This window comes from Leucopleurus acutus (genome assembly GCF_964270905.1).
Source record: "Leucopleurus acutus genome assembly, chromosome: 8".
NCBI classification, from domain to species: Eukaryota; Metazoa; Chordata; class Mammalia; order Artiodactyla; family Delphinidae; genus Leucopleurus; species Leucopleurus acutus.
The window spans coordinates 5027057-5146783 of NC_139151.1; the positions used below are offsets into that span (position 1 = coordinate 5027057).

General features: G+C 40.7%; 1 protein-coding gene and 1 long non-coding RNA gene across 4 annotated transcripts; one reads left to right on the forward strand and one right to left on the reverse strand.

The window, feature by feature from the left end:
- Window positions 1-2395: 2395 nt before the first annotated feature.
- On the reverse strand, window positions 2396-36215 carry LOC309965617. Its single transcript, XR_014326400.1, has 3 exons — window positions 36127-36215; window positions 34301-34463; window positions 2396-2461 (listed from the first exon to the last, which is right to left on the reverse strand). It is a non-coding gene; the product is annotated as an uncharacterized lncRNA (long non-coding RNA).
- Window positions 36216-36274: 59 nt separating this feature from the next.
- ZBTB44 (zinc finger and BTB domain containing 44) lies at window positions 36275-100141 on the forward strand. 3 transcript variants are annotated; one of them, XM_082845200.1, is made up of 6 exons: window positions 36275-36377; window positions 76117-77189; window positions 92249-92333; window positions 94742-94905; window positions 96247-96547; window positions 98326-100141. In XM_082845200.1, exons 2-6 carry the CDS (start codon window positions 76172-76174, stop codon window positions 98606-98608), a joined length of 1851 nt encoding a protein of 616 aa, XP_082701326.1. In that variant the 5' UTR covers window positions 36275-36377; window positions 76117-76171; the 3' UTR covers window positions 98609-100141. The 3 variants fall into 3 exon arrangements, with proteins under 3 accessions (XP_082701326.1, XP_082701328.1, XP_082701327.1); XM_082845202.1 differs by having other exon boundaries at window positions 36277-36377; window positions 96247-96330; window positions 98326-98441; XM_082845201.1 differs by having other exon boundaries at window positions 36293-36377; window positions 94796-94905.
- The last annotated feature ends 19586 nt before the right edge of the window (window positions 100142-119727 follow it).

Here is a 119727-nt window from a genome sequence, read left to right on the forward strand (position 1 = left end):
ATAGCATGGTGACTATAGTTAACAATACTGTACTGTACATCGGAAAGTTGCTAAGAGAGTAGATCTTAAAAGTTCCCATCACAAGAAAAAATAATTGTAACTATGTGAGGTGATGGATGTTAACTAAACCTATTGTAGTGATCATTTTGCAATACATATGTACATCAAATAATTATGTTGTACATCTTAAACTAATACAATGTTATGTCAGTTGTTTCTCGATAAAATGGAAGGGAAAGATATAAGTTGGAGATTCTTCAAGTTCAATTTGGTGTCTTCAATTTTTTTTTTTTTTTTTTACAGTTCCAGTCAATTCTACTGTTTAAATGTTCCACAGTTTATTAAACCAGCCCATGTGGATGGACACTTGTGTTGTTTCCAGTCTTTTGCTATTAAAAAACAAAAGCACTCTATACCATATAATAGTATAAATTCCCAGAGATAGGATTGCTAGGTCAAATAGTTTCTGTCTTGGTAATTTTATATACATATTGTCAAATTGCCTTCCAAAGGGGTTATATAAATTTAAGTCCTCAGCAGCAATGTAAAAAAAAAAAAAAAATGTCTGTCTCCCCACCACCTTGCCAACAGAGTTTTATCAAACTTAGAATTTTGCTAATCTAGTAAGTAAAAAATAATACCTCAGTATGTTTTTTATTTGCATTTCTCTTGTGACACAGAGCACCTCTTTATTTCTATGAATGGATACTTCATACCTTTCTTATGTTTCTGTTAGGTTAATCGTCTTTGTATACTTGGCTTATAAGAAGCACATTACATATAGGGAGATTAGCCCTTTCTCTGTAATGTGAGTTTCAAAATTTTTTTCCAGTGGTGTGTTGGTTAGTGTTTAGTAATGGTCTCTGGGGAAAATAAATCCTGGTTTATAGCATTTGCCAAGTTCCATGATGTAAATATTCCCACCACAGCCAATTTCAAGCTACCAATATATCACTAAATGTGGAGTTGGGGAGAAACGTGCAACACCAGGCCATTATGTAATATCTCCATGATACAGACACAACAGATGTAAATCACTCCAAGAGCATGGATGATAGCAAAATGTAGTTAAACAATTAGAGTGATGAGTCTTTGAGCATATATTACCTTTGTTTCATTCTTTATTTAATTATAAGTTTATATAACTTAATTTTAAATAATGGCTGTGGTTGACAACCAGCTTGCAAAATTTCTAAAATTTAATAATCAGCTCCTGTGAGCCAGTGCAGGCCATCTCCAACACCCCACTGCCTTTTATTCTATTTGTTTTCTGCCTTTTTTTTTCAAATGATGTTTTTCATCATGCAAAGGTTTCATTCTGATGTAGTTTTATTTATCAGTCATATTATTTATGAGTTCAGAATATTAAGTAACGGTTAGGAAGACCTTCCCCATTCCAAGATTATAAAAGAGTTTTACCATGTTTTCTTCTGACACTTTTATGGTTTCACTTCTATGTTTAACTCTTTAATCCATTTAGAGGATATGCTAGTGTATGGTGGGAGGTGCGGCTCTTACATGCAGTGTTTCCATCCAGTTATCTCACAGGAGGTGTTGAATGGTCCGTCTTTTCCCACTGGTTTGTAAAGCCATCGTTATATGATGTGGCTTTCTCGATTTTAATGAACGTGGTATTTATCATTATTTGAATGATGTTTTAATTATGATTATAGTTTATAAACAGCTTCCCTGTGTCTGCTCATTTGATTCTTTAACCTATAGTGGTAGGTTTGGTAGATTATAATAGCTACCATATTTTCATGCCCAGCATACTTTCCCATCCTCTGTCTCTTGAATCCTTTAGGGAACTCCCCCTTCATGCAATGTGATCCTGGAGAGACGGTCAATTATGGTACACTGGCCAAATACTGTGTTATATATGCGACCTAGGCTGGCCAATCCAAAAATCCCAACCCACGGTAACAGGCTAGGGTTTGGACATCTGACCTGAGCAAGGCAATATAATCTTCCTTGGGAATGATATTTGAAAAAGATTTTCTGTTGGAATTGTTAAGCTGGGAGATACATTCTTTAGATCTTCTTAACTGACACATAAATTAAAACTATCTGAGAAAAAGCCAAACAAAAACAAGCAGAGCTAAGAAATGGAGAGCCCAAAAGTTTTAAAGGCATCATTTGGGTCTTTGGATCCAGCCTTGCTCCAAAGCCAATGCCCTTGGACAACCAGGAATAAAAGCCTACAAATTCCTTTTTTTATTTTTAACTTACGTTCATGTGTTCAATATGGCTTCTTATAATTTGCAGTCAAAAGAGTTCTAACCCTCTTCAATAGATATTACTGTTCCCACATTACAGAGGAAGAAACAGAGGCTGGTAGAGGTTAAATTCAATCAGTGTTAATGTGCTTCCCACTCTTTGCTCTTACCTTCTGGGACCCGTCCTTCCAGCACTGGCAGCTCCTCTCTTTGTGTACTGTACCCCAAAGATTTTCTGGTGATGACTGGGAAGAAAGGCCATATTAATGTATGGAGGCTGCTTACTATCTTCTAAAACAGTTAAGATTCTAAATTAGATCTGTTCTATTCCTCCTCATCAGACTTTCTTTTCCTGTAGCAAGGTGAAAATCTCCCTGGCCTGACTTCTCAATATGATCAAAGTTTTGGCTTTATCCTTGGTATCTTTGGCTGGAAAGGTATAAAAGCTCATTATCCAATGATGTCACATTCAAATCAGCCTCAGAGTGTCTTTTCATATTGCGAGGAGAAATTTGATTTTCTAAAGTCCCTTTATAATTGGGAATTTCTTTATACTATCTGGAGCAGAGTATACCTTAAAAACATTCTGAGTTAGAACCAGGTCCTCTAAGAATTCTCCTTCCTATGGAACAGCTAATACTTAGAGCTTCACAATTAGAAATGTTATACAGACTTCTGTTATACAGACTTCTGCAAACAGCCCCTGGACAGGTTTACACTCCAGTCTTATTGGCTATGTGCACTTTAATGTGAATTCATTTAGCAGATTGGAACATATTTTCACTGAGGCAGTAGGAGGCAAAGGAGGATAAGTAGGCAGAGAAGAAAAAGGAGAGGAGAGGCAGGGGATACTAATGATAGGAGAAACAGTGAAGAAATGGAGAGGTGAAGACAATTACTAAAGGCTTTCCTCCCAAGTCACTTCTGAGATAGAGCTGTGAACCACAGTCAGGGTTAGGACAAGCTGATATGACAGCTACCATTAGGAATGAATTGAATTAGATTCTCTGAGCTCTGAGGGGAGGATCTAATTCAGCACTAGAACCAGCCATATCATTATCTTCACATTTTCTTCTACTTGGTCATTTTTGGCATCGCTCAAGACCCTTCATGAGCTGGAATTACTATGCATCCAGAAATCAGACCCAACCATTTGTAGCATGTAACTGCAGCTGTCCCACACTGTCAGCAAGCACCAACTCCCTGAGCAATTTACTACCTGGACAGAAGTTCATTTCATAAGCTTATCTGTTCTCAACTGTCATCCAATAACCTAGTGGATTCCTCATCTATAAAATTTCAACTCTCCAAGCAAGTTCCTGTTCCAAGCCTCCTTACAGTGGCTCAGAGCGTCTTTGCTCCACCATTTTTTAGTAACGACACACACCTTCACTTAGGTTACATGCCAAGTGCTCTGATGCTCTTTGGTGAAAGTCCAAGTGAAGGCAAAACTAGGTTAAAGAAAAGACTTCAGCAAAATGGCAGCCTAGGAAGCTCCAAGTTTTCATTCCCCAACAGAAATGTTTTTTAGAAAGGCAGAAACTGTCTGAACCAATCTTACTGGAGCTCTGGAAAACACTCAAAGTTTTGAGCCACCAAACAAATACCCAATCAAGAAAAAGCCATCTTGGGGCTTCCCTGGTGGCGCAGTGGTTAAGAATCCGCCTGCCAATGCAGGGGACACGGGTTCAAGCCCTGGTCTGGGAAGATCCCACATGCCGCGGAGCAACTAAGCCCATGCGCCACAACTACTGAGCCTGCGCTCTAGAGCCTGGGAGCTACAACTACTGAAGCCCGCGGGCCTAGAGCCCGTGCTCTGCAATAAGAGAAGCCACCACAGTGAGAAGCCCGTGCACCACAAGAAAAAGTAGCCCCTGCTCGCCGCAACTAGAGAAAGCGCGCACGCAGCAACGAAGACCCAATGCAGCCAAAGATAAAATAAATGTAAAAAAAGAAAAGAAAAGAAAAAGCCATCTTCAAAACAGCAGGAAAGTTCTGTGGCATTTTTAGTTACATTTACTCCACCCTTCCCCAGCATGGCAATGGTTTTGGTCTTGAAGTGGTGGCAACCTGGTTTCCAGTATCATTCCTCAAACTAGAAGAAGCAGAGCAGAAATTAGTTGCAAATTATTGTGTACATTTAAACTGTCCGGTGGATACCTGAAGGACTGACACAAGAGCCTGTCTCTGTTATGTCTAACTCAGAAATCAGGTGGTATAAGTGGTGGACACTACTCATAAAACTTGCAAATGACTATAGCCCCACAGACTCCTGGAGCAAGAAATTATAGGTGGAAACATACAATAGACCTTCTAAGGTGCAGAGGACAATCTGGGGTAAGACTGGGAATCTAGGACATTTGAAAGCAGCCAAAAATATGGGGGGATTTAGGAAGCCATATGCACACCCAGGCAAGATGCGTGCTCAGAAAATTGCTGAGAAGACCTTAAGATTTTACCTGACTGATTGCTAGCCTCAGAACTAGCCTAGCTAAGTACTGAAGGAATGCCCTAGTACAGAGCCAATCTGCAAACACTGGAAGAGTTCCTGGCACTCAAGAAAATTTCTATCAAAACATCTGATTTTGAGCTGAATGTGAGCTAAAGGAACAGAGACTTCAGTGATCACATGTGACCAGCAATAGCCTCTGCAAAAATAGTTAGGAAATCACTCAAAACAAACAGACTATTACAGCCTTCAACAACAATAACAACAACAAAACCAGCAAACCCTGGGAAAGGGGAAGAATGTGATTTCCAGAGTCATCATATATATATATATTTGGCCATGCCCCTGACATATGGGATATTAGTTCCCCATCCAGGGACTGAACCTGCACCCCTGCAGTGGAAGCATGGAGTCTTAACCACTGGACCACCAGGGAGGTCCCCAGAGTTACCATATTATAGTAGTTAAATATCCAATTTTAAGCAAAAGAAGATTGCAAGGCATAGACAGAAATGGGCAAACATTCAAAGGAACAAAATCAATTCACAGAAACCATTCCTGAGGAAGCCCAGACATCAGACTTACTAGATAAAACTTAAATATGCTCAAAGACCTAAAGGAAAACATGGATAAGGAACTAATGGAAACCAGGAAAAATCATTTATAGATAAAATGAGAATATCAACAGAAATTATAAAAAGGAACCAAACAGAAATTGTGGAGCTGAAAATTACAATAATTAAAATGAAAATTTCACTGGAGGGATTCAACAGCAGATGTGAGCAAAGAGAAGAAAGAATCAGCAAGCTTGAAAATAAGACAATCAAAATCATAGAGTCTGAGGTGCAGAAACAAAAACAATGAAGAAAAGTGAACTAAGGGATCATGAAGTACACCAACATACACATTATGAGAGTCCCAGAAGAGACAAGGGGGGGTGGAGATTATTTGAAGAAATAATAGCAAAATATCGCAACTTTGATGAAATAAATAAACCTACAACTGTAAGAAGCCTGATGGACTCCAAATAGGATAAACTCAAAAAGACCCAACCAAGACATATAAACGAACTGTCCAAAGATAAAGAGAGAGTCTTAAAAGTAGCAAGAGAAAAGTGAATCATCATCACGTACTAGGGATTCTCAATAACAATATCAGCCAATTTTTCACAACAAACCCTGGAGGCCAGAAAGACATGGGATAAAATCTTTAAAGTACTGAAAGATAAACCTGTCAACGAAGAATTCTATAGCTGGCAAAACTTGCCTTCAAAGATAAACGAAGGGCTTCCCTGGGTGCGCAGTGGTTGAGAGTCCGCCTGCTGATGCAGGGGACGTGGGTTCGTGCCCCAGTCTGGGAGGATCCCACATGCTGTGGAGCGGCTGCCTGTGCTCCGCAACGGGAGAGGCCACAGCAGTGAGAGGCCCGTGTACTGCAAAAATAAATAAATTAATTAATTAAAATTAAAATTAAAAATATAAACGAAAAATTAAGACATTCCTAGATAAACAAAAGCTGAGGAAACTGATTACCACTAGGCTTGCCCTACCAGAAATGCTAAAGGGAGTCCTTCAGGTTAAAATAAAAGGATGTTATTCAGTAACTTGAGGTTGTATGAAGAAACAAAGGTCTCTGATAAAGTGTTTAAAAGAAAAAATGCATAAAGAATAATTACAGAGCTATGTTATTGGGCACTGTTATGGGTGATATTATGTCCCCCCCCCCACCACCAATTAATAGTTGAAGTCCTAACCCTCAGTACCTCAGAATGTGATCTTATTTGGACATAAGGTCATTGCAGATATAATTAGTTAAGATGAGGTCATACTGGAATGGGTGGACCCCTAATCCAATATGACTGCTGTCCTTATAAAAAGGGGAAATTTGAGACAGGCATATGGGGAGAATGCTATATGAAGATGAAGGCAGAGATCAGGGTGATGTTTCTACAAGCCAAGGAACAACAAAGATTTTCAAGAGACCACCTGAAGCTAAGTAAGAGGCATGGAACAGATTCTCTCTCACAGCCTAAAAGATAGCAACTTGCTGACATGTTGATCTCAGACTTCTAGCCTCCATACCTGTGAGACAATAAATTTCTCTTATTTAAGTGATCCAATTTGTGATAACTTTTTAGAGTAGCATTAGGAAACTATTATAGGCACATAATACATAAAGATGTAATTTGTGACATCAATAACATAAAGTGTCAGGGGAAGACAGAGCTATATAGGAGTAGAGATTTTGTATGCAGTTGAAATTAAGCTGGTGTCAGTTCAAATTAGGTTGTTATAAATTTAGGATGTTAAATGTGATCATGATTATAGCCACAAAAATATAGCTAGAGAATATATACAAAAGGAAATGAGAAGGGAATCAAAATGTGTGACTACAAAAAAAATCAACAAAACACAGAAGAAAGCAATAATGGAGTAAATGAGGAATGAAAAAGCTAACAGACATACAAAAACCAAATAGCAAAATGATGGAAATAAGTCCTTCATTATCAGTAACTGCTTTAGATGTAAATGGATTAAACTCTTCAATCAAAAGGCAAAGACTGGCAGAACTGATTTAAAAACACAATCCAACTATATAATGTCTAAAACAGATTCACTTTATATCCAAAAACACAAAAGGGCTGAAAGTGAAAGGGTGGAAGAAGATATCCCATGCAAACAATAATCCAAAGAGTGCCAGGGCAGCTATACTAGTTAGACAAAATAGACATTAAGTCAAAGACTGTTACAAGAGACAAATAAGGACTACCTAAGATATTATATATCTATAAAAGGGTCAATTCATCAGGAAGATATAATAATTATAAGAATAGATGCACCAAACAGCAGAGCCAAAGACTATATGCAGAAAACCTTGCAGAATTGAAAGGAGAAATAGTCCTTCAAAAATAGTTGGACACTACAAACCCTACCTTCAGTAATGAATAGAACAACCAGACATAAGATTAATAAGGAATAGAGGGCTTAAACAACACCATAAACTAAATATATATGTATATATATACATATATATGCAGAAAACTCTAGAAACAACAGAATACACACTTTTCTCAAGTGCACATGGAACATTCTCCAAGATAGACCATATGTTAGATGACAAAACAATTCTTAATAAATTTAAAAAGATTTAAGTCATGCAGAGTATCTTCCTATCAAAATAGAAGGGAAATTAGAAAATTCAAAAATATGTGGAAATTAAACAACATACTCTTAAATATCCAAAGGGTTAAAGAAGAGAAATTAGAAAATACCTTGATAAAAATGAAAATGAAAACACAACATATCAAAATTTGTGGGATGCAGAAAAAGTAGTATTAAAAGGAAAATTTGGGCTTCCCTGGTGGCACAGTGGTTGAGAGTCTGCCTGCCAATGCAGGGGACATGGGTTCGTGCCCCGGTCCGGGAGGATCCCACATGCCGCAGAGCAGCTGGGCCCATGAGCCATGGCTGCTGAGCCTGTGTGTCCGGAGCCTATGCTCCTCAATGGGAGAGGCCACAACAGTGAGAGGCCCACGTACTGCCAAAAAAAAAAAAAAAAAGGGAAATTTGCAGCTGTAAAAATTTACATTAAAAAAAGGAGAAAGATCTCAAATCAATAACCTAACTTACACCTTAAGAGAACTAGAAAAGACAAACAGGGAAGCTCAACACTAACAGACAGAAGGAAATAATAAAGATTAGAGTGGAGAAAAATAGAGAATAAAACAAAATAGAGAAAATCAACAAAACTAAAAGTTGATGTTTTGAAAAAAATCAGTAAAGTTGACAACTCTTTAGCTAGATTGGATAAGAAAAACAAGAGAAAACTCAAATTACTCAATAAGGTTGGGGGAAAAGGACATTACTATTGACTTTACAGAGATAAAAAGGATTATAAGATAATACTATGAATAATTGTATGCCAACACACTGGATAATCTAGATAAAGTGGACAAATTCCTAGAAACATACAACCTACCAAAACTGACTCACGAAGAAAGAGAAAATCTGAATAGATCTATAATTAGTAAGAAGATTGAATCAGTAATCAAAATCTCTCAACAAAGAGGCCTTCCCTGGTGCCACAGTGGTTAAGAATCCACCTGCCAGTTCAAGGGACGCGGGTTTGAGCCCTGATCCGGGAAGATCCCACATGCTGCAGAGCAACTAAGTCCATGCGCCACAACTACTGAGCCTGTGCTCTAAGGCCCATGAGCCACAACTACTGAGCCTGTGTGCCACAACTACTGAAGCCCATGTGCCTAGAGCCCATGCTCCGCAACAAGAGAAGCCACTGCAATGAGAAGCCTGCGCACCACAACGAAGACCCAATTAAGACCCAATGAAGACCCAATGCAGCCAAAAATAAAAATAAGTGAAATAATACAGGTACAAAAGGACAGATACCATATAATTCCACTTACATGAGTTACCAAGAATAGGCAAATTCACAGAAACAGAAAGTAGATTAGAGGTGACCAAGTGCTGTGGGGAAGGTAGAATGGGCATTATTGTTTAATGTGTACAGTTTCTGTTTGGGATAATGAAGGAGTTCTGGAAAGGGTTAGTGGTAATGGTTGCACAACAATTTAAATGTACTTAGTGTCACTGAATTTTATACTTTAAAATGGTTAAAATGGTAAATTTCATGTTATATATATTTTACAATAAATTTTTTAAACTATATTGAAGATAAAATGTGTTTTCATAGCCCTCTCGAACCACCCATTGTCATTTGATCTCTTCCCCTTATTCAACCAAATGTATTGATTGCTAACCAGATGTCAGCTCTCCGATAGGTTCTCAGCTTTCAAAGATACACAGAACAGTCTCTGTCATAAAGGGCTTTATAATCTGCTTGGAAAGGCATGAAAGTAAATCTAACAGACAAAACTGGGTGATAAGTACCATGATATTGGTAAGCGTAGGGAATTTAGGAAGCACATAGGCATGAGCATTTAGCTCAGGTAGGAAATACCTGGAAACACTTTCCGAAGATGTTAGTGACTGAGCTGAGTCTCAACATATAGGAATGGCTAACTCCTGGCTAGGAGAAAGGGGATAAGTTTCTCAGGCAAGAGGAGCAATATGTAAAAAGACACAAACAGTAAAGAGAATATGAGCATATTGGGGAAATGGGATAATATATGATATGAAATTGGCAGGGGTGGGGTGGAGAGAGGAGGGTGAATATTGAAGAGTTGGACAGGGTTCAGAAAGTGCATACCTTCTATAATATGGGAGTTTGTACTTTATCCTAAGAGCAATGAGTAGCCATTGTATAAGGTTTCAGAAAGGGGAATCATGTGATCAGCTATGTCTCTAAAAGAGACCTTCCTGGCTACACCAAGACAATGGACAGATGAGGGGCTCGACCCCAGGCAAACAAGTGAGAACTGATAAAGGGCCTGAATAAGGCACTGGCAACGCCCATGGAGACTGGTAGCCAGAGTTGAGAAATGTTCATGATAACAACTCAGAAGACTAGTTATTGGTTGGATGTGAGTGATGGGAAGACTCTTGGGTTTCTAGCTTGGGCAATTTGGTGAGAGGTAGTATGGTTCACTGAAACGAGAAACTCAGAAGAAACAGGTCCAGGGCAAGAGGGATCATTTCTGTTCAGAAATGTTGCACCTGTGGGGTAGAAACAGCTGGCTATTTAAGTGTGGAGTTCAGGAAAAATGCTTGATGTACAGATGTGAATTGGAGAGCCCACTGAATAGAAAGGAGAATTTGCCTTAAAGGAACCGATGTCTAAACATACAATCACATCATAGAAGGAACTATACTCCTTCCATCCACCACAGGGTAATTCAAGGAAAGGAGCAGTTCCCCTGTGTGACGTCAAAATCAAACTCTATGGGCAGTCACCCACTCAACCTTGTATGTAATAAGGCTTATGAGAATAAACTGATTATCAGTAAACCTGGGAGCTTTCCAAACTGGTTTCTATTTTGAAGCAAAGAGGACTTCTAACATATATCTTGTGCATGGCAAATCAAATCTTAAATCCATATTTGAGATCAATCCTTTGGGAATCTTGTCAACAACCAGAAAACGGTAGCTATCAAACAAAAACAAAACAAAAATAAAACAAGTGTTACTATGCTCTATTCTTTTTTTTAACGGGCATTCAGCCGTTTTTTCCCATAACTGTTCTTCTTTCCTTCTAGTGCTGACAGAAAATTTTCTTCCTAGCAGGTAGATTCTATCTGCAGAATTCCTAAAAAAACTGGATCACATCATATATGGGAGAGGAAGACCAGGCTTTAGAGTAAGAAAATCCTGAGTGTGAATTCCATTCCACCATTTACAACATCACGGACAAATTTATTTATTCACTCATCCATTTATGCAACAGACAGGTATAGAGCACATTCTATATGATAGGTCCTGTCCTAAATACATATATTTAATACTGAGCTGAAAGTTCTTGTTCATAGACCAATGAGGGAGCAGACATACAATCACAGAATTACAGAATAAGGTAATTTCTAGAAAATTGGGGAACACGGTACACCTAACTCTGCTTTTTAGGAAAGCTTTACTGTGACTTGAAGGAGGAGAAGGTGTTTGGCAGATAGGAGAGGTGGTAAGAACTATGAAAGATTAAAGGACCCTGGAGAGATGGGAAATAGAGGGGGAGGAGATTCCTGGTGGAAGGAACTACAAGACCAAAGTCAAGGAGGCATTAGAAAGTAAAACGCTGGGTTCTGAGAGCTTCAGGTCATTTTTATAGGGTAGGCACATGAATGATACAGACAGGTGTAAGCTTCCATGTGTAAGCTGGGGCCACATCATGCACATTCTGCTGTCTTTGTCGCCTAGAGGCACCATTGAGGCATCCTCCTTCCTCTCCACTTAGACTGAAGAAATACTACTCTTTGGGGTACATACTGCTTTTTCATACTATTGCTGTCTCACACTCTGCTTCGGAAACTCCCACTCATTATTTGGGGACTTTGACATTGTGTTCATGAGCTCCTCTAAATTCTGTAGCGCCCTGTATTACTGGGGGGTTCTCCAGAGAAACAAAACAAATAGGATATATACGAACAGAGAGAGAGAGATTGACCTTAAGGACTTAGCTCACACAGTTGTGAGGGCTGGCAAGTCCAAAACTTGCAGGGCAGGCCAGCAGGCAGGAAATTCACGCAGGTTTCTATGCTGCAGTTTGGAGGAAGAGTTGCTTCTTCTGTAAGAAGCCTCAGTCTTTGGTCTTAAGGACTTCAATTTATTTGATGGGGCACACCCACATTATGAGGGGTAATTTGCTTTAAACAAAGTTGGTATACATACATACATATATATATATATATATATATATATATATATATAGAGAGAGAGAGAGAGAGAGAGAGAGAGAGAGAGAGAGAGGGAGAGAGAGAGAGAGAGAGAGTGTTAATCACACCTAAAAATATATCTTCGTAGCAACATCTAGGCTGGTATTTGACCAAATAACTGGGCACCATAGCCTAGCCAAGTTGACACAGAAAATTAATTGTTGCACATCCCTTGAGATTTCTTTTTTTAATTGAAATATAGTTGATTTATTTGGGTTGGCCAAAAAGTTCGTAAACGAACTTTTTGGCCAACCCAATACAATGTTGTGTTAGTTTCAGGTGTATGGCAAAGTGATTTAGTTATACATATACACGTATATATTATTTTTCAGATTCTTTTCCCTTATAGATTATTACAAAATATTGAGTATAGTTCCCTATGCTATACAGTAGGTCCTTGTTGTTTATCTATTATATATATGTATTACTGTGTATATGGTAATTGCAAACTCCTAATTTATACCTCCCTTCCCCTTCAGTAACCATAAGTTTATTTTCTATGCCTGTGGGTCTATTTGTTTTGTATATAAGTTTATTTGTATCATTTTTATTTTAGATTCCACATATAAGTAATACCATATGATATTTGTCTTTCTATGTCTGACTTACTTCACTTAGTATGATAATCACTAGGTCCATCCATGTTACTGCAAATGGCATTATTTCATTCTTTTTATGGCTGAGTAATATTCCAGTGTGTGTATATATATATATACTGCATCTTCTTTATCTATTCATCTGTCAATGCACATTTAGGCTGCTTTCATGTCTTGGCTATTGTAAATAGTGCTGCAGTGAACATTGGGGTGCATGTCTTTTCGGTAATGGTTTTCTCTGGATATATGCCCAGGAGTGGGATTGCTCTATTTTTTAGTTTTTTAAGGCACCTCCATACTGTTCTCCATAGTGGCTGTACCAGTTTACATTCTCACAAACAGTGTAGGAGGGTTCCTTTTTCTCCACACCCTCTCCAGCATTTATTTGTAGACATTTTGATGATGGCCATTCTGACCAGTGTGAGGTGATAACTCATTGTAGTTTTGATTTGCCTTTCTCTAATAACTAGCAAGGTTCAGCATATTTTCATGTGCCTTTGACTATCTGTATGTCTTATGTGGAGATGTCTATTTAGATCTTCTGTCTATTTTTTGACTGGGTTGTTTGGTTTTTTGATATTGAGCTGTATGAACTATTTGTATATTTTGGAGATTAATCTCTTCTTGGTTGTATCATCTGCAAATATTTTTTCCCATTCTGTAGGTTGTCTTTTTTTTTTTTTTTTTTTTTTTGCAAAGGATTTTCAGTTTATTATTGCTAGGTAAATATCACACTAAAAAACAAGCTCCTCTTCCTCCCCACCACCACCCCCGTAGGTTGTCTTTTTGTTTTGTTTATGGTTTCCTTTGCTGTGCAAAAGCTTTTAAGTTTAATTAGGTCCCATTGATTTATTTTTGTTTTTATTTCCACTACTCTAGGAGATGGATCCAAAAAGATATTGCTGTGATTCATGTCAAAGAGTGTTCTGCCGATGTTTCCCTCTAGGAGTTTTATGGTATCCAGTCTTACATTTAGGTCTTTAATCCATTTTGAGTTTGTTTCTGTGTATGGGGTAAGAAAATGTTCTAATTTCATTCTTTTACATGTATTTGTCCACTTTTCCCAGTACCACTTATTGAAGAGCCTGTCTTTTCTCCACTGTATATTCTTGCCTCCTTTGTCGTAAATTAACTGACCATAGAGATTTCAAACTATCTAGATATATCAGGCAGGAGTCCAGCAGCAAATAGAATTCAATGAGACGGGTTTTGTGAAAGAACTACCTTTAGAAGTACTGTTGGGTTTAAGGGAACAAACAAGAGATGCCAAGGTACCTGTCAAGAACTGTTAGGGATCTGAGATTTTACCCTATTTGAAAGCTAATGAGATAGCCTGTTACAGCTTCATGGGCAGTGATTGATTCTTGCATTCCGTGTATTTCTTCCGATTCCAATTTCCTTCTTATTGAGTTACTACATTTAATGATGCTTTCAAAAGAGTCACTGAGAGATACATTCTCAGTCTTTTGACTGGCTGAACATGTTTTTATCCTATTCTCAATATTCTATGTTAGTTTAGCTGGGTATAGAATTCTGGTGTACCGGTTATTGCTCTCAGAACTTTAAAGATATTATTCCAGTGTTTTCTAGCTTGTAGTCTCAATGACAAGATACCAGGTTAATACTTTTTTTCTTCGTAGGTGACCTTTGTCTTTGTCTCTAGTGTCCTGTGTTTACATAAGGATTGCTATTGATTTATTTTGCTCATGAGTCAGCTTTCTTCAATTTGAACAATCAAGTCTTCTAATACTTGGAAAATTCTCAGCCCATATATTTTTGATATTGCCTTTCCCCATTCTTTTATTAAATTTAATTTTATTTATTTTTTTATACAGCAGGTTCTTATTAGTCATCAATTTTATACACATCAGTGTATACATGTCAATCCCAATCGCCCAATTCATCACACACACACCCCACCCCACCCCCGCCGCTTTCCCCCTTTGGTGTCCATACGTTTGTTCTCTACATCTGTGTCTCAATATCTGCCCTGCAAACTGGTTCATCTGTACCATTTTTCTAGGTTCCACATATATGCGTTAATATACGATATTTGTTTTTTCTCTTTCTGACTTACTTCACTCTGTATGACAGTCTCTAGATCTATCCACGTCTCAACAAATGACCCAAATCCGTTCCTTTTTATAGCTGAGTAATATTCCATTGTATATATGTATCACATCTTCTTTACCCATTCGTCTGTTGATGGGCATTTAGGTTGCTTCCATGATCTGGACATTGTAAATAGTGCTTCAAGGAACATTGGGGTGCATGTGTCTTTTTGAATTATGGTTTTCTCTGGGTATATGCCCAGTAGTGGGATTGCTGGGTCATATGGTAATTTTTTTAGTTTTTTAAGGAACCTCCATACTGTTCTCCATAGTGGCTGTATCAATTTACATTCCCACCAACAGTGCAAGAGGGTTCCCTTTTCTCCACACCCTCTCCAGCATCTGTTGTTTGTACATTTTCTGATGACGCCATTCTAACTGGTGTGAGGTGGTACCTCATTGTAGTTTTGATTTGCATTTCCCTAATAATTAGTGATGTTGAGCAGCTTTTCATGTGCTTCTTTGCCATCTGTATGTCTTCTTTGGAGAAATGTTTATTTAGGTCTTTGGCCCATTTTTGGATTGGGTTGTTTGTTTTTTTAATATTGAACTGCATGAGCTGTTTATATATTTTGGAGATTAATCCTTTGTCTGTTGATTCGTTTGCAAATATTTTCTCCCATTCTGAGGGTTGTCTTTTCATCTTGTTTATGGTTTCCTTTGCTGTGCAAAAGCTTTGAAGTTTCATTAGGTCCCATTTGTTTATTTTTGTTTTTATTTCCATTACTCTAGGAGGTGGATCAAAAAAGACTCTACTGTGATTTATGTCAAAAAGTGTTCTTCCTATATTTTCCTCCAAGAGTTTTATAGTGTCCAGTCTTACATTTAGGTCTCTAATCCATTTTGAGTTTATTTTTGTGTATGGTGTTAGGGAGTGTTCTAATTTCATTCTTTTACATGTAGCTGTCCAGTCTTCCCAGCACCACTTATTGAAGAGACTGTCTTTTCTCCATTGTATGTCCTTGCCTCCTTTGTCATAGATTAGCTGACCATAGGTGCGTGGGTTTATCTCTGGGCTTTCTATCTTGTTCCATTGATCTACGTTTCTGTTTTTGTGCCAGTACCATACTGTCTTGTTTACTGTAGCTTTGTAGTATAGTCTGAAGTCAGGGAGTCTGATTCCTCCAGCTCCGTTTTTTTCCCACAAGACTGCTTTGGCCATTTGGGTCTTTTGTGTCTCCATACAAATTTTAAGAGTTTTTGTTCTAGTTCTGTAAAAACTGCCATTGGTAATTTGATAGGGATTGCATTGAATCTGTAGATTGCTTTGGGTAGTATAGTCATTTTCACAATATTGATTCTTCCAATCCAAGAACATGGTATATCTCTCCATCTGTTGGTATCACCTTTAATTTCTTTCATCAGTGTCTTATAGTTTTCTGCATACAGGTCTTTTTTCTCCCTAGGTAGGATTATTCCTAGGTATTTTATTCTTTTTGTTGCAATGGTAAATGGGAGTGTTTCCTTAATTTCTCTTTCAGATTTTTCATCATTAGTGTATAGGAATGCAAGAGATTTCTGTGCATTAATTTTGTATCCTGCAACTTTACCAAATTCATTGATTAGCTCTAGTAGTTTTCTGGTGGCATTTTTTAGGATTCTCTATGTATAGTATCATGTCATCTGCAAACAGTGACAGTTTTACTTCTTCTTTTACAATTTGGATTCATTGTATTTCTTTTTCTTCTCTGACTGCCATGGCTAGGACTTGCAAAACTATGTTGAATAATAGTAGTGAGAGTGGACATCCCTGTCTTGTTCCTGATCTTGGAGGAAATGCTTTCAGTTTTTCACCGTTGAGAATGATGTTGCTGTGGGTTTGTCATATATTGCCTTTATTATGTTGAGGTAGGTTCCCTCTATGCCCACTTTCTGGAGAGTTTTTATCATAAAAGCTTTTTCTGCATCTATTGAGATGATCATATGGTTTTTATTCTTCAATTTGTTAATATGGTGAATCACATTGATTGATTTGTGTATATTGAAGAATCCTTGCATCCCTGGGATAAATCCCACTTAATCATGTTGTATGATCCTTTTAATGTGTTGTTGGATTCTGTTTGCTAGTATTTTGTTGAGGATTTTTGCATCTACATTCATCAGTGATATTGGTCTGTAATTTTCTGTTTTTGTTGTATCTTTGTCTGGTTTTGGTATCAGGGTGATGGTGGCCTCATAGAATGAGTTTGGGAGTGTATCTTCCTCTGCAATTTTTTGGAAGAGTTTGAGAGGGATAGGTGTTAGCTCTTCTCTAAATGTTTGATAGAATTCACCTGTGAAGCCATCTGGTCCTGGACTTTTGTTTGTTGGAAGATTTTAAATCACAGTTTCAATTTCATTACTTGTGATTGGTCTGTTCGTATTTTCTATTTCTTCCTGGTTCAGTCTCAGAAGGTTATACCTCTCTAAGAATTTGTCCATTTCTTCCAGATTGTCCATTTCATTGGCATAGAGTTGCTCATAGTAGTCTCTTAGGATGCTTCGTATTTCTGCGATGTCTGTTGTCACTTCTCCTCTTTCATTTCTAATTTTATTGACTTGAGTACTCTCCCTCTTTTTCTTGATGAGTCTGGCTAATGGTATATCAATTTGTTTACCTTCTCAAAGCACCATCTTTTAGTTTTATTGATCTTTGCTATTGTTCTCTTTGTTTCTATTTCATTTATTTCTGCTCTGATCTTTATGATTTCTTTCCTTCTGCTAACTTTGGGTTTTGTTTGTTCTTTTTTCTCTAGTTCCTTTAGGTGCAAGGTTAGATTGTTTATTTGAGATTTTTCTTGTTTCTTGAGGTAGGCTTGTATAGCTATAAACTTCCCTCTTAGAACTGCTTTTGCTGCATCCTATAGGTTTTGGATCATCGTGTTTTCATTGTCATTTGTCTCTAGTTATTTTTTGATTTCCTCTTTGATTTCTTCAGTGATCTCTTGGTTATTTAGTAACGTATTGTTTAGCCTCCATGTGTTTGTGTTTTTTACGTTTTTCTCCCTGTACTTCATTTCTAATCTCATAGCGTTGTGGTCAGAAAAGATGCTTGATAAGATTTCAATTTTCTTAAATTCACTGAGGCTTGATTTGTGACCCAAGATGTGATCTGTCCTGGAGAATGTTCCATGTGCACTTGAGAAGAAAGTGTAATCTGCTGTTTTTGGATGGAATGTCCTATAAATATCAATTAAATCTATCTGGTCTATTGTGTCATTTAAAGCTTCTGTTTCCTTATTTATTTTCATCTTGGATGATCTGTCCATTGGTGTATGTGAGGTGTTAAAGTCCCCCACTGTTATTGTGTTACTGTTGGTTTCCTCTTTTAGAGCTGTTAGCAGTTGCCTTATGTATTGAGGTGCTCCTATGTTGGGTGCATATATATTTATAATTGTTACATCTTCTTCTTGGATTGATCCCTTGATCATTATGTAGTGTCCTTCCTTGTCTCTTGTAACATTCTTTATTTTAAGGTCTATTTTATCTGATATGAGTATTGCTACTCCACCTTTCTTTTGATTTCCATTTGCATGGAATATCTTTTTCCATCCCCTCACTTTCAGTCTGTATGTGTCCCTAGGTCTGAAGTGGGTCTGTGTAGACAGCATATATATGGGTCTTGTTTTTCTATCCATTCAGCAAGCCTGTGTCTTTTGGTTGGAGCATTTAATCCATTCACGTTTAAGGTGATTATCGATATGTATGTTCCTATGACCATTTTCTTAATTGTTTTGGGTTTGTTTTTGTAGGTTCTTTTCTTCTCTTGTGTTTCCCACTTAGAGAAGTTCCTTTAGCATTTGTTGTAGAGCTGGTTTGGTGGTGCTGAATTCTCTTACCTTTTGCTCGTCTGTAAAGCTTTTGATTTCTCCATCGAATCTGAATGAGATCCTTGCCGGGTAATCTTGGTTGTAGGTTCTTCCCTTTCATCACTTTAAGTATATCATGCCACTCCCTTCTGGCTTATAGAGTTTCTGCTGAGAAATCAGCTGTTAACCTTATGGGAGTTCCCTTGTATGTTATTTGTTGTTTTTCCCTTGCTGCTTTCAATAATTTTTATTTGTCTTTAATTTTTGCCAATTTGATTACTATGTGTATCAGCATGTTTCTCCTTGGGTTTATCCTGTATGGGACTCACTGCGCTTCCTGGACTTGGGTGGCTATTTCCTTTCCCATGTTAGGGAAGTTTTCGACTATAATCTCTTCAAATATTTTCTTTAGTCCTTTCTCTCCCTCTTCTCCTTCTGGGACCCCTATAATGCGAATGTTTTTGCTTTTAATGTTGTCCCAGAGGTCTCTTAGGCTGTCTTCATTTCTTTTCATTCTTTTTTCTTTATTCTGTTCTGCAGCAGTGAATTCCACCATTCTGTCTTCCAGGTCACTTATCCATTCTTCTTCCTCAGTTATTCTGCTACTGGTTCCTTCTAATGTAGTTTTCATTTCAGTTATTGTATTGTTCATCTCTGTTTGTTTGTTCTTTAATTCTTCTAGGTCTTTGTTAAACATTTCCTGCATCTTCTCGATCTTTGCCTCCTTTCTTTTTCCGAGGTCCTGGATCATCTTCACTATCATTATTCTGAATTCTTTTTCTGGAAGGTTCCCTATCTCCACTTCATTTAGTTGTTTTTCTGGGGTTTTATCTTGTTCCTTCATCTGGTACATAGCCCTCTGCCTTTTCATCTTATCTCTCTTTCTGTGAATGTGGTTTTTGTTCCACAGGCTGCAGGATTGTAGTTCTTCTTGCTTCTGCTGTCTGCCCTCTGGTGGATGCGGCTATCTAAGAGGCTTGTGCAAGTTTCTTGATGGAAGGGGCTGGTGGTGAGTAGAGCTGACTGTTGCTCTGGTGGGCAGAGTTCAGTAAAACTTTAATCTGATTGACTGCTCATGGGTGGGGCTGGGTTCCCTCCCTGTTGGTTGTTTGGCCCGAGGCAACCCAACACTGGAGGCAACCCTACCTGGGCTCTTTGGTGGGGCTAATGACAGACTCTGGGAGGGCTCATGCCAAGGCGTTCTTCCCGGAACTTCTGCTGCCAGTGTCCTTGTCACCAAGGTGAGCCTCAGCCACACACACCCCCCCCCCAGCCTCTGCAGGAGACCCTCCAACACTAGCAGGTAGGTCTGGTTCAGTCTCCCCTGGGGTCACTGCTCCTTCCTCTGGGTCCCGATGCTCACACTACTTTGTGTGTGCCCTCCAAGAGTGGAGTCTCTGTTTCCCCCAGTCCTGTCGAAGTCCTGCGATCAAATCCCACGAGCCTTCAAAGTCTGATTCTCTAGGAATTCCTCCTCCCGTTGCCGGACCCCCAGGTTGGGAACCCTGACGTGGGGCTCAGAACCTTCACTCCAGTGAGTGGACTTCTGTCGTATAAGTATTCTCCAGTCTGTGAGTCACCCACCCAGCAGTTATGGGATTTGATTTTACTGTGATTGCGCCCCTCCTACTGTCTCATTGTGGCTTCTCCTTTGTCTTTGGATGTGGGGTATCTTTTTTGGTGAGTTCCAGTGTCCTCCTGTCGATGATTGTCCAGCAGCTACTTGTGATTCTGGTATTCTCGCAAGAGGGAGTGAGAGTACGTCCTTCTACTCCACCATCTTGGTTCTGCTCTCTCCCCCATCCTTTCTACTTTCTTTTCCTGGAAGCTACTGTATCCTCTATATCTCCACTTTTCTTTCATAGTCTCCATCCTTTCTGTTTGTGCAATCATTTGCATAGTTACCTTTTGGCTATGTTTCACTTCACAAATCATTCATTAATGTGTTAGTCTACAGTTTAACCCACTTATTCAGTTTCCATTTCAGTAAAAATGTTTTTCATTTTGAGAAACTCTATTTGGCTCTTCTTCAAATCTACCCAGTCTATTTTCAAAGTCTTGTTTTTTCATTATGATTTCTATATCTTCTTTCGTCTCTTTAGTTAGTTTCAAACTACTTATTTTATAATCTTTTCAAGACTGTTTCATAAAAACAAGGTTTCAGAGTTCTAACTCCATTGATAGAATTAGCTTTGGATAAAGCTCTGCATAATGGATCATTTCCCATGTGGTTTGGAATTTTGAGTATAAGTTCATCTTCAATAGAGATTAGTTTTCCCATGTGAGTCTCCTGGTTGATGGAGGTATACTACATAGTGACTTTATATTTGCATCTTCCAGGCACACAAAGGATTTCACTGTCCAGGATAACAAACTGTCCAGGACCAGCCTTTATACTAATATCTCCTCTTCAGGAATCCCATTAATGAAAATAAGGAAAATTCAGATTCAAAATCTGAACATGGGGCAGAAATACATTTCCTTATTACTTCCCTAGGAAGTTTGTAGTTTTCACTGAGATACTGGGGGTAATTTTATCAGAGTCCTGGCTTGATTTAGGGATCTCAGTTCCAGCTTCTTGCCTTGTTCTCTCTTAAGGCTCTATCTCCTATCCTTATACAGGTGTTGTGAGCCCAGAACCTAGTCTCTAAAGTATACACACTGCTTTGCTATCTCCCTGACCAATGAATCATGTTTACAGATCCAGATTTTAGCTCCTCTTTCACTTTTGGCACCAGGAACACCATTTCTATGCCTGTGCAGTGGAAAGGGGTAACAGAGATCCTCACTGGCTCATTCTGCCATGATGCTAAGACTGGCAGTCCCCTTACATTGCTACTTCATTAATAACTCCAATTGTCCAGGAACCTTACTCCATTCATGGCTATGGTGCCAACACTAACCAAACTGGAATCCACAGTACACCATTCAACCATTCTACTTCCTACAACCCACCTATAGACTTCTTTTATTCTGCCTCACCCATGTGGCAAACACTCAAGATTGGATCTATCTGAAAATCCCTTTTCTTATAGCAAGGCTATGATGAACACAGTGCAAGCATGGACTTTGGAGTAAAACACCTAAATTTGAATCCCAGCTCTGCCATTCACTAGCCAAGTAACCCTGGGCAAGTTATTTAACTTTTCTAAGGCTTCATTTTTCTCCAGTAAAATGTAAATAATAATATGTATCTCAGAGTTATTGTAAGAACAAAATAAAATAGTAAAGGCAAAGCACTCAGCACAACTCCTGACACTTTCAATAGATGTGGTTATTATTAGATTCTGGAGAAAATCTCCAGATTTTCACCCTCAGCAAGACCCTCTGTGGGGCTTGGGGACCTCGTTTGTGAAGCCTTTCCTATTTCCCACAAGTGCTCTTGCAAATCTGCAACATTCTCTTCAAGCCATGCACCACAACTCTGACCCAGCAGGTAACTTTGCTTCCTATCTAGATGAAAACATTGAGAGTATCAGATGCTTTCACCATCAACTTACTGCCCTCATGAGAGCCTTGTATCAAATATGGTTTTGCATTTCTTTTTTGAGTACATGTTGTGTGCCAGGCAGTGTTTTATGTCCTGTGTATACATCAATGAACAAAAGAAACAAAATTCCTCCCCTATATAGTTTACATTCTACTGGCAGAAAAGAAAACAATAAAATAAAATAAGTAAATTACATTGTATCTTAGAAAGTTTTCAGTGTAATGAAGAAAATTAAATTGCTGGCAGGATTACAATTTTAGATAGGGTTATCAGGAAAGTTCTCACTGAAAAGGTGGCATCTTAATAAAGGCAGTGAAGGAATGAGGAAATAGAAAGTACAGGTAGAGACATGCCTGGTGTGTTTGAGAAAAGCAATGACGCCAGGTTGGCTAAAGAGAGGTGAGTGAATAGAGCACTGTGGGAAGTAAGGTCACAGAACTAAGGAGGGGTGAGATTGTGTAGGGTCTTGTAAACCATTACCAGGACATTGAATCTCAGTTTGAGTTAGATGGAAAGCCTTTGGAGGATTCTGAGTAGAGGGATGACTCGAGATGTTAATATTTTAATGGCACCTCTCCGCTGCTATGTTGACAACCGGCTGAAGAGATGTAAGAGCAGACTCAGGGAAACTAGTTAGGAGGTTACGGAAATAATACAGGCAAGAGATGCTGGTAAGTCCTATCAAGGTAGTAGCAGTGAAAGTCGTGAGAAATGGTCAAATTCTGTATATATTTTGAAGAAAGTGCCAGTAGTGTTTGTTAATGCACTGAATGTGGAGTGCCAGTTGTAATGATCCTGGAGAAGGGGGGAAATGATAATGCAGAGGGCAGGGAGATCGCTCCAGTGGTGTTACTAAGTTAGCAAGAGGACATGGCTTGGCGCCAGGTGGCAGGGAGGCCTTGCTGGCAGCAGAGGAAGGGGCAGTCTCTGAAGGAAGGGCTGGGACTTCCCTGGCGGTCCAGTGGTTAAGACTCTGCACTTCCACTGCAGGGAGTACGGGTTCCATCCCTGGTTGGGGAACTAAGATCCCACATGCCGCGAGATATGGGCGGGGGTGGGGGGAACAAAACCACGAAACAAAATGAAGGAAATGCTGGGAGCAAGAGAGTTTCAACCACCCCACAGGAAGGAAGGCAGAGTCCCTGGATCCACACAGTGGGGATGGGTGGGTAGATGTGGTGATAAAGAGTCTGTCAAAATTCTCTTCTGACGGCTTTTCTTTCCTTTCTGATATAGGAAGGATGGTCACTGTGGTAGACAGAGTAATGGGCCCCCAAAGTTGTCACATCCTAATCCCTGGAACCTGTGTATATTAACTTACATGGTCAAAGGGAATTTGCAGATGTGATTCACGGTAAGGACCTTGAGATGGGAAGGTTATGCTGGGTTATCTGGGCAGGCCCAATCTAATCACGTGAGTCCTTAAAAGTGGAAGAGGGGAATGAAATACGGCCACATATTACAACACGGAGGAACCTTAAAAACACGCTAAGTGAGAGAAGACAGGCACAAACGAGCATGTACTGTATGATTCCACTTAGATGAAATGTCCGGAATAGGCAAATCCATAGAGACGGAGAGTAAGTTAGTGGTTGCCAGGGTTTGGGGCTGGGGAGAATACAGGGTGACTGCTAAAGGTACAGGGTTTCTCTGGGGGATGATGAAAACTGTTCTGTAATTGGTAGTGGTGAAAGGTGCACAATTCTGTGAATATACTAAAGATGACTGAATTGTACACTTTAAATGGGTGAATTGTAGAGTATGTGAATTAGATCTTCAATAAAGCTGTTACTAAAATCAAACAAACAAAACTGGAAGAGGGAAACAGAAGATTGCATCAGAGCAACATGTGACAATTGATATAGGGTCAGAGAGTTGCTGACTTTACAGACAGGAGACCATGAGCCAAGGAATGCAGGTGGCCTCTAGAGCCCGAAAAGCAAGGAAATGGGATCCCCCCTTGAGCTTCCAGAAAGGGACACAGCCTTGCCTACACCCTGATTTTAGCCCAGTGAGTCCTGTGTCGACGTTTTGACCCATAGAACTATAAGACAATATATTTGTGTTGATCTCAGCCACTACATTTGTGGTCATTCATGTTATGGGTCATCAACTGTGAGTGAGAGTAAAGAAGAGTTATTAGAGGTTTGACAGGAGAGGAGACGTTAGGAAATAGTCCTGTAGGAAAGCAAAAGAGTGAACTGACTAGGAAAATAGAGCACGATTACCAGCCAGTGTTAAAAACACGCCTAAGGGAGTTGGGAACTTCTTTTCCCCCATCTAGATGGCTACTGTGGGAAGTCTGGTTTTTTATGACCCACAACTGGGCAATATTTCATTGATTGTTTCATCCAGCGAGTGGATGCTCAGAGTAAGCAGGAGGTGGGAGACGGGAATCTGTCGTTTGCTTGGTTGGACTCAGTTTCTGGTCTCAGTTTCGTGGACACCCAGCAGTCTGAGTGCGAGTCACTAAACAAGCCCACAACCTTCTCTGGTACTCAACAGAGGAGTGAGCAATCTGTCCTCACACTGGAGGGAAGACCCACTGGGTCAGACATAGTGAGAGGTGGCATGTCAGCCTCCAAAGTGGCTCATAAGTACAACATATTGTGCTCTATGGGTGATTTAAGAGATCTTCCAAGGTAATTTCTACACCTGATTTTTAATATTTGTAACGTGTTTGTTGTATAATTTAGTTATTTTCCATGTTTACTATAGAAAATAAGACAAAAAAACAAGGTGGCTAGATGAAACCGAGTATAGAAGCCAATGGCATGCGAGGAATGTTGGAGAGATATAAAAATAAGTAGAGCATACATGTTCTGAACTAGATAGACAGGGAAGGAAGGACCAAGACATACCAAATATTCCTGATTCACTAAATATACGTGAGATACACCAAGCATCCAATGTTTATGAGCCACCCATCGATGATGCCCTTCTGACCCCACTTGTCCTCTGCCCGAGAAATGTAGGTGAAACCACAGCTACTGGACTTCCCTGGCGGCGCAGTGGTTAAGAGTCTGCCTGCCAACGCAGGGGACACAGGTTCGATTCCTGTTCTGGGAAGATCCCACATGCGGCAGAGCAACTAAGCCTATGCGCCACAACTAGTGAGCCTGCGTGCTGCAACTACTGAAGCTTGCGCGCCCAGAGCCTGTGCTCTGCAACAAGAGAAGCCACCGCAATGAGAAACCTGCGCACCGCAACGAAGAGTGGCCCCCGCTTGCTGCAACTAGAGAGAAAGCCCGCTCACAGCAACGAAAATCCAACACAGCCAAAAAGTAAAGAAATTAATTAATTAAATAAAATTACTTTAAAAAAAAAAACACAGCTACTCATCAGGGTAATTGATGAGATACAGGTATTTGCCAGGTATACTTGCCCCTGCATCATTCCAATAAACACGTGTGTATGATGGCCCTATGTACCTTCAGTCTACGGGATCCCCTTGCTCAGACGCAACTCTGATTCCCATAAAGCCCCACCACCAGAGAGGAAAGCTAACACAACAGGGAAAAAATGGGAATGAACATTGTATAATCCAGACTCAGGTAGTATGGTTCTTCCACTGTGCTTGTAGCTTATCCAATGTGTGTTCACATACCCCACCTTTCCCCTTACTTCTCACTATGTGTTTTAAAATTTATTGATAAACTGTGAGATTTGAGCTTCTTAGTTTGGTCTATGCACTTTTTGGTCTATGCACTTTTTGGTCTATGCACTCTCCTCTGTGGCCTCTGGGATAACTTTGCCTATTATGGGTCTTGGAGGTTATCACTGGCCCAAGGTAAATTCAGCATCAGGAGCTGACTTTAGAATCTTTGCAAACGATTGTGACTCTACTGTTTTGAGAGTGATTAAATTTGTCATTTAGCCTATAGGTTGCAAAACTGTGTGCAATCATATCCAGACATGGTCCAACAGAGATGCTGGGAATCAGAGACGGATGTGGTAGCTAGCTATGTCTTTGAATAGTTTCTCATTGAGGAGGCAAGGTATCTGTTGTTCTATGTGGGAAAAGTGCATTATGTTGGACAAGGGAATTTATGATACTGGATGTATGGGAAGAAATATGTGTGTACCCTCTATGAGATTGCCTGCCTGGCATTCCCCCTTCTTCTGGAAATTGCCCCTTTGCATCCACATATCTGGCATAGGAGCTGCATGTTCTTAATGATGCCCATCGTGTTGATTTTGGTTGGTTGGTTTAGGGATGAGTACCTGACCTGACCTAAGCTAATAAGCCCCTTCTCTGGAATTTTTGAATTTAGGACTCAAAGAATTGAGGTCAGTTCCTCTCCAGTGTAGACATTTGTGTTGTTGTTCTTACAGACTGCAGTATACTAGGGTTTTAACCTTATATCTGGGGTTCTAGAGCCAGATTGCTTAGATTTCTTTTTTATTTATTTATTTATTTATGGCTGCATTGGGTCTTCATTGCTGCAAGTGGGCTTTCTCTAGTTGCGGCGAGCAGGGGCTACTCTTCATTGCCATGCGCAGGCTTCTCATTGCGGTGGCTTCTCATGTTGCAGAGCACGGGCTCTAGGTGCATGGGCTTCAGTAGTTGCGGCTCACAGACTCAGTAGTTGGGGCTCTAGAGTGCAGGCTCAGTAGTTGTGGTGAACGGGCTTAGTTGCTCCGCAGCATGTGGGATCTTCCTAGACCAGGAATTGAACCTGCGTCCCCTGCATTAGCAGGCAGATTCTTAACCATTGCGCCACCAGGGAAGTCCCCAGATTGCTTAGATTTCAATCCTGACTCTGACATTTACTATCTATGTGAACTTACTCTCTCTTCAGTTCCTTACCTGTCAATTACAGGTAATTATATCTACTTCATAAGGTTATAATGAATATTAGAAGAACTTAGGAGAGTACCTTGTTCTCAATAAATGTTCGTTATCGGGCTTCCCTGGTGGCGCAGTGGTTGAGAGTCCGCCTGCCGATGCAGGGGACGCAGGTTCGTGCCCCGGTCCGGGAAGATCCCACATGCCACGGAGCAGCTGGGCCCGTGAGCCATGGCCGCTGAGCCTGCGCGTCTGGAGCCTGTGCTCTGCAACGGGAGAGGCCACAACAGTGAGAGGCCCACGTACTGAAAAAAAAAAAATGTTAGTTATCTTTACTCTTTACAAATCGAGACAAATGTTTTATTTTTCCCAAATCTGACTTCAATTCAATGTTATTCAACATTTATTTTTTGCACACATACTATATTACGAGCGTTAAATTAAGCTTAGGAAAAAATATGGTACCAAAATAGACAAGGTCCCTGACTTTTTTGATCTTATAGTTTAGTGGGGGAAGCAAATATTAAACAAATAATCACAGAAATAATACAAGCTATAAGACTTGCTATGAAGGGCAAGTAGAAGGTGGTATAAGAGATTATAACTGGAACACCAATCTAGCCTTCCTTAAGAAAGCAATGTAAGAGTTAGTAAGGGAAGAGGACATTGGAGAAAGCTTTCCAGGTAGAGGGGTCATCAAAAGCTTTTTGAGGCTTGGATATAGTGAGAAAAGGAGGAGGAAAATAGCAGGAAATGAGGCTGGAGAAACAGGCAGGGACCAGATCATTCAGGACCTTGCAAGATGAATAGGGCACTAAAGGTTCAAGATCTTGGAGGTTAGGTTAAGGATTTTGGATCAGGACGGTGGCAGTTGAAAATGAGAGTCGACAGGGTTAAGAGATAGTGAAAGGGAAAGAATCAAGCATTTATCCTGCTTTCTTACATGAACTATACCAACAGGTAATCAAATAATTGAAGAGGGGTGATTTCCCTTGTAGAAATATTGTAGCTTCTAAATGAAGAATGATTGAATTATATCACCATTTTAAAACTCCTAATGAATGAATTGATGCAGGCATTATTCATCAACAGCTGTTAACACTACAAAAAGAGAGACAAGCACACACTGTGTGTCTCCTAATGGAAAAATACACCACCACCTAGGAAGGTAACCTGCCAAAAAATTAAACACGAATCTGATAATACATCTAGATCTTACTACCAATTTATAGAAAATAACAGAGGACAAGGTAACACATTAAAGTATGCTGTGGGGATGCAAATGACAAAATCTGGATTGTGGCAAAAACTAAAGGACAAACAACTAACTTCCTTAAATTAAAAAAAAAAAAAAATACTAGGAGTTCCCTGGCGGCCTAGTGATTAGAATTCTGGGCTTTCACTACCATGGCCCGGGTTCAATCCCTGGTCAGGGAACTGAGAACCCACACGCCTAGCGGCGTGGCAAAAAACCCAAAAAACAAAAACAAAAAATGGGAAAACAAAGAAAGAAAAAATAAATACAGAGGACTTTCAAAAATGTACCAACCCAAAAACAATCTAAAAAAGAGTGGATATATGTACATGTATAACTGATTCACTTTGCTGTACACCTGAAACTAACACAACATTATAAATCAACTATACTCCAAAAAAAAATTTATTTTTTAATTAAGAAAAAAACGTACCAACCAAACACAGTATAGTTCCTCACTGAAACATTTGGTTAAAAAAAAAAGGAACATTTATGAGTCTATTGGAAATGTGTATAGTAACAGGATATTTTATGACATTAAGAAATCATTGTTATTTTAAATTTGTGATTATGGCATTGGGAGTTTGTTTTGAACTCTTTTAGAAATACAGACTATTTACATAGAAAATCATATGATATCTGGACTTTTCTTCAAAATAATATGGGAAGGGGAAAAAAATTGAAGGGAGTATGGACGAGGCAATGTTGGCCACTGACTGGATTTGGGGGCTTGAGTGTTAGGTACATGTTTATATATTTTTAACTGTCCTTTCTATATTTTATATGTTTGAAATTCTCCACAATAAAGAAGAAGGGGGCTTCCCTAGTGGCGCACTGGTTGAGAGTCTGCCTGCTAATGCAGGGGACACGGGTTCGAGCCCCAGTCTGGGAAGATCCCACATGCCGCAGAGCAACTAGGCCCATGAGCCACAACTACTGAGCCTGCGCGTCTGGAGCCTGTGCTCCGCAACAGGAGAGGCCGCGGTAGGGAGAGGCCCGTGCACCGCGGTGAAGACTGGCCCCTGCTTGCCACAACTAGAGAAAGCCCTCACACAGAAACGAAGACCCAACGCAACCAAAAATAAAATTAATTAATTAATTAAAAAAAGATGTTTATATTAAAAGAAATTTGGAAAGCAAAATTGACATAATTTAATAATAAATCGAGAGAGGGAGGTGTCAGAGATGACCCTGGGTTCTGATTTTTGTGCCTGGTTCTAAAATGGTATCCTTCAGTGATCAGAAAACAGTGAGCGAGAACACTGTCTATAGAAGAAGGCCACTCGTCTACCTTGGACATGTTGAGTCTGAGGTATTTCTCAGACAACCAAGCAAAGTGGAACTAGTAGGCAGTTAGACAGGCACATCTGGAGCTGGGCAGAGAGATATGGGCTAGCAGTGTGCATTTAAGAATCAATGGCTTGGGTGGTCCAGTGGTAAAGAATCTGCCTTCCAATGCAGGAGATGTGGGCTCGATCCCTGCTTAGGGATATAAGATTCCACATACTGCAGGGCAACTAAGCCCACGTGCCACAACTACTGAGCCCACGTGCCACAACTAGAGAGAGAAAACCCACACGCCACAACTAGAGAGCAGCCCATGTGCCATAACTAACACCCGATGCAGCCAAAAATAAAAATAAATAAATTTTTTAAAAAGTGCATTAAAAAAAAAAAGAATGGCTCACAGAGTTTAGACAGGTCTGCCTGGGCACCAGTTCTTAAACTTGAGCAAGGGTCTGAATTACCTGGAGAGTTCATTTAAATACAGATCGCTGGGCCACTACCCCAGAGTTTCTGAATCAGGAGGTCTAGATATGACTTAAGAATTCACATTTCTAACAATTTGACAGGTGACGCTAATGCTGCGGTCTGGAGACCACATTTTTGAGGCTCACTAGTCCCGGAAGATAGTATAAACACTAGTTCTCAACCCTGCATGCACACTGAGAATGTCAGCAAAAACAAGGGAGAGAGTGTTTCAAGTTTGATCGAGTACTCAACAAGTCCAAATGCTGCTCAAAAGTCCAGTGAGATGGGGAATTCCCTTGCGGTCCAGTGGTTAGGACTCGGGCGCTTTCACTGCCGTGGGCCCGGGTTCAATCCCTGATCGGGGAACTAAGATTCCACAAGCTGTGTGGCACACCCCCCCCCAAAAAAAATCCAGTAAGATGAGAGTGCAAATAAATATCCTCTGGATTAGCAACATAGAAACAATTGGTGACAGTAAGAAGGTAGAGTGAAGGGAAGATCAAATTAGAGGGGATGAGAAGTAAAGAAGAAGCAAGAGCAAAGAACAGTGAGTGCGGATAATATTTAGGTTTGAGAAGTCTGGCTGTGAATCCTGTGAAGAGGAAGAAAAATAGTGTTGTGGTGGGAGGCGAGGTGGGCTGCGAGCAAACAAAAGCATTAAGATCAAATCACTGAGACCAAAGCATCGCCTTCTTCCTTGAATTAAAAAAAAAAATTAAACCACCAATTCCCCATCTGAAGATGAGCTGTATTTCAACAGTTGCATCTTAAAGATCTAACGAGTCTTCAAAAATCAAAAGGATGTTGTGACCAGATTTGACAATTATGAATAAAGCTGCTACAAACATTAAAAAAAAAAAAATCGAAAGGATGGACTTTTTTTTTTTTTTTTAAAGGATGGACTTGGGGCTTCCCTGGTGGCGCAGTGGTTGAGAGTCCGCCTGCTGATGCAGGGGACATGGGTTCGTGCCCCGGTCCGGGAAGATCCCACATGCCTCGGAGCGGCTGGGCCCGTGAGCCATGGCCGCTGAGTCTGAGCGTCTGGAGCCTGTGGAGAGGCAGGGAGAAGCCACGACAGTGAGAGGCCTGCGTACAGCAAAAAAAAAAAAAAAAAAAAAAAAAAAGGATGGACTTTAATTGTGGATATTCTGGCATCTTGGAGAAGAATGGGTAAGTCTACTGAAGCACAAGCTTCTTCCCTGACATCACACGTCGTGGGAAGTTGCCATTCTACTAACTGATATTGGCCCCCATATTCATTTATTTCATTAATCATGATTCATTCCTTAAACACTTATCAAATACCTATTATGGGCTAGACACTGTGCTAGGCTCTGGGATTAAAGTGGTGAATGATAAGAGGGAACTACAGTGATAATTAGAAGAGTGTTGGAGAAATGCAGGGAGCTCTAAGAATCTATACCATGGGATCTAACACAGTCAGGGGAAACAGGGGAGGAGGCCTTGAATGAGTGGTTGTCAGAAAGAGAGCTGAATTCCATTTATATGAAAAGTCCAGAATGGGGATATCAGTAGAAGCAGAAAGTATACAGATTAGTGGTTGCCTAGGGCTGAGGAGCTGGGGAGGAAGGGAGAGTGACTGCTAATGGTAAGAGTTTCTTCTTGGGGTTACGAGAATGTTCAAAAATTGACTGTGGTGATGACTGCACAACTCTGCATATACTAAAAAACACTGAACTGTAACACTTTAAATGGGTGCATTGCATGGTATGTAAATTATATCTCATAATGTTCATGTATTTTGTTAAAAAAACAAAATTCATCTCAGTAAATTTGAAGATCTAATTCAGTTTATTCGATTCCTGAATCAGGTAGCATCCCATCTAGCAATGAGAAGTGTGCTCTGAGGGGCTGTACAAAATGGGAGGTTTTATAGGAAGAAGTGGGGGGCAAGGGATGTTTAATAAAAGAATAGAAAGGATTATTTTTAGGCCAGGACACCTGCTTCTGTGGGGGGAAGTGACAGCAAGGGTTTCATCATGCAGACTGCATCTTCTTCCTGGGGCGGGATGGGGTGGGGAATGGAGAGGGTCCATGTGACAGATTATTATTATTGCTGACCAGAAACTTCCAAACTGGCTGATTAAGATTACATTCCCGGTAAAGGTCGAAACTGCAATTAGGTCAAGTATTAAATCTAGGTTTGGTACCATGGGCTTTAGCAAAAGTGATGCCATTTGGGCTTGTGGTTTTTATCTTTATTTTATTATTATTATTATGTTAATTATTTATTTTTGGCTGTGTTGGGTCTTCCTTGCTGCACGTGCAGGCTTTCTCTAGTTGCAGAGAGCAGGGGCTACTCTTCCTTGCGGTGCACGGGTTTCTTCACTGCAGTGGCTTCTCTTGCAGAGCACGGGCTCTAGGCTCATGGGCTTCAGTAGTTGTGGCACACGGGCTCAGTTGTGGCCCGTGGGCTCTAGAGTGCAGGCTCAGTAGTTGTGGCACACAGGCTTATTTGTTCTGTAGCATATGGGATCTTCCCAAACAAGGGCTCGAACCCATGTCCCCTGCATTGGCAGGCGGATTCTTAACCACCGAACCACCGGGAAGCCCTGGTTTTTCTCTTTAAATACATATATTATGTAGAAGAGATGTGTGGATTGAGAGGAATTAGCTAAGGAACAATGTATACATATACAGAGGGAGTAATGTGTGCACTGGAGGAAAGAGTGTGGCATTTTAGAAGATGTGAAAAAAAAATCTGCATCTGGCGTGTTCCTTGAAAGAGTATAATGAGAGTTGAAGCTGAAGCTATGTATTGAACAGGCCCACATTTGTAGCTGTGAAAGCCATGGTAAAAGTTTGAGATTTTATCCTAAAAACAATAGGAAGCCATTGTTGTGTGATAAGATCACTATGCATTTTAACTCCAGCTACCATGCAGAGAGTGAAGAGAAGGGGCCGGTATATTCGGGAAACCAGGTAGGTGGTATTACAGTTCTCCGGGTACAAGGTATTGGTTGGTGTCTTAGATTGTTAATGCAAGTTCGTGTGCCCGATGCACAGTGAGGCCAAACAAACTGAAACATCGGGGCCATGCAAGATGTGGAGGCTCATGCCCTAAAAAGCCCGGAGCTCCCCGAAGGTCGGCAAAGCACTTTTAAAAGCCAGGGTGGCAGGGGGAGCCTCAGGGTATGTGATCAGCTTATCAGCTTATCAATTCTCTGATTGTCTGATGGTGAGGTAGCAGGGTGGTGTCACAGGGGTTAACTTTATCAGTCCTTAGGCTCCAGGAGGCCTGGGGCTATGTGATCAAGGTTAGCATCTTCCATTTGTTGGAGAGGGGGTTTTTTTTACATCTGCAAAACAACTCAGGAAATGTGTATCAAATCCACTATTATCTAGGTACTTCAGAGAGGAGCTAAAGCAGAGGATCTGGGGGAAGGCCTGTCCTGGGAAGGGAAGGCCCGATGGGGTCCTGCTTGGTTACAAGATTAGGATGGTGGTCGTAGGAATGGACGAATTCAGCAGGACTTGTTGATGGGTTGGAACTGAGATGTGGTAGAGTAGTGAAGTAGCCAAGCTGACATGCTCAACTGGATGGATGATGAAATGGGAATACTAGAAGAGGTGCAAGTTTCAGGGTTGGGGAGTAAGGCTAATTTTGTTAATATAGTTGGAATGATCTAATAGGGGAGCAAGGCTGCTTTGTGCAGTAGTGAGTTCTCCTCTATTGGAATTATCCGAGTTGGACTAGAGATCTTTCAGTTAAGTGTCCAGTGTTCTTGCTCTGAAATAAGTTGTGGACTAAGTAACTAAGTTCCCATTCAGCCCTTATGGTCTACCACAAGCGAGTGCCATCTCTGCCAGAATTTGGCCCCCCGAACAGCTCAGGGCTGAAATAAAACGCTCTTCGCCTGGAATTTGAATTCCTCAGAATCACCTACACCAGGTTAATAATTAAAGGTTCCTCATAACTGTCTCCGTTTGTTTGTTTCACCTGTGTGCAGGATTCTGGTTTCATAAAATCCTCCCAGCAGTATTATTTAACCTAGTGTGGAAAAAAGGTGTATATATTCCGCCAACCCAAGGGCAAGTCTCTACTAGCCCAGGAGAAAGTGGGAGGCTGCAGATGCCACAGAAAGTGACCCTGCCCAAAGCCAAAACAGAGGAGAAGACTCCTACAAAGTTAATCTTTTTATATCTTCTCACACCCTATCCAACCATCTAGCCCTGTGCCCTTAGGGTCCCACAGCCATTGGGTGGTTAATTTATCCTCCAGTCCCAGGGAGGGGGTGGGGTGAGAAGATGATAATTTTTAAATATAAAATGAAAAACAGAAAGTACAAAAAGGGAGGAAACGGAGAAAAGACAAGAGAGTAATACAAGAAAAGCTGTATTTTGTGCCAGGGCTGCCACCTCAATCCCCTGGGAAGCAGTAAGGACTTGCCTAGAGGTCCCTTATCGACTCTCCGATTAAATGCCCTAGGAGAGGTCCGCGGGATTTGTTTGACTGCTTTATTCCCACCCTGATTCTTCTCCAGGTATTACCTTGTGCACCTGCTCTAACACACACCAGGCCCTTCCTGAGACTTGCTCTGTCGCTGCCGTTCCCCTTCCAGGGTAAGCATTCCGCCTTCTTTTTCTTCTCCTTCTTCAAATCTCAGCACAAACTTTCTGGGCCTCATGCGCATCTTCCTGACTTTCCTCATCTCTGAAATGGGAATAATAAAAATGATGGTGGGAATAACAGCAAAACCTACGTATTACGATTGCTGTTGGGATTAAACATTATATATACTTGAAAATCTGTTGGAAACCGCAGAAGACTATACAATTTGACGTTGCTTTTTATGGCCTTTATTTCTCACGTTGATTTCAGTGGCTAGAAAGAGGGGGTGCTAGGGTGCTGGGGTGCTTGTCTCTCAGTGAGATCAATGCAAGACGTTGCCAAGTGTTTCAGAAGAAAACGCCACTCTACTTCAGATGGGGTGCCGGCCACCTTGAACAAAGCCCTTTGGAGAAGTTTTTCCCTGCAAAACCTGAAGGCGTGGGAAAACACAGCATGCAGCTGAGGAGTCCCCGGGCGCTGCAGGCCGCACCCCCTTGGCCCCAGCGCGGCCGGCCGACTAGCCTGGGGCGCGCTTCTGCCAGCCGCCCAGGGCGCCCCTCCGGGCCGGGGACGCTAAGGCTTGGAGTCCCGGAGTTTTAACACTTCACGCGATTTTGCAGTTGACCGAGAACTCTCAAGCCCCCCGCATACTCCCTCGCCGGAAAGTCAAGTTAGTGGCGGTGGAACCAAATGAGACTCCAGGTGTGAAAGGAACAGGCATATTTGGGGAGCGGCTCTAGGTGACCCCGTGTTGGGGGAATAAGATGGATTTCTCCAGTCATTTCAAAACCGCACCTCCCGCCGGGTGGCCCAGGGAAATTCTAGAACAATCCTCGGGCGCCGAGAGGACGCCCCGGGCTGCAGAGGCCGCAGGGAGCCGGACACCGGCCGGGCTTGGCTGCCTGCGGGGAGGCGGGTGCGGGAGCCGGCGGCGCACGGCATCCTCACCTGTCCGGGGCCGCCTCTCCGCAGGCCTCAGTTTCCGCGTGTGAGAAATGGGCTGACTACCAGCTCACCCTCTCACCGAGAGAAAGCATCTGGGGTGTTCCGGTTCAGCGCCGCTACAGAAACCACTCGAGAAAACAGGAGTTTGTTTCGGTTTTAGTTCAAAGAAGGAAAAAAAAATGCAAGAAGCGTGCACCGTGCGCAGAAATGCTTGTCAAGGTTAGCGGGAAGCCGGCTGAGCGGACGGGCAGAGGAAGGGCGAATTGGCCAGGGCCTAGGCGGCCTGTGAAGGTAACTCTACACGTGTTCACGAAGGCATGAAGATGCACGGCTCCTGTCAAAACCCGCGGGTGCGTCGGGAGACCAAACTCGAGCGACGGCGACCAGGAGCAGCGTCCTCTGCGCCTGCGCAGTACCCGCGTTTCCCCGCCCCGAGCTCGCGCCCCGCCCCCGAGCTCTCTCCGCCCCGCCCACTTGCCCTCCCCCTCCCCAGCCCGGCCGCCCGCGCAGAGCATTGTGGGACACAAACAAAGTGCCCCCAAACAGGCTGGAGTGAGCGGAGCGGCAACCGCGGCGGCGCCGGCCCGCACGCGCGCGGCGGCGGCTCCCTCCCAACCTCCCCCTCCCCTCCCCTCACTCCCCTTCCCCTTCCCCACCCCGCCCCGCCGGGAAAACGCGAGCCGTCGCCTCGCTCCCCAAACCGCCGCCTGCCCTCGGCCAACCGCCCCCAACGGCCGCCCGCGCGCGGCTCGCCGGGCCCCCTCGCTCCTCCCCTCAGGCCCCCAGAGCGCTCCCCTCCCGCCGCCTCGCACTCTCCCACCTCGCAGGCACGCCGCTGCTCGGGGCCGCCATGCCCCTGCCGCAGGCTGTCCACGGGCCTAGGCGCGGCGGCCCGAGATAGGGTCTCCTCCGCCTCCCGGGGGAGGAGAGAGGGAGCGGGCCGTGCGCTCCGCCCCCTCCCCCCGGGCTGCCGCCGCCACCGTCGCCACCACCCCCTCGCCGCCTCAGCCTGGCGGGGAGGAGGAGGAGGAGGAGCAGCAGGCCTCCGGGCCCTGGCACCGCCGCCCGCAGGTAACGGGGAGGGGAGGGCAGGGCCGGCCCCTCTTCGCCGCCCGCGCCCTCGGGCGCGCCCTCCGAAGGGCTGACGCCGTGCGTCCCCCATCTGGGCGCTGGACGGAAGGGAACGCCTGGTCTCCTCACCCCCCTCCGCGCCGGGAGACACCCCGCAGGGTCCCCTCAATGGCATCTGAGTCTTCGGGAAGGAGACTGGCCTTGGGTCCCGCCGTCCAGGAGAAATTGCCCCGATCTCCCAGGACGCCCCGCATCCGCACGCGTGTGTGCCCAGCCCCCTAACCCCGAGGAGACGGAGTGTTAGCGTCTCACCTGGTCGAGCCCGCAGCGCGAGACCCACTGTTCCCTTCTCTCCCCTGCTGCTTTTTTTCTCTGGTACTGGGAAGAAAAGGTTGGCACTTACTTAAAAAACAAAAAATGAAAACCTTTTTTTGTTTCCTATCTGGGGATCAGTCTGCATCTAGTCATTTTCTGCTGGCCTAACCAGAAAAGGGTTACCTGCGAGTGAAATGACGAGTACGTTAGAACTGATGAAAGGAAGCATGCTTGTGAGTTGTATGAAGGTTAACCAGAATTTAGAGTAAAGCCCAGTAAGTCTGCTTTATTGGGACTGACTTATAGAAATGAAGGCCAGAACTTACATTTTTTTCCACGTATAAGTAGATTTTCTGTTGGTTAGGAAGACATTCTCTTTAACTTTCACTTATTTTCTTACTGTTTTATTCGGATAAGCGGCTAATACCAAAAGCAGACTTCACAATTTGATAGATACCAGTTGTTTGGGTAGGTAGTTTTTTTTTGCCTAGAGTGTTTCGGTCGGAATTATTGCATTTAAAAAAATATTATGTAAATCTTCATTTATACAGTTACCCCCATTACTTCACTTTCACTGCCAATGGATATTTAATTTTACCTAATGTAGCTTCCTAATCATGGAATGTGGCAATAATGAAAGGAATGTTTTCCTGTAGTCTTGTATTTTAGGATGATTGCATTAATTATGAAAACCAGATTTACTTATTGTGTGCAACACTGCTAGGCATTTTACATATCTGATGTGATTTTATTCTCAGAACAACCTAATGACTTAAGATACTATTACTTGAGTTTTACAGATGAGACAAACTCAAATGATATTAAGTAACTTGCTTTAAAAGGCCACACAACTAGTTAGTGATAGAGGTGAGATTTGTATCCAGATATAATTCCAGTGTAGATGTGTTTTCTACCATTCCTCTCAGTACAGGTACACTTTTTTTAAACTTAATTATGAAAAATGTCAGTCTCTTTGAAATTGAGGGAAAAATGCAGTGAACACCCCAGTACCTAGATTCAGTGATTGACATTTTTGCCATTTCCCCCCTCCTCCCTTTCTGTGTGTCTCAATATGTAATCATTTGAAAGTAAATTGCAAACTCCATGACACTCCAGTATTTCAGCATGGATTCCTAAAACTAAGGACATTCTAACCCCAGTATCATTATCAACACCTTTCTAAATTAACAATCCATATGCAAATTTCCTTAGTATGCCAAGGTCTCTTTTGGGAAATCTACCCCTACCCCCAGCATTGCATTTGTTGATTACGCTTCTAGTCCTTTTTTAAAAGAGGAGTACCCATCTTTTTTTATTCTGACAATTAACCAAACCACTTGCTTTATAGAATGCTCCCACTTCTGGGTTTGTCTGTTTCCTAATGGTGTCATTTAATTAATTCCTCTATCACCCTGAATTTCCTGTTACTGGAAGTTAGGTCTAAAGAAAAGCTTGAGTAGCTTAAGGAAAACTTTATTTGGCAAGAATATTTAATAGATGATGCTGTGTACTTCATGTTATGCCATTTAGGAGGTATTTAACGTCAGATTGCCACACTGTTAAGGATACTAAATGTGACCACTTGATCAAAGTGGTGACTACCAGATCTGTTATAAAGATGTGGTTTCCCTGTTTGTGATTTGTACGTGATCTTGGAGTAGTTCCTTGACACCAAGCAAATACCTGTTTCTGCCTACCCTTTGCTCAGTGATTTTAGCACCCATTGATGACTCTTGCTTAAATCAGTTATTTTATTGGAGATTTTCTGTCTGGAAGATTTCCTTCATTAACTAGGAGTCAACTAAACTTCCTCCTAAAAATGCTAATGTCCTCCCTCCAGTTATCAGTATTCAGAGTAAAGAATACTGGGGCAATAGTCACCCCCAATGGTGGCAAATAAGGGTTTTTTTTTTTTTCTTTTTTATGGGGATAACTGTAACCAGCAGGGCCCCATGGGGCCTTCCCAGGAGGGCCTTCCCCCAGATCCTCTGCTGTGGCTCCTCTCTGAAGTACCTAGATAATAGTGTTTGATGCACATTTCCTGAGTTGTTTTGCAGATGTAAACCTACCCCCCTCCAACAAATGGAAGATGTTAACTCCTGGGGACCTTGAGCACATAGCCCCAGGCCTCCTGTTGCCTAAGGACTGATCATGTTAACCCCTGGGACACCACCCTGCTGCCTCACCATCAGACAGTCGGAGAATTGTGCACAAGCTGATCACATACCTCGCAACCTCCCTCCCTCACCTGGCTTTTAAAAGTACTTCGCCAACCTTCGGGGAGCTTGGGGCTTATTAGGGCATGAGCCACCTCCTCTCCTTGCATGGCCCTGCAGTAAACCTTTCTCTGCTCCAGACTCCGACGTTTCAGTTTGTTTGGCCTCACTGTGTGTCAGGCACATGAACTTGCGTTAAAAGTTTCGCTATGGACTCATGGGTTTTAATTTATTTATTTTTTTTATTAATAACCATTACAGTCGTTTTTCTTCTTGATCTAACTGTCCCAAATTTGGACAGTAGGAACCTTTTCAAGCTGTCTCCTGTGTCTTTTTAGTGCTGGGAGTGCTTTCTGGCACAGGATATCCCAGGCTTGCCTTGTTACTTTCCTTGTTTCAGATCTGGAATGGGCTGTTAATCTAAGGAGTCTTGGTTCTTTGTAGTGAGAAACGGTGTATAGACACCAAGATCTGGATGTTTGGCATATTCATTGCTGCTGGAGTGTCACTATTTCTAGGCCCTTTCAGAGGGGAGAACTAAAAATGGTTTTTTGCTTGTGAATCAAGTTCTTAGTGATATCCAATTCAGATTTAACGTAGCAGATTTTTCTTTAACTTCTTTGATTCTATATTGGTCTCTTTTGTCTTAAACAAAAATCTTGGTTCCTAATAAAATTAACATACTTGCCTTATCCTACTATGTATACTTAAAATCATTTCAAAATTATCATACCAATATCATTACTAACAATAAACTGAGTAAAGTTTAAGGTTTCTTTGCATCTATTTTTGTCCTTAGAATATATTACATGAAGGCTGTATAATCAGAGTACTTACTGTGTTCAGAAGTCACTTGAAGTACTTTCCTCTGTTTGGTTATACTGCCAATTTGATATGGTTAATTGGTTTTTTGTTTTGTTTTGTTTTGTTTTTGCTGTACGCGGGCCTCTCACCACTGCGGTCTCTACCGCTGCCGCGGAGCACAGGCTCCAGACCCGCAGGCCCAGCAGCCATGGGTCACGGGCCCAGCCGCTCCGCGGCATGTGGGATCCTCCCAGATCAGGGCACGAACCCGCGTCCCCTGCATCGGCAGGCGGACTCTCAACCACTGCACCACCAGGGAAGCCCTCAAGCTTGTTTTTGCAAGCTTTACTTTGAAAATCATATCTTTATTGTTTGGTCAATTTTTTTTTTTTCCTTTTGGCTGCAGGCTTGGGGGCTCTTAGTTCCCCGACGCTGGGCCCTGGCATTGAAAGCCCGGAAACCTAATCAGTAGGCCACCGGGGAATTCTGAAAACCATGTCTTTAAAGGGGCATGTAGTTGGTAGAGTTTTATGAATCCATCTACTTATATGTCACACAGCAAAACTGACATACATATGCTATCTGCAAATATAAAAGGTATTTGGATATATGATCAGTGAGCATAGCACTTGTTTTTCGATTGGGCAAATTTGATAGAAATTATAATTATGCCTACAAATGAGAATATATAAGGGAGCAATCAGTGGTTGTCTAAAATAAGCAGAATACAATTATGCAGTTTATAAGCTGCTTATCACCCAGGAAAAGTTGTGCCCACGGTGTGTTTCCCTCTGTGTACACCATCACTGCTTTTGGTAATAGAGCAAACATCTCTTTCCTTCAGGAAATGGAGTGGGAAAATGAGGAATGCATATGCTTTGGTCCCATTTGCCTTCATTCTGTCTTTAATCTTGGTAAAATATACTACCCAAGGTTAGAACACATAAGGTGATGAAAAAATGCCACAAAGTGTAGCATAGGTATATACACTCACATAGCAGCTAGAGCTTATTGTGGTAGACTGAGTGGGCTAATACAGTGATGATAATTGCCAACATTTGTTGAGCCCTTTTAAAAAGGTAGCACTGTGCTAGACATTTCATACATCATCTCATTCACATCTCACACTAACCCTTTGTTATTGCTGCTGGTATCTGCAAATAAGGAAACGGATATCCAGGTTTCAAACTCAAGTCTGTCTTCAGTGTTTCACTTAACTACTTTGCTGCACCTCACAACTAAATATATGTCATAAAATTGGATATATTTTCACTCAGCATGAATCAAATTAAAGGAAGTGCATGACTGACATTAGTCCTATAGCAGCACTGAAGATTGCATCTAAAATTTTCCTAATAAAATGTTGGAGGTTTTAATTTTTTTTTTTAATTTTTATTTATTTACTTATTTATTTGGTTGTGTTGGGTCTTCGTTGCTGCACATGGGGGTTCTCTAGTTGCATCGACCGGGGGCTACTCTCCGTTGCGGTGCGCGGGCTTCTCATTGCAGTGGTTTCTCTTGTTCTGGAGCTCGGGCTTTAGGCACGCAGGCTTCAGTAGTTGTGGCACATGCGCTCAGTAGTTGTGGCTCACGGGGTCTAGAGTGCAGGCTCAGTAGTTGTGGCACATGGGCTTAGTTGTTCCACGGCATGTGGGATCTTCCTGGACCAGGGATCAAACCCGTGTCCCCTGCATTGGCAGGCGGATTCTTAACCACTGCGCCACCAGGGAAGTCTGCAGTGTTGGAGGTTTTAAACTTTAAGTCTTCCTAGCCTTGTAAAGGATAAAACTCTCTTGTTATTGAAAATGGTCAAGCATCAAAGACTGTTGTAAAGGGGTTTCCTTCATTAGTTGGGGGATCCTAATTAATTTGGCTTCTTCCAACTGTAATTTTTTAATATCTTTATTATATATATTGAATGTGTGTATGTGTGTGTGTGTGTGTGTGTGTGTGTGTGTATATATATATATATATATATACTTTTTTTTCCCCTCCTGTGGTTTCCTGGTATTCTGTAGACTATTGAGCATGTCTTTATATAAGATATAATGGGATGTTTTTACTTTAAATGCAACCGCATTCATGACTGAGACAGTTTTCCCTGTACCTCAGACTGATTGCTTGAAATTTATCTCCTGTTAAGCTGAAAGCCACATTAGTTTTCCTTTGTTCTTTATATCAGAAATACTTCACCCCATTTTAGACAATGAGCTGGAAATCTCTGGATTCTTAGCCACAGGATCTAAAATAAAATAGTGATTGCATATGTGTTTTTAAAAATATAAAGATACATTAAATTTATATTACACTCTTGCTTGAAGGGCACATTGAATATTACATTAATTTCTTCACTAACATTATTAGGGCCAGAGGTGACCTTAGCCAGCACATTTTTACATAACTGATCATGGAATACATCACTGGCTTATATCATTGTGGTATTTCACATTGATAACTGTCTTATAAGAGTGAAAGTTGATGGATGAAACTTACTAATGTCTCACTTTTCTAGGAGAACATCTTCTTTGTCTCCATATTGAATGTTCTTCCATTTTAATAATTGTATAGCTTTAAAAAACTTAAAAATTACAAATGTTTGATACTCCAAGAATTTGTAATTTCTGTATTCTATATTGTTCTTCTATAGGTATTCAGTGGTATATATATGTATTTTTTTTATGTTGACAAGATTTGCTGTTTACTTGGTTTTGATTTTTTTTTTTAATTTTTATTTATTTATTTATTTATTTTTGTGGTACGCGGGCCTCTCACTGTTGTGGCCTCTCCCGTTGCGGAGCGCAGGCTCAGCGGCCATGGCTCACGGGCCCAGCCGCTCCGCGGCATGTGGGATCTTCCCGGACCGGGGCACGAACCTGCGTCCCCTGCATTGGCAGGCGGACTCTCAACCACTGCACCACCAGGGAAGCCCGGTTTTGATAATTTTTGATGCATTCAGCATAACTATTGTACAAACATCTTTGGGTACCATATAACCAAGACTTTGAATATTTGGAATCAGGATTTTGTGGAACTACTGCCCTTGGGCTTCTGAAATGACTTTAGGTAATTCCTTTTAAAAATGATTTTCTCTAATTCAGATCTTAACCTAAGTATCTGATCTTCACCTACTGTTAGCAAGCAAGCCTATTCAGAACTACCCTCTATTAAATGTTAATTTTATTCACTTTGATAAAATTAGTAAATTCTTTGGTCCAAACAAAGAAAATAAAATGTAAGAGTTTTCAGGGACTCGAGGCATACTTACTTTGCTTCCATTTCATTTTTCTCTTTTACTGGTGTGTTTACTAGCGTGTGTGTGTGTGTGCGTGCGTGTGTGTGCTTTCTTCCATTTTTACCTTTTTCTCCTTTTTTACATTTTGACTATCTGGGTTTTACTTTTTCCTTTGCTTTTGCTTTTCTTTGTTTTTGCTTTGGATCACCCAACATTGCTCATTTCCTTTTTGTGGCTTTCCATTACTCCATGTTTCTTTTACCTTTGGTGCCTTTTACTGTGCCATATGAAACTATACCCTACTTCTGTGAGAATTGTTTCTATTTACAGGAATCACTGCCTCTGTTTTTGGCCTGCCTGGTATGTTTCCTCCTCTTTTCTTCCTACTTCCTTCAACTGGGTTCACTTAGCTTTACTTTGAGAGGCAGTTCAGTGTAAAGCATCACTGAGCATGCCGCCTAGGTTCAGATCTTGACTCTAGTGTTTACTAATTGTATGGCCATGGGCTGGTTCCTTAACTCTGTGCTTCATTTTCCTTGGTTAAGTGGAAATACCAAGTGATACCTATCTCAAAAGGTTGTGTGAAAATTAAATTATTTAATATGTAAAAAGTGCCTAGAATAATGCTTGGTACATATTGAGTACTATGTAAGTATTAACTAATGATTATTACTGCTTTTTTTAAAAAAATGGTTCAAAGCCATTGATTATTCTTTAACAGTTTCTTGAGATATCCATAACTCAAAAGCCATAGATTATTGACACTAGAAATTTGTGGTCTCCAATTTCAGTGGGGCCTTCAGTGCCACCTAGCCATCCTTTTTTTCTCCTCCACACATTTTTTGCATATTTCATTTTCCTCAAAATTCTGCTTTATGTCCTCTCTTGTCAGCAGTCTAACCTCTACCTGTAACTTCAGAGAGAAGTAAAAGCCAAAGCTATCAGAAAAGAACTCCCACTACTTCTTCTCACCACCCACCTATAAGCCTAACTGTAACTATATACCCTTCCTTTCCTTTTTTCTTACACTGGGTCTCTTTCTGTTTAAGGCTAATTCTTGTTACTCAAGCACTGAATCCAGTTTCTTTTTATTTATCCAGGGATCTTACACTATCTGTTATCACCTGTTTTCTATATCTTTTCCTTCTCTGATTCTTTTCCACCAATACTCAAAACATTCTCTATATTTTACCACAATTTAGAAAAGCTTATTGGGGGGAAAAAACATTCTGTAGTTTCTCCCATTTTATAAAAATATCGGTATCCTCCCTCGAGCCCTTATTTCCCTCCAGCTAACCCCCTTGCCCTATCTTTAGAGCCAAACTTCTTTAGATTGAATTGTCTACTCAAAATTTTCACTTGCTCATTTCTATATAGTCTTTATTGCAATCTAGCATCTAACTCTACTGCCTCTCCATTATGTGCTGTTTTAAGGTCACCAGTGACTCCTTGCAGATAAATTGAATAGACTTTATATCTTATTTGACCTATCAGCAGCATTTGACACTGTCAACCACTCCTCCTTGAAATGCTCTATGCCCGTCATTTCTGGAGCATTCTACCATCCTGGTTGTAACAGGGAAGAACAAAATCTGACTCCATGTTGGATCTGTTTCTTTTACTTTGACCTTTGCTTTCCATTGTTTTTGTTCTGTCTATAGGTATAGGCATACATAATGGCCTGCCCCTCTGCCTGAATGTTAAACTGAAGTGCCTTTATTTAGCTCACAGGGAAACAGTGACCTGCCCACCTGTGAATGGCTGCAGAAAAGAAGAAGAAATTAACACATCCCCTCCCTAGGACTGGCCAGAACCAGGAGATATTTTGCAAGACTGACTTACTTCCTCCCCTCCTCCCCTCTCTGTTCTATAAAAGAAACTAGCATCCCCATCCCGATAAGATGGTACTCTAGGCTGCTAATCCGCCATCTTTTCGGTCTCAGTAAAGTCACCGTTCATTGCCTCAACACCTCGTCTCCTGACTTACTCGCCTGTCATGTGGCAAGCAGAGTGAGCTTGGTCTCGGTAACATGGTCATTCTATATATCACTTGCCCAGGTTTTCCTTCTGCTGCCCCCTCCCCCTTTTTTCCCCACCTCTTTTTCCCTTGGTCAGTCTAGCTAAAGACTTATCAATTTTGCTTGTCTCTTCATAGAACCAAGTTTTGGCTTTAATTTTTTCTGTGATTTTTCTATTTTCTGTTTAATTTATGTCTGAGCTTTATTTCCTTCAATTTTGGGGGGGTTTGTCTTGCTCATTTTCTAGCTTCTTAAGGTAGAAACCTAGGCCATTGATTTTTTTTTTAAATTGTAGTGAAGTACAGATAAAAAATTTACCAACTTAACCATTTTTAAGTGTGCTGTTCAGTGGCATAAAGTACATTCACATTATTATGCAACTCTCACCACCATCTATCTTTAGAACTGCTTTCATCTGCAGAACTGTAATATAATTCTGTACTCATTGAACAATAACTCCCTATTCCCCTCTCCCCCCAGCCCCTGGCAACCACCCTTCTACTTTCTTTCTATGAATTTGACTGCTCTAGGGACCTCATATAATTGAAATCCAACAACGTTTGTCATTTTGTGACTAGCTTGTTTCACTTAGCATTATGTCCTCAAGGTTCATCCATATCATAGCACATATCAGAATTTCCTTCCTTTTTAAGGCTAAATAATATTCCATTGTACATACTACAATGTGGTATATACCACATCAGTGTGTACATACCACATTTTGTTTATTCATTTATCTATCGATAGACATTTAGCTATTGTGAATAATGCTCCTGTGAACATTCATGTACAAGTATATGCTCATGTCTCTGCTTTCAGTTCCTTTGGGTATATACCCAGAAGTAGAGTTGCTGGATCATATGGTAATTCTGTTTAATTTTTTGAGTAACTGCCATACTGTTTTCCATAGTTCTATGCTTACATTCCCACCAGCAGTGCACAAGGGCTCCATTTCTCCACATCCTTGTCAACACTTGTTATTTTCTGTTATTTTGTTTTTTATAGTAGTCATCGTAATGAATGTGAGATGGTAGAGTGTGAGGTGGTAGGCCACTGATTTTTAGACCTTCTCTAATATATATATTTAAAGCTATAACTTTTACTTTAAGCACTACTTTAGCTGCATTGTACAAATGTTGATAATGTATTTTCAGTATTTTACTCAGTTAAAAATACTTTGCAGTTTCTCTTGTTGATTCCTTCATCACTATGGGTTATTTAGAAGTGTGTTATATTTAAAATACATGAAATTTTCTTGATAACTCATTGACTTCTAATTTTTTAATTGTGATTAGAGAACATAGTCTGTGTGCATTCATTCCTTTAAAATTTATTTAGAAGATTTGTCTTATGGCCCAGCATATGGTCTGACTAGGTGAACATACCTTGTTGCACTTGAAAAGACTGTGTACCAGTGACCTTTGTGATACTAAAGATAGCCAGCTCTAGCCTTCCTTTACTTGCTGTTTGCATGGTGTATCTTCTAAAATACCTCTCTGTCTTTTTATTTAAAGTAAGTTCCCTGTAACGAACATGTAGTTGGGCTTGCTTTTTTAATCCTACTCTCTGCCTTTTAAATTGGAATGTTTATTAGTCCATTAAAATTTAATGTAGCTACATTTTACATTATTTTGAAAAGCAGGCGTGTATCAGTTTGCTAGGGCTGCTGTAACCATAAACTGGATGGCATGAAGAGAAACTTTTTTTTTTTTTTTTTTTGTGGTACGCAGGCCTCTCACTGCTGTGGCCTCTCCCGTTGCGGAGCACAGGTTCCGGACGCGCAGGCTCAGCGGCCACGGCTCACGGGCCCAGCCGCTCCGCGGCATGTGGGATCTTCCCAGATCGGGGCACGAACCCGTATCCCCTGCATCGGCAGGTGGATTTGCAACCACTGCGCCACCAGGGAAGCCCGAAGAGAAACTTTTGTCTCAGTTCTGGAGGGTAGAAGTCTGAAATCATGGTGTTGGCAGGGTTGGTTCCTTCTAAGGGAAGGAACTTATGAGGGAAGGATCTCTTCTTGGCCTCTCTCCTTGCTTTTACTAGTGCCTTGGCTTGTGGCAGCATAATTTCAATCTTAATATGGCATTCTCCCTTTGTGCATCTGTCTTTGTATTTCACTTTATATAAGAACATCCTAATTACCTCAGTTTAATTTGATTGCTTTTTAAAGAGCATGTTGCCAAATAAGGTAACATTCTCAGGTACTGGGGATTAGGATTTCAGCCTGTCTTTTGGGGGACACGCTTCAATCCATAAGACACATATAAGGTTGGCAACAGTACAAAAGCGTATTAGGTAAAGCCACTATACTTGTGTACGTATTTTAAAGCATACATAGTAGGACTCATGAGTACTTGGTAGGAACACTTAAAACACTCTTTAGAGAAACAGAGCTCTTTAAATGCTAATTGGCTAAAACTGACTTGAATTTGATTTGCTTATGTAAGGATCCAAGAGACTGAATAAGATATACCCTTTCTTCAAGCTTTTTTTCTGGTAAAAATGATTTGAGGTTAATAGCTGATATCCCTTAAGTACTGTGATTGAATTCTTGTAAATGGTCACTGATGGGATGGGGAGAGAGAGGGGACTGTGAATTTGTGTTTTCAGTCAGACAGATCTTTTTTCAAATCCTGGTTTTATTACTTATAAGAATGTGGACAAGTTAATTTAACCTTCTGTTTCCTCCTTTATAACTGGATCTTAAAAATTCTTTTCCCAGAATTGTGAGACCAGAGTGTGATAAAGACACTTGGTAGGAGTTACTCAATGTATATTAACTTATTTTCCCTGGATATAGAAATTAATAATCAGCATGACTCTGTGGTTACCAGCAATGAGAAGAAATTCTAATAGTTTAATATCACTGGTTTCATTGATTTATTGTTTAACTCCAGGTAAATCTCATTCTCTCTTCTTCTCAAAGCTCTGAACTGGAAAGAACTTCTTCCTATAGTAAAATGATTAAAACCTTTACTTGATTAAAAAGTGGCTAGTTATAGGGGCTTCCCTGGTGGTGCAGTGGTTGAGAGTCCGCCTGCCAATGCAGGAGACACGGGTTCGTGCCCCGGTCCGGGAGGATCCCACATGCCCCGGAGCGGCTGGGCCCGTGAGCCATGGCCACTGAGCCTGCGCGTCTGGAGCCTGTGCTCAGCAACAGGAGAGGCCACAACAGTGAGAGGCCCGCGCACCACAAAAAAAAAAAAAAAAAATTCAGTTATTTTGCCTCAAGTTTTACTTTGTTGTCCATCATTTATAATTATACTTTTATTAATAATGTGAATGAACATAAAAGAATATGCTTATTCCAAAAGTAAGCACCATAAGTCACAAACATTTATTCAGCTTTTTAAAAATGCCCTGTGTTAGGCAGTTAAAGAATATACACAGGCTCAACCTTTTCCCTCAAATAGCATATGGATCTATAGGACAGCAAAATCTGTAGGCAGCTAATTGATCACCTATTATACATAAAATACTGATTAAAAGAGCAGTGATCCTTTTGTGGCCGTAAAGCGATGCCTAGTTGAGAACCACTGCACTATAATAAGGAACGTTACTGATAAGAGTATAGCACATGTAAATGGTGTAGAGACAGAAATGATTTAGAAACTGTACTGGTGTGTCTACACGAAGACTTGTGCACAAATGTTCATAGCAGCTTTATTTGTAATAGCCCCAAACTGGAAACAACTCAAGAGTTTGTCCTCTGTTAAATGATAATCAGACTGTGGTACCTCCACACAATGGAAGAGTACTCAGCAATAAAAAGGAACAAAAATTCTTGAGCCTAACAACATGGATGAATCTCAAAATAATTATATCCAGTGAAAGAAGCCAGATGAATAAGAAAATATATACTGCCTGATTCCATTTATGTTAAAATTCTAGAAAATGCAACTAGTCTAAAATGAAAAGCAAATTCGTGGTTGGGGGGGTGTAGGAGGGCTGGAGGGCAAGATTGTGAAGAGGCACAAAGAAAATTATAGGAGTCATGGAAATGTTCCTTATCTTGATATCTGTGTGAAAACTGACCTAATTGTATGCTTTAAATATGTTTGGTTTATTTTACATCAGTTATACTTCAAGCATTTATAAAATGATTTTTAAAGAACATAGGTATAATTGATTCTAAAAATATACTGGAATTATCCTTGGAGAGACAGGACATATACCTGGTAAACCTAAATTGGTATTATATCAAATACCTAAACTGGTATTATATCAAATCTCAGATCAGTGGTCAAGACAGAAAATGCTACAGGAGTTCAGTGGAGGGAAGGGCAGCATAGTTTAATAATAAAATGAGGAGAGGATTAAAGTCAGAGTACTTGATTTTGAGGCCCTATTAGGCCACTTATTTTTTTCTGATCTTTATTTTCTGTGATTTTTGAAGAATTTCCTAATCTACTTCATAAAATTTTTTAAGATCCAAAGAAAATACACTGTAATCTGAAAAGTGGCATGCAAATGGAAGGTATTGCTGATATCCAGAGAAGAAGGAAGAACAAAATAGAGTAGTATTTGACCCATTGAGAGCAATAAGGGAATTCCAAAATGAGAACAGAGGTGGGGAAGTGGAAATATGTGTAGTATGTTCAGAGAATGAGTCAAAGATCAGTTTGACTGGAGCAAAGAGTTGTGTTGGAGAGCAAGGAAGAAAAGATAACTAAAGCATCTAAAAGCACAATAGAGCAGAGAGAATATGAGATATATAGCGAGAAAGACTAGCATCAGGATGTAAATTGCTGTTTAATTGCCTTATGGCTTTGGATAAGTCATTTATCCTCTGAGCTTCAGTTTCTTCATCACTATAATGGGAGGATAATAGTCTGCCTTATCTTGAGTACTTTATGTATTGAAATCAATTGATGTCCAGTGATACATATATGAACATGCTGAAAAGAACTTAGTGCTGTTCAGAGTTGTACAATGTGATAGCTAAGGCATGAGGTAATAATTGCTGTACTAAAATCATTGGATTTTAGACAATGTGAACAGTGATGGAGGATTAACTCAAGATTGGTGAGATTAAAGAGAAGGAGACCAATCAGGATGTTAAGTAGCCCAAGGTAGTGTGGCTAATGGAGAAAACAAAGGGTGGATTTGAGATAGGTCTTAGTGACCAAGTCTGTGTTAGGAGGAAAAGTGAAAGATAGAAGTTGTATTAGCTTCCTGTGGCTCTTGTAATAAATTATCAGGAACTGGATGGCTTAAAACAACAAATTTATTCTCTCACAGTTCTGGAGGCCAGAAGTTCAAAATCAGTATCACTGGGTTGAAATCACGATGTTGGCAGGTACCCGCTTCCTCCAAAGGCTCTGGTGGGGTGGGGAATCCATTCCTTACCTCCGCTAGTTTCTGGTGGCTGTGTAGCCATTCTGTGCCTTGCAGCCAAATCACTCCAATTTCTGCCTGTCTTCCTATCACCTTCTCTGATATTGGTGTCAAATCTTCTAACCTCTCTCTTAGAACAATGCTAAAGATTGTATGTAGGAGCCACCTGGATATCCAGAGAAGTCTTCCTATTTTGGCATACTTAATCACACCTGCAAAGTCTGCCATAAAAGTACCATTTGCAAATTCCAGGGAGTAGTTCATGGACATATTTTGAGGAGTGACCTTTTTTAGTTTACCACAGAAGTCAAAGATGACTCCTAGGTTTTTCACTTTTTGGAATGTGGTATCATTGGCCAGAGAACTTCAAGAGGAAGAGTACATTTGTGAGAAGTGATGATTAATTCATTTGGACCTGTTGAAGTACCTATGGGACATCTGTATATGGATATTCATTTTGTGTAGCAGAAAACTTTGAATCGAGTGACTTAAACACTAAGAACATTCACTATTTCAAACAAAAACAAAACAAATCCTAGAGTAAGACAGCTTCAGAGTTAGTTACTCAGCAATTCAGTGACATCATCAAGGGCCTCAATTCTCAACTTTTTGCTTTGCCATCTTTAAGGTAGCTCTCCTTATGGTTCCAAGGTGACCCCTTACAGTTCTAAGCCTTAAGTCCAGAGATGAAAACACCTAACCGGCTTGTTTTGTGTGCCTATTTTTTTTTTAATCAGCAAGGAGATCTAACCCTAACCCCTGAATCTCCCCAGCAAGCTCTATTCCTCTTAGCCAGATAAACATTTTAACGTTTTCTTGACTAACTTTTACCTAAATAGATCTATTATGTCTATGTTGCAGTTGGTCCTTTATGATTATCTTGACAAGTGGATTTTACTACTCTTTGATGTGCAAATTTGAATATACAAAACCGTCTTTCTCTGGCTTGGCTCAGATGTTTGAACAGCAGTCTATTCACCTTGCTGAGCCTTTTCTAAGTTCTTGTCTACAGATATCTAACCATCTCCTGATTTAACATTAAATGTTAAGGCAGTGGTTACTGTGGTGTGGGAACTCTCCTGAGATCCCCAGAAGCTTTCAGAGGGTACACGAGGTCAAAACAATTTCATAATAGTATTAAAATATTGTTTGTCATTTTCATTCTTATTCTCATGGTGTACAGTGGAGTTTTCAAGAGGCTACTTGAAGTGGGATATTACAACAGACTGAATGCAGATGCAGATAGGAGGATTCCACTGATATAATAATAATAAACCAGACTTGAAGAGATTTGCAAAAATCCATGCCACTCTTGCTTCTCTTTTGTTCTGAGAAAGTGTAGGTTTTTGAAAAATATGTTGTGCTAACATGTAATGGGCTTATTATTTTTAATGAAGTTTTTGCATTTCTAAGTTTCAATGTATAATGTGGTAATATTAGTAAATATAGTTCACATAAACAAAAGTTCTTTGGAATTCTCAGTAAATTTTAAGAGTGTAAAGGCGTCCTTGAGACTAAAGAGTTCGAAATCTTGCCATCTAGTGTTGATGCTACTCTAAACACATACTCACAAGTTTTTCCATTTTACTAGTTTTCCTTGTCTCCCTAGCTGATGATTATCAATTATCTCATAGATATGGCATCTTTACGTATTGCAGGATTTGTTGTGCGTACTTCAGAATCATTCATACTGCTCAGTGATTTATGCCATTCACGGGGTGGGGGGCAGCATCCTTTCTCACTGTTTATTAAAATGTTTAACTCTGCGTTTTGTTTCCACCATAATCACATACTTCTCTTTATTCAGTTTAACGGTTTTTGTGTTTATTGACCATGATGGATTTAATAGTATTCATAACTACCTCAAAACTAAGCACAGAGAGATAAACTAATGAAGACTAGAGCAAAGATTTAAATGACCATGCAAAACCATTATTATTGTCTCTTGGTAGTGGGTATAGTTAACACTCTTGCTCTGGAGAATGACTTTGAATTATCAATAAACATTTATAAGTTGGGGAGTATCTGTAATTTTTCTGAATTTGCCTATGAAGGGAGATTAGCTAAGGGAAGACTTCCAAGTTTTGACAGGAGATGGTGAATCAAAAATGAGTACTAGATTTTAAGCTCTGGGTGACTGGATAATTGAAAGCATCTATCATTAATAGTTAGAAGTCTTGTTGTGGAGTATCAGTTGAGGAGAAAGAATTTGAGTTCAGTTTCAGACAGTGAATTTGAAGGATGGCAAACACATTCAGATGGATTTATCTAGCACTCTTGCTCATCATAAGAGGTCCAGAATTGGAGTTCAGGAAGGATGCTGGGGTTAGAGGTTTGAGATTAATTCAGCCAAAGGTGAGAGAGTCAGACCTATCAATAAGGATACTTCATCTAGTACTCAGTGCTGTATCACATTCTTGTGGGTATACTATGTGCTAGGCACTGGGTGCTTCCCATGTACTCATTTAACCTCATTTAAACCCCTGCCACATTTAACTTGTGTAAGGGCATCCAGTCAGTTCAATGATATAGTCATGATTAAGATCCAGGTTTGTAGAGAAAGATAAATACTGTATGATATTGCTTATATGTGGAATCTTAAAAAAAAATACAACAAACTAATGAATATAACACAAAAGAAGCAGACTCACAGATATAGAGAACAAATTAGTGGTTACCAGTTGGGGGGGCAATATAGGGGTGGGGGAGTGAGAGGTACAAACTCTTGGGTGTAAGATAGGCTCAAGGATGTATTATACACCATGGGGAATATAGCCAATATTTTGTGATAACTGTAAATGGAAAGTGACCTTTAAAACTATAAAAATTTTTTTTAATTAAAAAAAAAAAACAGGAGTTCCCTGGCTGTCCAGTGGTTAGGACTTGGAACTTCCACTGCAGCGGGCATGGGTTCTATCCCTGGTGGTCAGGGAACTAAGATCCTGCAAGCAGCATGGCGCAGCCAAAAAAACCCCCAGAAAAACAGAAACAGACTCACAGACATAGAAAACAAACTTCTGGTTACCAAAGGGGAGAGGTGGAAGAACAGATTAGAAGTATGAGATTAACAGATACAGACTACTATACATAAAACAGATAAGCAACAAGGATTTACTATGTGGCACAGGGAGTTATACCCAATATCTTGTAAGAACCTACAATGGAATGTAGTCTGCAGAAAAACCTTAATCACTATGCTGTATCCTTGAGACTAACAAAATATTGTAAATTAACTATGCTTGAATAATAAACAGGTTATAAAACAACAACAGCAACAAAGATCCAGGTTTGTCTGAACTAAAAAGCAATTGCTCTTCCTACTATATAAGCTGTCTCTAGGCACCATTAATATATGAATTAATAATTGAGTATAGTGAAATAAATAATGCTTAGTTATACATGAGGTGGAGAAATCTGTTGCTGGATTTGGGCAATATGAAAAGACTTTAATTCTTTTAATTAATGCATTGTACTGTGTCAAAAGACTCAATGTATTTATCCTTATAGCAATTTTCTATAGTTCAAAGGGGTGTGGATACTAAGAGTATCTATCTATGGCATATCTAGAATTTAAAACCTTAATAGGAATTAAGGAGTTATGATGTAAGATATATATTGCTCATTGGGGAGATTTGAGGTAGTAAGTTTCTAAGAAAATTCAAATTAATAGGTTTTTTAAAGCCTTTATTGAAGATTTCTATATAGATTGAAGAGTTGTAACTATAAGCATGTATTTTTCTGGGACATTCAGATAATTACAATAGGCTAATGTTTGGTATTTTTAGTCACCTTTTCCTCTTTAGGTTGTTTTACAGCAAAGACTACAACTAAAACTCAGCTTTTAAAATTTTTTTCTTTATTTCAAACATTTTGTTAGAGAATTTGCCTAACTAAATCATTGGTTTGAAAATTTAGAAAGGTATTTACTTGAATGAGTCATAACCTTTTCCCATCCCAAGCTGTTTCCAATTGTTTCCTATATGGAAACAATTATTCTTATACTATTATCAAATCAGTGGAAAGAGTACTTGTAATTTAGGAATACTGGCTCCAGGTCCTGTTTTTAACTGTGATTTTTGTACAAAGCAGTAGACTCCAAGAATCAAGTAATCTGAGCTCCACTCCCATCTTCCATTAAGTTATGACTGGTTAACGTTTCTAGGCTTTTTAGCATAGTATCTAGCACTTGGTAATGTTTGGTGAACTAAACTTTTAAACACATAATCTACTAATACACCTTTCGGCTTTAAAATTCAAGTTCCTTCATTCTATTTTCTGAGGGTTTTTTCCCAGTTGAGGGGGGAAAAAATTGCATCTGTTCAACCTATTCCTCCATCCTTTATCTCTTTAAGCTCTAAGATAATGTTCAAGCCATGAAACATTCTCTTATAGTATAAGAGAATGAAAACTATCAGTTCCAGAGACATACTTCACAGTCTGACATATGTTTCCTCTGGAGACACTTAACATAGTATTGACTATATCAAAGTGCTATGTTTTTCCATAGTTGTCTGTATCTCCAAAGGTTGGTGATTTCCAGAGTTGCTGTAGGAAGTCCTGTTCTTGACCAATTTGAGTCAGGGTCCTCAACGGACCAGATATTACCAGAGGTTTTGTGGTTGCTGTCTCTTTATCAGTTGTGAGTTAAAGCTAGAGCTATTGTGAAGAACCATTACTAATGTACAGTACCATTAATAGTTGTGGCAATTATGAATTATTTAAGTGTGATTATTACAATTAACTTTTATCCATGAATAAATTTTTAATGAAAAGGATGAGTAAGCAAAGTGTGAGTTACACTTCCATATTGCCTATAAGCAAGAATGATTTTAATCTTGCTTTTTAATATTGTCTGTGGAGTAGAGAATCAGAAAAAAAAATCAAGATTCCTTCTCATTGTCAAACTCAATTTTTAAAAGTGAAGTTGAACATATTAATTTATTTTCTTTATATAAAAATGAAATTTTTTGATTTATTTAAATGATGAACTTATTTCTTACACACTTTGTAAAATCCTTTTGGGAATACCATGCCAAAGTAAAGTCTGATGCTGTTTGCTTTTGTTCTCTGCAGTTCTTTTGAGGGTTGTCAAAATCTGGCCTTGTCAATGAAGAAGTTTTAGAAGTAGGTGATGCTGCTGTCTGCACAACAGTGTGAATGTACTTAATGCCACTGAACTGTACACTTAAAAATGGTTAGAATGGCAAATTTTATCTTATATATGTTTAACACAGTTTTTTTTAACATCTTTATTGGAGTATAATTACTTTACAATGGTGTGTTAGTTTCTGCTGAATAACAAAGTGAATCAGCCATACATATACACATATCCCCACGTCTCCTCCCTCTTGCGTCTCCCTCCCACCCTCCCTATCCCACCCCTCTAGGTGGACACAAAGCACCGAGCTGACCTCCCTGTGCTATGCGGTTGCTTCCCACTAGCTATCTATTTTACATTTGGTAGTGTATGTATGTCCATGCCACTCTCTCACTTCGTCCCAGCTTACCCTTCCCCCTCCCCGTGTCCTCAAGTCCATTCTCTACATCTGCGTCTTTATTCCTGTCCTGCCCCTAGGTTCTTCAGATTTTTTTTTTTTTAGATTCCATATATATGCGTTAGCATACGGTATTTGTTTTTCTCTTTCTGACTTACTTCACTCTGTATGACAGTCTCTAGGTCCATCCACCTCACTACAAATAACTCAATTTCGTTTCTTTTTATGGCTGAGTAATATTCCATTGTACATATGTGCCACATCTTCTTTATCCATTCATCTGTCGATGGACACTTAGGTGGCTTCCATGTCCTGGCTATTGTAAACAGAGCTGCAGTGAACATTGTGGTCCATGACTGTTTTTGAATTATAGTTTTCTCAGGGTATATGCCCAGTAGTGGGATTGCTGGGTCATATGGTAGTTCTATTTTTAGTTTTTAAGGAACCTCCATACTGTTCTCCATAGTGGCTATATCAGTTTATATTCCCACCAACAGTGCAGGAGGGTTCCCTTTTCTCCACACCGTCTCCAGCATTTATTGTTTGTAGATTTTTTTTTAAATTTTATATATTTTTGGGTGTGTTGGGTCTTCGTTTCTGTACAAGAGCTTTCTCTAGTTGCGGCGAGCGGGGGCCACTCTTCATCGCAGTGTGCGGGCGGGCCTCTCACTGTCACGGCGGCCTCTCTTGTTGCGGAGCACAGGCTCCAGATGCGCAGGCTCAGTAGTTGTGGCTCATGGGCCTAGTTGCTCCGCAGCATGTGGGATCTTCCCAGACCAGGGCTCGAACCTGTGTCCCCTGCATTGGCAGGCAGATTCTCAACCACTGTACCACCAGGGAAGCCCTGTTTGTACATTTTTTGATGATGGCCATTCTGACCGGTGTGAGGTGATACCTCATTGTAGTTTTGATTTGCATTTTTCTAATGATTAGTGATGTTGAGCATCCTTTCATGTGTTTGTTGGCAATCTGTATATCTTCTTTGGAGAAACTATTTAACACAGTTTTTTTTAAAACCTGAATTTTTGCCCATGGAGGTGTATCATATATGTGACCATCCTCTTTCATGTGTGATATGGCTAAATAAATAAAGTTAAAATACTGGTGGTAACTGCCAACTTGGAAAATGTGAACAGTTTAAAGTGGTAGCCACTCTTACTTAAGATGATACAGAACTTTATGATTGTTGTAACTTCTATCAAATGATTTTTAAGTATTCGAAAGCTGTGGAACTAGATGACCTCCAAGATTGATCTCTACCTGGAGATTCTTTGAATTTGTGAATAAATCTTGCTTTCATTAGTTAAGTAGAGGATTAAAAAACTGTGGAAACAATCCAAATTTTTATCAACAGATGAATATATAAACAAAATATACATACAGCGGGATATTATACAGTCTTTAAAAAGGAAGGAAATTCTGATACATGCTACAGAATGGATGAGACATTATGCTAAATGAAATAAGCCAGTTACAAAAGGACAAATATTGGATGATTCCATTTATATGATGTACCTAGAGTAGTCACATTCATAGAGGTAGAAATAGAAGGTTGGTTACCAGGGTCTGGTAGAGGGTGAAGAATGAGGAGTTATTGTTTGATGAGCACTGAGTTTTGTTATGGGATGATGAAAAAGATGCAGACATAGTGAAGATGGTTGTACAACAGTGTGAATGTCCTGAAAGCAACTGGACTGTACCCTTAAAAATGGTTAAAATGGTAAATTTTGTTATTTATTTTGCCACAATAAAAAAACCTTTATTAACTGCTGTTAATTAAATAACCTATTAGATAATATAGGTGTTTTCATTTATAATAGAGTTTTGGGAAACTTTTTTTTAATAAAGTGATATGGGCACATTACCAATACAGTAAAACTGCTTTTTGATATATTACTTGAAGTATGGCTAGTAAGACTGAGGAGCTGAATTTTCAATTTAATTTATTTTAATTTATTTAAATTAAAATAACCATATATCTCTAGTAGCTCCTTCATTGAACAGTGTAATTGTATATTTTCTTCATCTTTTTACTTTCAGCCTACCTATATCATTATATTTGAAGTGAGTTTCTTACAGATAGCATGTAGTTGGCTCATAGTTTGAAAATATGCATTCTACCAGTCTGTGTCTTTTAGTTGGTTTTATTTGGATTATGTACATTCAAGGAAATTATTGATATGTTGAGGCTTAAGTCTGCCATTTTTTTGTTTTTGTTTGTTCCCTCTCTTCTTTGTTTCTGTTATTTTCCTGCCTTCCTGTGGGTTACTTGTACCTTTCTGAGAATCCATTTTGATTTATCCTTAGTGTTTTGAATGCATGTCTTTGTATGTATTATTTTGAATTTGCTCTAGGTATTACATATACATAAATAACTTATCACAGCCTACTGTTGTCAGTATTTTACCAGTCTGAGTGAAGTATAGAAGGCTTACCTCTTTTTGAAGTTACACTCCCCTGTTTATAATTGCCTTAAATATTTCCTGTACATGCTTTGAGAATCACATCATTGTTATAGTTTTTGCTTCAATTATGTGAAACAATTTAGAAAAGTCAGAGGAGAAGGAAAGACTATATAGCCTATACAGTTGACCCTTGAACACGGCAGGGATTGGGGCACCAAGCTGACCCTCTGCACAGTGGATAATCTGTGTATAACTTATAGTCAGCCCTTCAAATCTGAGGGTTCCTCCGTATTCAAGGTTCTGCATCCTTGGATTCAGCGAACCTTGATTCAGCTAACCGGAGATCATGTAGTACTGTAGTATTCACTATTGAAAAAAAAAATCCACATTATGAGTGGACCTGCACAGTTCAAAGGGTCACTGTAATTTGATATTTTTCATTGTTCTTTCATTTCAAGAGCTGTCTGAACTTACTCTTTTTGGGTGGACCTGCTGGCATCTGATTCTCTAGTTTTCAGTCATATAAGAATGTCTTGATTTCCTCTTTATTCCTGAAGGATGATTTTTGTTGGCTATAGCATTCTTGGTTGGCAGTTCTTTTCTTTGAGTACTTAAAAAGTGCTGTGCCACTTCCTTCTGGCCTCATGGTTTCTGATGAGAAAGATTCCATTATTTGAATTGTTTTCCCCTTATAAGTAGGGAGTCATTCCCCTCTTGCTACTTTTAAGATTTTTTCCTTTGTCTTTCTGTTTCCAACAGTTTGCTTATGATGTGTCTGAGCATGGACTTCTCTGAATTTATCCTGTGCAGGTGTGTTTGAGCTTCTTAAATCTCAGAGTTTTTGCCAAATTTGGGAAGTTTTCAGCCATTATTTTTTTCAGCCCCTGCCTCTCTTTCCTTTCCTGTCAGAACTCGGAAGATATCCATATTATATCTTTTTTATAGTTCCGTAGGTCCCTTAGGCGCAATTCATTATCTTTTCAGGCGCAATTCATTATCTTTTCTCTCTGTTGTTCAAACTGAGTAATTTCTAATGTTCTATCATCAAGTTTACTGACTCTTTCCCCTGTCCTCTTCATTCTTTTGTTGAACTATCTCTTGAATTTTTTGTAACAGCTTTAAAATTAGTATACCATACCCTACATATTCACCCATTTAAAGTGTACAGTTCAGTGGCTTTTAGTATATTCATTGATTTGTGTATCAATCACTGCAATCAATTTTAGACCATTTTCCATTACCTAAAAAATCCCTGAACCCCTTAGCTGTTACCCCCAAATTTCCCCACTCCCCAACCCTAGGCAACCACTAATTTACTTTCTGTCCCTCTAGATTTTCCTGTTCAGAACATTTCATATAAAAGGAATCATACAATATGTGGTCCTTTGTAACTGGCTTTTTCACTTGGCATAATGTTTTCAAATTTTATCCATGTTGCAGCATGTATCAGTACTTCATTTCTTTTTTGTTACCAAATAGTACTCGATTGTATAAATGTACCACATTTTATTTGTCCGTTCATCAATGATGGATATTTGGGTTGTTTTTACTTTTTGAGTACCGTGAATATTTTGCTATGCAGTATAGGTTTCTATGTGGACATCTCTTCAATTCTTTTGGGTGGGTAGAGTTGTTAGAACATATGATGACTCTGTATAACCTTTTAAGGAACTTCCAAGACTGTTTTCCAAGTGGCTGTGCCATTTTGTATTCCTAGCAGCAGTGTATGAAGTTTTCTGTTTCTCAGCAACATTTGTCATTGTCTGTCTTTTTGGCAGATAACAACATCCTAGTGGGTGTGAAGTAGTATCTCATTGCAGTTATTGTATTTTATCTTTTATTCTTTTACTGACATTTTCTATTTTTTCATTTGTTACTGGCATGTTCATAATTATTCCTTAAAGCATTTTTATGATGGCTACTTTAAAATCCTTGTCAAGCAGTTAGAACATTTGTATCATTTTAGTGTTGGCATCCATAGACTTTTCTTATTCAAATTGACGTTTTTCTTGGTTCCTTGTATGATGAATGATTTTCTGTTGTATCCTGGACATTTTTGGATTTATGTTATGAGGCTCTGGATCTTACTTAAATCTTCAGTTTTAGCAGGCCTCCTCAGACACAACTCCAGCAAGAGAATGGGGGGCTCTGCCTCATTACTACTAGGTAGAGGTGAAAAAATACATGGTGGAGAAAGTAGTGCCTAGTTACTGCTGGTCAGAGTTGGAAGTTTGAGTTCCCCACTAGGCTTGTGTTGAACTACCCTGGTGAAAAAGGAGGAACACTTTGTTTACGCTCCCCTGTGGCCTCCACTGACTGATGAGGATCCTCTTTATCACTGGGCAGGGATGGAAGTCCGTACCCGCCTTGGCCTTCTCTGACACATACCAACAGGGGGCAGAGGCACCTCGTTACGCTTGCGGAAAGGGAAACATCTCAGCTCCTCTCTTGGCCTGTGTTGACGTGGTTGAAGTAAGAGTTTTTTCTGTGACGTTCGACTGAGTAGAGCAATTATTGTCTTAAACATTTTCTTTCTTCCTAGGCTTCCTCTTGCCTTGTTCTTTAGCTATAAAGAGCTGGCTTTTCTTGGAACTTTTTTTTTTGTCTACACCTTCTGGCATTTGTTGGCCTTCTGGCTCCTTTCACCCAGTCCAGGATATAATAGGTAAATACAAAACTCAGAGGACTCAACAGTGTCATTCCTTGCGGGTCTACTATTTCTCTTTCAAAGTTGTCTCATGTTTATTTTATACATAATGTACATAGTGCTTAACTGTACTAAGTGGAAGGAATAGAAAAAAGTGTTATATTCATCTTGGCCCAGAATCAAAACGCTCTCTTGCCCATTTTTTCATGGGGTTGTTTTCTTACCATTGAGTTGTAAGGCTCTTTACGTATTTCGGATAAAAGTTCTTTGACAGATGTGTGATTTGCAAATAATTTCTTCCAAGCTGGAGCTTGTCTTTTCATCCTCTTTTAATAATAGTGTTTTCACAAAAGTTTTTAATTTTGAAGTCCAGTTTATCATCTTTTTGCTTTCCATTGTGCTTTTGGTTTAATATCTAAGAACTCTTTGCCTAACCTCTGGTCACGAAGGTTTTCTCCTATCTTTTTTTAAAGATGTTGTATAGTTTTAGCTTTACATTTAGATCTGTGACCCATTTTGAGTTAACTTGTGGGTGAAGGATGAGGTTTCAGTCAAGGTTTTCTTTTCATATATGGAATTTCAGTTGTTGCAATAACATTTACTGAAATGACTTTCTTTACTCCATTGAATTGCTTTTGCTCCTTTGTCAAAAATCAGCCATGTTTGTGTGGATATATTTTTGGATTCTCTTCTGTTCCATTGGTCTCTGTGTCTGTCCTTTTGCTAATACTACTCTGTCTGGATTACGGTAGCTTTATAGTAAGTGTTTAACTTACTTTGATAACTTTAACTTCATTTTTCTCTTTCAAAATTGTTTTGTCCGTTCTAGTTCTTTTTGCTTTGTAGATAAATTTTAGAATCAACTCGTCTATACCTACAAAAAAAAATCCTGCTGTAATTGTAATCATGTTAAATTTGTAGAACAATTTGAGAAGGAATGACATTTTTATTATATTCTTTTCCAATTCATGAAAATAATGTTTCTCCATTTACCTAGGTCCTCCTTAATTTCTTTTATCCATGTTTTATACTTTTCAGCATATAGGTTCTGTACATGATTTTTTAATTTTATATTTAAGTTTTCTTTTCTGGGATTACTGTAATGATATTGAGGGTTTAAAATTTTTTTAATTAAATTTAGATTTCCTGTTGTTCATTGCTATTGTATAAAAATACACTTGACTTCTTCATGTTTACCTCGTGTCCTGTGACTTAATAGTTGTAGAAGGCTTTTTAAAAATTTTTTTATTGAGGTATAGTTGATGTACAGTATTATATTGTTTCAGGTATACACAATAGTGATTCACAATTTTAAAGGTTTTACTCCATTTATAGTTATACAATATTGGCTACATATACCAGAAAAAAAAAGCAGGCAACACAAAAGCTGCCTGCGAGAGAGAGACCAGTTATCAGATTTAACAGAAAAAGATTTCAAAGTAACCATTGTAAATATATTCACTAAAGGAAACTAAAGGAACTAAAGGAAAGCGTGATTAAAGAAGTAAAGGATGGTGTAATGACAATTTCACATAAAACAGGGACTATTGATAGTAAATAGGAATTATTGGAAAGAACGATAGAAATTCTGGAATTGAAAAACACAATGACAGAAATAAAAAATTCACTAAAGGGACTCATTAGTAGGTTTGACCTGGCTAAAGAAAGATTTAGCAGACTTGAACGTAGCACAATAGAGATTATTCAAACCAAAGAACAGAGAGGAAAAAAGATGAAGAAAAATGAACAGTCTCAGAAAAATGTGGGACACCATCCAGCACACCAACATATGTGTAATTGGATTACCAGAAGGAGAGGAGAGAGAAAAGAGAAGAAAAAATATTTGAAGAAATAATGACAGGAAACATCTCAAATTTTTTGAAGAACAGTAACCTACATATCCAGAAGCTCTATGAACTCCCAAGGAAGAAAAATGCAAAGAAATCTCCAAACAGACCTATCATAGTAAAAATGCTGAAAATCAAAGACAAGGAGAAAATTTTGAAAGCAGCAAGAGAAACATAACTCGTTACTTACAATGGAACCCCCCAAGTAAGATTAATAGCTGACTGCCTATCAGAAATAGGGGAGGCCAGAAAGCAGTGTGATACCATATTCAAAGTGCTCAAAGAAAAAAACTGTCAACCAAGAATCCTGTACTGTCTTTCTAAAGTGAAAGCAAAATATTTTGAACAAAAACTGATTTTCTTGCTAGCAGACCACCCTATAAGAAATACTGAAAGAAGTTCTTAAGGCTGAAAGCGAATGACCCTAGATAGTAATTCAAATGCACACACAAACAAAAGAGCACTGGTATAGGTAAATATGTAATTATTAAAAATAGTAGAAATGGATATTTTTCTTTCTTCTCATAACTGATTTAAAACGCAAGTTATAAAATAGGTATGTAATATAATATTGGGCCTATAACATATAGAAGTGTAATGAATGTAATGTATTTGTCAATAATAGCTCAAAAATGGAGGGAACAAAACTATTGGGCTACACAAGTGACTACAGATGGTAAAGTAATGATCATAACAATGTTGCGTTTGTAACATTAATATATATATAAAATATATATAATAATAGTACTAGGAAAAGGGAGGAAGGAGTAATGTTTCTTTGTGTCACTGATATTAAGCTAGTAGAAATCAACAGCTGATTCTGATAAGTTGAGACTTATATGGTAAACTCTTGAGCAGTCACTGAGAATGTAACTCAAAAAAATAGAAAAGTCATTAAGGAAATTACAGTGCTATATTAGAAAATACTCATTGAATCCAAAAGAATTCACTACAGGAAGAATAAAGGAACAAAAAAGACATGAGACATACAGAAGCAAATTAGAATGAAAGGCATAAGTCCAGCTATATCAATAATAACATTAAATGTGACTGGATTAAACAGTCAAAAGGCAGAGATTCTCAAATTGGGCTACCAAAAAAAAAAGATCTAGCTACATGCTGTCTACAGGAGACACATTTTTTAAAAAGTAATTAATTTGTTTTTGGCTGCGTTGGGTCTTCATTGCTGCACGTGGTCTTTCTCTAGTTGCAGCGAGTGGGGGCTACTCTTTGTTGCGGTGCGCGGGCTTCTCATTGTGGTGGCTTCTTTTGTCGCAGAGCATGGGCTCTAGGTGCATGGGCTTCAGTAGTTGTGGCATTCGGGCTCAGTAGTTGTGGCTCACGGGCTCTAGACCACAGTCTCAGTAGTTGTGGCGTACGGGCTTAGTTGCTCTGCGGCATGTAGGGTCTTCCTGGACCAGGGCTCAAACCCGTGTCCCCTGCATTGGCAGGTGGATTCTTAACCACTGTGCCATCAGGGAAGTCCGAGACACATTTTAGATCCAAAGATAGACACAGATTGAAAGAGAATAGAAAAAAGATTTACCATGCAAACAGCAACTACAAGAAAACCAGAGTGGTTGTACTAATAGCAGACAAAATAGACTTTAACAAAAAATGTTACTAGGGACATTTTATAATGATAATAGTGTCACTTCATCAGGAAGATACAACAATTATAAAAATTAATGCACTTATCAACAGAGTACCAAAATACATGAAACAAAAATGGACAGAAATGGAGAGATAGACAATTCAGCATTAATAGATGGAGACTTCAATACACCACTTTCAGTAATGTATAGAATAGCTTGGGAATTCCCTGGTGGTCCAGTGGTTAGGACTCCACACTTCCACTGCAGGGGGCATGGGTTGGATCCCTGGTTGGGGAACTAAGATCCCACATGCCACATGGCATGGCCAAAAAATAAATAAATAAAGAGAATAGAATAGCTGAAAGAAGATCAACAGGAAGTTAAGATCCCACATGCCACATGGCATGGCCAAAAAATAAAATAAAGAGAATAGAATAGCTGACAGAAGATCAACAGGAAGTAGACGCTATAAACCAACTAGACCTAGCAGACAACTATACAACACTGCACCCATTAACAATAGAATATACATTCTCAAGTGCATTCTCCAGTGTAGCTCATATGCTAGGCCGTAAAACAAACCTCAGGAGATCTTCAGAGGTTGAAATAATGCAAAGTATGTTCTGAGACCTTATTGGAATGAAATTATAAATCAATAGCAGGACAAATTTTGGAAATCTCATAGATACGTGAAAATAAAACAATGCATTCCTAAAGAACCAGTGGGTCAAAGAAGGAGTCAAACAGGAAATCAGAAAACATTTTGAGATGAATTAAAATGAAGATACAATGTACCAAAATTTATGATATGCAGCTATAACAATGCTTAGATGGAAATTTATAGTTGTATATACCTATATTAAGGAAGAAGAAAGATCTCAAATTAATAACCACCCTTCCCCTTAAGACACTGGATAAAGAAGAGGAAACTAAAGCTAAAGCAACCAGAAGGAAGGAAGTAATAAAGATTATAAAGGAGTACTATGAACAATGAACCATCAGAAATGAAATTAATGCAGTTCCATTCACAGTAGCATCAAAAAGGATAAAGTACTTAGGAAATAATTTAACAAAGGAAGTGCAAAACTTGTACTTTGAATACTGCCAAACGTTGTTGAAAGAAATTAAAGATGGTCTAAGTAAATGGAAAAACACCCCATGTTCATGGATTGGAAGCCTCAGTGTTGTGAAGACGGCAGTACACCCCAAACTAATCTATAAACTTGAACACAATCACTGTCAAAATCTCAGCTGAGGGACTTCCCTGGTGGTGCAGTGGATACGACTCTGCACTCCCGAAGCAGGGGGCCCGGTTTCGATCCCTGGTCAGGGAGCTAGATCCCACATGCGTGCTGCAACTAAGGAGTTGACAAGCCACAACTAAGACCCAATGCAACCAAAATAAATTAATTAATTAATGAATTTTTAAAAAAATCTCAGCTGATATTTTTTTTGTAGAGGTTGACACCCTGATTCTAAAAGTTACAAGGGGGGCTTCCCTGGTGGTGCAGTGGTTAAGAATCCGCCTGCCAATGCAGGGGACACGGGTTCGAGCCCTGGTCCAGGAAGATCCCGCATGCCGTGGAGCAGCTAAGCCCGTGAGCCACAACTGCTGAGCCTGCACGCCTAGAGCCCGCGAGCCACAACTGCTGAATCCCATGTGCCTAGAGCCCGTGCTCCACAGCAAGAGAAGCCCGTGCACCACCACGAAGAGTAGCCCCCGCTCGCTGCAACTAGAGAAAGCCTGCACGCAGCAACGAAGACCCAACGTAGCCATAAAAAAATAAAGTTACAAGGAACCCAGAATAGCCAAAACAATATTGAAAAAGGGACAGATTTGTAGGACTCAGACTTCCTGATTTCAAACTTACTATGTAGTAGCAGTAATCAAGAATAAGGATAGACATATAGAACAATGGAATAGAATTGAGAGTCCAGATGTAAACCCATATATCTATGCTTAACTGATTTTCAACAAGGCTGTCAAGACCATTGAATGGGGAAGAGTAAGTAGTCTTTTTAACAAATAGTACTGGGACAACTGTGTAGCCACACACAAAAGAATGAAGTTGGACATTTACCTCACATCATATATAAAAAATAACTCAAAATGAGCTAAAACTATAAAAACTGCTAGAATAAGACAGAGGTAATTCCTCATGACATTGGCGTTGGCAAGGAATTCTCGGATATGACACCAAAAACACAAGCAACAAAAGGAAAAAATAGATGTTAAACTTCATCAAGAGTAAAACCTTGTGCTTCAGAGGACACCAAGAAAGTGAAATAACAACTCACAGAATGGGAGAAAATTTTTGTAAACTGTATATCCGATAAGCAACTTGTATCTAGAATAAAGAACTTTTACAATTCAATAATAAAAAGACAACCCAGTTAAAAAATGGACAAAGTAGCTGAATAGACATTTCTCCAAGGATGATTTGCAAATAGCCAATAAGCACATGAAAAGATGTTCAGCATCATTAGTTATCAGGGAAATGCAAATCAAAACCACAGTGAGGGGGCTTCCCTGGTGGCGCAGTGGTTGAGAGTCCGCCTGCCGATGCAGGGGACACGGATTCGTGCCCCGGTCCGGGAAGACCCAAATGCCGCGGAGCGGCTGGGCCCGTGAGCCATGGCTGCTGAGCCTGCGCGTCCGGAGCCTGTGCTCTGCAATGGGAGAGGCCACGAAAGTGAGAGGACCGCGTACCAGAAAAAAAAAAAAAATTAACAATAATTTCTTGACATTTTCAAGTAGTCAATAAAAACAAATTTCCAATTATCTTATGTTTATTCTTTAAGATATGCAGAGTTTCCCATTCTAGTTCCCCCTTTATCTCTTTCTTCCTTGCTGTTTTTTTCCTTCCAAGTCTTTTGTCCTATAGAGTTTCTCACAGTCTAAATTTTGCCGTTTGCACTGCAGTGGTATAGCTTAATATATTCCTGTTCCTCTGTATTTACTGTGAATTGGTAGTTGGATCTAGAAACTTGGTCAGATTTTTGTTCAGTCTTTTTTGCAGTGTCTTACTGCTCTTTCTGTGAAGTTATAAACCATGATGATTAATGCCTCTTTATTTGGGGGGGGGGCGTGCAAAATTGTGTTCTTCTAATTCTGACATTCTTTCTTCATTTATTAGCTGGAATATTTCTATAAAGAGAAACCTTTCATATTCTATTTGATTACTTAAAAACACTGTTTATGTTGGAAAGGCAGGATAAATGCTTTATTCTCCCCCCCTTTTAAAATTAATTAATTAATTAATTAGTTTATTTAGGCTGCACCGGGTCTTAGTTGAGGCATGTAGGATCTTCATTGTGGCATGTGAGATCTTTTATTATTATTATTATTATTTTAAATTTAGTTGCCCTGGGTCTTAGTTGCAGCTCATGGGCTCCTTAGTTGTGGCATGTGGGCTCCTTAGTTGTGATATGCGAACTCTTAGTTGCAGCATGCATGTGGCATCTAGTTCCCTGACCAGGGATCGAACCTGGGCCCCCTGCATTGGGAGCATGGAGTCATAGCCACTGGACCACCAGGGAAGTCCCTCTTTCCTTCTTTTTAAAACCAGTTTTCAAAATAATTTTTTGGTTCATTAGCATCTTTAAAGGTGATGGATTAGGTTTGTTTTTGTTTCTAGTGTCATGTGAACTCATGACTGTATTTCATTGATTCAGTTTACTGTTGCATTTTTTGCCATTGGGAACCTCCTCAAAGTGACTTGCATTTTGGCATACCCCTAGTGATCTTTGATAGCTTCCTTGCATAGCTGATAAGATGCTCCAGGTGGACATTTACTGCCCCCAAAGTGCAATCTGTCTTTTCTCTAAGGAGCCGTGATTTCTTTTAGTGGGAAATGGAATTTGAAAGCTAGTCTGGGTGCTAGGGATATTCATGGCTGAAGATTAACTACATTATGAGTTCATACTGATGCTTTTAATTCAAATTCAAGGCTGTAAATTCAAATTGCAACTTTATCTTCACCTTTTAACCACTGATAATGAATAGATATAGGCACTTTATATAGCCAAACCAGATAGAAATTTCAGGACATGTATCTATCCATTCATGTATTTCACTGCTTCTGTATTATGCTAAATACTGGACAGGTTCAAAATGTAAATTAGACACCATAAAATGTTTTCACCGAATCCTTTTGCTCTCTGCTTGCTCCAAGCTTCTCACAACTTGCTTTTCTGCCTCTGCTCCCTACACATTCTTTAGATGTCTTAGGCTCTAACAAATTCAACAGGATGAAATTTACCAGTGACCTATGTAAAACCCAGTATTTAGGTCCAGCTCCGACCTCTTCCCTGAACTCCAGACCAGAATAGGCAACTTCATATATACATGTACTCTCGGATATTCCTCTCAGAAGTATTTCAGATTGTATGCTTAAAACCAAAATATTTCTTTTCATTCAAATATAAGCCCTACCAAAACCAGCTCTTCCTCTTTCACTGCCTTGTTTGGTGAAAATACCATCCACTCAACCATCCATGTCAAAACCTAGGGTTACATTCTTGTCTGCTACTACTCCCCCATCCCATCCCCAACACAAAATCATGCCTAGGTGGTTTTACCTCCTAAATATTTCTCAATTTATGTTCTCTATCCTCACTGCCACTGATTTAGTCCGATTTTATCTTATCTTACACTTGTACTGCTCTAACAGCCACCCTCTGTATTGCTACCAGGATAATCTTAAAATGTAGCTGTAAATAACACTGCTCTCCAGTGGTTCTCCAGTGGTTACCTATTGCATAAGGTCCTAGGCCCTTAGCATTGGTATAAACATAAACGTAAGTGTCCTCAAACAAGCAGCGTTTCAAGTCTCAATTCCTCTGTAAAATCAGGTTATTATCATCTTACCTCACGTGAGATAACATATCTGAAGGTCCTAGTGCTGCATTTGCTACTCTACACAGTCAACTAGTACAGATACTTCATATATAAATTCCACCTGGATATTCCTATTAGAGGCATCTTAAATTCAGTATGTCTCTCTCCCTAACCTTCTTTTCTGTCCTTGATTGGTTTTAATTAGAATATAGGGTGGGAACGAAGTTATCTCAGTTCAGTTTTAGCATAATTAAAACCTTGTTAGTATAATTTGGAAAATTAGTTTCCAGTTTTGAGATGTGGCTGGATATTTAAACATGCAAATTCTTATTAAATATCAAGTTTCACATCCTCGCAAATTAGTTTCAAGGTTAGCAGTCTCATTACTTTCTCTTTAATCATCTGAGGCAGCCACCTCACTTTATATGCTGAAGAGCTACTCCATTTTTTTTTAGTTTTATTTATTTATTTATTGGCTGTGTTGGATCTTCGTTGCTGCACATGGGCTTTCTCTAGTTGCAGTGAGTGGGGTCTACTCTTCGTTGAGGTGCACAGGCTTCTTGTTGCAGTGGCTTCTCTTGTTGTGGAGCACGGGCTCTAGGCGTGCGGGCTCAGTAGTTGTGGCACACGGGCTGTAGAGCGCAGGCTCAGTAGTTGTGGCACGCGGGCTCTAGAGCACAGGCTTAGTAGTTGTGGCTCGCGGGCTCTCGAGAGCAGGCTTGGTAGTTGTGGCACTCGGGCTTAGTTGCTCCGTGGCATGTGGGATCTTCCTGGACCAGAGCTCGAACCCATGAACCCTGCATTGGCAGGCGGATTCTTAACCACTGTGCCACCAGGGAAGTCCGAGCTACTCCATTTTAATCTCAAATCCTCTGATAATTTTTATCAGTTAATCTTTATATCAAAATATACATATTCAGGATGTGCTCTGTGTCATATAAGAAATAGATATTTTGAAATTTTATCTCCATTTCATTTTATTCACACTTTTTCTAGGGTAATAATAGAAGCTAACATTTATTGAATGTTTACTTTGTGCCAGGAATTGTGCTAATTCAGTCCTCTTGACTATCTTGAAAGTGTAATTTCCATTCCTGTTTTACAAATGAGAAAACTGAAGCATAGAGAGATGAAGTAACTAGACTTAAGATTTAATGCCTGAATGGTAAATGAAAGAGTCAGAATTCAAAACTTAATATTTGTCTAACTTAAACTATTATAGCAACTGGGCTATATACCTTATTTGGTAAATGTTTTTCAACCCAACTGCAAAACAGAATCATAGGATATTTTTCTCTCCCTTTTTTTTTTTTTTTTTTTTTTTTTTTGTGGTACGTGGGTCTCTCATCGTTGTGGCCTCCCCCGCTGCGGAGCAGAGGCTCCGGACACGCAGGCTTAGCGGCCATGGCTCACGGGCCCAGCCGCTCCGCGGCATGTGGGATCCTCCCAGACCGGGGCACGAACCCGTGTCCCCTGCATCGGCAGGCAGAGTCTCAACCACTGCGCCACCAGGGAAGCCCTATTTTTCTCTCCTTAAAGTATATGTTGTTTAGCAACGGCCGCTTTCATAAACACGTATATACTATTTCATAAGTAATTTGGAATAAAAGGGATGGGAAGGAAACTTTCTGAATTACTCACTAGTTCAAATTGCAAGCTATTACAAAATACATTTTTATTTTGAGTGCTACATAAATTCTGCATTAGTAATTGGATTGAAAAAATATTTATTTGAGAATTTTAAATGAGTTCCAAATTAAATATGTAACTACACACATACATATTCATCTACATGCATATGGAAAGATATGAGGTTTTTTAAAATAGAATTATCTAATTTATAAAAATTTCAGGATATACTTTCTGGCTTCTGTACTATCCATATTATGTATGACTTTTTCAAATAACATAATTTCATCCCAAGTTTTGCCATAATGTATGTTACTGCAGTATTTCTAAATTATATTTGTCTGTGTAATTTATTATAGAGTATGTCATGAGACTATGTTTTCACAGACCTGTGTTGGGAAATTAATGTAATAAATACATGGCATACAGGGCATTTCCCAGTCTAATCTTCATCTTCCGTCCATTCCGTACCTCCATCTGTATTATACTTTGTACCATATGTGTGTAACCATTACATTGAACAAACACAGTTTACGGAAGGTACTCAGAATCCATTTTATTTTTGTCTTCCACCATCCTCATAAATTTATTCTGTGGGGTTAATACTCCCTCCAGCCTCTTGAAGGGCAAGTCTTAATAACTTTTCTAGTTACTTTCAGGGAATAGAAACATTATTTTCGAGAACTAATAAATTTAATTCAGAGTTAAAGGTTTTCTTCTTTGCCCACCTCAGGCCTACTCTAGGTCTGCAGTGGAAAGTGAGGTTTGTTTGCCTTCCTTTTTCTTTCTGTTTTTCCTCTCTGCCCTTTTATTCCTCCTCATTTGCTGACTGTGGTTTCTGGACCCTCCAGGATTGAGAGAAGCCAGGATTGAATAAGAAAAGGTCTTTAATAACAGTAGCAGCAGCGGCTGATGTTTCTGTAGCATTTATTTCGTGCTAAGTACTGTTAAAAGCACTTTATGTGTATCAGGCCAGTTAATGCTCAGAGCTCTCTGAAGTAAGTTCTGTTATCCCTGTTTCACTGCTGAAGAAATTACGGTGAAGTTTGGTGACTTGCCTAAGGTCCCACTGCTACACATGGCGGTACCAGGATGTGCAACCCAGCATTTGGGCACCAGAGTCTCTTCAGCCACTCCGGGCGTTGCTTTTATATACTGTTGGGAGATGGTAAGCATACTTCGTAGTCTTGGCCAGAGTTTAAATCAGACTTGTATCCATTAGATTTTTTTCAAGTGTGACACATTTTCTGTAGACCTGAAACAAAGGGCAAATTTGCCTTAACCCCTTTCCATTACTGGGGAGTAGAAGGGAGTGGGAGAGGGTTTGAAACTCACAACACACCGATCACTCGGCAAAGTCCTTTCCTAATATTTAACTCTTTGAACGTTGAAGGTGGGTGTAACTCAAGGTTGAAACTAAGTTTTCCCCTGCCTCCATGTCCAGGTGGCCTTGCACCTCACTTTGGATGCAGTATCTGTTGTTTGGGGCCTCCACCCAAACCAAGATTGAAATGTTCTCCAAATATAGTATTTAATTTCTTGCTTTCACACCTGTGTTCATGCACATGGTCCCTGGATTATGAGTATCACTTGCTTGAAGGCATGTTCCTCCCTGAACCATGTGATCCCAATCAAACTAAGTGCTCCTCATGGCCTGGCTTTTAAAGAAGCCAGTTTACTGGGGTACAGCAAATGAACAGAAAACTTCCAAATAAAGCTTTCCCATTTTTTTCCCTCTTCATCTCGTTCCTGTGAGAGAGAAATCAGCAGATATGTTAAATGGTAGTTTGGTCAGATCAGTCTTAGCTGCCTGGTGTCTCGTTGTGATTGCTTGTCTTTGGGAAAGCGCACAGGCAGGTTTATATTTGAGATGTCGCCTCTGATTGGTCAGGGTAGTTACTTCAGCGGCCTTACCTGGCTGGCTCGGCCCAGAGCTTCATGCCATTTATTGTGTTATCAGACTAAGAAGAACCTCAGATTGGTCATTTTGTCTTCTCATGTTGGGATATTCAGTGAATTTTTTATATTTATTGAGCTGGAAATCTTTAGGGTGTCTTTTTTAAATCTTTTCCCCTTCACATGTACATTTACTTACAAAGAACATTCGAAAGTGATGTTTATGTAGTGGATTGATGTTTGAACTGACGACCTCTGCATGCCCACATTTAGAGTAACTTAGAGTGCCATTAACAACAATTTGCCAGTACAGTGCACACACTGTACGCAAGGCACGTCAGGATGGTGAGCGCTCACTGAGATCGTGTGAGGTCCCATGAAAGCCTGGCACTCTCGTCTGCTTTATCACCTGGCAGAGCTCTACTTTCATTACTCCCTGCCCTCCATGGTGCCTCTCCTGCCCTGCACGTTCAGAATTAAATTTTTCTTTGTTTGCTTTCACATAGCACTAGCTGTGTAGTTTTAATTAGGTACGTGTGTCGTCTTCATAAAGACTGTACGTTTTCTGTGTTTTTTTGGCGGCATTGGGTCTTTGTTGCTGCGCGTGGGCTTTCTCTAGTTGCGGTGAGCGGCGACTTCTCACTGCTGTGGCTTCTCTTGTTGTGGAACATGGGCTCTAGGTGCGTGGGCTTCAGCAGTTGTGGCATGTGGGCTCAGTAGTTGGGGCACACGGGCTCAGTAGTTGGGGCTCGCGGGCTCTAGAGCTCAGGCTCAGTAGTTGCGGCGCACGGGCTTAGTTGCTCTGTGGCATGTGGGATCTTCCCAGACCAGGGCTCGAACCCATGTCCCCTGTATTGGCAGGCGGATTCTTAACCACTGTGCCACCAGGGAAGCCCAAGACTGTAAACTTAATGAGGTCAAGGACAATGTTTTATTTTTAATTGTGTTCCTCTCTTTACATAATAAAGTTCCTCACATCTAATCAGTCGATTATTGAATTAAGTTTTCAATAGTATAAACAAAATCAGTCAGTAGTATGATTTGACTGTCAGAATACCGGGTCTAGTCTTACCAATATTTGTACCCAGACAAGGGAGGTAAAAATAGTAAAGTTATGCTCAAGTTATAATCCTGCCATACCTATCATATTGTGTACAACCCTGGGAACCAGTCTTAAAGGAGTACGGGAAATGGAGATTGTTGAGAGCATAGCAAGGATGTTCATCAAATTTTAAGGAGAACTTAAAAGGACAAGGGATGTTTAGCTTAAAGAATAGAACCTTAGGAAAGAATGGAATGTGATTGCCATCTTCAGTTTTTGAAAGCTTTTTCAAGGGGAAAGAAGAAGTAGACCTACTCTGCATGACTTTGGGGTTTGAACCAAGAGGAACTGAAACCCTAGGGTTTTGCAGCAGTATGGTGCTTTTTAAAAGAAAAAAATTGTTTAATGTGCAAAAAGAAGAGAATAAACACCCATAGTCTACCAGTGATTCCCTTGAATATGATGAAAGCTACCATCAATACACACATTCTGTGTGCAATTTCAGAAGGATCATGGCGCCCTTAGTGAATCCATGAATCTCTAGTTAAGACCTCATGTTCTCTTCTGTGTGTGTGTGTGTACAAATATAAACATGTGTGTATATATTTCACAAAGATGATTATCATCTATATACTCATCACATTTTTCTCTAAATACATAATAATGACCACTATTGAGTTTTCACTGTATTCAGTAATTGTGCATTCGTTTAATACTCAGAACCACACATTTTTCCAGGTCAGTTAAATATTCATGATCTTCAACACCATTTTTACCTGGTGGCTATATTTTTGAGACATTTGAAATCTTCTTTATCTAGAGATGATTTACAAAAAGTGTTTCCCCAAATTTGTTTTGCATTTATTTTAGTACTTTTTTTTTTAAAAAAAGAAAAGTTATTTGTCTTAGATAAAATAATTGATGTACATAGCTATGTGGGGTTTTTTTGTTTTTTTTTTTTACATCTTTATTGGAGTATAATTGCTTTACAATGGTGTGTTAGTTTCTGCTTTATAACAAAGTGAATCAGTTATACATATACATATGTTCCCATATCTCTTCCCCCTTGAGTCTCCCTCCCTCCCACCCTCCCTATCCCACCCCTCTAGGTGGTCACAAAGCACCGAGCTGATCTCCCTGTGCTATGCGGCTGCTTCCCACTAGCTATCTATTTTACGTTTGGTAGTGTATATATGTCCATGCCACTCTCGCTTTGTCACAGCTTACCCTTCCCCCTCCCCGTATCCTCAAGTCCATTCTCTAGTAGGTCTGTGTCTTTATTCCTGTCTTACCCCTAGGTTCTTCATGACATTTTTTTTTTTTAAATTCCATATATATGTGTTTAGCTATGTGTTCTTGTATTGGAAAAGCAATCTAACAGTCAAAAGACCCAGATCTTAGCTTTGGTTGTCATTTGTTAGCCATTTAACTTCTCTGAGCATTAGTGTTTTCTTACCTTTATCAAGGGGCTAGTACAAGCCTCCGTGACTTTCACATAGAGGATGTAAAAAGAGTTTAGGGGGAAAGTACTGTAAAAACTGTTATTTAAAAGTATTATTAGATTTGCAAAATTAAAAGTATTTAAGAATGTCAGTTTTTTACATTTTTAGTGAATAAATGTAAAATGTGATACAGGCAAACCAACTTTTTTTTTTTAAGGGAAAATCCAGTCAGTTGATTACTAAACATTATTTGTTTTATGAATTTTCTTTCAGGAAGGTGGTTTTATCGTGTTAGTAATCTAAACAGCAGTAGCTGCTTTCACTTGAGTGCTCACAACGTGCCAAATACTGTGCTCAGCATGTGCGGCGTGTATTGTCTCATTTAGTCCTTATAACAAACAGCCTTGGAGGAATTGTTGAAGAAAGAATGCAGACCTATCACGTCATAAAACTTAGACTCTTGGTCACTTGTATTTACTCACTTTATATCCTAAAAGAGGCAGGATAAAGCATTGAGGTTAAGAGTGTAGCTTCTGGAGCCAGCCTGACTGGATTTGAACCCTGGGTCTGCCACTTAATAATTTTCTGACTTCAGCAAGGTAGTTAACCTTTTTCTGTTAAATGGGGATAAAATGTACCTACTGGTAGAGACATCATGACAATCAAATTATCGAATGTGAAGCATTTAGAACTATATCTGGAAAATAGTATTCTATAATTGTCATTATTTGCAAATTATTATTATTTAAAACTATGCAGCTCATTAAGTGTGACATTAGCTCACAGACTCCACTGATAGGACACTTTAGGGGACAGATATAGAGAATGTATTTTAATATATTTCTTACCTTGAACTAACTTTCTCACTACCATCTTTCAGCTTGTTGATTTAGCATGGTGGCCTCATGAAAACGATCTAAATCACCTTTTATTTCAGCTACTAAACCATCAATTAATGCTTATTTTATGTATCTTTTAGGACATTCTGAGTCATTTGCATCCTTGAAGAGCATCGGTAGAAGAGGAAGGAAAAGATGGGTGTGAAAACATTTACTCATAGCTCCTCTTCCCACAGCCAGGAAATGCTTGGAAAGCTAAATATGCTTCGAAATGATGGACATTTTTGTGATATCACTATTCGTGTCCAGGACAAAATCTTCCGGGCACATAAGGTGGTACTAGCAGCTTGCAGTGATTTCTTTCGCACCAAACTTGTAGGCCAAGCAGAGGATGAGAACAAGAATGTGTTGGATTTGCATCATGTCACAGTGACTGGCTTTATACCCCTTTTAGAATATGCTTACACAGCCACTCTGTCAATTAACACAGAAAATATCATTGATGTTCTAGCTGCAGCCAGCTATATGCAAATGTTCAGTGTTGCTAGCACCTGCTCAGAGTTCATGAAATCAAGCATTTTATGGAATACACCCAACAGCCAACCAGAAAAGGGTCTAGATGCTGGACAAGAAAATAACTCTAACTGCAATTTTACGTCTCGAGATGGAAGCATTTCTCCAGTGTCTTCAGAGTGCAGTGTGGTAGAAAGAACCATTCCTGTTTGCCGAGAGTCGAGGAGAAAGCGCAAAAGCTACATTGTTATGTCTCCTGAAAGTCCTGTGAAGTGTAGCACACAAACAAGTTCTCCACAGGTATTGAATTCTTCAGCTTCCTACTCAGAAAATAGAAATCAACCAGTTGACTCTTCTCTAGCTTTTCCCTGGACTTTTCCTTTTGGAATTGATCGAAGGATTCAGCCTGATAAGCTTAAGCAAGCAGAAAATACCCGGACTTTAGAATTACCTGGCCCATCTGAGACAGGTAGAAGAATGGCTGATTATGTGACTTGTGAGAGCACAAAAACTACCTTACCTCTGGGTACCGAGGAAGATGTCCGGGTCAAAGTAGAAAGGTTAAGTGATGAGGAGGTCCATGAGGAAGTATCCCAGCCTATCAGTGCATCTCAGAGTTCACTGAGTGATCAGCAGACAGTGCCAGGAAGTGAACAAGTCCAAGAGGACCTTCTGATTAGTCCACAGTCTTCCTCTATAGGTATAGTGTCTTCTATGTTTTCCATAATGCTATGAAGTCAAGTCTAGCTTTTCTTTTTTTAAAAGATTTAATTTAATTTTCTTTTTTTTGCCTGCATTGGGTCTGTTATTTTTAATTTATTTATTTATTTATTTTTGGCTGCATTGGGTCTTCGTTGCTGCAAGCTGGCTTTCTCTAGTTGCGGTGAGAGGGGGCTACTCTTCGTTGTGGTGCGTGGGCTTCTCATTGCAGTGGCTTCTCTTGTTGCGGAGCGTGGGATCTAGGCGCTTGGGCTTCAGTAGTCGTGGCTCACAGGCTCAGTAGTTGTGGCTCACGGGCTCTAGAGTGCAGGCTCTGTAGTTGTGGTGCACAGGCTTAGTTGCTCCGTGGCATGTTGGGTCTTCCAGGACCAGGGCTTGAGCCCGTGTTCCCTGCATTGGTAGGCGGATTCTTAACCAATGCGCCACCAGGGAAGTCCCTGCGTTGGGTTTTTGTTGCTGCGCACGGGCTTTCTCTAGTTGCGGCGAGCGAGGGCTACTCTTCGTTGCGGTACATGGGCTTCTCACTGCAGTGGCTTCTCTTGTTGCAGAGCACAGATTCTAGGCATGCGGGCTTCAGTAGCTGTGGCTCGCGGGCTCTGGACCGCAGGCTCGGTAGTTGTGGCTCCCAGGCTTAGTTGCTCCGTGGCATGTGGGATCTTCCCAGACCAGGGATCAAACCCGTGTCCCCTGCATTGGCAGGTGGATTCTTATACACTGCGCCACTAAGGAAGTCCCTAAGTCAAGTATTTTTAAGTGCTTATTAGATAAAAGTTTGGTGCTGTATCCTATAGGAAGTATTAAGAAGAATAAAACATGGTAACTGGGTTTTTTAGATGGTATTAGTACTACAATATTTTTTTAATAAGTTACCCACGGGGAGCAAAGAAAATAGTTGAACAGTATCTGATGGGACACATATATGATGGCACAGTTCATATGTCTGTGATTAGTGAATTACTTTCAATGCAAAAAATACCAGTTTAAAAAATCCAGTTAGTGTTTTATTCTTGATTAAAATATTTATTGAAAACTTAACCATGTGCCAAACTTGGGGATATATGATGAAAAAGACATATAGTGCCTGCATCTGAGGAGTTAATAGTCTAATTGGGGAAGCAGATGAGTAAATCAACAATCAGCACTAGACTAGAGGTAGGAACAATGTGTTACAGGTTCACTAAGGAAAGAGCAAGTTAACACTGTGTATTTGAGCTGGATCTTACATAATAAGTAGGAGTTTGCTCAGTTGAGGGAATGACATTTCTTTGAAAATGTATAAAAGCACAGAGGTGTAGAAGAACATTGCATATTTGATAAAGCAGTGAATTCAGTGCACAATGATGTGAATAAAGCATGGAAGCCTACAAGTATAGAAAATAATGGGAAATAAGAAAAATGAGCAGTTGAGAACATGTTGTGAAAAGCCTTGAACACTAGTTTCAGCTAGGAGTGCATTCAACTGCGTATAACAGGATCCCTTCTAAATGGCTTAAACCAAATGGGATTTTATTATTATTGCATAAAATATTCAGAAATAGGAAGTCCAGGACTGGTAGAATGGCTCTACAGTGACCTAGGCCCCTTATATTTTTATAATCCACTGTCCTTAGTTTGTCATCCATATATTTATTGCTTCATGGTTATAAGATTTTTGCTTCATCTTTAGCCTCATATTCTAGAAAGGGGTAACTCTTGTATGGAATATGTTCCTAGAAGTCCCCAAAAAACTTCTGCCAGTTTATGTCACATCATCTTTCCTAGCTGCAAGAGAATCTGGGAATACATGTATATTAGTTGGGTATGTAACTGCCTCACAAAATTACAGGAGAATGGATATTGTATGCAACTAGCAGTGTCTACCACAGCTTGGCCAAGCAAGCTTGGGTTTTATCCTAGTGGTAATAAAGAGTCTGCCTTAAATGAATGAAAAATAAAACATTTACAGATATTTTAGGAAAATGAATTTGATATTGGTCAAATTCATAGGGGGTTGGCTGGGGAGAGACAGTCCAAAAACCAGTAACAGTACAGTTGTCTTTGTATGAATGAAGATGCTTAGCATAATACTATAAAGAAAATGGGTATTAAGAGACTTTGTAAAGGAAGAATCATTACTACCTGATGATATTGAATATGTGGTTTGAGGGAATAAGAGGGTCAGGGTACCTGGATGACCAGGAAAATACTGATAACATTTTATTATATTCATTGATTATAAGTCACAGTTTTTCATATTTTATTATCTCTAAATTCAGATATGTTTTGCAATTAATAATCTTTACAGTTACTTTTTCTTTCTTAATGGTACAAAAAATAACAGTAATTGTACACTCGATAGGAATCTATTAGATGCCATAACTACTATGAAAATCATTGGGAGGAGGTGGGAGCCCAGTTTTAAGAGTAAGTCAGCAAGATTTGTTCCGTGTGAACCATGCTTGGGTGATGACCAGGCAACATGCCACAGAGCCGTTGAAAGGCAGGGTGGGTGAGATCAAGACTGGAGATTACCAGTTTAGGACTTTTAGCAGTGACAGATTGACTCTCAACAGGAAAATGTGTGCGTAAGAGCAAAAGCCAGAGAACTGATCCTTGAGAAGTATCTATGTTCAGGGAGAGAAGAAAACCCAACAAAGATCAATAAAGAGGTTTTCTCCCAAAGATTGGAGAACCAGGAGGGCCCCTTACCTTTGTTAATTTCTTGGATTTTGATCCACCATATGAGTTTCCCAGGGCTGTCACAGCAGCCGCCACACACTGGGTGATTTAAAACAAGAGAAATTTATTTCCTCACAGTTCAGAAGGCTAAAAGTCTGAAATTATGGTGTTGGCAGGGAAGGTTGTAGGGAAGGATCCTTTGCTTCTTCCTAGCTTCTGACAGTTACTAACATTCCTTGACAGTCCTCAACGTGTAGCTGCATCTCTCCAGTTTCTGCTTCCATCTTTATGGGGCCTTCCCTCTGTCTCTGGCTTCAGCACCACATCTCCCTTCTAAGGACACCAGTCATTGGATTATGGCCCACCCTACTCCAGTATGACCTCATCTAACTTGATACATCTGCAGAGACCCTATTTCCAAATAGGGCTATATTTACAGGTGCTAGGGGTTAGAACTTGAGTATGTCTTGGGCGGGGGGCGGGGGGGGGGGACACAATTCTACTCATATACCTACTAAAGATAATATTCCGAAATTTGGGACAAGATACTTGTGCTTTTCAAGTGACCACACACTCAGTAATATATTTGATGGCAGGAGATCCTAGCTATTTGACAATGTGACCAAGTTTTTGTTAAATTACTAACATGTTTAATCTTGGAAACACCTTGGTACCTTCTGAATAATGAACTAATAAGTAATTACTATTTTAATTATTTATCTGAGAACTTAGAAGCCAAATATTAATCTGAGTATCTTTCTAACTAAATTTGTGAAATAGCCTGATTAGATATGTGAAATAGCCTTATTTTACCACTCAAGTATATCTAATCAGTTCACATTTTGCCTTTATTATATTATTAACATGATTAAATAGAGAAGTTAGGAGCATAAGTAGAATAAGCCTTTCAGTTTTATAAGAATACTTCCTTTCCAATATATACTATTACAAATGTAGGTTCTGTTACAAAGCAGACATACAAAGAACTCTGATCTGAATATCATATAATCAGATAATCCAAATTAGGGTTTTTTTCCCTTGTCTTCATAGCAGATGTACTAATCACTCTCAACTAACCTATCTTAACTCCAAATTTGTACACCAAAATAAAGCCCTACAGAAAAAAGTTAAATTCCTCAGGTATACTAGGCAGTGAAAAAATGTAGGAGGGAGAAGAGGAAGATGTGTGTGGTACTTTTTTTCCATATTCCATAAGAATACTTCATAAGAGTACTTAATTTTACTAACTTATTAAAGATGATATATAGCAGGTAGTTTGTCATTCTAGAGACTGAGAGTATAATACTGAATATACTCATTATAAAGAAAACAAACAAAAAATACTCCTTATGAAATTCTAAAATAATAATTTAATTACTCATGAAATTAATTCAAATAAGATTTTACCTGTTCTTTTTATTGCCAGTTGCCCAGCAAAAAGTTATAAAATCTGACACTCCCAATAAATACAATAAGTACAGCAAATTTAAGAGAGAAATAATTGCTAAGTTTAGATTGGGTCTTGCTTCTCAAAAAGCTGGCCATCTATATCTGGTATGGTTTAAGGAAAATTTGTTTAAGTGAGAAGGACTTCATGATAGGGCTTCATTATTTGTCTTGAAGTATTCGATTATCTGTATACACCAAAGATAAAATAGTTTTAGATAATCCACAGTTTACTATGCTAATGAAGAAATTCAGGGGTTTTTCCTAGACTCTAAAATCTGCCGTTAAAAGAGAAGTGACTGTTATGAGGGTCAGTTAAGATGTTGAGAAATTTGACGGTTTGTGTATGAATAGTGAATAAACTTGTTGAGGTGAGCAGTTAGAATGATGGAAGAATTTGCGACACTGAGCATATATGCAGTATAGCATAATGATTAAAAATTCAGGACTTGGAGTCAGGCAGGTTTGGAGTCTGCTACCAGTTTCTGCCACTTACTAGATGTGTGACTTTGAACAAGTCACTGAACCTCACCAGGTTTCCATAACCATAAAGTAATGGTAGTATTACCTATCTATTAAGTATGTCAGTGCTCTCCAGCAAGACCACCAGGAACACACCTGTAGTTGAACAAGTTGGGGTGGTGGTTTTAATACCTGAAAATCCCAAACAGTTACTTAAATATACAGAATGAGTTAGTGTGCAGCGGGCATGTGTAAACCCTGTGTCCAACATAGAAGTAGTATCCTAGTAGTGGGCGTATTGGAATGTAAGTATCATTCATTACAGCAAGAGTGAGCCAGTTTTGGTCCCTTAAAATGGACAGATTCCTTAAGTGGAGTTAAATAGTTCCTGCAAGCCAGGCTCAAGTATCTCTGAAGAGAACGAACTGGCTATCATAATCAGGATGGTCCCAGGATTAGTGTCTTTCTGACTGAATAGGTCTTGCTGTTAGGATTGTAATGACTTCAGCAGAAACATGTTAATTTGAGGTCAGGGTCCATTTTTCTATGGCCGAAGCCTGGGATATGATATAATATTCCCTATAAAAGGGAATCTGCCTTCTGTAGTGCTTAAAAGAACAGTTATTAAGTTTTTGTCAGCAGGGTCAGATGGAGGATAATAGATCCAGCAATCTGTTAAATTCAGATTAGTAACTATGGTCTGGGGTGGGGGGGAAGTACAAGAGTTTTGTTTTTCCTTAAGTGGCAGAAGGAGATCTTAGGAGTTCAGAAACAATAGGATGAAGATGAAAGATCGTATTGGTTTTAATAGTCAAGATTAATAGTAAAGAGTACTGAAGAATCAGAAAATTAATCTGATTTTGTCGTCTTGGGTAGGAGCTGTCCATTTTGAAGTCAGTATCTTCTGGAGAATTCCTTAGAAGGAATGGATGCACAGGAGTTGGAAGGGTGTGATATGTGTCTTTTAAGTTGGGAAACATGAATCCAATGAATGCCACCTCAAACTGTTACCACTGAATCAGTTGTTAACAATATCTGATCAGTTCCTTTCTATTGATAATCAATGGAGAGTTTTCTCTGGTGGCATCTTTTCCAGAAAACCAAAACTCCAGATTTTAAATCATTCATAAGCTCTTCTCTGTTTGTGATAAACCTGGGGTATCATTGTAGTATCAGTGTAGAACCTAAGATTTAAACCAAAATTCCCACTTGAAAAAGGCAGCCTACTATCAACTCATAAGGAGTCGGCTTGTGGGTCGTAGAGATGATTTGTCTTATTGCTATCAAGGCTCTTGGCAGTACTTAAGACTGTGGAAGTTAAGAGGGTTTTTAAGTGCTTTGATAGTATAGTTTTAAGATCTCATGTGTTCTCTTTATTTCTCTCTTGAAGTTTGTGGATGATGGGGACAGCAGAGAGTCTGAGTAAAAGATCAGCTTATAGAGTTCTTTCAGAGCAACATCAGTGTAATGTGTGGTCCTGTTACTTGAGAATAGTTGGGATTTCCCCAATCAGGAATACAGAATCTATTAATTTTTCTTTTGCCATTACAGCATAGCTGTTTAGCATGAGGACACCTCAATCTACCCTAAAAATAAACAATCATCAAACAAACTCATAGCTCATTTGGAGGTGTTTAAAGATGTACATCAACGCTTGGTTCCTATCTTTGTCTTACCAAGGTTGTGTCATCGCTGAGAAGGCCATACACTGGAAATACCCATGGGGGTAGCTCTTGAAATCCCTGCCCCAGTGTTGGTACAATATTGATGTATCTCAGATGGACAATCTTGTTCATGTCGGAAGCTCCCTGCAAAATGGCTACTTCCAATTCCAAATTGTCCTTGGTGAAATTGAGTCAATTGAGAGATAAGTGTAACGTGTTAGGATTATGGAGAAAACATGAAGGAAACAGATGTTTGGCCTGGAAGAGATGCAGTTTCAGATTGAGATGATTCATAAGAACTACAGTGGTCCATAAGAATAATGCTTGTGTAACTTTTTATTTCCAGTCGAAGAGGCCAGGGACCAGATGAAGCCTCCTGGTTCTGGGCATTTGAAACTAAGCAAAGCAGTTCACACAAAGACAAAATTGAAGTCAAGTCCTAATAAGGTTTTTTTAAACATCTTTATTGAAATACAACTTACATATCATAAAATTCGCCCATTTAAAGTGTATACTGTAGTGGTTTTTAGTATATTCACAGAGTTGTGTAATTATCCCCCCAAAAGGAAACCCTGTACCCCTTAACAATGCCTCTCTTCTAGTCCTACCCCTATCCCTAGGCAACTACTAATACACTGTATAGATTTGCCTGTTCTGGACATTTCGTATAAATGGGAGTATGCACTGTGTAGTCTTTTCTGACTGACTTCTGTCACTTTCTGTTATATTTTCAAGGCTCATATATGTCATACCTTGTAAAGTTTTGAAATGTTTTTGCCAGTCGGAGATCTTCTGAACTCAGCCTCCAGGGCCAGTTCAGATGGACCAGTCTGGTCTCTGTCCATCCTCTCATTACAGTGTATTTCTCTTGTAGACAAGAGTCAACACTAGATAGATAGATCATAGGAGCAGGTGTTAGAAGGCCAGAAAACAGTTTTGTCAGGGAACAATGACAAGTCCAACTGGATAAACAAAATATTCCCCAAAGACCTTTTTCTAGGAAAGCAAAATAAGCCCAACACTGAAAGGCTTCAGTGAAATATTTGAGCTCACTTGAGCATGAGCTTACCTCCCAGCCAGAGGCAGGTTGCACCTCAGAAGGACTTTTAGATATGCACTCTGTTGTCGAGGTTCCCAGTGCAGGGCAGAAAGACCTTCAGCCAAATCTCGATGAGCCCTTCATGTCTGCCAGTGCGCTGTTGCCAGAGGCCACCAGGAGCATACCTGGTTAACCAAGTTGAGTTCAGTACCCATTTGAAGTGTGGGAGGTCACACACCATGGGGTCTTTCGGGCTTCTCAATAAGAGGGTGTTAGAAAGGACTTATTAGAGGATTTGGGCTTGTGTTACGTGATTTCAGGACAGCTGCAAGAACAAAGGATTGTTTGTTCAATCCAATTCAAGTAAGTGGGATTTGCTCGGGGACTGGTGATGTCGGAAAGCATAAATAACTCTGTGACTGAGAATCTTAACAAATATCTAGGAATGCAGACCAAAGTAAACCTAAAGCCAGCAGGGACTTCCATTAGCTAGAAGGGGGAGGTTTGGTATTTTTGTGATTGCACAGTGACCTTGTTTTTGTCTGTGCTTAAAAAAATTATGTGTTTGAGACCAGTGTGATCGGGTCTGATGTTGGTGTTCTGCAAGATTGTTTTATGTCCAACAGAAAACACTAGGCCTAGCTGTGAATACCAGGCCCACTCCTAAGTGTCAGTGTCAGGCCAGTTCCTCTTTCTCAAGTATGAAATAAGTTGTTTAAAACATATAGAACTGTGGCTGGAACATGGTAAAAGCTCAGTAGTGGCTGGACCACTGTTATTATTTTTCACCACCAGAATGGTTTTTGTAAGTGTCTTAAGTGCTTAAACAACGGTTAGCAAAAACAGAAATCAGTTTGATGGAACAGAAGCTATCATACAGCACTCCTTAATGATGGAAGAGAGTAGATTCTCTCTTGATAAAATAGCCCTTAACATGCAAAGCTGATTGTCTCTATAAATCCGCTTTACTGTTGTATAAGAGAGAGGGTTCTATTCAGAATTCTTAGTCCTCATTACCACTGAGAGCAGAATCCCTATAGTTTATTTATTTATTTAATTTTTATTTATTTATTTACTTATTTGGCTGTGCTGGATCTTAGTTGCAGCATTCGGGCTCTTTTAGTTGCGGCATGCAGGATCCAGTTCCCTGACCAGGGATCGAACCTGGGCCCCTGCATTGGGAGTGCAGAGTGTTACCCACTGGACCACCAGGGAAGTCCCAGAATCCCTATAGTTTAGAAAGGAAACTTCTTCTTCTTTTTTTTTTTTTTTTTTGCGGTACGCAGGCCTCTCACTGTTGTGGCCTCTCCTGCTGCGGAGCACAGGCTCCGGACGCACAGGCCCAGCAACCATGGCTCATGGACCCAGCCGCTCCGCGGCATGTGGGATCCTCCCAGACCAGGGCATGAACCTGTGTCCCCTGCATCTGCAGTTGGACTCTCAACCACTGCGCCACTGAAGTTTTAATGAATTATTAAAACTTCATTTTAATAATTTAAGAAACATCACTATCACCTCAGCAAAGTAAAATTGCTGGTATAGCCTGCTATTAAATCAGTTCAAATAAAATTCCAATTAATATGGTTACTTGTGCTGTCATGGGCAGAAACCACCGTCTCAGGAAAAAGTTTACAAGATTTATTTGTGCTGATGGTTACGTAAGTGATATAACACTATGTGTTATAATGTCCACAGTATGGATAGATTTCTAAAAGTCTGTTTTAACTCTTAATTTAGCTTGGTGTTGTTTTTATTTTTGGCACATTTAATGTGCCATGGACTAGAAGAGAGTACCCTTTGTTTTACTTTCCACGCTTTCTATCCATCAGATTAGGGATCTAGAGGCCAAGGTTTAGATATTTTAGAATGGAAATAGATTTAAGAGGGACCATCTGCTAGATATGTCTCGTACTCCATTTTAGTTCTTTTTGACCAGCCTTTTAAACAGACTCCTGGTAACACCAGAATCAATCCAAAGCACAGTGGGTTTCATTTCCACCTCACCATGACCCCACTCCCTCCTAAAAGTATTACAGTTTACTTGATGGTGAAATTTCAGTTAGATCAGTCTTCCTGGCCTGCCCTAATCACACCTTCAGGCCTTTTTTGCAAGTCTTTACCTATAAGCTTTAATGTTGCCTGCGTTCTGAAGAACTGCAGAATACTATAAAGTAGATTTTTGTGTGTGTCCATGGTGTCCAGATCCAAATACCTAGATTTTTCCAGTTTTTAATCCTAGGACAGATTGAAATGTTAGTGTTTAGTTCCCTCTTTAAGGAAAAAAGTGACAGTGGGAAGATATTGACAAGTGAACAGTTCTTTCTTAAGCAAAATGCAACATTATCTGGTCGTCCAACCCACATCTGGTTTAAAAACAAATGAGAAGGATCAGGAATAAGTTGGATAAATAGGCATAGGGGAAAAGCATAAATGTTTCTTGATAGTAAGGGCATAAGAAAAGAAAAGGCATGCACAGGAATGCCAAACACACACCAGTAAGGGTGAGATGGGGGTGAGGGGACAGGAGGAATAGAGGTGCAGTTAGGGATGAATGTAAATGCATAGAGTCTTGTCTTCTTTCAAAAACCTCTATCAGGGCTTCCCTGGTGGCGCAGTGGTTGAAAGTCTGCCTGCTGATGCAGGGGACACGGGTTCATGCCCTGGTCCGAGAAGATCCCACATGCCGCGGAGCAGCTGGGCCCGTGAGCCATGGCCGCTGAGCCTGCGCGTTCAGAGCCTGTGCTCTGCAACAGGAGAGGCCACAACAATGAGAGGCCCGCGTACCGCAAAAAAAAAAAAAAAAATCTCTATCAGTGTATTAGAACACAGTATAACAATTGGTGTTCTTGATGATTACCGTGAGTCATCAAGAAACAAGAAAAGAATTATATTTAGTATTATTTATTTAAGAAGTCAAGGCAAAATACAACTGTCACAAATTTTCTAGTGCAAATTATTTAATAAAGTAAGCTTGGATGCCTTAAAAGGGATTCGGTTAGTTTTTTGGAAAATTTTACTTAAGTAGAAAATGTAATCGGTTCCTAATGTCAGCAAATTCAAGTGTTCCAAGGGGGAAAACTGAAGTATCGGATTCAAAATTTTCACTGGGAGGAAGTTTCATCCTGTGTATCTGTTAACAGATGATATTTATTAAATGTTCACATGTATATGGTGTTGTACAACTGTTACAGTTAGTACCTTTTAGCTTTCATTAAAATACTGCAACCAGAAGAGTGCTGGCCGTAAGGACTGCACAGCCGCAGAGGCTCGTTTGTTCACTTGGGGCAGCACAGCTTATTCGCACGCCGTAAAGACATTGACCGGGTTTAGTACCTGATGAGAACAGGCGAGGCTGGTTGGATCTACCCTCCCACTGAAAACAACGTGATCTTTTTATTTTAAGTCACCTTTTAAAGTATTTGAAAAGATGGTTAGGGAACTGCCAGGTTAATTTTAGGGGGGAGTCTGATGCAGAGAGGTGAGTACATATCAGAGCACTAAAACCAGTTTTTACGTAAGACATTTGCCAAAACACAAGAGGGCTTTGGTTCATCAAGTCGAAGAGTGAGGGAAACAGAGGTCGACCCTGTGAAGTCTTAAAGAAGTTGCCCCACGCATTAAGCACTAGGACTCAACCTGCTCCCCTTCCTCCAGACTCCACAGGGGATTCTAGAAACAGCTGCCTTGGCAGTGGGCCGACTAAGAGATGAAAAGGGAAAAGGGGGAAAAACACATCCCTGAGAAGTGGTGGGCACAGACCAGCCTCCTGCAGATTTACATCCTGCTTACTCCTTGCATGGGTAGGCCAGTGAATCTCAAACAGTGAATTGGGTTAGACAGGGCCTGCCCTCTAGGAATCTGGCAGAGGCGAACAGAAAGCTTCTCTGGAAGAGGGTATGTTCATCCTCCCCTTAGCAAATCAGTCCCCTGCAAATCATTTTCAAGGGCAGTAATCACCGTCAGAACAACCAGAGCACGCACGAAACATGGATATCAAACATTTTGGCAGCAGATGGGATTTCAGCAGAAGAGAGAATTGGTGAATCAGAAGATAAATTAGAAGAAATCACCTGAGTGCTGCACAGAGAGAGAAACTATTAGGGTTCTCCAGAGAAACAGAACTAGTAGGACATATATATAGATATACAGAAGGAGGTTTATTCGGAGGGATTCACTCACATGATTTTGGAGGGTTAGAAATTCCATAATCTGCTGTCTGCCAGGTGGAGGCCAGGAAAGTCGGTTGTGTGGTTCCAGCCCAAATCCGAAGGCCTGGGAACTGCTGGCCTCTTAGTGTCCAAAATCCCAGTCCAAGTCCAAAGGCCCAAGAACCAGAAGTGCTGATGTTCAAGAGCAGGAGAAGATGGATGTCCCAGCTCAGCAGAGAGCAAATTTGCCCTTCTTTTACCTTTTTGTTCTGTTCAGGCCATCACCAGACTGGATGATACCCACCTGCAATTGGTGAAGATGATCTTCCTTACAAAGTCCACCTATTTAAATGCTGATCTCTCTGGAAACACCCTCACAGACACACCCAGAAATTATATTTTACCAGCCCTCTGGTCACCCCTTAGCCCAGTACATTGACACATACATTAACCATCACACAGACAGTGGTAGAGACTATAGGTGTAAAAGAGGGTAAGGGTTATGGATGGTACAAACATAGGTATGTTGAAAGTCCTAAAAGGAGAGGAGAGAATGGCTGAGAATTTTCCAGAATCTACGAAAGACAACAGTCCATAGATAAGAGGCCAGCAAATTCCAAACTGGGAAGAGATGAAAAGAAACATGAACCTAGACACATTATAGAGAAAATTCCGGGAAAAAAAATTAATGACAGATTACCTTCAGAAGAATATCTGACTTTTAAATAATGTTAGAAACCAGTGAAATGATATCCTCAATATGCTGAAGGAAATAACTACCAATCCAGATGTCTACACACAGTGAAAATATCTTTCAAGAATGGAGATAAGACATTCTCAAAGAAAAACAGAATTCAGCAGTATATCATCATTAAAGAAATGTTTAAGGATAGACTACAGGTAGAAGTGAAGTGAACACAGATGGAAGGTTTAATACACACAAGAGAATGAAGAGCAAAGAAAGGTAAACATGTGAACAGATGTGGACAAACATTGCTTATATGAAAGAGTAGGGGCTTTATGAAAACAAAGAAGTAAAACGTCAGGCAATAATTTGTAAATTGAAGAATGGGTGTGTGTGGGAAATGAAGTTAAAATGTTGTAAGATCCTTCTGTTGTCCATGAGGAAGGAAAAGTTTTTAGACTTGGTTAAGTATGTGTCTAATTTCCAAAGCAACCAGTAAAGTGAATAGGAAAAGACTGTAATTTCCAAACTAATAGAAAGGGGGAAATGGAATGATTATTATCATTTATATTCAACAGGTTGATTCTAAAATGTAAAAAATGCGAAGGGCCAGGAATAGCCAAGATGTTCAGGGAGCAAATGAACAAGGTGAGAGGATTTGATCCACCTCAAATCAAGATTTATTATAAAGCTACAGTAACTAAAGTGTGGCATTCATGCAAGTACAGACAAGCAGAGGGAACTAGTAGAGAACCCAGAAACAGACCCATGCTTTTAGAGCACTGCAGAGCAGCGGAGAAAAGACAGACTTTCCAGTAACTGTGTTCCATCACAAAATCAACTCCAGGTGTGTTAAAGAAAAGACCCAAGTGCCAAGGGCAAAACCTAAATCTTTCATAAGGTAATTTGAGATAGGGAAGGATTTTTAAAAACAAGCTCTGAAAGCCATAACCATAAAGGAAAAGACTGATCAATTCAATTAAAATATAAATTTTTTGGTCATCAAAAGAAAATGTAAAAAGACAAGCCATGTAAGAGGGGAAAATATTTGTAACATCTTTTACCTACAAAGATTTTGTATCCGAAACATGAAAAGAACTCATGATAAAAAGGACAACTCAATAGCAAGACTTGAACAGGCATGTCACAGAAGAGGGGTTCAATAAATACATGAAGTTAAAAAAATACATATTCTATGACCGAGCAAGTCCATTCCTGATAATAGATACCCTAGAAAAAAAAGCATGTGTATGTGCATTGTTACTTGAATATATGCACAGCAGGGAATTCCCTAGCGGTCCAGTGGTTAGGGCTCTGCGCTTCCACTGCAGGGGGCATGCGTTCTCAATTCCTGGTCAGGAACAACAAAAACAACAAAGTATATTCCCAGCAGTGTTGCTCATAGTAGCCTGAAACTGTCCATCAAGAGTGAATTGGATAGGGCTTCCCTGGTGGCACAGTGGTTGAGAGTCTGCCTGCCGATGCAGGGGACGCGGGTTCGTGCCCCGCTCCAGGAGGATCCCACATGCCGCGGAGCCTGCGAGTCCAGAGCCTGTGCTCCGCAGCGGGAGGGGCCACAACAGTGAGAGGCCCATGTACCGCAAAAAAAAAAAAAAAAAAAGTGAATTGGATAGATGATGAATAATATCTAACTTCATTTACATGTAACAACATGGATAAGTCCACAATATTGAAGGAAAGAAGCAAGGCATAAGAATACATACAGTGTGACTCATTTTATGTAAAGTTTAAACCAGACACCATTAAATGGTATGTACTCTTGTGTACTCTTCGTGGTGAGGGCGTGATAGTAAATATTTTAGACTTGACTTCAGTCCCAAGCTCACTTGCTCCACTCTGCCACTGGAGTGAAAGCAACCCTCGATGGTGTTCAGCTGTGTTGTAGCATAAAACAACCCCTAGTTTATGGAAATATGCATTTGAGGTAAAATTACTTTTTAAAAGGAAGGGGGAGGGGATTTCCTGGCGGTCCAGTGGTTAGGACTCTGTGCTTTCACTGCCGAGGGCGCGGGTTCGATCCCTGGTTGGGGGAAGATCCAGCAAGCGGAACAGCACAGCCAAAAACAAATGGAAATAAAAAATAAATAAAAGGAAGCAGGATAAGAAGAAAAGGAAAAAAATGAAAGAGGATGCTGATGGTTGCCTCCTGGAAGGAGGGGTTTGTGATCAGAGAAGGGTAATGGGAACTTTCAGGATGCTGCCAGTGTTTTAGGGGGTTGTGAGGAGGTTTCACAGATGTTCACCTTACAGCTGTCTTTCTCATTCTATGTGGAAGTTATGTGTACAACAAGTAAGTTGTATGTCACAATAAAATAAGTTTTAAAAAACAAAGCTTGTTAGTGCTTCCTTAAATGATTGTTACAACATTACTTAATTTTATGTGAATTTTTGTTTAGTTTACATTTGAATTGCTCTACTTTCTAAAATTTATATCAAAGAAATACTCTTGAAAGAATTTAAGTAGTGATATAAGGCTGTTGTTTCACATGTGATTTTTTAAAATCACATAAACGTTTAATTAAAATAAAAGTAGGGACTTAACCTGGTGGTCCAGTGGTTAAGAATCCGCCTTCCAATGCAGGGGATGGATGTGTGTTCAATCCAGATTCCACTTGCTGCAGGGCAACTAAGCCCATGTGCCACAACTACTGAGCCCATGCACCACAACAAAAGATCCCGCACGTCACAACGAAGACCCCGTGTGCCGCAACTAAGACCCGATGCAGCCAAATAATAAAATAAAATGTAAAAATTAAACAAAAGTTAAAAAGTTATAGAACACTACTACTTCTGACCGGTAATTCAGGGTATATACATTAGATAATCTGTTCAGAGGCTTGGAGACACAGCTTACAATTTATATCTTGGCTTTATTTATTACACCAAAGTATTGACAGCTGTCTTTTTTATTCACAGGTTCAGTAGATGAAGGCGTCACTGAAGGGTTACCTACACTTCAGAGCACTTCTAGCACCAGTGCTCACGCAGATGATGATGATCGGTTAGTACTAACATAGTACATAGTTTTCTTGTAAGGGCTGTGCTTGTAACTCTAAACCCAAGCATTCTATCTGGGAATTATATAAAAGTTTATTGCGACCTCCCTTTAGTATATTTTTTAGTCATCAGGTAGCCACATAAATTAGACAACTTATAGTACAAGGGGTTTTTTTTGGCATTTCCAAGACTTCCCAGCCCAGTTGCTTTAAATAGTATCTATATTAGGGGTTGGCAGGCTGTGGACCACAGGCTAATTCCAGCCACCACCTTTATTTGTAAATCAAGTTTTATTGGAACACAGACATGCTCATTTGTTTACATATTGTCCGTGGATGGCAGAGTTGAATGGTTGAAACAGTTCATGTGGTGTGCAAAGCCAAAAATAATTACATCTGACCTGCTACCAAAAAAGTTGATCAAACCCTTATCTATATACTCATGGTTCCCAAGTCATTATCTTCACATTGACCCTTCCTGTTTGATAATTTTCACATAGACATAGCAGGGCCAAGACTTAATATATGGCCAAGACAGACTCTAGCCTTTCCCTCCCCTCAGGCCTGCTCCTCCAGTCCTCCTGTCTCGGTGAACAGCACCATCATCCCCCAGTTTCCCAAGCATTGTCTCTGGGAATTATACTTGATCCTTCTTTCCCTCACCTCCCACCACCATATTTAATCTTTAAGCAAGTCCTGTCACCTCTGCATCCAAAATATACTTCTCCTTCTCAGTCCACTTCTCCTCCAGCTCTGCTACTGCCACCCCAGCCCAGGTCACCACCATCTTTTGCCTTCACTACAGTAATCTTCAACTGGCCCCTGATTTCATTCTCCCCTACTCCAGTCATTCTCCATGTAGCAGCCAGAATGATTTTGTTTTTTAAATTAAGTCAGATTATGTTGCTGTTCTAAGTAGCAGATTCTTAAAATTCTCCAGTAGATTCACACTTAAAATCTAAACTCCTCACTATGCCTTTACAGGCCTACCTGATAGGACTTCCTTCAGACCATACTCCTCCTTGCATACCATATCCAGCCACGCTGACCTTCTTTCAGTTCCTAGAATATTTCTAGTCCATATTTGTTCTGGTTTGGGGCCTGTCTGCCATTTTAGGGCCTTTACTCTGCCTGAAATGCTTTCTCCCCTCATTTCCACATTGCTCACTCTTTCCTGAATCTTCAGATCACTGTCTAAGTGTCAGTTCTCAAGGAAGATTTTCCTGACCACCAGTCTAAAGTAAAACACCGATCACTCTGTTTTAATTCTCTGTTCTGATCATTTTCTCGAGTGTTTATTGTCTGTCTCTGACCACTGAATATAGACTTCACTGAATTAACTCCTCCTCTTAGAGTCCGGGACAGACTTAAAAAGTATATTTGTTGAAAACTTGAAGGATTCAAAGAACTCAAACAAGGTTTATTGTTCTTGAATAGCTAAACCTGATACAGCAGGTTATGAACCAGAGTCATTTGAATACGTTAATGAAGGTGTAAACAAATGGAAATATGCCTACATTCCTTAATTTCAAACGTTAATGAGGTTGTCTGTTCTATACTAGATACTGTGCTGAGTGGTGGGCATATTGAGATGAAACGTAATAACCCTTTACCCTCAAAGAGATCAAGCCAACTTTGGGGGAGGGGGAAGAGGTTAAAGACAGACAAGTAAGCAGATAATCATGAGTCATCTGCAGAGGGGTCGGTTGCTCTGCATAGGAGGGTACCTGCCTAAACCACTGATGAATCAAAGAAGGCTTTCGGGAGGAGGAGGTAACTTCTTGGGTACATTTCATAAAACGGCTGGGCGTGTTATCTAGGCACGTGAAGGAAGTTAAATACATGAAAGCACAGCACTGAGAGAGAACTGTTAAGGAGGAACTGCTTGGTATGGGTATGTTTGGGGAGTATGACAAGAAATGAGGCTGGAAGAGTACACAGACCCAGATCATGCAGAGTCTCGTCTGCCTTCACTCTGAAGATAACAGTGAACCATCGCAGGATTTTTATCAGGGGACTGATTTAATCAGAGAGATCACTGTGAAACAGTGAGGATGGGTTAAAGGGGTGTGGGCTAAAGAGAAGGAGTTATTAATTCAGCCGTATATTGATGAGGGCCTGAATTAAAGCAGTAGTAGGAAGGAAAGTATTAGAGAGATTAAAGATACCTAAAGTAAAATCGTTTATGATATGTGCTTGGTCATACGACCTTGCTTAACTTAAGATACTTGACATTCTGGACAATAACATTGTTTCTCCTTTTGTTATAAATGAAACTTGTAATCTAACTTTTAAACTGCTTCAAAAAGTCTTAAAGTGTTTTTTTGTTGTTGTTGTTCATTTAAAGTTGTGCAGAAGTGTTTATTGAACTTAAAAATCAGAGCCTGGTTGCCTTCTTTGGTCTGTTTTTTAGATTGGAAAATGTTCAGTATCCCTACCAACTCTACATTGCTCCTTCCACCAGCAGCACAGAACGGCCAAGTCCAAATGGTCCAGATAGACCTTTTCAGTGTCCAACATGTGGGGTGCGATTCACCCGTATTCAGAACCTGAAACAGCACATGCTCATCCACTCAGGTAATGTCATCATCCCTATTGTGGCATAAATGAGCACTCCAAAACATTTTATTTTGAACTTCCAGTTAAAAACAGTAAACAGATGCTTTTGAGTTAGAAAAAAGTTTATCTCTGGGAAGTCTAGTGAGAACAGATAAACATAGGTCCATTGCTGAATTGGTGCAGTGTCAGAAATGTATTTGCTTACAGGCATCAGTATTCTCATTAAGACTTGGGTTGGGTGTAATATGTAAATGAAAAGGATATCAGATGCATGTGTGTATATATGTGAGGGAGAAAAGCACAAATACATACGGTAAAGCAAATGGGGTTAACAGGATGTATATTGGTGTTCTTTGTACTATTCTTGTAACTTCTCTAAATTTATAATTATTTCCAAATAAAAAGTTTTTAAAAATTAATAACAATAATTTAATTTTAATTCTACAGTCCTAAATTTCTCTGTGCCCTGATTAGTCAGCCTTGTAGTATTTTTTTGGTGTAAAAGAGATTTTGGATAAATGATGTGTAAAACATATTTGAAATTTAAGTTAAGTGTTCACGTAAAGGCAGTAAAATTCTTGCAGATAGAACACTGACCTCTGATAAGAAATCTTTACCGCTATTCTCAGCTGTATAACTATCTCACTTAGATAGGTCTAACAGTCCCTGTGCTAACACTAATTCCCTATGACTTTGTTGAATCAATGGATGATGTTTTGAAGGGTTTTGAAATTTTATTTGCTAAAACTGTGATAATGAATTGGAAGGGACCATTAATATACTTTATATTTCATATATTAATTTCTACATATTTTTCCATCACTATTACATTAAATACCCAAAAACTCAATCAAGTAGTAGTTCTGTTGCAATCACTAATTATGTTCAGAGATGTTAGAATTTCCCTTTTTTCTTCTCATTTTTCTCTTGAGATAGGAAATGAAGAGTAGGTACTGATCATTTTCACATCTTCTCAATATAAACCTCACTACTTTAATGAAATGAAGTAATCTTTTGTGAAGATTTGGGCTCTGCTTAAATACTCTGGTTAAATTGTGTTTTGAAGTCTATAAAATACAAGATTTGGAAGCGTTCAAAAATCCATTGGAGTATATATTACCTCAATCACCCCCACCCCATGGTGCCTTTCTTTCTCGCTTTCTTTTTTCAAGCACTAGCGACTTCTTAGATGTTCTGTACCTTTTCTGAGATACTGAGTTTGGAACTCATTTTTGCTGATGATTTTTGTCTTTTCAGATTATCTCTTGCTACAGAATTACAGTTCAGAAGTCTGTGAGGTTTATGACATTTCCACTTATTTTATTTTTAGATAATATTTTGTTTTGCTTTATTTTATAGGAATTAAACCATTTCAGTGTGACCGCTGTGGGAAAAAGTTCACCAGGGCTTACTCGCTAAAGATGCATCGCCTAAAGCATGAAGGTAAACGCTGTTTCCGGTGCCAGATATGTAGTGCCACTTTCACTTCCTTCGGGGAATATAAACACCACATGAGGGTTTCCCGGCACATTATCCGCAAGCCTCGGATTTACGAGTGCAAAACATGTGGCGCCATGTTCACCAACTCTGGAAATTTAATCGTGCACCTGAGGAGTCTGAACCATGAAGCGTCAGAGCTAGCAAACTACTTCCAGAGCAGGTGAGGTGCACAACAAAAACCGAACCAGGAAAACTGCTTTCTAAACTCTCTTTTCCTGCTTTTAGGGCAGCCTGCTGTGTTTTTTTATCAGGTTGCCAGCTAATCAGTCACATGCCTTTTAAATTCCCACTATCCAATAATGCTCTGATCTCCTGATCTGATCAAATTTTGCTGATCCTTCTAAGTATAAACAATTTTAAATACATTTATAGTTGGCATTAGAAATCTTTTCCTACAGAAGTAGACTACTTATCAGCTTGTTTTGGTTTTTTTGTGGGTTTTTGTTGTTGTTTTTTTAAATACAAGGTTAAAGTAATTCTGTAGTACATTTTAAAATAGACCTTATTGGAGAATTTACCGTGTCAGATGATATTTAGTGATAGTGGATTACTTCAGACTCTTTGGATGTTAATTAAATTCTTGACCACTTCTCTCTTTTTTCTTTAAATAATAAGAGAAAATTCTACACCAACTATGGTGTAGAACTAATGGATATGATAATTTACATCAAATGAAGTTTTCCTTTTTTTATTTCAGTTTAGAGCTCCATGCTTTTAATATAAAAAGCTTATAATAGAGTTACCTTTCTGATTTATTGGGTATCCAAGGATCAGGTTCTAGTTCTAGCTCTGCCACTAACTAGTGTTATGATTTAACACGTCACTTTACAGATGAAGAAGCTTGAAACGTAGAGAAAGATAAAATGTAAGCTTTAAAGATGATTTCTAAGGTCTCCTCTAGATATAAAATTCTGTTGTCTATTTTTAATACTTTATCAGAATTGTACATCTGTAGGAATTCTTAGTTTCTTATAAAATCAAATCTTAAATTTTTAACTGCCTTCATTTTTTAAATCTTAATTTTCAGTAAATTATTCCTGCATAGATTTTGTTTTCTCTTCAAGCCAGACATTTTGTTTAATGTAATCATTTCTAACTCTGGGTGTCTGGTTATCATATCACTAAACCTAGATTATACATGACATAACAAACTTTGTTCCGGACTAAAATAGTGTCCCAGTTAACCACGCCTGTTTTCTATATCTTCCCTGTACTGAGCCCTCTATACTCTACTCTTGTTTAACACCTGAACACTTTTAGAAAATATAACATAGGACATCTTAAATTGCTTTGCAGATGAGCAGACTTCAGTTTTTTAAATTAATAGTGGACAAATTATAAAATAACCTTAAGTATATTAGTTATTGACATTATAAAGTGTAATGAATTTTTTTTTGTTTAACTGTAAAGATTTAAATCAAGCATCTAAGTAGTTTTTTACATTTCTCTATATAGTAGATTATATAAAAGGTCACTTATGCCTGAGGATTTAGTTTCTTAACTAATTTATATCCAGGAAGTAATAAAAAGCTAGGTTTATATACCTTATAATTAGTGTATAATCCAAGAAAGGTTACTCATAAGTTATTCAAATGATCTTTGTTTAAATGAACATGCTATTTCCATCTGTTTTGTATACAAAAACTCTTCTACATAGAACAAGCAAGGCTGTTTAGGTGTCCAGAGTGACACTGAAGGTGATAATCTTAGCTCTCTTGGTGGTAGGGAGAGTTGGTATACTTTGGTTCTAATGGATGGTTTTGGTTCATATATTTAGGAAAGTTTAGAAGTTGAAAATTCCTGAGTTCTAATCTTCATTCAAAAATTAGAGAAATGAAAAATCCCAGTCTTGTTTTACAAATCAGGTCTTTGTATTGTGTCTTATTTATTACTGGCTTGAAAATTAACTCCCTGTTTCATCCTTTGCCTCTTACCTAGTGATTTCCTAGTACCGGACTACTTAAACCAGGAGCAAGAAGAGACCCTTGTTCAGTATGATCTTGGAGAACACAGTTTTGAAAACAACTCCTCTGTCCAGATGCCTGTAATTTCACAGGTCTCCTCGACCCAGAATTGTGAAAGCACTTTTCCCTTGGGGTCTCTTGGTGGGCTGACAGAAAAAGAGGAGGAAATGCCAGGGCAGCCAAAGACCAGTGCTTGTGCCGAGGCAACCAGAGAGGACCCCCCAAAATCAGAGCTGTCTTCTGTAACTATTGAGTAATTTCATGGTTTGGCTTCATTTTTGATTTTTGGAAAGTGCCTGTGCTTGGTCTTGTACATTTGAATTTAATTTAACTTTTTAAGCAAAAAAGGGTTTGGGAAAGAATTTCCCTTTTTACTTTGTAAGTTCTGCAACTGATGTTTTATTTTTCATGACTGAGAGATTGCTTCTGTAAGTGCACAGTAACATGGTGTTGAAATATAATAGAAACCTTGAGACTTAAGGAGAACCAGCTGACTTAAAACTGGTATCAGTTTCCTCTTCCATTATCAGGAGTAGGCTAACAACAGATCACTAGGTCAAGAAGAAATCAGATGATTATTGACCTTCCTGAAATGAAAGCGTACACCAGAGACATATTACAGAACGAATCTGGCAGATGGCCTGAATAGATGTTTACTCCTATACACAGGATATTGTACAGTCTTTTGTAAAGCCTGTTGTTTTTGGAAGTATTTATGGTGAGCTTTCTTAAAAATTATTAGGGTATATACTTCTGAAATCCCACGTGTTTTGTGTTGTTTTTTTTTTTTAAGCTTTGTCACTATAATTTTTCATGGTGAAAATTTGGTATTGGGGTAGGTATTCCCTGTACCTTTGTAGTACCACTCCTCCAAATAATCTTTCTTCTGTGAAAGAAGGCGAAGAACCATGGTTAAGGATAGTCAACTTATACGTGAAATGACCAGGAACAGAGAAAATAGTGTGTGAATCGGCTTCATAGGAACTCTTTCATACTGCTTTTCTGGATAAAATTACTGTTTACCTGGTCTTTGAATGTTAATGCCTGGCTAATTGGGTCATTGCCTAAATCAGTTTTCTCTTGCCTATACTTGGCATGATCCCATGAAAAGGAGATATACTGGAGATGTTCTATATTTTATACATAGGTTTGTGTATTGTTGAGGATGTTTTTACTCTGCTGTTTTGGACAAAATAAAGAATTCTCTGTTAAGGCTATATTCTTAACCCAACTGCGATTGTTTACAAAATACCCATATGACAGTGATAAATTGTCCTTATTCCAAAATATTTTAAGACATTGCCAAATGTCATATTAAAAGCAGTTAGGATAGTTTTTACGCAATGTAAGCAATAATGTAGAAGTAGAGGAGAGTCTATAAAATGATGATCTATGACTCAAATCTATTTGGGGAAAAAAAGGATTGTTAAGACTAAAGAAAAACTAAAAACCTTAAATTAATGACTATTACCTCTTGCTGCTAAAAAAGAAAAGAAAAGAAAAGAAAGAAACTTCGTGGTTTATAGTTGAAACATATATGATACTCTAGACTGGAATATACATTTTTACCTGGTGCCATTAAAGCATCACTGACCTTGATCCTAAATATTCATGAGTCCATGAACAATGATCTTTTGAGTAACTCTTTTTTTCTATGTATATACCCAAAGTTTAATAATTATGAAAACACCTGATTAGGTTAGAAAAAGAAAATACAGTTTCTTATTCAAAACACAAGATCTCAGTTTTGTCTGGGTGCTAGTCGTTAATAATAAAATTTTTCTAAGTTATAGTGATTTGTTTCATTTTTTTTTTAATTGGCTAATTCTGTAACTTCTTTTATCCCCTACAAATGTAAAGGAAGGGAAAGTGAACTCATTGAAGATTTTTTTTAGGCTAATGTTCTTTCTGTCTGTTTGAATATTCTGCTATTTTTAACTTGTTTCCAACTCCTTTTCTCACTCATGAACCTGTTGTTTCCTCTTTGCTCCCAAACATAGGTATAGTACCTTCAGGAAAATCAGCATACACAGATTATGATGGCCTCCCATTATATATGCTTCTTTACTAATAGGTTGAATTACTTTCTTCAACAGACTGTGATACTAATAGCGGTACTGCTGTGTCTCAACTGGAAAGGTCAGGAATTTTTATTTTTAATGTAATATATAGATCCTTTGGAAACTGTTATGCCTACCAGTAGATAAATCTCAAAAGTTAATTTTAAAATCTTAATGGAGAAAACAAAGAATCGGTAAAATTATGACCAGGAGTCATTGTTGCCCTCAGTTCTAAGAGTTATTTTTTTAAAAAAGAAGAAGAAGGAAGGAAGAAAAGGAGGAAAGAAATAGGGTTAATGAGAAGAAATATATCAGAACCATTTGGAGATTTGTGGGTTGAAAGTGTTTTAGCACACCCCCGTCCTGAGAATTTTGTATTAAGAGAGTCCTACACAGTTTTGGCAGCTCTGAGGTGTTCTGTGTTCTCAGAATGTAGGATTGACCACCATCACTGGCTATTTTTTCCCAAATGGAAACTTTAGATTTTCATTGGTATTTACAAATTATACAGATTTCCAAGTTTTATGAAACGTTTGAATCTACTGTGAAAATGCCGATTGTTGGTTGTCTGCTCCCCAAATCTTATCAATACAGGTAACTAACTAGTACTTAACATGTGATATAAACAGAGTCCTTTTTTTTCTATTTCAGTGAGGCTCTACATTTTTCTTGATACACAGTTTAAGGATACTTAGCTTATGGATCTGTTTTAGGAAACTAAGCTATGAGGGATAATTGTATATAGTGCTATTTAGATTTATTTAAAATTCCTCTAAGAGAAGGATGCCTGGATATATAATTTTTACCAGAATATATGGAAAACATTGCAGAGATGAAAGCCAGTTATATTATCTCATCCATTAGAAATTACCAGTATAACTAAACATAAAAAAAATTCCAGTTTAGAATACTTTAGCATAGCTATCTTTCTGAAAGGCCCAAGGAGGGGTAACTTTGTTAAAGGGCTTAAATTTTAGGATGCAAGATAAATTGCCTTTTTAAACCAAGTATTTTATATAAGAAAAGCATTTATTTTTCATTTTAAAGCTACCAAATAGGTATGATATACATACTTTAGAAATGAGCAAAGATGTTTGCTGTGATACTGGATATTACAGCTCCTGCAGTCATCCTTTCCATTTTTAAGGGTGTATTCTAACAGTGGAAGCATCTAGCATGTCAGTGATTGTACTAATTCAGAAACGAAAGCATTAATACTTGTTTTCATTTTTTTGAATTTTAAGTTCGAGAAAGGAATGCAGATGGAGGTTATCACCCACAAATGTATTTAAATGGATATTTCTTACTTTGAATTTAAAGTAACCTTCTTCATTTTCATTTTAAATAATTAGTTATATATTTAGTTACATTGCCAGTTTTTAAAGTTCTCACTTTCAGTGAGGCAAAAGTGTACTAAAATGTTTAAATAGCTTCATTCATTCTTACATTTTAACATTTCAGCAACCATTCTGGCTTACAGAACTTACATTCTGGTTCCATGTTATGACACATGCCCTTCGGTTTTCAAAACAAAAAAACTTCCATTTTGTTAAAATATGTTACCAAGTGGAACGAACCAGCCAGCACATCTAATATACTTATCGTTGGTAACTCTGTTACCTTCTAACTACTGAGCCAGTCTCTCCAGATGTGTAAATGGTTCCCTGGGAGCCTTTGGAAGTTGTATTAAGTCTTTTCGGTCTTTTATTTTATCTCTTATTATTTTTTATTCTCATACTTAATCTAAATGGAGACGAGTTAACTAGCTTAGTGGCTTTTATTCTGAAGATTCTCAGATCATGGTTCAGTTTCTTTTAGCTTTGTAGCCCCTGAGAAATACATTACTTTATAAGGTAATGGCAGTTTGTACTAGTGTACCACATGGAGAGAATTATTCTTATTACTTGATGAATGAACAATCCTAAAATTATAATATTGTACCCGAAAGGGCTTTGAGATTTAAGGAATTGATGAAGAGAATTAAAACTTTTGTGTGTCACTTACTCTATTTTCACCTGTATTGAAAATGTGAAGCTCTGGAGTATACAACTAAGTGAGGGAGAATAGTTTTCTAGTTATTAATATTAATTGGGAGGGAAAAAACTAGTAAAGTTCACATCTGGAAGCGACCCAAAGTTGCTAAAAGGTAGTAAATGTGGTTTTCAGTGTAAGTTATTGACATAAGATGATTTATTTATAATATATTTAGATTTTGAAAGTTACTGAGAGAACCATGTATACAAACAAGATTTTCTTTTCTAAATCAGTGGTACAGAATGGGGGGTGCTCAATTACATTAACCATGTCTATGAGGAATATTTATAGCTAAGCATACTCCTCCCAGGCTTTAGGCTCAAATCGTCAAAATTTAAGTTATTCCATATTTTGCCTATACCCTTTTTCATCTTTCAGTGTCATTTTTGCTTGACAACATGTTGGTGACCATAGGGTATTTTTATTTGGAAGGTCCTCAGCAAGACTAATTTGCCAAAAGCAATAATGGTTCACATTAACAATGAAGTAGAGTTGAACCAATTTCCAGGTTCAACTAAGGAGCAGACAGTCTATGGGTATTTCATTTTTAGATTATAAATATGTTGAGATTTATTAATGGGGAGTTAAGCCTATGTCAGATTATGGGATGAAGACTCTTAGTGACATCATAGTTGTACTTTTTTTTTTAACTTCATACTTGACACAGATATTTCTACTACATCATAGTGATTATATTTTTATGATTAAAAAAAAGTAATAGTTCCATATCTTTACAAATAGTCTCTGCAGAGATGTCAGGAGATGATGTTACTGGCATCTCAATTTGGCAGTATCCAAAAATTGAGACTGCCTTCAAGTGTATATGCTACTTCGGTTATATAGCTCCCTCTGCATAGGGGCCAGGCCAGTTCCAACTAATACCAAGGTTCTTATGTACATAATAGTTTTCGAAGAATTTAAGGGTTCAGACCATTGGTTGAAAACAAAAAACTTTAAAAAAAATTTTTTAAAGACTTAAAATTTTTAAATTTCCGTTTGAAGTGCCTGGTTTATAAAATCTGATTCTTTGATGATTGCCTTTCTCTTTTAAACTGACTGATTTTGCTGAGTAAACTTAAAGCCCTAGGCTCAATTGTAATGATTTATTGGTAAAATTGCTGCTTGATGGTTTGAGGTTCTACAGTGTTGTGACTTTTATTAAATTGTCCCTGTTTTCCCAAATACCAGTCTAACCATATCCAGATTTCATTATTCAATTAAACAGGTTTAAAAATCACCCTGTAAACGAATATTCAGGTTACCAAAGTACATCATCTGCTGAGGAAGGATCAATCTTCCCTACATTAAGAGGAGCCGTCATCTCCTCTAAACACATGCTGTTTCCTTGGTATTAGTGGAGGCTGTGTTCATTTAAAGATGGGAAGCCTTTCTTGCAGCTCCTAGAAACACCTGCTTTTTCTAGAAAGAACCTTTTCTATGATTAGGTTATAATTGTGTTTTCTCTAAGAGCTTTCTTTTATTTCAGTTATCAGTTTTCAAGTTGACAAATGCTATGTAAAGTCTCTCATACTGAGAGTGGTCCATTAAATTACTGAAAGTTACACTGCTGTTCATCTTTCAGGTGCCTGAAATGAATGCCATCAGGTGATCAGGAGTGAGATCATAAACTTTATTCATTTTCTTCCTTGTACAAAGTGATGGCTTCTAATGCTTATATTTCAAGATATTTTTTAAAAAGACAACAGTCTCTTGTAGAGTAAAATTTGATTTCAATACAGGTCCCAATAATATATTTGATTTTTCTGTTGTTGCTGGTGCCTCCTGTTGCATCAGATAGAGATTGCCTGCCTCCTTGTAGGGCACCCTTGTGGCACCTTATGTCCAATTGGAAGATAGTATATGGCTTCTTTGTGCCTCTGCTATCTTTTCAAAAGCCATTTTATAAAAATCCTAGGTAGCCTATTTTAATATTTAAATATATATATTTGTGAGAGATACTTTTAGAACAGACTTTTTTTTTTACTTTAAATTTCCTGTATTCCCATTTTTAAGAGTAAATGTAAACTTTCCAGGATTTGAACTTGTCTTTTTCCACAGCAGCATAATGAAAAGCCGATTTGAGACAATAGACCATAATTCAGTGATAGAAGAAATTAATGTCTGATTAAAGGAAACAGATGTGAAGGGAAAAAAATTGTTTTGATGTAACAGAAATCAGTTTTTAAATAAAATTGTTTTAGTTTCTATAATTTTGTATTTGCTGCTATAGTAGCTCAATATTTTACAGAGCTAACATATAAATCTGGCTCCATTCAAAAACTGGAGTACTTTCTAGTACAACCAGCCTAGGAGGAAGGTGTGTATGTACCACAGTCTTCCAGATGGGTGACTGGTGGTCCTGTTTAGCTAATGAATGCATGCTTTAAAATTCACCTATAGCCCAACATCAAGGAAGTTTGGGAGAAACTTTTATCTTGCTAGTTACAGCATTATGATTCTTCTTGGGCAGTGGCATTTGGTGAAACCCTTGGGGGAGGGAAGGTGATGCTGGGGAAGAAATGTGAATTAAATTATGTGGAAGGGTGTTGTCACGTCTTCTACCCTCCTAGAACCAGTACAACTTTCTTACCTGTGACAGGCCCAAGTTCACCAGCTTTTGTATCCAGTTATCATCTCCTTCAAGTTTGGCTTTACTTGGTTACAGTGGCCATAGCTAAGTTATTTGGCATGTTTGACTTTCAACAGTAACAAAAATGGTTTTGGATTTGTTTTGTTTCCTAAAAATGTATACAGTGTCAGAACTTCACATTTTATATACTAGTATCTGGCTATGAGTACTTTACAGGAACCATAGTTCTTGGTGACTACATACATATATATATTTTTGTGACTTTTTTGTATACTAAGTGCCGTTTCAATGTTACAATCATTTTTAGAGTTGTTGTAATCACTGTGAATATCATGTTTTTTCAAATATGTTCTGAGCCTATAGTGTTTGCTTTGTGAATATATGTGTATCGTATATATTCTGTATAGTTACATTGTACTGAAATATTAGCTTGTTTGATATAAGGAAAGTATGTATTGAGTACTTTTTGCTAGCCTGGTTGTTTAATCTTTTTTTAAAAGGTTTAAACTTTTTTAAAAACAAAAACTTTAAACCAGCCTTTATTACATGGTCACAAATAAAGTTGCAGTTAGACGGGATGGGCAGGGAAAAAAATAGTTTTGAGTGTCTTTGAATAGAAACATAAGACTAAGGTTTGTTTGGTTCCCCCCCCACCCCGACCCTTCATTAAAATATCTTATTAATGCTTTATGGAGTAAAACTTCCTGCTGTTGTTATTTACTGTTGGCTGGAAGGAAGAATTGGTGGTGCTGATCGAGGTCAAGTGGATAAGAAAAGTCATGAGACTAAGGCGCACCTTAAGTAAGCATCCATTGAGTTTGTACAGACTAGAGAGTGTTCTGCGAGTCAGCATACACATCAGCTTCCTGGGCAGGTAAGAAAAGAGCTGAAAGGGCAAGGAGTCCATGAACACCATCCCTAAAACGGAAAAGAATATGAAGGAGGCTAGTTGGAGAAAGTCATCAAATCCTAGAGCTGTTGGCCAGGTATCTTGTGCAGACCTGCTTTCCTGAGTGGTGGGTTATGTCTTGAGAAGTTGCCTTGAATCTTTCTGAGGCTATACTTCATTGATTAGAGAGACCTGTTGGGATATTTCAATAATACCTTACAACCAAGGAGTAGAGAATGGTACTTACTGGGGGAAGGCAACTCATTGCCTAGGTGATGAGCCTGTGAGAGCCTGAAGGAAGGGCATTCTAACTACAGATGCACCTTGCTGTGGATTTTGACAATAAGTGGTCTATAGAGTGAGAGCAACCGCCAAAGGAGACTGTGCCCTGACCCCAAGCTACCAGCATCACTTAAGTTCAGGGAGGAAAAGCATAAATTTTTAAGAAGCATTTTCTATCATTCAGTGAGTGTGTTGAGTGTTTTGTTTTTTTGGTTTTTCTTGCAGTACGCAGGCCTCTCACTGCTGTGGCCTCTCCAGTCACAGAGCACACGCTCTGGACGCGCAGGCTCAGCGGCCGTGGCTCACGGGCCCAGCCGCTCCGCGGCATGTGGGATCTTCCCGGACCGGGGCACGAACCCGTGTCCCCTGCATCGGCAGGCGGACTCTCAACCACTGCACCACCAGGGAAGCCCTGTTGAGTGTTTTTAACAATGGTGTACCAAACCGTTCAAGGCCGGCAAACTGTGTTGGGGTCCTCAGTAGCTACCTCAGCCACAGGTGATCCATATAAATGCAGAACGTAGAATTTTAAGTACTCCTGCCTTACAGTTTGATTTGCATATGAATAACAGGCCAGAAAAATTCCTTTCAGAGAATGATACTAAAGGTAGTAAAGGAAGATGTGTGTCTGTCTCCTCGATGCATGGCACTGGGATACACAGTTGGGGCGTTCTTTTCTGAACAGAATGTTTGTTCTAAGTACTAAACTGAGAGATCTGCAAATGTACTGAGAGTTTAAATGGGGGGAACTTGCTCATAAACATCAAATCCCAAAATGTAATGTAATTCATTTTTCACATGGGTAAACTTTTATACAGATGGGAAAACTAAGATGGGGCATATAGTCAATCCAGAAAGAGCTTCCTCATCAGCAAAAGGATGAGAACCAGGGTTTGAACAGCCGTGGGGACGAAGGGAAAGCTGTTTTACTGTTGTTAAACTCTTGATTTGTTTTCTTGAATTCTTGTGCCAAAAATACTTGAAATTTTTATACCCACCCATTCTATAGATAAGCAAACAAGTCACTGCAGAGGCTATGGGCAGAGCTGTCTTTAGAGTCATTTTGTGGGGCGCCTCCATACAGTCACACACCCTTCTTTCTACTGTTGCCTACTTTTTTCCACGGCTAACATTTCTGGGGGCCTTTGGCTGGAGTCTGAAAGACTGAATAAGTGAGTGAATGCGTCTCATTGACCAGAGAACCTGAAAAGGTAGACAGGCTTAGCACCATACACTTCACACACTCAGTAAAGGGCCAGCTACAAATGAATTACCTCTGATGATTCTTGCCATCTAGAGACCCTCTGTTGGGAAAGTTGCTTTAGAACATAAGAAAAGATCACAACCAAATAAAATTCCACTAGTCCACTTTAATTTAGGGGCTGAGGCAGATGTGCTCTCTTTGGCATTTCAGGCAGCAGTGGTAAATGTGGTAGGACCTGTGTACATGATAACTTTTGTCCAGAAACAATTCTCTGTTGAATGCAAACGAGTCTACCTACAAGATTAGTAAAAATTCCTTTTCAGAGTGTTTTACAGTTTATAAAATGCTAGCACTGTGAGTGATTTGGTTTTCAAAAACCCAGTGACATAATAACAAATGTATGACCCACACAGATAGGGCCCTTCCTACCCATTATAGAAAGGCATTAGAGCCACCCTGAAATCCCTAGGCACCAACAGGGCTGCAACCCGAGAAGTCTTGAGTTGATACAGCGCTCAGCTCTCCCAGACCCAGCGATAGGAAGAAAACCCTGAAGCTTTGACCCCGCCAGTCCTAGCGTTGCGATTCTTTGGGGCACTAGCATTTTGGGAGACCCTTGAGGGAGGGTAGCGCTGGCAGAAAGTGTGAGTTCGTTTATGCAGATGGGTGTTTTTGTCTTTTGTGCCAGGGCCTAGTTCTAAAGGAGAGTCAAGTTAACTTACTCTCCTGGTGTGAAACAGTTACAGGTGACCTTGCTGTAAATATGTGAACTGGTCGTGTGCTTTTCTTTGTGTGATTTTACCTAAATATCACCTCTGGATTATCTTTCCCACCCCTGTTGGTAATATTTTCTGTCATTTTCTCCATCCCTGCTGCTGCTACTTAATTCAAGCCTCTGTTGTTTCTGGCCTAGAAACAAAAACAGCCCTCTCTCCAGTCCGGCCCCCTCTGGTCCATCCTTCCCGTTTCTGCTGGGTCATGTTTTAACCGGGCCACTGCCCTGCTTAAAGTCCGCCTCCCGCTCCCTGGGAAATCCGTCCAGGCCTGCTGTGCTTGGCTAGTTGTAGTTGGACTTTCACTACAAAGGTCAGGCTTCACCTCCTCTTGGAACCCGCCACTCAGTCCCCACTCCCGTCTACCTCCAGTTTTGGGGTGAAGGTCCCTCTCCCTAGCAGATTTTGTTTAGCTACACCAACCCACGTCTCAGTCACACTGTCTTGTAAAGCTACCTCCTGGGGCAGTTATGAGAATGGAATGATTATATGTAAAAGGCTTAGAACAGCAAGCACCTAGTATAGAGTAGCCACTTAAAAAGTCTTGTCTATTATAACTAGCGTGTCTCCCTCACCTGATTTATTTCTTGACATCAGGGACTGTGTCTTCTATTTGTATATTCGCTGTAGTGCCAGGCACATAGTAGAACTCAAAAAAATGTTGAAGGAATAATTGAATGTTGCCAGGAAATGGTCATAAGCTCACTTTACCAGAATGCTCAGAGGTACTCACCAGGGAACTTTAGGACAGAACACCGAGAACCATGGCACCTGACAGTTTGCCTCAACTCCCACTTCAAGTCTAATCCTCAGAACAACTGCCGTCAGCCTGGCCACAATTTCTCCAGATTGTTCTCTGAAACACTGGTGCTGCCATTTCCCTCCCTTTAGTCCGGTTTACTCATCCATCAAATCCATAACTAAGTTTCACTTCTAAAGAAGCATTCCCAGAGCCTCGCACGCTGGGCTCTGACTTCCTGTTAGGTTCACGAGCATCCTGTGCTTTTATTACAATGGTAATTGATTATTTAAAAGCAGTTGGACTAAACTCCATTTGATTAAGTTCCATTCGGACAGGGCCATACCTGTCTCTTGTACCAAGGTGTCCCCAGGCCTGGGGTTGATTGAATGAAGTCTCTGACCCTAGGAGCTTATGGTTTCTGAAGTAAAGACTTACAGAAATAAAACGAATATGGAAATAACTGAGTACCATGAGGGAAACAGCAAAGCATGTCCTCTGCCAATTTGGAGGGAGAGACCTGGCTGGAGGGATCAGGGAGGCTACGTGGAGGAGGAACATTTGAGCTGGAATTTCCTTGTAAAGAGGTCTAGAAATTTGTACTGGCAGAAATGGGGGTGGGATGGCACTTAGGAAACAACACTGAGCACAAGAGGTGGAATGTCCAGGGAGTGAAAGTGGTTTGGTTTGCTGAGAGGTACAGTATCCCTGAAAAGAAAATGGGAGAAAATGTTAGAAAGCAGACTGGAACCAGATGAGGAGGCCTTTAAGAACTTGAACTGAATTTGGTAGGAAATAGAAAAGCATCACACATTTTGAGGCAGAGGGACAACTTAATCAGAGCTTGCTCTAGAAAGATTAAGAACAAGCATGAAGTAGATTAGAGGGAAGGCGTACAGACTAAACTGTGATCACTGAGGAATTACTTAAGTAGTTCAGGGAAGAGCCCAGAGGAAGGTGCCGTGAGTGGCACTGGAGCAGGGGTCTGGGGAAGGGTTTGGTGAGAGGGTGGGGCTGGGATCTTAAGCATGTCTAGTCTCTGAACAGTGGACAATATCAGCTCTATTTCAGGCCCTCCAAGTGCTATTTACTTGATGTTGTCAAATTCTTAAGGGAACTCCCTTTGGTTTTGAGGGGGAACTCTGTGTCCTAGACAAAAACAGAGAAAGAGATAGGCAGAGTTCTGAGCCAGGTTCCAGAGCTGAGCCCAGAGTTAGGGTGAGGAGAGGTTTAGGAATAGTCATGCAAGGAAGTTACTTAGCTGGGTGGCCCTTTCATAGCAAAGCCTGGCTCCTACTAAACCAGGTTGGTGGGGTTGAAATTTCCAAAGACATTTCTCACGTCCTGCTTTCCTCTGCTTCTTACATTCCTTCTACTTTCCTTCAACAGACACTGAGTGTCTGCCACACGAGACACTTCCAGGCACTGCAAGCACAGCATGGAACGGAACAACAGAAACCTTGCCCTCGTGGGGTTCATCATCTGGGTGGAGGGGAAGGGGTTTGGCCAACACTGAAGGTAAAGTGTGGGGGTGGGTAAGGGAGCAGTTTGATGGCCAAGGTGAGAGGATGGCCAGTAAGCCAGGTCCAAGCAGGTGAGGGTCCACACACAAGGTCAAGGGCGCTACCAGGCATGTTCAGGAGGGAGGCTGGGCTCCCCACCCACTCCTCTGTGGGAAGAAGCCAGAGCAGAACAGGATGTGCCTGGAGATTAAAAAGGGACATAGACTGAGCATGGAGGATGGAGGAAGTTTGTTTCCACGTGTAACATCTTTTCCTGGACAAACTCAGAAGTCTATTTCCCCAACACAGGCCAAGGAACAGGTGCTCTAAGTTAGAAACTGAGCTTAAAGGCTGGATACCGGCAGCAGCTGTAGATTTAACTTTTTAACGCAGCTCGTTGTATGTATCCAGATTTTTGGCTTCTAAGTTCAAGGTGCTGTTTAAGAGACCTGGGTGTATCAAATACCCAGACACATCCTTTCCTACAGGGGGATTGACTCTCACAGGCTCCTACGTACACGGAGCCCAGAGATGAGGTGTAGGCTTGCCAGTGTGTAATCTCCATTGACGTAGGAAACATGAAGTGGCTTTTGGAAGACGGTTGCTCTTCCCCAAGAACCTCCCGACGTGAGGAGATACGCATAACTGCCCTGGAAAGTTTTATCAAGTGCCTTTTGAAGAGGTACAGCAAGGAAGGCCTAGGGAAAGGATGAGATTTAAACGGGGAAACGTGCATATGCGTGGAAAACCCAAGCACCGATTCATCCAGTGCTGCCCAGCACGTGCCAGGTACATCCATGCATAATTTCTACCCAGAACAGGGGTTCCACAGTTCCCGCGGCCTCCCAGGTACAACCGTGTGACACCAGTGAGAATTCAGATCCACTGTCCAACATGGCAGGGCCTCCCATGTGGTCCCAGGAGAGAGGGACTGGTACAGATTAGCTTTGGGGGAGGTCTAGCTTTGCCTTGCACGTTTTAAGTGCCACAAAACATTGATGTATACACGCATACATACAAACACACACACGAAAAGTAGGGGCAAGGGAAGAAGGGAGGCTTCCGTTTCAGTCAGGGTCCATCTGCAGTTCTGGTCTCCCCATGTCAGGAGTCCTGCCCGCCCAGCACCTCCTCCCTGGGGCTGCTACCAGGCCCGCCCTCTGGGGGCCCTGGGCCTGCACCCCTGAAACAATGGGACCAGAAGCTCTTCCGTGCCCCACCCCTCGCTGTCAGCAACAGCCGCCATCCCAGAGCCAAACAGTTGGAGCGCCTTATTTGCCTCTGTTGACAGGCACCAGGTGTAAAAGGTTTTTCCCGTTTGCTGAATCCCTTCCCACCCGGACTCTCCTAGTCACTGGGGGTTTTTTGTTTGGTTTTAGTTTTTTGGCCACGCCGAGTGGCATGCAGGATCTTAGTTCCCCGGCCAGGGTTTGAACCCGCACCCACCATAATGGAAGCGCGGAGTCTTAAGCAGTGGACCGCCAGAGAAGTCCCTCAGTCACTGGTTTACCCCAGCTCTCGTGTGCGTCAGTGGATTTTCCGGCTCCTCTCCCATCATAAAGTGTAGGTTGGAGGGGTGAGCAGAGCCAAGAGCAAAGGAGAAACCCAGCAGTTCCCTCTGCCCAGCAACCCCCAGGCTCCAGTGGGAACCAGATACCTCCTCGGGGCTCAGCCCACAGCATGGCCCTCAGCGCCCGGGTGCCTGCACCTCGGACCGGGGTTGCGGGGGGCTCTCTCTGCTTCCCCACACGTCACTCCAAGTACGTTACATAAGAAGCATAATCTGTTTTCAGTGTAGACGTGGAAGGTTGGTCCTTGCTTCCCAGAAGTTACCCATAACGAAGTCCCATGAGTAATAAGTAGAAAATAGGGGTTTTCTAATCCCAAGGAGGATGAGAAGCATGTGGGGAGGCCAGGGCTGAATGTAATTCAGACTCAGTCCAAGATAATGTTAATCTAGGGTGACAGGAACATGTGGTAACAAATATGCTTAAGACGTTTCCAGGGCCAAAACCTCACCTTTTAGTAGCTGCACATGGGTGAGGTTTTCATGAAACCCTCAGCTCTGCCGCCTGCCTTTTGAAGGCTCTTTCCCTCCTGTGACTGACGCACAGGACAGGAGCGTGTGTGGGCTCGTGAGCCGTTTACCTTCCCAGCCTCGCTTTCCTCCTGCCCACCCCCATGCCCGAGCCTGGCACACGGTGAGAGGTCAGTCAGTGAGGAGGGACGAATACACATCCTGGAAATGGGTCCATAATAATGGCAGTCTGTCCTGTCACAGATGAAAAACAGGTGTAACACGAACCTCAATATGCTTCCTACCTTTCACTTTCAATCTCAGTGATGGGAGAAACACCTGATTATGAGCTGCTCGTGGGGGAGTGAAGCTCTTCATCAGCTTCCCTAGTCCGTGAAAACGGCATCAGTGAGGAAAGCCGGACGGGGATCAGTGTTGACCTTGGAGACGTGGAACGTTTCCAGGTACATTAAGTGGGAGGAAACCCACATTCTGGAAAAGGCGACCCGAGGAGTTTCTGGGGGCCCTCTATCCCTCCCCCCGACCCCAAGAAGAGAGGAAAGAGGACGCTCAGTCCCCCTGGCCGTGACCATGACGCCCGAGTTCCTGGGCCTCCCATAAACCTGCTCCAGCCGAGGAGTCTGCCAAGGACGCCCGCGTGATGCCAGCCCTGAACGCGCTCCAGAGTCACGTAAGCGAGCCCTGCTGCACTTACGGAGCTGGCCGTCCAGCGCCTGCCAGCCTCTCCAGGACGGTGAGTTTCCCATGGTGGCCACTGCCCATGAAGTTCGCACTCTGGGGTGAGGGGTCGGGAAGAGGAAAGGCAGCACAGCCACTGGAGAGCCGCCTTCACAGTGGGCCCAGACGCGGTGTTTCCACACTTGGGAACACAGGGTTCCACATCTGGGCTTTGCCAAGACTCACCATGAACTGGGTGGGAGGAGGTCGTGGAGACTGGCGGGCCACCCACACCTTTCTTCCAGACCGGCTGCTTCAGCGGCTGTGCCTATGGCGTGCAGGGCGTGAGCGCCCCCTACTGCTCTCACCTAGAATGATCCCCAGGGCAGGGACTCGAAAGAATCTTTCTTTGCCTTTAAGCCAAACTTACAAAATATTTATTAAACCTAATTAAAAGGCTTTTGTTTAAAATAAATATCCAGCGAAACAGTTCAAACTGTTAACCACTCGTTTATTTTTCAAAAGCCTTTGAACTAGAACAAAATGGATTGTCTTTTCAGCTCCGGTTGCGACATTCCCCCAGGTCCCAGTGAAAGTCCTTGTCATTGGTGACCCAGAAACATTTCTGTCACCCCACCCAGGCTCATTCTGTGGCTCCTTCTTTGGGACTGGAGAAATCTGAGGAAGGGGATTTCCCTGGACGCAGCAGGACCCCGCAGGCCTTCTGTCAGTCCTCCTTTTCCAGTCACTTCTCCAAGCCCAGGTGCCCCCATCACTTTGGGCCTCTGTTCCTTTTGCTTCGGCTTCCCCCAAGGCCAGCCAGCATTCAGCAGACATGAATGGCTCAAGGGAGGAAGCTGAGGGCAGAAGTGACCCTTCTGAGTCACAGGTCAGAGCACGTTGTCCAGCTGCCCACAGCCAAGACCTCAAGGAAACGTTCTGTCCCTCCATTCCCCACTAGCCCTAGGTGGAGGAATAAGAGAAAGCAGATGGTTTGGCCCCTGAGAAAGGGAAATGCCCAGGGGCTGCCGGGGGTAGTAGCCAAGGAAATAGGAACGGGAAAGATTTTGAGACGCTGAAGGAGCCCTTTCAGAGCCCCGCTAGTTCATTTCGGCCTTTTCCACGTGTGCCTAAGCCACGGAGCTGATCGCCTGGCAAGAGGCCCTGGATCCTCCAGGCTTCAGGTTGGGGGTGCCCTGCCTCTGGAAGGCAGTCCAGGACTTAACTGCACGGGCTTTGGAGTCCAGCGGCTGGGTTTGCATCCTTCCTCTTCTCTTTCTGAGGAACCTTGAGCGAGATGCCGTGGGGAGGATGCAGTGATGTGATGCACACGAGGCACTCGGCACGCACTGCCCCGTTACTGACACTTCGTAGATATCACCGGAGCAGCTGAGCTGCCGGACCCTCCCCAGCGAGGACAGCGGCGGGACAGACACGTCTGCAGGGTAGGTGTGCAGAGCAGGTTCCTACCTACCCGACCTCCAAAGCTTCTTTCCAGCTGTGAGGTTGAATGGAGGTGTCCTTCCAGTTCTAAAAGGGCAGCCCTCAGGCAGCTGTTACCCCACTGAGCAACTGGAGGGTCACAGAGGCCCGGGGAGGCAAGTGGCCAGGCCCTGTGACCTCACACCTCCTGGGAATGTGAACTCCCTCCCACCCACCAAGGGCCCCCGACGGGCTCCAGGACCTGCTTCCCAGCGTCTGCAAAGCCAGGCCCGACGAGCCTGAAGCAGCCCTCATCCTACAACCGCCCTGTTCCCAAGTCACAAAGGGCGCAGGGCGACCCTCGGCAAAAGCCTGTCGAATCCATGACTTCTTTCCTCATCCTTTCTTCTGGCTGGTATAAATAAGCCATTTTTTAACCGTTTTTTTGCAAGGGTCATGTGTTCCAAACATAGATTTCCATTTTTTCTAGTCTGTTTCTACACATTTTTCTTGTCCTTTTAAGTATTTGGACAGTACCTAGGTTATGAAATTCAAAGAGGTATCTGATGCCCTGTTTCCTTCGGGAGCTGTTGTCTGACAGAAAGAGAGAGAGAGAGAGAGAGAGAGAGAGAGAGAGAGAGAGAAGGAGAGGGAGAGGGAAGGAGAGAGCTCCCCTACCCTCCTCTCGGGACCTGGTCCTTCTCCTGTCCCCCAGCCCTCCCACACACACACTGTGTACTTGCAGCTCTTTGGAAAAAGAACACAGGCTAAGGGTGGAAGAGTTTTCTTTTCGAGTTAAACAAGTCTGTATGAAGTTCCAGAAGAGAGGTCTGGCAGGGAGACTGAGTTATTCCTGACCACAGGGGCGTGGGCAGGGAAAATCGTGATAACCTCAGGGTGAAGGAAGCATGTGGTGGAGGAAAGCACAGAGCCAAGGGGAAGGGCAAGCTAAGTTTGCACCCCAGGAAAATACACAGCCCTCCCGCTGGAAGATTCTGAGGCAGCGGAACAACCAGACAATGGAGTTGATTCCACCTCGCCTGGAAACAGCTGTGGACCCTGACTTTTTAGAAACAACTGGAGATGAGGGGAAAAGGCAGAAAAACAGCCTCGGAGCTGCAGGTGCAGGGCGATGGCACAGGAGCGCGCAGCCCTCTGGAGAAGAAAAGGGGGAAACAGATAATGAAATGAACTGAAATCCGAAGAGCTGGGGTTTCTTCACCAAAATACAGTCGTCACTGTAGGCATATCAGACCAGAAGCAATCAGCGCGTCGTGCAAGTGCTGATCTGAGAGTCAAGGGCTGCTTTCCTCAGCATCTCTCTTGCGGGGAGCAGGGGTGTGGGGGGCGAGGACAGCCAGAACATAAAGGGAATCTGGACCCAGGCCCCCCTCACGCTCGGCTGGCACCCAGGTCCCCCTTGCTCCCCCTTTTCCTGTTGTGCCAGAGGCGGCTCCCTCTCCTCAGGGAGGAGCCTGTCCACGCCCAGGCCTAGAGGAAGCACCACTTGCTCAAAGCCCCTCTGACGTCTTCACTCCCCGCTGTCAATGCCGTGTTTGTCACCTTGTGGAAGAACGGTTGGAACGATCTTCTAGGTCAACCCGAAGACGTAAAAGCAGGTGATAAATGTTCATATTCCTGCCTGGGGGCCTGCTCTCATCATCTGAGTGGTATTTGGTGGCTTTCCAAGCTCTGTTCCAGATTGCCACCCTGAGGAACCCCAGCCTGGTGACCTGAAAGCAGTTGCCCGGACCCCCTTCCAACAGACACTTCCCCCTTCCCTCCCTCGGCCCATCACCCTTACCGGACGAGTTGAAATGGCACGAGGGCTGATGCAAACCCCCCCACGCTTTGGGCCAGGTGGACCCCAGGGACCCAATAAACAGCAGCATCCCACCCGGGCTGGCAAAGCAGATGGAGAACGAGTGCACTGCCCACCTGGAGCAAACCCCTCACCTGGAAAATAGCTCTCACGGCAGGGAGGCCTCGTGACCAGGTCTGTTGGAGTTCCCCAAAGCAAGGGGGACTCGAGCCTAGGGGCTGGCCCACAGGGTCTCTGAGAACGTGGCCCCTTCATTCTACCCGCGAGAAGTTCCTTCCCTCGTGAAACGACGGTGTGTGAGTAACAGAGTCTATGGGGGACAGAGCCTAGGTGCCCGGGTCCTAGGAGACTAGATTGGGACCTTGGGCGGTTACTTACACTCTTGGCGCCGTGGTTTTCTGTTGTAAAGTGGGAACGACCATAGGGCTGTTGTGAGGTTTACATCAGACAAGTAAGGTGGCTCTTTCATTAGATGGTAGGTATGTTGGAGCTTCAGTGTTCCAAGAAACTCAAGTCTGAGAAACACCAGCTTTAAGGTCCAATCTCCCTTACGTGTGGCTGCAGGTGTGCAAAACACACACACCCTCGTGATTCCAAGCCTGGGAAAGTGGGAGGCCTCATTCCATCACAGAGAGCTGAGGGAGGCCCCCTGAATTGAATCTGTGGGCATGCCACGTGCCCCAGAGAGGGGGAGGGTGTCCTGTGGTAACAGCCAGGCCGTGTTTCCAGGACCGGGAGCTCAGGCCCTAAAACACAGCCCTGCCCCTCCCCCAAGAGCGCGCGCGCGCGCGCGCGCGTGTGTGTGTAAGAATGTACCTGCCCACGGGCTGCAGCATCTGTCAGCTGTGGTAACGGGTATCGTTCCACGCTTGCTCCTCCAGGAGATAACACCCACCTCCTGCCACTGGTCACCTCTGTCCTCAAACCCTAAAGCTCTTTTGACCCCGCCCTGGGCATGTTCATCCTCTGGGTCCCAGAGCCTGAGGGCCAGCAGGCCCCCGCCACAGGGAGGGGTGGGTGCGGGGCCTCCTGCTGCCCACCTGTGACGGGGCACGAAGGGACTGGAAGCTGCAGGAGACAGCCTTCCGAGAACGGCTGGGCCTGGGGTCCGTCCCAATCCACCTCTCCACCCTGCGCAGCGAGGGCCCTTCTCGCGTGACAGCACCTTGGCCACCGAGAGGCTGGCGGCCTGGGAAGCCCTGCGGTGCCCCCTGGTGGCTGAACAGCTTCCCTACGCCCTTGTGGTCCCCCCCACCCAACGCCCCGCCCGGCCCTGGGTCCCTGCAGACTGTTCCTCCTGCAGAATCCAGGTCTGGATCAGATCCCTGTCCACGAAATAGGATGAAACATTGACTGAACTTCCATTTTAATGCTTGTGATTGGTGGCTAAAACAAGTGAGACGCAGGGTAGTTTGGGGGACCAGAGCGATGGCTCGTTTCAAGATCCTAGCAACTAAAACAGGCTAGTCAGTCAGGAAAAGGCCTCACAGTGGTTCGTTGAGCTTTTGTGGGGACCCAACCGAAGGCAACAGAGAGCATGAAGCCGAGGCAGCGCCTTGTGCACAGGCCCGTGTGCCTGCCTGGGGCAGCGCTGCCTGGTTGCCTGGGTGCGGTCGCACGAACGGCACTGCACCGTCGTGGGCCTGGCTGCGGCCACAGCAGGCTGCGCGGGCGGAACTGAACTTGCTCACACACTTGGAGCTGGAGTCTTGAACTGGACATGAAAATGTGTGCGGAACAGCTTTGGTCACTAGTCTCTCCCCAGGCCTGCACCCGGGTGCGGGAAGCTGAGGCGGTGGCTCAGGCCTGGTGCCGGCGCCGCTGCCCTCGGCAGAGAGGAGCAGACCCGGGCCGGCTGTCACTCCTGTCGTCAGCCCTGACTGTGCTCGGGCCTCTGTCTTCATTACAGCTCGAAGACGAGACTGACTTCCCACTAGCTAAGGAGTCAGCCGATTCTTATCTGTGGTCAGAAGTAACGCTGGATTTGGCTCCACAGTCTTTTGAAAGGCACTGATGCTTTGTTCCGTTTCCAGGCGTCAAATGTTTGTGGCTTCCAGGACCCTGCCAGGACCGCAGGACACGCCCGCAAAGCGCAGTGCCGGGCACCTGGTGGGCACTCAGAGATGCGGATGCTCTTAGCCCTGTGGTTCGTCAGAATCACCCGGAAGGCTTGTTAAAGCAGACGGCTGCGCCCCGCCTCCCAGAACCTCTGATGCTGGAGGTCCGGGTGAAGTGTGAGAATTGAGTCTCTGCGACGCCCCAGGTGGTGCAGATGCGCCTGGCCCCGGGGCCACGCTGTGGGAACGCTGTCCTGGATGACCTGCCCAGTCCCAGCCCGGACATGCCGGTGAGACCCCTGAGGCAGCGGGGTGACCCCAAAGGGCCCCAGGAGGATAACAATGAGGCTGAGAAACCACCATAGACTGGGACAGAGGGCTGTGGAGAGGGAGCCCCTGTGCCTTTAGGGGACAGTGAAGTCGTCTCACGACCCCGCCTGCGTTTCTGACCTGGGGAGAGCGTCTTCTGGACCATGTCAGGTGCCGACAGGAGAGCGGTGCTGTGGGTAGGCACAGGCCAGGCCTGGCTGCCTGAGGGGCTCTCACCCTTGGGAACCAGACCACAAGTGAAGCCTCTCCCTACACACCAGGTATGTACACTCGGCACCATCTGCACAGGGTCTTCTGACAGCACCTTCATTCTCCTACTCCCCACACCTGGGCAAAAATGATACCCTTTCCCTTCCCTGGAAGGAAAACCCAATGTGGATGCTTGCACAGCTGTCAAGACAAAACTTCTCCCTCCTTCCAGAGGGTAAGGCCCTCAGGCTAAAATGAAAGAGGCAGCTCACCTCCTCCAGGAAGTCTGCCCAGATTGTTCCCTTTGGTTTCCAAATCACATAGAGAGCAAAGACCATTCAGTCAACAAATATGTGTTAGCATCTTCTAGGAGCTGAGCTGGCGATACAGCAATGAGCGAAGACCACCCACCCTCCCTCACACGGCCATCTGATTTCTCTTCCTAGGTCTGCTGCTATCCCCCAGCCCCAGCTCATACAGAGCCTTGGCATACGGAAGGCCCTCAAACATCTTCTCAAGAACTCCCTGAGCCCTCCCCAGATCCTCGTCTCTGTCCCTCTGAGTCATCCCAAGCAAGAAGGGAGAGAATACTGTAATTTACTAAGGAAAAATCAAAGGAGGAAGGACAGCACTATACATGGGAGAAGCCTCAAGCGAGGTGGCATCATCGGGACCCACCCACTCAGCCCACGCTGGACAGCCGTGAGTTCACGCACACTCTCGTGTCCGAGTGTGCAAGCGCAGGCGCACAGGTACACACACACACACACACAGCATTCGCGTGACCA

What these genes read in the sequence shown, in the direction of transcription:
- ZBTB44 (XM_082845200.1), top strand. Translation starts at nt 76,172, where the DNA reads ATGGGTGTGAAAACATTTACTCATAGCTCCTCTTCCCACAGCCAGGAA. An exon ending in TCCACAGTCTTCCTCTATAG is followed by an intron (nt 77,190 to 92,248) that starts GTATAGTGTCTT and finishes TTTTATTCACAG; the next exon opens with GTTCAGTAGATGAAGGCGTC. An exon ending in CACGCAGATGATGATGATCG is followed by an intron (nt 92,334 to 94,741) that starts GTTAGTACTAAC and finishes TCTGTTTTTTAG; the next exon opens with ATTGGAAAATGTTCAGTATC.